Below are 142570 nucleotides of genomic sequence, written 5' to 3' on the forward strand. Positions count from 1 at the left end.
AAAATAATGTCTATTGTGGAAGCAAAAATCAAGCTAATGTTATAATACTGGATGTAATAACTGGTCAGATAAGAGGATGGTGGTTAGCATTATAAATTTTGGAGGAACGTGGATATTGATTAACTTTAGGGTTTAAGTACACATGCTACAATTGAAGCGTAATCATGAAGAATGGCAATGGAGTTCGGTCCTTGGGCTCTGGGGCAACTGACGCTCCCTGCAGTGTGGCTACTGTGGGGGGTGCCCCTGCCGGGTCGGACCCAATGCGGGGGACTCACGCCAAAGACACTGCCACAAGGCAGTGAACGAGTCCTCGGCCTCCCCCAGGACCCAAGAGAGCTCTTCCCTCAGGGTAAGTCCGCCATGAGGGAACTTGGGAACTGGGTGGAAATTCCTAGCTCCGCCCAGCTGCTAAGACCATGCGGCTGGGGGAGTTTGGGAGGAGTTCGGTCCTTGGGCTCTGGGGCAACTGACGCTCCCTGCAGTGTGGCTACTGTGGGGGGTGCCCCTGCCGGGTCGGACCCAATGCGGGGGACTCACGCCAAAGACACTGCCACAAGGCAGTGAACGAGTCCTCGGCCTCCCCCAGGGCGGCCAGTGCACCACATGGTGCCAGGCATTGCCTGCTGGCCGCCCGGAAGGGCAAACTCTGGGGTTTTCAAGATATGTAGTTGCTGCCTGGGGTCACTCATGACTAAGACTAGGTTGAATGTAGGTGCAAAGTGAATTTTCGGGTATTCTCAGTGACAGGGTCATGAAAGATTTAAGCAGGCAAGGGGACCAAGACCTAGTGGTTTGGGGGAAGTGTCCAGAAGATAATTTTAGTAAGACAGATGCAACAGCTCAATTATGAATACAGAGATGGGATATTAGTATAGAACATCACTGATCACCACATACTAGCCCACACCGAAGCTATGGATGGGGGCCTCTTTGGCAGTGTTGGGTACCATTGCCCGACTGAGTGTTGGAGTTGTGGAGTGGTCACATTTGGCAGGATCAAGACACTCTCCAGCACACAAGAGAACTTGGGCTGGGGGTAGGCTCTGTGGGGTTGTGTGGGCCCAACCCTTTGGAATACAAGTCCCCCGGGTTAGTTCCCAAGCTGGGGTTGCAATGGTCTAAGCTAGGTGTGACCACGCCATCTGCCATCACTCATGGGTAAAGGAATCCACAACAGTCAGGGTAGGTCAAGGCAGCAGCACCCAAATGTGCATCTTTAAACAAGATGTGGGGTGGGCCGGGCTGCCACTGGAAGGGGGCAGAATGGGCAGGGCTGAACAAACCTTAACTCACAAGTAACAACAGAAATCAGGTTGGAGCACAGCTCATGCCAGGTAGGTCCTTGCACATACTGATCTGTGTGAGGCAGAGGCACTAAGCCACAGCATCCAAGGGGCCAGGACAAGTGAGGGGCTCTGCCAAGCGGAGACAGAACAACCACCGGCCTACACCTGCTCTATGGCAGGGAAGAGGCCCGGTTGGGGAAATAACGGGACACCCTAGCTGGGTTGAGTTTCCCACCAAGGAGCGCATGGGCTGGAACTGAGGCTACATTCTGATCAGGATACGATCGTAATCTCACTTGGCACAATTGTGGACTGGGATGGGAAGCACCAAGCCAGGCCAAATTCCAACACCATCTGGTGCTCTGGAGGACCGGGGAGGGTTGTGTGACAGACTAGGTTAGGTCTCAGCCCTTACTGAACCATGTGTGAGCTGGGTAGGGGTATGGAAGAGCCATGGATGGGTTGAAATATCCAACAACAAGAACCAGCTTGGGTCGGAGGCCAGGCAGGAAAAGCCACTGTTCCTCCTAGGATAGCAGGCGAACTGAGTAGTGCTGGCTCATGGACCCACTGGTATGCGCGAAAACTGGCATTGGGAGAGGTTCTGGTGGAGGAGCCTGGGCAACTTCTCTGGCAGGACACAGTCCCATGCAGGTAAGCGCAAGAAGCACAATAGGGAACAACCCAGAACAGGCAATGAAAATTATCCCACTGGCATACACATGGCATGGGTTGGGGGCAGACCAGCCTGAATCTGTTCACATTACCTTCTGGTGAATCCGAGCACCAGAACAGAGTGTGGGCCGAGCCAGGTTCGGTTGCAACACATACCAGTACACAACAAGTAATGCCAAGGTGAGATGAGCCGTACCAGATGTGGCTGCAGCACACAAACAGCACATGTGACAATCAGGGAGGAGGCAAAGCCAACAGGGGAACGTGGGCACCCCTGCTGGATAACTACTTCCATTGGAAAGTGTGAATACGGATGGGGGCAGTTCAGACTAGGCAGGGCTATAGCACCTGTGGGCCTCACGGTGAGCTGACTGTTCTGACTGGTGCAAGTTAAAATTAGAGTGGGTTGAGGGGTGTTTGGGCTTAGCCACAGCGTTAACTGGCAGAGGCTGGTACTAGGAGCCAATTCTAACAAGTCAAATGCCAAAACTACCTGGAGACGGCATACTCTGGGAGTGGGTGTGACCTAGTAGGGAAATAGTGGGCACCTCCCTCAGGGTTACCACCCTCACTGGACAGCATGAAACCCAGGCTAGGAGCAGGGGTGGCTTGACAGAAAGGCACCTGCCAGTGGGTGTATGGGCTGGATAATAGGTTGGTTAGGTTGAACCAGGCTTCAATGTCCATTGACGTGTGCGAGAGCTAATTGGGATGTGGGACAGACTGGACAAGCCTGCAGTGCATACTGGCAAGCATGGGAACCAGGGTAGGGGGCAGAACTGGTAGGGGTTTTGGGGAGTCGCCCCAACTAGGCTGTAGCTCCAACTGGTTTGCATGAAGACCGAGTATGAAGTGGGTAGAATCGAGCTGGACTACAACACCCATTGGTTCACAAGGAAGACAGGGCTGGAAGCCGAACGGACCCAGCAATCGCAACGACCAGCATATGCATAAGCTGATTGGTGTGACGAACAGTGTTGGAGTCTGTACTTTGCTAGTGAGTGAGTTTGCTACTCACTCAAGAATCAGATCTGGGATCAACTCAGATGAAGTTTCTTTGGATATTTCTCGAACTGAACTGCTGATCTTGGAACCCCAACCATCAAGAGACTGTCAGCCAGTAGACTCTGAATAAGTTTCATTACGGTTGGGACGGAGAGATTGGCAGCAATCCAGAACTGATGAACTATCAAAACTGTATGAGCAGGACCCTTGGAGCGCGCCTCATGTTGGGGATCGGGGATGAGTGGGAGGTAGGGTGGGGCTTTCCCCTTTGTTACTCTCCTAACCCTAGATACAGGGCAAAATGATTATATTAGTGTGGAAACAATGATATTACCCACTTTCACCCTGTAGCCCGTGACCCTTTGTACCCTAATAAACTAAGATTATTAAAAAAAAAAAAAAAAAAAAAAAAAAAAAAAAGAATGGCAATGAAGTCTTAAACTCCCATCATAGCAGATGGAATACAGTGCAAATAAAAGAACAGTCTGGGTGGCAGGGGTTTGGCCCAGCAGTTAAGACCTGCGTACCTTTTGAGAGTGCCTGAGTCCAAGTCCTGCATGGGCTTCCTGACTCCGGCTTCCTGCTAACGGCAGACCCTGAGAGGTAGTGCTGATGACTCAGGTGATTAGACCTCGCCACTCATGCAAGAAACCTAGAATGAATATCCAGCTTTTGGCTTCAGTCCTGACCCAGCCTCAGCCACTGCAGGAATTGGGGGAGATGGTTCTCTCTGTTTGTCTGCCTCTCAAATAATTTTCTTTAATTTTTTTTTGAAAGAAAAAAGGAAAACATAAAAAAAGGAAATGCAGAATAGTGAACACAAGCTAAAATGGTAAAAATATCCTAAATATATTAACAGTGAATTAAAATTGCAATGAAATATAAATGAACAAAAGTCACTAGTTAGAAGGAAGATGTTGGTGTGAACATTTGTTTGATCTAGCTCTTAAGACACCTTGGTGCCACACTGAAGTGCTTGAGTTTGATTCCTAGGTATGGCTGCTGAGTCCAGCTTCCTGCCAGTGTAGACCCCGAGAAGCAGTAGGTGATAGCTCCAGTACATGGGTCCTGCCACCCATATGAAGGGTCTAGATTGAGTTTCCACTTCCTGGTTGCAGCTCTGGGCCAGCCCTGGCTCTGAAATAGTTGATGGGAACTATATCTGTCTGTCTCTCTGTGTCTTTCTGCTTCTCAAATAAAAAGTAAATGAAAAAAAGGAAGATGTTCTCAGATTGGATTAAAACAAAAAGAAATTCAAATGTTTACTGTTTTCCTAGAGAAAACCTAAGATACAAGAACAAGGGGTATCAGCAATTAACAGCAGGTATTGTGACAACCTCTGAGATTTGGGGGCTTGAAACAACAAAGTCTACTTTTTCTCACATCTTAATTCATTGTGTCAGAATGCTATCCTGCTGTGTTTCCCTCAATAGTGACACAGGAATATGGGGTCTTCCAATCCTGCTTCTACCACCCTGGAGCTCTTTGTATAAAGCCACGTGAACAGAAGAGAGATGGAGAAATAGAGGGAAGGAAGGAAGGAGAGAGAGAGAGAGGTGAAGAGAGAGAATTTAAAATGTACAGCATTTTAGGGCCTAGCTTGGGAATGGTATACATCACTTTTGCTCATATTCCTTTGGGCTAGAACTCAATCCACATGATCCCCACATTAGCTTAAAACAATTGATAAATTTTGTCCTGGGTTCCCATGAAGAGAAAATGGAATCAGTGAGCATCTAGCCAGTCTCTGACATATAAAAAGCTTAAAAGTAAAATAAGATGGAAAAGGATGTGCCAGGCAGACAGCAAGCAGAAAAACCTAGAGCAGCTCTGTTCATATTGGCTAAAGTAATCTTTAAGAAAAAATGCATGATTGGGAACAAAGAGAGTAATTACATGATGGCAACAGATGTGACTACAATGAAGAGATGCTAATTCTGAAATTATTATATAAGGGGCTTCAAAACATCCATGGGATGTATTACTTTTTCTTTCATCTTTCCCAGAAACATTTTGAATCCTAGTATGTACCTAATGATGCCTTTAAATAGCACAAAGCAAAATTGATAAAATTATGAGAAACTGACAAGCCCACTAGCATAATAGGACATATATGGCAATATATGTTTTAGTAACTGATGTCACATATGGAAAACATAAATAGTATAATTAATAAGCTTGAACAGAAGTAAATGTGTAGAATTTATTCAGTTACAGGAAATGCATTTCTTTGTTTCTTCCTTCATTTTAAAAAATTTACTTATTTTTCCTTGAAAGAATTACTTGAGAGACATGAAGGGGTGTTGAGGAGAGATCAAGAGGAAGAAAGAAATCTTCCATCCATTGATTCACTCCCCAAATGACCACAAGGAGCAGCCAGGGTAGGAACTGGTAACCATAAGGGATGTCTGTGCCATGGGCAAAGGATTAGCATGCTACATCAGGCCCTGCATGGTCTTCCTGAGTGCATGAAAAATTTGTGAAAGCTGACCATGTACTTGGCTATAAAGCAAGCCTTAACAAATATCGCAGAATCAATATCATACAAATCATGTTCTCTTATTACAATATAATCAGGTTAAAATAAATAACAGAAAGATAACCAAAAGAAAAAAAAATTAGGGCCTGTGTTTTGGCACAGAGGGTTAAGCCACCACTTGTGATAATGGTATTTCACATCAGAGCTCTGGTTCAAGTCTGATATGCTCCGCTTCTAATACAGCTCCCTTCTAATGTGCCAGGCAAATCAGTGGAAGATGCTCTAAGGCTGGGGCTCTTGGCTCATGACTTCTTTGGTCTGGCCCAGGCCTAGCTGTTACTGCCATTTGGGGAGTAAATCAGTGGTTGAAATGTCTTTCTATGTCTAGCTCCTCCTCTCTGTCTCTCCCCTTCTCTATTATAAAAAAATAAATATTTTAAACCAGGTTGTATATGGAGATGTTTTATTATTAATAATTTACTGTAGTGAAATACTAGGAACAACTGAAATAGCCAGTGACATAGCCATAGTTAAGTATGCCTTGTGGTCCAGTGGGCTTTAACACAGGGAAATGTGCTAAAGATACAATATTTAGTGTAAACTTGATCTGTATTACCTGTGATCACAACCACGTGAGCACAATGTATGCCTTAGGTAGATCAGAAATATAAAGGCAAATGCAAACACTGTTACATGACAGTGATGGGATTTAAACCCACTTGTAAAAGAATATTTCATTTTGTGGTGACATGGTTTAATGTGAGTTGAGAGAATCAACAGAAGCCATGATCTCTATGTAGCAGCAGATGCTAGTTCTACCTTTATACCTATGGTGTCTTCTTTTCTAGCAATGCAGTTTCAGCTGGGTACATAGCTGTCCCGAATGAAAGCACATTTCCAGCCTCCCTTGTAGCTAGGTGTCGTGATAAGATGAAGTTATGGCTAATGAAATGTGAGAAGGGAGTACCCAGAAAGCAGTGCACCTTTCCTTTCTCCTTCTCCTCTTTCTTGCCACTGAACTCTGCCTTAGCTATATTTATTACATGAACCATGAGCAGACTGAGTCTGACATGCATTTGATCTGAGGAAGGGACTGCTTATCCAATTAGTGAATGAGAATATGTGTGACTCATGAGGACAAGCAAGCGTTTTTCCATTCAATCAGCGTCCAGTACAAGCTCTGAAAACAAGGGGATTATCCCTCCTTTTCTGGATCTAAGACAAGGATGTGTTAATATTAAATAGTGCACATTTATGTTAAATGAATTCTAGTGGAAATCATACATAGCTATTCCAGTATTCTTTGTCATTGCAGAGACTATTTTAGCAGAGGATATGATCCTTTTGTAGGTTTCTATGCTTGAGTTAGATCAGCAATGAATGTACCAATTTTAAATCAACCGGTTTTAAATGTTAAGCAGAATAAAAAACTGTACCTTTAAAGCTCAATAAATAATGGCACTTTGTTTAGTCACCACAGTCTCTGGTAAGGTTTACTATAATCCAGCCTGGATCACAAAAGAAATCAATAATTTGCACTATATCAGGAATGAGAATTTATCAATTCAAAATGAAATTGATATATATTACTCACAACAGTCTTTATACTTGAAAAATAACCGAAGTACAACATGAAAGCAGATGCAGCACTCTGCCCCAGGTGCTTACACTGCTCAATAATGATTAGGGATGCCGTGTCATGCCTACTGCAGCAACAAATCCATTATTATTTGTATTATAATTCAGAGTCAGTCATTCACAAGCTGTTCTGTAAAAACAACATGCAACTAGAAAAAAGAACATTGGAGCCTCACTCAGAGCTGCTTTATTCCACGAATTCTAATATTCATGCTAAGCATGGCCTGTTCAGATATTTTTTTAAATGAAGCAAAATCAAAATGGAATAAAGGTCCCAGCAACCAATTTTCTCACCATTTCTTGAACAGAGCAGTATACTGCTAATTCAAAGGCAACTGATCCAAATTTTTTAGATTAAAATTCTGTTGGTAAAAAATGATTGCCCCGGTGGCAGTCCAAACAGGCTAATAAATATGTCACACACTTAAAAGAGCAAACTGAGGACTTGGTTCTATTTTATTTTCCTTTCTGGATCATTACACACTAGCAGATTGTTAAGGTGCCAGTTAGCTTTGCATTAATATGATGCAGATTTATCAATGCCCAAGCATTCACACCAGGTGAATAATTCCTTTTCTTCTTTCTCCAAATCGATATCTGATAGAGATTCTTGAACCTCCACAATGTCAAAAGTTGGTGTGGAGAAGATGATCGTTTCTTGTGGTTTTTTAGTTGGTTTTTCTGTTTTCAGTTCCTAAGTGGGATTGTAAAGAAAAGCAGAGAGTTTTTAATATTTGTTTTTATTACTGTATATTTTACGAATTGATTCTTTACATATTTATCTTCATCCCCTAACTATTTACTGCAGGTCTTTTAAAGATTAGAAAGTAATATATGCATGCATGTTTACTGTAAATATCCCCATCATATAAAAGTATACTGTACAGTTTCTACTATGTTTACTGAGAAGTGACTTCTATTTTGAAGAAAGCACCATCAGAGACATGCTGAATCCGCATCCATAAGGAGATGACACGTAGTTTTTGTTTTTATTTTTTCAGCTGGACCTGGCTAGAGTGGGGTGCTAACTCTTGTTGATGTGGACGTAAAACAGCTGTTGTCTGTTAGAAAAGCTATTGGGAATTTTTACTTATTTGTATTTACTTGAATTGATTTTTTTAAAGATTTATTTTTATTATTTTTTCATTGGAAAGGCGGATATACAGAGAGGAGAGACAGAGAGGAAGATCTTCCGTCCGATGATTCACTCCCCAAGTGAGCACAACGGCAGATACTATGCCGATCCGAAGCCAGGAGCCTCTTCCGGGTCTCCCATGCAGGTGCAGGGTCCCAAAGCTTTGGGCTGTCCTTGACTGCTTTCCCAGGCCACAGGCAGGGAGCTGGAAGGGAAGCGGGGCTGCTGGGATAGAACCGGCGCCCATATGGGATCCCGGGCGTGCAAGGCGAGGACCTTAACCACTTGCACCACCGCGCAGGGCCCTCAAATTGATTTTTAAAAATATTTATTTTTATTTATTTTTAAATTTAAGAAGCAAATTAAAGAGAGTGAGAGAACAAGAGAACATGCTTCCATCTGCTGGATCACTGCTCAAATGGCAGCCAAGGGCCAGAGCTGAGCTGATCCAAAGCCAGGAGCCAGGAGGTCTTCCTCTAATCTCCCACACAGGAGCAGGTGCCCAGGGACTTGAGCCATCCCCCACTTCTTTCCTAGGCCAAAGGCAGGGAGCTGGATGGGAAGTGGGGCAGCTGGGACTCAAACCAGCACCCAGAGGGGTGCCAGTGCCACAGGGTGCAGGATTAGCTTTCCCAAATAATTTTTAAAATACATATGTTCAGTGTGGAAGTAGCCTTGTGTTACCGCAGGCATAATATGCCAAAGATGTTTCAGCCTTGAACTTGTAGATAGAAATATTTCACGCAAGTCAAATTACTTACAAGCTATTTCATTATGGTCTACAACAATGAATGGAATACAATTTGTAGTCACCTCAGGAGTAGGTTTTTCTTTAGCCGCCTTGTAAACTTTCTTCATTTTTTTAACTTTCAGTTGAGCTTGCTTGGACCGACGTCCCAGATGTTTACACTGGCCTGGATGGTAGGAGGGTCGATAAGAAGATCGGATATTCACAATGGATGTAGGATATCTAGAAAATATTTGATTTACAGACAGAAACATCACACAAAATCAAATTTAAATGTGAAACAAGTTCCAAAATTTACAATATGTGCTTTTAATATTCTATGTGTAATTAGTCATATTGCATGTAAGATTTCAGCTTAGACTTATTTCTGCCTAAATTTACAAAGCATAGTTCTTTATCTGGTATTTTATGAAGGTATATAGGTGATGCTGCTAACAAGGGTGGTGAAAATTACAAAATCTAGGACCAATTTACAATCAGTATTTCCGGAAAATACTGCATAGTAGCTACCTGAATTGTTTTTCACTCTATGCTAGCACAAAGAAGATTACAGTTCGTAATGGTTGACAGAATAAGGATTTTTTAAAATTCTTTTTTTTTATTATTGAAAAGTCAAATATACAGAGAGGAGAAGAGACAGAGAGGACGATCTTCCGTTTGCTGATTTACTCCATAAGTAGCCACAATGGCCAGAGGTGGGGTGATCTGAAGCCAGGAACCAGGAGCTTCTTCAGGATCTTCTGTGGTGGGTGCAGGGTCCTAAGGCTTTGGGCTGTCCTCCAGTGCTTTCCCAGACCACAAGCAGGGAGCTGGATGGGAAGTGGAGCAGCGGAGATGTGAACCAGCACCTATATGAGATCCCAGTGGAACCAAGGCGAAGATTTAACCACTAGGCTATCGTGCCTGGCCTGAAGAAAAATGTTTTTAAAAAATTTGTGTTGGGGTCAGACCCAGTGGGTGCCATGCCCACAGTCCCCTTGACCTTATCAGCGCAGGGCACGTGGGTTCAACCTCCAGGTGCCAGCACCTGCATCACTTTGCCAGTGAGCTTCTCCTGGGGAAGATTCCTTGTGCGGGGGAGGCTGGACAGGAGAAGTAGCTGCACTTGCTGCGGAGCAGTCCTCCTCCCAGGGCTGGTGGGTGCTGGTGTAGTGACACCCAGCTCCCACCCGAGGGCTGACTGTCAGAGCCCGGGCTCTCTGGCCTCTGGGATGACTCTGACCTTCTCAACAGGGCCGGAGCCCCAGTTAGCCACAGCGCTGGCACTGCTGGTGCTCGAACCCTGCTCTCAGGGACTGCTTGTGGCAGATCCCAAACGGAGCCTGCATCCAGCGATGCCATTAGGAGAGTGTTTTGTCCTCTTTAATTGATTTAGAATCTGGCTGCCGATCTGGCTCTTAAGTGACTCACGCTTGGATAATCAGTAGCACGAGTCCCAACAGCAGGGCTTGTTGCCTGGGGTTATCACGTCTGGTGGCTGAGAAAATCACATCATTTATTCGACCTTGGTGGTAATAGGGTTAAATTCTACATTCAGTGCTCATGTGGATGAGTTAGAGAAAATCTATCTCGTGATGACAGACTGTGCCATCTGTCTGGCAAATGTATAGCCCTGATCATATAATAAGTGGTTTAAATTTCGTTATTGGGTCAGCATCACTCATCTCCATTCCTCGGGAAAAAAAAAAAAACACAGCATGTCTGCTTGATGCTAGGCCTTCAGTGGTTTTTTTTTTTTTCCCCATGTGTTAAAGGAGACTTTTTCATTTCAAATATGACTGAAAATAGACCAGCACTAGGCTCTTTCGGTGTTACTATGTCTTTTCTTTTTTTCCTTAAGAAACCAGTTTAATTTGTAAATAAGTTGGGCTAGGTGAGACTTAGTAATGGAAAGAAAAAAGAATTATAATTGGAGTAGTCATAGTCTGTCCATGTTGTTTCAGATCATAATACATCTATTTTGCTACAATGTGTGTTTCTGTAATGTGAATTGGCTCACATGCTATTGGTAAAGGAGGAAATAATGTCACTGTAATTTCTGTGCAATTTATCTGCGGCGAGGGGAGCCAGAATAGCAAGAATAGCATTTTAAGCTGCAGTAGAAAGCGAAGAAAGCCCTCAGCTCTGTGCTGTGTGGACGGTGGGAGCCCTTTTCACTGCAGTTTTGAAAACAGAAATTTGTTCTTCTACCTAGGGCTCTCTCAGAAAGACACCCCTCCTTCACACCTCAACTGAAGCCACCGTTACCTGGACCTTCCTCCCCACCTGGGATTGCTCTTGGCCCTGTGCAGTACACCCTTCCTCTTGACTCCTCCCAAGGCAGCCAGGCAGGCCGGGGCCCCGCTTCCACCTGCACTGTGTGTCTGCTCCCTGCTCTAATTATATAGTTGCTGCTAGTTCTTCTCTGTGGCACATTCTTCATATTTGCTGTGGCAACCTCTAGCCACACTGAGCTGCTTCTGATGGCACAAGTTACCTTCCCATGTGTCAACTGTGCTTTTTTGTTAGTGTACCATTTACAAAGTTGCTTGAATTTTGACCAATGAGCCCTAACCCAATTTGTCCCCCATGTGCCCTTGTATTGTCTTCACTTAGTTATTTGTCAGAATGTGAACATTTTCAGAAAGGCACCTAGTGTTGTAACCAATGAAGAATCTCTTTTACCTAATTTCAGAAACAATCTGTAGCTGGTGCTGGCGCATTTCTTCTGTTTGTGGTCTCTGTGTCAGATACTTCATTTCTTTTTGTAGACGGTCTGAGATGACTTTAGTTTGTGCGTATTCGACTATGTCATATATCATCATTGTTCTGGGGATATTTTCAAGGTTTAATTTTCGCCAATAGTTGTTTTTGCCACCAGAAGATGCGGGGGTTTCATCCAGGAGGCTGGAATACTATATGAAAAAAAATGATTAAGAATGATGTGGGGTGGGTGGTGGGGTGGGGCGGGGCATTGCAATGACTCAACTTGCTAATTCTCTGCCTGCAAGTGCCAGGATTCCATATGGGCACTTGTTTGCGTCCTGGCTGCTCCACTTCCAACCCAGCTTCCTTCCTAAGCACTGAGAAAGCAGTGGAGAATGGCCCAAACCTTTGAGATCCTGCACCCATGTGGGAGACCCAGAGGGGGCTGCTTCGCTTCAGACTGGCTCAGGTCTGGCCATTGTGGCCATCTAGGAAGTGAAACAGTGGATGGAGGAACTTTGTCTCTCTCTTTCTCTCTCTTTCATTCTCTCTGTAAATGCATCTTTCCAATAAAACTAAAATTTTTAAAAAAAGGATGATTGCAGGGCCAGAATTTGGTTGTGGTGGGTAAAATCACTGCTTGCAACACTGGCATCCAATAAGGATGCCAGTTCTAGTCCCAACTGCTCTACTTCAGATCCAGCTCCTGGAAAGAGTGGTGGAAGATAGTTAAGGTATTTACGCCCCTGGCACTCATGTGGCAGACTTCATAAAGCTCTTGGCTCCTGGCTTCAGTCTGGCCCAACCCTGGCTATTAGGCCATTTCTGGAGTGAACCAGTGGATGGAAGATCTCTGTCATTGTTCTTTAAAAAAAAAAAAAAGCATTTTTTTTTAAAGGATTTATTTATTTTTATTGGAAAGGCAGATATAGAGAAGGAGAGACAGAAAGATCTTCCATTTTCTGTTTCACTGCCCAGTTGGCCACAGCGCCCAGAGCTGAGGTGATCTAAAGCCATGAGCCAGGAGCTTCTTCCCGGTCTCCCATATGGGTGCAGAGCCTTAAGGCCTTGGACTCTTCTCTGCTGCTTTCCCTGGCCACAAGCAGGGGGCTAGATAGGGTGAGGATTTAGTCACTAGGTTAATGGCACCAGGCCCAAAATAAATAAATTGTTAAAACAAAGGAGATTCCTTGATACCATCTCTGAACTTGACTGACATCTCTTTTTCAATGACTCTATGACTAAATGTTTTAGTTTTCTGTGTATATCTTAGATTTCTTATTGGAAAGCATGGATGATGTCACATAGTATCATACACAAAGTACCACATCATTAAATACTTACTAAATGCATCAACATTTTTAAAAGATTTTAAAAAATTTTTTATTGGAAACTTAGCTATACAGAGAGGAGGAGAAATGGAGAGGAAGATCTTCCATCCGTTGATTCACTCCCCAAGGGACCACAATGCCTGGAGCTGGGCAGAACTGAAGCCAGGAGCCAGGAGCTTCTTTGGGATCTCCCATGTGGGTGCAGGGGCCCAAGGTTTTGGGCTGCCTTCTATTGCTTTCCCAGGCCACAAGCAAAGAGCTAGAAGGGCCGTCAGGACATGAAGCAGCACCCATATGGGATCCTGGCACTTGTGCAAGGCAAGGGCTCTAGCTGCTAGGCTGCTGCACCAAGCCCAAATGCATCAACATTTTTATGGCAAACATAATAAGATACATTAAACCTAGGATAAGCCTAAAAATGAATAATAACTAAGTGTTCTGCATAGTGAGTAGGGCTCATTCATGACATGCTTGAGTTGATGGGACATTTGTACAAAACCTTTTCAGAAATGATGAGCTCATCTCTGGTGCTAAATGGAGAATTTTAGAATTTTTCTATTCTCATTTGGAATATATGTAGAAAGCCCATTTTTCTTTTTATCCAATTTAAAATGATATTGACGGGGCCAGAGCCATGGTATAGCTGGTTAAGCCACTACCTGTGGCACTAGCATTCCACATGCATACTGGTTTAAGTCCCAGTGGTTCCACTTGTAATCCCTGCTTATGGCCTGGGAAAGCAGTGAAGGATGGTTCATGTCCTTGGGTCCCTGCCCCCAGATGGGAGACCTGGAGGAAGTTCCTTGTTCCTGGATTTGGATTGGCTTATAACTCCAGCCATTGTGGCCATTTGGGGACTAAACCAGTAGATGGAAGACTTCTCTTCTGCCTTTCCTTTTCTCTGTAAACCTGCTTATCAAGCGAAATTAAATCTGTAAAAAATGATATTGATTCAGGGACCTAGAAAATACAGGCATATATAATCACTTTAACATTATTAATGTGGATTTAAGAGATTGGGATTGGGCAGGAAGTTATAGCACTGAAACACAGAATAATAATGAGGCCTTTAGGGTATGTTATACACACACAAACACTCAGAAGCTCTCCCATGCTTCAACACACACAGACAGGCATTCCGCATTTTGTACCATTTAGGCATGCATGAGTTATAATCACCACCATTTAGTTAAATAATACGAGTGTCCCAAGAATGTGGTTCAATTTCAGTAAGCAGCATTTAAGCATAGGCAAGTTGAAGCACTTTAGGCTGTGGATCACTATATAAATGACAGATGTGCCTAACAATTAGTGACAAATCATGTCATGTCTTTCAAAGTCTGACAGTGATTCATCACTGCAGATGTGTTATTTGGTTTAAAACACAGTAGGGTTTATGATTGCATTACCTCTTTGTCTTCTAGTGGAAAAGTAACGTGGCATTTTGCAAAAATGGATAATCAAAAGACAGATTTGGTCAGCAAAGAGATAAGAAGAGTTAATACTGTCAGTGAAACTGGAATCAGATGCAAATGGAGTTCCAGAAAAAATGAGGAACTGTAGGAACGCTGACCTGGCCATCACTAAAGAGACTGCAGGTGTGCAGCAAGAGGAACGTGGGCAAGGTGAGCTTATCAACCGAAGTGAGCAAAATGGCCATGATGAAAGCGATGGAGCAGTCCCTGAAGGAGGATGCCGACCAACAGCCACTTCCCAATAAAGGGATGTTGAGAAATCTGACAACATTTAAAGTGCAAGGCATCAAGTGCCAGCAGTGGATTCACATTCACAGAGGAGTGTACCAGTTTGCCCAGGCAAAGCAAAGGTGCTTGCTCCTTTGCGTAAGTTACGTGAGAGCAAGAAAGCAAGAGTCATTCAAACCCTTCTTGGTAAGTTTGTTCCACAGATTTGGGATTCACATATTATACAATTCATCCATTTAAAGTACAGAAGTAAATGATTTTGAGTATATTCACAGTGGGTAAGTTTTTTTTTCTACAAAGAAACAAAACACTTTAATTCTTAATGACTGTAATGTTCTAAATTACAGTGTGATACATGTGGTTTTATTTCCCCTTTCATTTTTTCTATATGAGGATACTTTTTAAAATTTTTGGAAAATGGAATGAAAAGATAGGTTTATTTTGTTGCAGAAAATGTTTCAATTCATGCATAGTTTTCCCATAATCTTCATTTTCCACAAACTTTCTGAATTCACTGTGTATACATGGATTTCAAAATTTGTTGCAGCAAAATACCTTATCTTTTAATTCCACTTTCCACAACCCCTGTGAAGCGCTCTCATATATCTAAAACACACACAGTAAGAGAGCTTTGCGTGTTTCAACAAAAACGTTTAAAGGTCATGGGACAGCCACAGCTCTGCCCATTAAGTGTGCTTTGCAGAATTCTGCTTCCACGGCCCTTTCTGATCCTGCACTCCTGCACACGCTGAGGTTGCCTCTATGTATTTTATTTCCTAAGAGTGGAGTAGTAAATGCATCGTGGTCTTGGGCCTGTCAATGATTGACTCTGCTACTTATTAGCTGTGTGATCTTGGGAATGGTTTTGAGAATATGCACATGCAGAGCTAAAAATGGTGACTTGACTATACAAGAACCCAATAAATGCCAGCAATCATTAATGCCCCCCTGCCACCCCTCCATTAGGTCTCTCTTGGGACTCTTCTCTGTGACATGAACCCCCAACATATCCACAGTCTGCAAGGATATGACCCCTGTCCTCAGCAAGGATCGTGAGAATCTCTGGGTCTACTTATTTCCTTGTTCCATTCTCTAATCTTGTAAGTTTAGGCTCTTAAAAAAAAAAAAAAAAACACAACCCCAAACACTGGTGGTAGTCTTATAAATGCCATGTTTCACATTGGAGCAACTGAGTGAATAGCAAACCATATGAATTTTTAATTTTAGGTAGAATGTTAGGATTTCTTGTTTCTTTAGATCTTGCAAAACAAGAGTAATGATAGTACCAGCCTCTTTGTGTTATCAAGAGAGTAAAAGGAGATGGGATTTCAGAAGCATGCTTCTTTTTCTTCAGGTATCTAGCTCAATTAAGTTCTTTGAGTCAGCACTGCTATGCATACAGTTATGCAAAGCAGAAACCTAGGAGACACAAGACATGCAGGCCACCTTCCGTTTCAGTCTGCTATCTGGAACCACTGCTTTCTTCACTATCTATTGTGTGTCCAAACTCACGGCCCTAAAGTAAGCCATTTATCCCATCACCACCCCCTGAACCTCATAGTAACAGAGGACCACTGCTGCCCTCTAACCTGTTCTTCACATGGCAGCCACAAGGAGTTCTTCACTCCCTCATTCAGATCAGGTTCTTTCTTCTTCTTCTTCTTTTTTAAAGATTTATTTATTTTGATAGGAAAGGCGAATATACAGAGAGGAGGAGAGACAGAGAGGAAGATCTTCCGTCCAATGGTTCACTCCCCAAGTTAGCGCAACGGCTGGAGCTGAGCCAATCCGAAGCCAGCAGCCAGGAGCTCTTCTGGGTCTCCCATGCGGGTGCAGGTCTCAAGGCTTTGGGCCATCCTAGACTACTTTCCCAGGCCACAAGCAGGGAGCTAGATGGGAAGTTTGGCCGCCGGGATTAGAACCAGCACCCATATGGGATCCCGGTGTGTGCAAGGTGAGGACCTTAACCATTATGCTATTGCACCGGGCCCAGCTTATTTCTTGAAGCACTGCACCATATTCTCTCTGTGCACAGAATAAGGAAAAAAAAACTATCTGCCTCTGGTCTGCAACTCTGTCTGCTGATTTCTTCCCAGGCTGATGGCACGCCACACTCTCCTACATGCTTTTCTTCAAGTCCACAGACCTCCTCACAGTTCCTGCAGCAGCTCCTGCCCCAGAACCAGGGTCTGAGTAGTGTCACCTGTCACCCTCCACACACAGCTTAGTAGCACTGCCTCTGGGAGGCTATGACACACTTCACCTATGGCCTGCCCAACAAGCATTATTCAAGGGAGACTTGTAAAAATAATGAATGGAACAGGAGTGTGCTCAGGGAAGGAGGGCCAAGCACTTGAACCATGACTGTTCTCATTCAGGTGAGGGAAGGGATCTTTTTATTAGTGACTGACTTAAGGGGAGCATGTGACCTAGTTCTGATCAAATGTGTCTGAGGGAGGGGTGGTCTTTTAATAGCTTCTGGGAATTTTTTTTCTTCCAGAAACAAAGAGAAAGATAAACTAGGCTTTGGTGCCCTAGTTCAGATGTGCTTGGGACATCCACAGAGTGCCTGGGTTTGAGTTCCAGGCCTGCTTCCCATTCCAGTTCCCTGCTAATTTGCACCCTGGGAGGCAGCACCTAATTGCTCAAGTAGTTGGGTCCCTGCCACCCACATGGGAGAACTGAATGGAGTTCCTGGTTTCTGGCTCAGCCTAGCTCAGTCCTAACTGTTGTGGGCATCTGGGAAGTGACCTGATGGCAGATTGTGTCTTTCTGTGTTGCAAATAAATTTAAAAAGAAATGAAAAGTTTTGAAGAGAGAATAGGAAAGATGCTAGGAGTTTTCTTTTTCTTGCCTTTGAATGGAGCTGAGGAGTGGAGTGGAGAGATTCTGACCTGAGCACTGAAGTTCTTGGGCTGCTGAATTAGCTAGTTGAGGCACCACCTGCCTGGTTACTTTAAACTTTTTGTGGTTTAGAGTATTATGTTACTGGTAGCAGACAATATGAAAATAAAAGAACCCTTCTTTACTAAGTCAAATGCTGTTGTGTACTTGTTTAGCACCATTGTGGTCATTTTTGACTTTTACTATTTTTTTTTTAATTGAGATGAAGTTAGCAGAATATAAATTTACCATTTCCACCCATTTAAAGTCTATAACTCAGTGGGGCTTAGTATATTCATGATGGGTTTGGATGGGTAGTTCACAGGCTGGAGTGATGGAAGAACAGGGTGAGGGGGATGATTGATCACGGGCTGTGAGGTTTCCTTTTGGGACAGTGAGAAGATCCTGGAAGCAGATGGCACTGATGACTGCACAGCACTGTGGCTGTGCCCGAGGTCTCCAAACTGCACGCTTCAAAGTGGCCAACATGTCAATTTCATGTTATGCACATTTGACCACAAGAAATAAAGCACATGATTCTTTTTGAAGAACAGAGTCAGGAAGGGCTTTTTTTGGTGTGTTTTTGAACATCTGCATATAAATCCCTTACCTGTATATAATCCCTCATGGTAATAATATCAACCTTTTCAGTTACTTTGAATTTCTGGAAGCGACGTTCATCTTCCAGAAGTTGTTCATAGAATTTTCTTATTCCCATCATTTTGCAAGCATCACTTACTCCCTATAAAGAGCATAGGAAATAGACTTTAAAATAGAAGCACAATAGCATTAATTATCAGCACACACTGATAATTAAGATATAATTTTCCTGAAAAATGTGTCAAATATCCTTTGTTCAGGAATATTGCTATTTAATATAAAGGCTACATTTACAAAGAGATTTTATAGAGACTTTTACACCACTTAAAATATGTTCCCACAGCTTTGCCTACATCGTTTTAAAATGTAGCTGGGGACTAGTTGAGCCTACAATACTTAGTGGACAATAGTTTTTAAAAAGATTTTTTTTTCTGCCCGAGAAATACTTTTCCTGTAACATCATTTGTGCTGTGGATGCACAGGAAACTTATGTGGTGATGAAAGCCAGTTGTCTCAGGAATCACATGAAAGATATTCTGGGGAGGACACTCCCTTTTTTGTGTTTCTTAATTCAGCGCCCCCAATTGGAAACATTTCACAATGCCCAAGCCTCAGTGCCCCTCTTTGGACTTCATTCACTGTAGGTAAAAAGTAGCAGATAAAGGTGTTTTGCTTTCCTCCACTTTTCTCCTCATTGTCAATATTTTGTTTTCAAGGAAAGCACCGAAAAATCAGAAAGAGAAGAATCTGAGAACATAAAGAGGCTCAAAGCCTGTCTAGTCCTCCTTGCGCCATCCCCTTTCATCTCTACCTAACCTTGTGTTGAGAGCGATACAGACTGCTGAGTGGCCACTGTGCTCCTCCGAACCCCCTGTAGGCACCAGCAGACCTTCTAGCTCGCCCTTCTATTACGGACCTGTGTTTCTGGCCACCAGGGCTATGCTGATGTGGAGGGCGGCTGGCATGGAAGAAAATTTCCACCTCTTGATTCCAGGTCAGTGTTTTCTGTCCCTTCATATGCCAGAATGTGATCATTAGTGAAAGCAGGGAAATGGAGGTTACAATGCTGATTCCAGGTCTTAGAAGAATGCTGGAGACAGGTTCACAATTTGCTTCCTCTATGCCAAAGTCTCCATCTTGTTATCAAGACTGTTTCTCTTTATTTTATTCTTTGAAATATAAAAGGTTCCATGCCACCATTGCTGTCCCTTCAAATTTAGTACATTTACCTTGTTTTCCCTTTTGCACTTTCCATATGTATCTGTGATTTTTGAAGCTTTTTGTTTTGTTAGTTTCCATACACTATCTATGTAAAGAACAATATTCGAGCTGGCATTGCAATGATAGGCTAAGCTGCTGACCAGGACCCTGGCACCGCATAGGAACACTAGTTTGAGTCTTGGCTACTGCACTTTTAATTTAACATTTGTTAATTTTTTATTGGAAAGGCAGATATACAGAGAGATAGAGAGACAGAAAGAAAGATCTTCCATCTGCTGGTTCACTCTTCAAGTGGCTGCAATAATGGGAGCTGAGCCAATCCAAAGCCAGGAGCCAGAAGCTTCTTCCAGGTCTCCCACATGGATAGGAGGGTCCCAAGGGCTGCTTTCCCAGGTCACGGACAGGGAGCTGGATGGGAAGTGGGTCAGCTAGAACATGATTTGGCACCCACGTTGGATTCTGGCACGTGCAAGGCAAGGACTTTAACCACTAGACTACCGTATTGGGCTGCTGTTCCATTTTTTTTATCCAGCTCCCTGCTAATGCATCTGGGAAAGCAGTAGAAGATGGTTTAAGTGCTTGGGCCCTGGTACCCATGTGGGAGGCCAGGATGGAGTTCTAGGATCCTGCCTTTGGCCTGTTCTAGCCCTAACCATTGCAGCCATTGGGAGAGTGAACCAGTAGATGGAAGTGCACTCTCTCTCTCTCTTTCTCTCTCTTTCTCCCTCCCTCCCTCTCGTAAGAGTTACAGAAGGGTGCACACACACACACACACACACACACACAGACTGCATTTCCTTCTGAAGGTTCACTCTCCAAATAAGGCCAGGTTGAAGTGAGAGTAACACAGAAAAAGAGGGAGAGACAGAGAGCCAGTGTTGCAGTTGGTGATTTAATTCAGTATACTACAACTCCAGCCCTATAAATAAATCTCTAAAAAAAATGAAAAAAAAAAAAAACCAATATTGGACCATCTCTCCATTATGCTTTCTCCTGTTCATTTTCTGTGGGTACTAATTAACCAGACCCACAGTGACACCAAAGGTAAAAGCAAATAATTGTACATTGCTGCTGTAGGAATTTCTTTAGGTATAATTATGTTACTTTAACTCCAGTTACTTAGAAAAGTCTTCACTGTCAGTTCCTTCCTACACTGGCCCCCTTAGCCATCACCAACTGTCTCTCCAAGTCTCAGTTCTCGGCTGTGTTTGGCCTATTTCCGCCTATGTGCGATGGTGTCTGAGCAGTGTTTGCCATCGAGTGCTCACGATGTTGTTTCTCAGACACCCACCATGTACAGCCAGGCTCAGGCAAGTCCTGGACAGGAAGAGAAGGCAAAGAAGAGCACGGTCCCCAGAGAAAAGGGGAGGCAGACAGACAGATAAGATCCAGCATATCAGCGCATCGGAGTGGAGCCAAGAGGCAGGTTCTGTTCCTGGTTGGTGACTCCAAGGGTCCAGGAGGAGAGTTTTCTAAAGCAGACACTTCACCGGATATTCGTAACACTGATCCTGAGCCTCCCCCCACCCCCGACTGCCCTGGGGCTACCTGTTGACCTAGATTCCCACTTAAATTTGTAAAGTCACTTCCCTACCCCTGCTGGGAATTCCTGTAAAGTTACTTCACTATCTCAAGTAATTTTCTCATTCCTACTGGAAATTTCATCATGAGGGTGAGTAGCAACTGGTATCCCGGCACTGAAACAGGCTTCTTGATTTAGAACAAGAATAACAATCATCAGTTATTATTTTAACAGTTACTATTACAGTTCACTTAAGTATAGTTGCAGAATAAACAAAGCCAAAACTTTTGAGGTTGTTTTAGCTTCAAAATATGTACAGATAGCAGAGATGAGCTTTCAAGTCTCAGGGTTGAACAAGTCCCTAGGTTCTGAGTTACTCATCAGCAGAGTGACCACAGGGCCCTCAAGGAGGATGTGTGTGCTGCTGCTTCACCTGGCTTCTGACTCTTAGGATTGGTTCAACTTCTGTGGGCTTCAGAGTTGGGCTCCTTCACCTTGTAATTGTCAGACTTCAGGCAAACTCGTTTTTAAAAAATTTTTGTAAGATTTATTTATTTGAAAGACAGAGTTTCAGAGAATGAGGAAGAGGTGGAGAGAAAGAGCTAGAGTCTTCCATCTTTCCTAGTGGCTGCAATGGCCAGGGCTGGGCCAGACAGAAGCCAGGAGCCAAGAGATTCTTTTGGGTCTCCCACACAGGTGCAGGGTCTCAAAGACTTGGCTCATCTGCTGCTGCTTTCCCAGGCCACAGGCAGGGAGCTGGATGGGAAGTGGAAAAGGCAGAACTTGAATGGGCATCCAGATGGGATGCTGGCCTCACAGACACCAGCTTTACCCAGGGTGCCACAGCAAGGGCACTGGAAAATTAGTATGTCAAGCATAAAGACAGTGGTAGTTCTTGCGGTATAGTCAGTTAAGCCATTACCCACGATGCCTGCATTCCTATCAGAGTGCCGGGGACTGAGTCCTGCCTGCTCTGCTTCTGATCAGCATTCCTTGAGGGCACCTGAGAGAATGAGTGGATGGGAGATTTGTCTCTGTCTCTACTTCATAAATAAGATGAAGATAACGTGAGATCACGTGAGAGTACTTCACAGCTTGTGGAAAAATAAAATTCACATTTATTTTGGTGCAAAAACTTTCATATTTCATGTATGCATAGTTTTCTCATAATATGTATTTTTTTAAAGATTTATTTTATTTTTATTGGAAAGGCGGATATACAGAGAGGAGAGACAGAGAGGAAGATCTTCCGTCCAATGATTCACTCCCCAAGTGAGCACAAAGGCCGATGCTATGCCAATCCGAAGCCAGGAGCCTCTTCCGGGTCTCCCACACAGGTGCAGGGTCCCAAAATCAGAATCACACAACAGCAAAATTCCAATAAGACAAATTAAATTGCCTCAGATGTTCTGCATAATTTAAAAAGCCGTCCTCGACTGCTTTCCCAGGCCACAGGCAGGGAGCTGGATGGGAAGCGGGGCTGCTGGGATTAGAACCGGCACCCATATGGGATCCTGGGCGAGGACCTTAACCATTGCACCACCGTGCCGGGCCCATAATATGCATTTTAATGGAATTTCTTAAGCCCATCAAAGAGTTTTTATGAGAATTTAGTGAAATACCATACAGACTAAGATCATATTTTACAGAAGTATGTTCACTAAGGGTACCTATTGGTAGCAATAACATTCCTTTTATTTAAAAAAATCCTCAAGGCTCAAAAGGATAGGGATTTTAAGAAATATTTACTAATTTTATTTGGAAGGTAGAGAGAGATTTTCTATCCACTGGTTCACTTTCCAAATGCCTACAGCAGCCAAGGCTGGGCTGGTGGAAGCCAGGAACCAGAAATTTAATATAAGTCTCCCATGTGGGTGGCAAAGACTCAAGGACTTAAGGCATTGTGTGCTGCCTTCCAGGGTATCCAAGAGCAAGAAGCTAGAATCAGAGTAGAGCTGGAGTTTGAATCCAAACACTCTTATAGAAAATACAGATATCTCAAATGGCAGCTTGACTGCTGTAACAGATGCCCACCCCAGGGCAGGGATTTTCAGTAAGTTACTGGGTGTTATGCACTATGAACTGCCAATTGGGACCAACATTGTGGCTTAGTGAGTGAAGCCACCATCTGCAGTGTTAGCATCCCATATGGGTGCTGGTTCATATGCCGGCTATTCCACTTCCAATTCAGCTCCCTCCTAATAGTTTAGGAAAAGACGTGGATGATATCCCAGGTATTTGAGCCTCTGCTACCCACGTTGGAGACCCAGAAAAGTCTCTGGGCTCCTGTCTTTGGCCTGGTCCAGCCCTGGCCATTGCAACCACTTGCAGAGTGGTGCAGTGGATGGAGGACCTCTTTTCTCCCTTTCTCTCTTTCTAACTCTGCCTTTCAAATAAATAAATCTTTAAAAACAAAACAAAACCCTGTCAATCAACTAGAGGCGTTCCAGGGTATGGGGAGGGCACCTTTTAAACAGTGATTTCAAATGGTATGGGCCTTAATGCAGATGTTGATTTGGTGGGAGGAGACAGCGGTGGTGGGGCCGGAGACTCTGTATTCTTATGAGGCACCCAGTGCTGTAGGGCTGTGGGATGCCATGTGATGCTTCAATACATTTATACATTTTATGTAATGTTCAATGGAGATAAATATATTTCCTCAAATATTTAACATTTCTTCAACGTGGAAACTTTCCCAATTTTTGCTTCAAACTCTTCATAAAATACATACTACATTACAGTCACTCTGCTGTGTGAGAGAACACCAGAGCTGTTTATTTCTGGCCAGCTATCAGGTAGTACCTGTTTAAATAACCTTTTTCCATCCTCACTCAGCCCTGCTATTCTCAGTCTCTATAACCACCATTTTATTTTCAACTTCTGTAAGAGTGACTTTTTTAGATTCCACATATAAGTGAGATGATGCAGTCAGTCCTGTCTGTGCTTGGCTTAAAAAGATCTCTTTTAGCACCAATTGTTCTAGCACCACTTGAACTGCCTTGGCACCTCGATGAAGATTAACTGATAATCTATGCATGGTTCGAAATTCTCTGTTGTCTGCTGCTGAGCTATATGCGCTCACTGTTGTGATTACTGTAGCTCTGGCACCGTGGCCAATCAGTATCAATCCTATTCTCCCCCAAAGGGGTTGAGGCTATTCTGCATCCTTCCACTTGTTTTTGTAAATGAGCACATAAAGAGTGCAGTTCAGAAGTGCTATGGAAATGGAATTGTGGTACCTAGAAGGAAGGAAAAGATGGAACGCTAACAAAACGATCTGTGAAGTTTTCCCTCACTTATAAGTGAACTTAGACTAAACATCTGAATGGACTAAAACTGGCTCATTCACTTAAGAAGTAAGTAAACTTGGGAAAAATTAGATGTGCTTGCTGATGATACAATCCCTTGTTCAAAGGGCAGTGTGTAAGCTTAATGTGGAAGAAATTCCACTTTTACAAATTTTCTGTCAGCCATAAATTCAAACGTTATCAGAGTTTGTTTTGAAGCTGAACAAAAGGGAGAATAAATCCCTAACTGTTCTTTTCAAGTTCGGAATGCTCGCATCATTAAAAATCCATAAAAACTTTAGAGAAACATTCAAGCTGGACAGTATACTTGTATTTTTATAGTAAGAACAAACAAAATTTTCATTGTGTACATATCTTCATGGGGAAAAAAACCTAAGGATGCATGGCGACTATTACAGTGATACCCCAGGAGAGTGAAAGTTGCAGCACAGAAAAGAAATGCACAAAGCATATTTTCATGTTATATCTAGGCTATTTTTCTATATTCTACAGTTACTTAATAAGTTCAGTAAACTTTAAGTTATAATATAGTATAATATAATATAATATAGTATTATTTAAGTATAATATAGTATTTGGATGTTTTCATACATGAAGAGGTCTTTGCAAATTCCATAAAAGATACATATTACCTTCTCCAGATTTATTTGGAGTTAGCATTGTAGTAGCGTGGGTTAGGGTGCCACTTGGAATATTGGCATCCAACATCTGAATGCTGGCTCAAGTCCTGGCTGCTTCACTTAGTTGTTTTGTTTTGTTTTGTTTTTGTTGTGGCTATTCCACTTATGATTCAACCTTTTGCTCGTGCATCTGCCAACAGAAGATGGCCCAAGTGCTCAGGCTGTTGCTACTCATGTGAGAGACCCAGATGGAGTTCCTTTGTGGCTCCTGGCTTTGGTGCGGCCCAGCCATGGCTGTAGTGGGCATGTGGGAAGTAGACCAGCAGATGGATAATCTTTCATGCATTGAGTCAGTCCCCAGATGCCTACAGCAGCCATGGTTGGAGCTGGCAAAACCAGGAGCCTGGAATTCCAACCTGGTTTTCCTGGGTAGGAGCAAGTCCTTGGACTATCAACTGCAGCAGGAAACTAAATTAGAAATAGAAGTGGGACTCCCTGCCAGCCACTCTGATGGGGGGGGGTACCCTAAGTGACAACTTAACCTAATGTGCCACAACATCTCTCCGTATATTATCTTTTTAATTCTATTTTTTTCCATGAGCCTTTTAAGTATACTCAAGTACAATGATTTCTGACCAGTTCCTCCAAGGTCGTCATCCCTTCAATCCTGGGCATTTCAATTCCTGGAACAGCTCTATTATACAACCTCAAAACAGGGACAACAATGAGCTTATTCAGAGCAGACTTTCATACACTTTCATACACTTTCACATTGGAAACCAATATACATAAATGAACAAGCAATAGTGTTTTTGAAACACCATGGTCCATAATGCAAACATATTGTCTGTGTGACGCATTTCTGAAGCAGAGCTCAGAATTCTCCCTTGGCTGAGCACGCAGAGGAGCAGCCCATGCTGTTTCTTGAATGCTCTTGGGAGTTGGTGCACCGACTGCATGGACCTGCTCAGAAGCCACCGGGCTGGGTGGTCCACTCTCCTGAGAAAATGCTACATCTCATGGCTTCCGATGAGCTGCACTTTTGTGTAAATATTTGCAGCAGGAGACCTTCCTGTGGTTACAAGAAAATAACTTTTGAAGTATGACTTATAAAATACTAAATATGAGCATGTTCACCTTTAAAACTCCATTATAGTCAGGAATAAGGCTCAAAGGAGTAAAATCTCTGCTGGAGATCCCTGCTATTCAAAGTGTGGCTCATGGACCTGTGGCAGCAGGGGCAGTGACAGCATTTAACAAGATCCCCAAGCGAGTCCTGTGCTGAACACACAATTATGGTGAATATTCATGGAACTGAAAAGTATGACAAGATCACACGTATGCAGAGATAAAGATTTTGCAGGTTCTTTTCAATAGCATAGTCCAGGACATATTTTTCCCCTAAATATTCTGCCAGAATCACACAACAGCAAAATTCTAATAAGACAAATTAAATTGCCTCAGATGTTCTGCATAATTTAAAAAGCCCTGATCAACCACTCTGCTGCTTTAGTTTATTATTAACAAACCAAAAATTTAATACAAAGAAAACGGATGGATTTTTTTCCCTAGGATCTTATTAAGTAATTCAGTCCAAATGCTTTTTAGCTAATAAATGGAGATACTTGGCAACACAGTGCTTAAAAAAGCACAACCTGCCTAGTGAGCTGTTTAATGATGAAACAACCTGCTCTGTAGACTGTGAAGGTAATTCAGATCGTACCTAGATGCGAAGGAGCTAAATTAACATAAAATGTACATTATGAAACGTTACCTCACTGCATGGCTTTAGCATATTTTTCCCACTAAGATATTGGTATCCATGGCCTTCAGTATGAAGAAAAATTTTAAACACGATGAAAGGTGGAAATTTTTCGCCACTAAATCTGGAATAAAGACCAAAAAAAGGAAACATTAGGCTTGAAGTTTTGAGCCCAGTTTCTTCTCCCCCTTTGTACTTAAAATAATTCAGGTCTTTCTTGTGCACAAGGTTAAGGCTATGCCCAGAACATATAAAGAACTGGTGGCAAGCAGCCAGCAATGAAACTTAGTGGGTAAGCTAGCACCTGCAGCAGCAGCATTCCATATCAGAATGCCAGTTACGGTTCCAGTCCTGGCTGCTCTGCTTCCAATCTGGCTTCCTGCTAATGTGCCTGGAAAAATGACACATGATGGCCCCTGCCACCCACATGGGAGGCCAGGATGGAGCCTCTGGTTCCTGAAACTGGCCTGGCCTCGGTCTGGCTTTTTTAGGCATTTGGGGAATGAAACAGCAGATGGAAGATTTCTGTTATTGTGCTTTTTTTTTAAACCCCTAAGATTTACTTATTTATTTGAAAAACAGAGTCTCTCTCTCTCTCTCTCTCTCTCTCTCTCTCTCTCTCTCTCTCTCACACACACACACACACACACATACACACACACCTAACTTTCATCTGGTAGTTCAGTTCTCAAATTGCTGCAATGGCTGGGGCTGGGCAGGCAACACCAGGAACCTGGAACTTCTTCCAGGACTCTCACATGGATATGGGCCCAAGCACTTGGGCCTTCCTCCAATGCTTTACCAGTTGTGTTAGCAGGGAGCTGGATCAGAAGTGGAGCAGCTGGCTCTCAAATCAGCACCCATATGGGATGCTGGCACAGCAGGTGACAGTTTTACTGCTACAATGCAATGCTAGCTCCATCATTGCCTTTCAAAGAAAGAAAGAAAAGAAGGGTCCAGTGTGATAGCCTAGTGGCTAAATTCTCACCGTTGCTATGCCATGGTTCCCCATATGGCACTGGTTTGTATCCTGGCTGCTCCACTTCCCATCCAGCTCCCTGCTTGTGGCCTGGGAAAGCAGTTGAGGATGGCCCAGAGCCTTGGGATCCTGCACCCATGTAGGAGACCCAGAAGAAACTTTTGGCTCCTGGCTTTGGATTGTCTCAGCTATTGCCATTGTGGCCACTTGGGGAGTGAATCAGAAGGTGGAAGATCTTCCTCTCTGTCTCTCCTCCTTTGTATATCTGACTTTCCAATGAAAATAAGTAAATCTTGAAAGAAAAAGAAAGAAAAGAAAAATGAAGGAAGGAAGGAAGAAAGGAAGGAAGGAAGAAACCTTTTAAAAATTTTGATCAAATGAAATAGGGTATAGAAAATGGAAGGCCCACAGTTAGTGGTGTTCACAACTATAGGGACAGCAATGAGATGAGAGCTACTCTCTGGCCATCTGGAGCCAGAGCCATGCTTTAGCATCCCCCGCAAACACATGGAACTAAAGAGCACACATGCACTTTGTAATCCTATCCTAAGAAGCCTCTTAGACTAGCATCTAAGCATCTAAGACTTCTTCGTATTACCTAGGTACTTCTTGAAATAAATCAGCACAGACACATTACCTGAATCTGACTTTGCACTTCATGCTTGGATCTTTAACAAGTTTAGCCTCCAAGGGGCTCACTTGCTTCAGTATTTCATGTGTCACATGATATTCCTAAAATAGAGGAGAGTCCCGTAAATGCAAAATAGAACGTGCCCAGATGCAATTTCCTGACCTGAACAGGAGCGGTGATGGTAGAGTATGCTCGACCAGGCTCAGTTCTCCTCTAGGCTCCTGCACTTGCCAGCTTCGCAGCCTTCAGTTAGTTACTTCACCTTCTTGGTCTCTAGGTTTAAATATCTGTCCCTTCCATACATTGCAGGCTCTGCTTCTTGCCTGTGGTGATGTGTTCTACAGTGGGTGATAATTACTGAGAAAATGTGTCTGACCACGTTTCTGGGCCACTAGACGGTAAGTTTCATGAAACTAGGAACAGTGTCTTTCTTCTTTCCCACTACACTCCTAGCCTCTAGCATAGTGCCTGAGAAACAGCACACGTTAAACAAGTATCTGATGCTGAAGGAATTACTGTAACATGGGTATGATAATAAGAATAGTCAGTTACCTGCTTTTAAGAACCTTGATGTGCTGCATACCGTGTTAGGTGCCTTACACAATAATCTCATTTGATTCATACAACTGCAATAGTTTTAGAATATTATCATTCCCATTTTACAGATGAAAAGGTTGAAACTCAGGGAGTTTTTCTAACTTAAACAAAAGCATACTGGTAAAGGAAAACAGGATTCAAACTTGGATCTGTTTGACCCTAAAGTTCCTATGTTTTCCCCAAATGCCCTCAACCTATCTTTATACTACTGTTAATCATATAAAAATCTGGTTAAAGGTTTTTTGTTTTTTCTTCTATTTTATTTTCAATTTTATAATACAATTCCATAGGCCCTTAATCCCTTCCTAAATTCCCTCCCTTGAACTGTTTTCCCTCATATTATTACAGTAGCATAGTTCTTCATAGACAGTCATTAAGTCCTTCATTCTGCTATTTAAGTATATCCTGACATTATAGGTATGGACAATGGCGGAGAGTCCAGTATCCTATTGTCAAGTTTCATTGGGAATCCATCTTTGATTTAGAAGCAGAGATGCATACTGCATTACATCTTCACATCTGGATATGATAGTCTCTATTACACAGTTACTATACATTCCTTAAAATGAGAAGCTATAAAACAAAATCAACAAAGGGAATAAAGTTTAAAAAATTACACCACCATGGAGTTAAATAACATGCTACTGAAGAACCAATGTTTCAATGAAGAAAATGGGCAAAGGTTTTTTAATGTAAAATATTTACTTGAAACAACAGGATAATAGAAAAAAAATAATTTCTTCCCATTACTAAAAGTCTAAAAGTACAAGACCAGTATTTTATAATAATTAAATGCAAGTACCCTATGTGAAGGTAATGGCCAATGGGCCTAAAGTGTCGTGGGTTCCCTGGGGCGTGGGTTACTTGGAGGCATTCTGTTCTGACATCAGAAATGGCTCTGCGGGGCAGGAGGTGAAGAAGGATACACATTGCTCAGACTTGGTGATTTTGCAGAGCTGCTAAAATTCCCGGAATGTGCTGCTCTGTAGAACAGACTCTGACACGACAGGTTCTTTTATTAGGCGACTACTTGGTACTATATCAAGGGAGGCTGACCACTCTGCTGGGATTGCCAGGATCAGTTTCATTGGAAGAGAGAAGCCGTGCTTCTGTTATGGGTCTTATTTTTCACTCAGACAGGATCTTTATCTTCACATTGTTCTGTATGAGCTTTCTGGGACAATGTGGCAAAGTTGAATGCTGTGAAAGCATCGACACTTATTTAGCCAGCATCTCATTAGCAGATGCTGTGTCATTTACTCTGCTGTCACAAACAATGCTGCAAGGAAATTGGACATATATTATACAATGGAGCACTAGATTGCAATTGCTTGGGTGGGAAGAGGTAAAGTTACTTTTAAAAAAGTATTTATTTATTTTTATTGGAAAGGTAGATATACAGAGAGAAAGATCTTCCATCCACTGGTTCACTCCCCAAGCAGCTGCAACGGCTGAACTGATCCGGAGCCAGGAGCCAGGAGCTTCTTCTGGGTCTCCCACGCAGGTGCAGGGGCCCAAGGCTTTGGGATATCCTTGACTGCTTTTGCAGGTCACAAGCAGGGAGCTGGATGGGAAGTGGAGCTGCTGGGATTAGAACCAGTGCTCATATGGGATCATAGCATGTATAAAGAGAGGACTTTAGCCACTAGACTACTGCCCCGGGTCTGTAAAGTTACTTTTTAAAAAGATTTGTTTCATCTGTTTAAAAGAGATGGAGATATGGAGAAATTTTCCAATTGTTGCTTTGCTCTCCAAGTGGCCTCACCAGCTGGGGCTGGGCCAGGCCAAAGCTAGGAGCCTGGAATTTGATCCAGGTCTCCCACATGTGTGGCAGTAGCCCAAGCACTTGGGCTGTCTTTCACTGCTTTTCCCAGGTGTATCAGCAGAAAACAGGACTGGAGGTAGAGCAGCTGGGACTTGAGCTTACACCCATATGGGATACTGGCATCACAGATACAAGCTTAACCCACTGTGCCACGATGCTGGCAGTAATGGCATTTGTAATCCAGAGATTTTACGTTGGGAGATCAGTATCTCACGTTTTCACATAAGGAATAAAATAAAATTTACAAACCTCAGCAATATATTAATTTCCACCAAAGAAACGAGAGTCATTTACATTACAAGCAGGGTTAAGATGCCACTGACATCCAATCCCATCAGAGTGCCTGGGTTTGATTTCCAGCTCTAGTTTCAGTTCTAGGCAGCAGGTGATGGCTCAAGTACTTGGCTCTCTGCCACTCATGTGGAAGACTTGGACTGAGTTTGCAGCTCTTGGCTTCAGCCTGGCTCAGCCCTGCTCAGCTCGTGTGGGCTTTTGGAAAGTAAGTCTGCAGATGGGAAATCTCTGTCTCTTTTCTTTTTGCATTCCAAATAAATAACATAAATAAATAAAAATGAAAAAGTCATCCACATTAAAAATGAATCCAGAAATATTCCTTCAATCTAATAACAGTGCAATATTATTAGACTCAAATAGAAATGATAAAGAAAGCTATCTAGCTTATCTTGAATTCAAAGATCTCTTCGCTTGATAAGTAATTAAATTGCTGGGAGAAAACAAAAAGGACAGTTCCTACCGCTGCGCAAATGGTGTGCTTTAGCAGTCGGAACAGCATCCTGTCCATGTAGGTTAACCAGGCTCTCTGGATGATTCCAATGGAAGTCTCTTTATTAAAGCTGGGGGAAGAAAAGAGGTTCATTTGTATGGAGTGTTTTCATTTCCCCCACATCCTGGAGAACTCTCAGTTTCTGCATCCTCTTTCTGTGCCTCCCCATCTCCTGTGCTAAGGCTGACCTAATGAGGGACACTTGGATGTGGGAATTGGAACTGGTCACTTACAGAATGAAGTCAGAATGAGGATAAAGAATATTCCCTTGGAGGTTAAAAAAATGTACTGGCTAGGGCTTTATCATGAAGAGGATTATATATTAGAAATTAATCATTAAGAGGCACACATGTTGTAAATAAAAGTATGAGGAGATAAGTTGCTTTTTGAAACATCCAAGACCTAAAAGGGTTCTGTTACAGTTGTTTCTTAAAAACACGGTCCAACTAGCTCAAGTGCAATGAAAATGGAATGTGGAATAGTCAGTTACTGGAGGCCCAGTTCTGTTCTGGGGGCTGAGGACTATGCCCTAGAAAAAGAATCTTCCTTCTCTAGATTTTGCCTTGAACCAGGCTCATTCCTGACAGGTCAGAGAATTCTTCTGCTTCTGATTATGGCCCAGCACTGAAAGATTGCTGCGGTCCCCCCCTCTGCAACATCCTCTTCTTGCCCATCAGTCTTCTCAGAGCTACGTGCAAGAGAAGTACTAGCTCGATGCTGCGGAATACCGCTTTTGGAATTCCTCTCTCCGCTCATCTCTACGAGGCACAGGGAAGGAAAGGCCTGAAGTGCAGAAAGCCAAGCTTTGGATCTCACCTGATAGCATTTTACAAGCTTCCTACCCCATGAGTCACTTACCCTCTCCCAGTCCTGGCTTCATTTAGAAAAAATAGTAATACTCAGGAGAACCTTGTCCCATGGTAATATCAGATCAAACAGATGTGTATTAACAAGCTTTTGCACATTATAAAATGCTACACTTACAATATTGTTATTCCATTGGAAAGTAATTTTTTAAACCCAAAATGCCTCTCGTTTATGCAAGAGGTGTTGGGTGTCACCTGTGTCAGCAGCATTTACGAACTGTACAATTATGAAGAGTGCTACACGGCATATAGGTGAAGAGGCACTTACGGTAGAAAGATCCTGGTCTCGACAGTAGCAGCAAAACGGACTTTTTTTTTGGGAGCTCTCTTGTCTGCTTTGCGAATAGCCGTCCCTTTAACAATTGGGGAACCATATGTTTTCCTCATGATGAAGCTGTCTGCAAGCACATAAATTCAGCTTTTGAAGACATAATCTAATAACACTGTTGGGATTATACTGGAACACCATATATGATTGTTGTGCCAATCCCAGAAGCCTCTTTAAAAGGGAAGGCCCTGTGCCTTTCCTAATGTTGGTTAGTTAAGATTCTTTGTGTCCTAAACATAATATGTGGTATGTAGGAAAGACAAGTGACCTCTCCATTGCATTCTAGCTGCTCTGTTTCTAGTCTCTGCCTATTTCCATTCATCTTTCCATTACTGCTGGAATGAACGCTTTAGCACACTCAGTCTTACCATTTCCCCACAATCACCCCAACAAGCTTGCTGAGGGCAGGTGTCTGGCTAACTATGGAGTCAGCCACCAGTGTCCAGTAGAGTACAGGGTTTGCTTTTGCTTGCTGGCCTTCCATTTTTTTTTTCATCAAATTTCTGTAAGACTTTGGGCAAGTCACTTACCCTCTCCACAGTTCAGTTGCTGCCTCGGCAAACCTAGTGAAAGAGTGTGTTAAACGAACTACTGGCTCCTCTGCGTTTCTTACTAGTCTTTGAAGCATGACTCTGAAGTAGATGCGGCTCCCAATTCTTTAGTCTTTTCTACTAAACTAGGGGTCTTTATCTTCTCTTTTGGGACCAGAGACTCCTACGGACAGATCCATTCGGTAACTATGTTCTTAAGAGGCTTAACCTAAGATACATTGGACGATAAAGGTCTCCAATTATATTGAAATTGTCAAAATGTTTTTCAAAAGCAAATTGCAGTAGTGTCTTCTTTATGTATTAAAAACGAGAGCTGATAACTAGAGTAGTTTTGAAGTAATTAACACAAATGTTGTTTCGAGATACCTTTCCTGGAAGTCATATGAAAATACTCATGTTTTCTATCCGTGACAGTGATATTGCTCACACTGTTGTGATCTGTCATCTGCAAGCATGGTAACTGAAAGAAATGCTAAAGTTCAATTAGAGGTGAGTAAAAATGAAGTGATTTTCCCCCAATCAAGTTCACCTACTCCCTGAATCATGAACTCCTGCCCTCACTTATCACCGGGCTTTGCACTTTTGTCTAAGTGTGAAGTCACATTACCGTCAGCGTGCAGTCAGTACTTCTCCCCAGGGCTGGGCATGGCTTGGAATATGCAGTTCTCTGGAGCAAAAGCAAAGCAGCCAGGAGGTCCTTCAGGCCAACACCTGATTGCTAACACGCAATCTAAAACAAAGCTCTGCTTCCCTGAACCGTCCCCAAGCATGCAAAGCCCAGATCCTCGGATGGGTCTTCCTTACATGCTCTTCTGGCCATGCCCTGCTCTATTTCCAGGGGTACATTTTCCTGACAGCAATGAGAAAGCCACTTCTTCAACCACAGCTGTGTTCCCAGTGATGGCCCACAGAAGGGCAGGGACAGACCACCACACAGATCCCGAAGTTCTCCCTGTGCCTACCTGGCTGGGATTTGTTCAGAAACACAGACTGAAATGTGTAAGACCTGGTGCAACACTTGAGGTTGCCCACAGCTCCACGGGTGACTTCCAGGATTGGATTCTTGCTTCCCACTTTCTGTGTGACCTTGTATGAGTGACTTTCTCTGCCTTCCTTTCATCTGATGATTGGGGGCAATAATTGTGCCCACCTCCTTGGATTGTGTCAAAGATTAGGTGAATGTATGCAAATGCATTGAGATTAGATGTGTGCATACAACAAATGCAATATTCAGTGCTTGTAAATAATTATTGTCATTACTGATTACTTCTAAGGGACAAACATTTGATTTCTACTGAGGTGGTTATGTGTCAGTATTTTAAAGGGGAAAAAAAGCCTTGGGCAACTCAAGAATATGAGAAATTAGTTTAAATTTACAGCCTGAGGAACCTTTAGTGAATGGTAAAAAGCTAAAACCGCAGTGGCATTGTGACATAATGGGTATGGCCAACGCATGCCATGTGGGGCGCCAGTTTGAGTTCAGGAAGGGGCTGCAGTTTCGATCCAGCTCCCTGCTCGTGGTTTGGGAAATTCAGCATCAGATGGCCTAAGTGTGTGAACCCCTGCGCCTGTGTGGGAGACCTGGATGAAGCTCCTAGCTTCTGGGTTCTCCCAGGTGCAATGAAGGCCTTTGTGGCTATCTGGGGGAATGGACCAGCGGATGGAAGATATCTGTATCTCTGTAAATCTCACTTTCAAAATAAACAGATAAATCTTATTTTTTAAGAAAGCCCTAATAACCTTTTGAGAGATAAACGCAGGCCTCCGATAGGCGACTTCCGGCTGCGAGGCTTTCCAAGAAACCCGAAGTCCGCTGAGCGCCCCCACCTGGAGGCCTCTGAGGAAAGGTTTCCCAGCCCGCACCACCGGGCGTCCAATCCTGAAGGCCAAAGGCGATTCTCAGCGCCAAAAGGCGCCTGGCGCCTCCCTTTACGCGCCTCCCTCTGGGTGCTTCCTTCTGCTGCTCTGCCAACTCAGGCTGGGGGGGGGGGGGTGGTGTTCTCGTTACCTAGCAACCAGCGGCGCAGGGGCGGAGTGTCATGGAGGGCGGGGCTTTATGCGCCGCAGCTAAGTGACGTTGCGGCAGTCCAGGATGGTTGAGCCTGATCTAGTTGCCTGTACAGTCATCACCCGCACCGCGGCGCGCCTGCGGTTGGGCCAGTCAAGGCCCTATCAGGCCCCCGTAGTCTCCTTTCTGTAGTAGGCGGGGCCAAGGCCGGGGTGACCCTGCCGGAATCACCGCTGCTAGCAACATGTTCAAGGTGAGAGTATGGAGTCGGTTCACGGTTACCGTCGCCCCCTCCCGGCTACCCGGAGCCCTCCCCGCGCTGTCGTGGGACTTTCCGGGGACTAGGCACTGTTCGCCCCCGAGGCTTTTCCCGCCTCTGACCGGTTCATTCACCGAGTCGGTTTTGGGCGAGCGGCTACCGGGAGGAGGCGTGACACTCGGGGCCCTGCGGGTCGTGTTCTTGTGAATAAAACGGTTGGAAAAGTTAAAATAAGTTTCCCAAAGTACTCCCCCGCCCCGGCGTGCCTTCTTGGAATCGTGGGTAGGGTGAGCCCAGTTCCGGGCAGTGCGTGCTTGGCGACTTGGGTTGATGGGCATCAGATTTCAAGAACCTGGTTTGTGGGTGAGGGAGGCTCGCGGTGAGGCTAGCGTGGGCCGGGAAGCTGGGCTTGCTGCACGCTCCTGTGCCTGCTATCCCTGCTTGGTGCAGTCGTGTTGGCTTCCTTACTGTACGTGAGCATGTGTCCTTTAAAAAGAAACGGATTTTACAGGCAGTGAAGACTTTATGTGAAAAATTCCTAATTTTAAGCAGAAAGGCATCTTGGAATTGTGCTGCCCACTTTGAGCTTTATGGAGCTCCCGTCATGTGCTCTGAGCACAGTGATAATGGCTTCCACCTGCCAGTCCTGCCTTTGCCTTCTGCGTGACCTTGGACAAGTCATTTAACCCAGACAGCAGCATCTGCCTCGTAGTTGTGCTAGGAGGTTGGTATCTGCAGACTGCTTGGGAAACGTCTTGACACACAAAAGCGACCTAAATTCATTTGATAAGTTGGAAGTTCTGTGCTAGCGCCTCAGCTGGCTTCTGGGGTTAATAATGAAGAGGATGCTGTGATCCTGTTGAACCATAGCAGCCCTAATATATAGTCCAGTCGTGAAAAATAGAGCAGGTCCTTTTTGTGCAACCCGGAGTTGTTAACCTGGGCTTCTCCATCCTACAAAGGGCCTCTGTGCCCGAAGTCTGTCGGGGAAAACTCTTGCTCATCTTCGGGGAGCTCAAACACCTCCTTCTGTTGGGAATTACAGGTAACTCAGTTACCCGTTACTGAGAAGCAAAGCACTGCACGCCGGTAGGTTAAAGCTGCATCTCTAGTATCCCTCAGTCTGCGTTGTTTGAGCCCTTTTACTGGCGCTTCTGTTCAGCAGCTGGATTGACTGGCAGGTACTTCCAGCTTTGGGGGCTTAGTTTCCCTCTGTGTATCGTGGCTAGTGGAGTCCAAGAGGACATGTCCCAACGTGCAAACACTGTCACACTTGGTGCTATTTAAACAAGCTGCATAGCCAACTTTGTGTGGAGAAGGGAGGGAACTAGACAAGCGCACAGGTAAAAGGAGGCGTGGTTCATTGGAGGCGATTCAGTGAGTTGGTCCAGCTTAACAGTGCTCGTCACCAATAGAAGTCATGGTGCCCGCCCGGGCTGGTGTTGTCGTACAAAGGGTTAAGCTGCGATCTGTGATGCCGGTACCCCACGAAGTCCTTCTGCTCCACTTGTGATCCAGTTCCCTGCACCAGCTATAGTAGCCAGATGGGGAGTGATCCAGCAGCTGGAATCCCTGTCTCCTGTTTTCTCTGTAACTCTGCCTTTGAACTTAAAAAAAAAAAAAGCTTTTTTTAAAAGTCAGAGTAACAGTGCAAGTCACAGACGTTTTCGTATCACATGACTGTTGAGGCAGATATCAAAATATTATGAAATTAAGAGTACTTACAACTCACCATCAGGTCTTTTAAATTAATGGGATTGGTGAAGCACATAATACTATCAGAAACATTTTTTGGAGATTGGGTTGGAAGTGGAGCAACCAGGACATGAAACTACCTAACTCGGATGCTGCTGCCGCAGGTCATAGTCTCACCCACTTTGCCACGGTGCTGACCCTGCATATCAGAAATTTGAGGGAACACGGGCCCCTGATTTGGTCACGGCCTGGATCTGGGCATTTTAAAAAAGATATATTTGTTAAGGGAGAGAGAAAAAGAATATCTTTCATCTGCTCGCTCACTCCCTGAATATCTGCAACAGCGGAAATCGGTTCAGGCTGAAGCCACAACTCTCTGGCCTTCCACATGGGTGGCAGGGGACCGGGTGTGTGGGCCACCTCATCTGCTTTCCCAGGAGCATTAGCAGGGAGCTGGATCAGAAGCAGAACCTATTCTCCAATGTGGGGTATTGGTGTTGCACGCAGCAGCTTACCCTGAGGCACAGCAGTGCCATAAAATATTGTTAGAGTTACTTCAATGCAGTTGGCATTTGATTTTATGCAGTTAGAGTCATTTTGGCAGGGGGTCCACAGTGCTCACAGACTGCCAGAGTGGTTCTTACCTTAACAATGGACCCCTGGGGGCCGGTGCGGTAGCCTAGTAGCTGAAGTCCTCACACCTTGCGTGTGTCAGGATCCCATCTGGACATCAGTTTGTGTCTCAGCTGCTCCACTTCCCATCCAGCTCCCTGCTTGTGGCCTGCGAAAGCAATGGAGGACAGCCCAAAGCCTTGGGACCCTGCACCTGCGTGAGACATCCAGCAGAGGCTCCTGGCTCCTGGCTTTGGATTGGCACAGCTGTGGCCATTGCAGCCACTTGGGGGAGTGAATCAGTGGACAGAAGATCTTTCTATATATGCTTTCCTCTGTAAATCTGCCTTTCCAGTAAAAATAAATAAATCTTAAAAAAAAAAAAGAATGGGGACTTTGAACCATGGGGGACACAAAATGAAAGGTAGAAAGAGGAAGGGGGGAGGCCCTAGACGGAGAAGCAGTGTTGGACAGTGCACACTGGAAGGAGCACAGCGCGGTGTCCAGGAGGTCAGGGTGCCAGGTTGGAAGCCGCTGCGGCTTTGTGAGGATGCTTTCCGCTCGCGAGACAGTTACTGAGATTGGAACAGCAGCTCCCAGAGTTCAGGGGAAACATGGGCCCCTGGTTTGGTGACTGTCACTCAGGATCTCAGCGTCCACTGTGGGTCGGCTTCCTGCAGGGCTGCAGCGTGACTCCGAAACAGGCGCGCGTTCGCATTCACTAACACAGGAACGCTCGAGTTACACCCTTCCCGTAGTCTTATTGGGCAAAACTTCCGTGACCCGGTAGCAGTTGCCAGGGGAATGCTCTGCTGAGACAGACGGACTGGGGACGGGCTTGCTTCCAGGGAGAGGAATGGAGTGCTGGAGCAGTGTGGCTTTTGTTAAGGACGAGAGGGAACGGAGGCATCATCTTGTCTGTGTGCTTGGGGGATGTGAGTGGATGCGGGTCTGTTGTGTTTGGAGCCTGAGAGCTGCGTACAAAGCTGGCTCTTAAGCAAAGGAGAATGTGGAAATGAAGGAAACGGAGCGTGTGCTGGTTACACGGTTCCACTGCTGACTGTGCGTGTGACCCCGGGAGCTTTTACAAGAGAATCCTTCAGCTCTCAAAGGGGGAGAATGCTCCTTGCTGTGAGATGAAGGAATGGAGGGCGTGTTAGTGACTGTAGCCCAGTGGCTCTCACCAGCCCCTGAAGCTTAGATTTGTACATTCTTGGACTGTCCTTTATGTCTTCAATTTAGTTACATTGGACGTTTGTATACTAGAATAGAATTCATGGAAGTCTTTCTTTTCGTTCGCCTTTATTTTACTATAGAATCAGTATGCTGATCCCTGTCTCTGGGGGAGCTGTAAGGTGTGTGTGTTGGTCATAAACTTCATATCTGGGTAACAAAGGAATGCTGCAAAATATTTTTCATAAACTACTGGGAGCTGCCACGGTGCGGTGGGCTGTGGCTCCTGTGTCTAGCAAGTGCTGATCGGAGTTGCAGCTGCTCTGCTTCCGACCCAGCTGCCTGCCGGTGAGCTCGCACTCGTTTCTTTGCTTTCCCCCACCCCTCATGTCTCTCTGCTTTTCAAATAAATATATCTCTTGCCTTAAATGGCAGTGTTTGGTCTAATATATGAGGATCAGAGCTTGTGAAACTTTTAACGTACATGCAGTTCTTCCTAACCTGTGGATTCCAGCTTCAGATTTTCCATTTGGAACTGAACTCCTCGGTTCTGTAAATTCCAGGGGTCCTCCATCACACAGTAAATAACAAGAATCGAGGCTTTTCATTTTCAAAATGGATTATTGGATGTAAGAGGCACTGACCAAGGAACAAAATGTAGCTAGGAGGCAGAGGTCTTTAACCAGGAAAGATTACTGCAACCACAGGTCCGCTGAGTGGGAGCAGAACAAGGGTACGATTGACCTGGGCTTGGATACTAACAATTTGGGTCAAGTAAGACTGGAAAACAAAGGAACTGTACTCTATATGTTGATAGAAAAAGTATGTGTGACTAGTTCAGAGTGTGAATGGTGACCATTGAGTTAGCTATTCCTCTTGTGGCCAGTAGGGGTCACCATTGGATAACAAATCGTTTGAGGCGCTGCTCACTTCTGTATTTGCATTGCGTTGTAGCAGGCAGCTTTTCCTGTGCTGTTGCAGGAAGTCTGAATGTTGGTACACCTAGTTCTCGCATTCACGTTGCTAGATTTCATCCTCGACACAAATTTTATGGCAGTTCAACTATGGACTGGGCATCATGCTAGACCTTGTGGGTTAGAAATGAGAAGGACTAGAGTGGCTAGAATCCTCATCTTGCATGCGCCAGGATTCCATATGGATGCTGGTTCTAATCCCGGCTGTCCTGCTTCCCATCCAGCTCCCTGTTTGTGGCCTGGGAGAGCAGTCAAGGATGGCCCAGAGCCTTGGGACCCTGCGCCCAAGTGGGAGACCCGGAAGAGGATTCTGGCTTCAGATCAGCACAGCTTTGGCTGTTGTGGCTGCTTGGGGAGTGAATCATCGGATGGAAGATTTTCCTCCCTGCCTCTCATCCTCTCTGTATATCTGACTTTCCAATAAATAAATAAATCTTAAAAAAGAAAAAATAGAAATGAGAAGGGCCAGCGCTTCTGTGGGAAAGAATCCCCAGATCTGGCCACTCACATTGCTCAAGGAGAGCAGTCGTTTCCAGGGCCCTGCCCATGGTTCCTATTTGAATTTTATTTGTGAGAAAGGAATCTTTAATTTCTTTTGGAGGGGGGAACCTCCGGTGATTGTGAAACTGCTTTTAGAAGCTCATGATGTGATTATGACCACGGACCTAGAAAGTCCACCCCGCTGCATCGAGTCTCAACCTTGACTGTGTGTTAGAGTGACACGGGGAGCCTTGGGAGTCCTGGTGGCCAGCACGGAGCCTGGCCTCTGCCATCAGAGTCTAGCCGGTGCGTCAAGGCGTTGGGTTTTTCTATAGCTGGCAGCCAGCCTTAAGAATGACTGACTTTGGGCCCAGCGTGGTGGCGCAGTGGTTAAGTTTCTCGCCTTGCATGCCCGGGACCCCATATGGGCGCCGGTTCTAATCCCGGCAGCCCCACTTCCCTTCCAGCTCCCTGCCTGTGGCCCGGGAAAACAATTGAGGACGGCCCAGTGGGAGACCCAGAAGAGGCTCCTGGCTTCAGATCGGCATAGCATCGGCCGTTGCGCTCACTTGGGGAGTGAATCATCGGACGGAAGATCTTCCTCTCTGTCTCTCCTCTCTGTGTATCCACCTTTCCAATAAAAATAAAATAGATCTTTAAAAAAAAAGAATGACGGACTTTGAGGCAAGAGCACCAGCAGGGGGCATCAGAGGACTTTGTAGAAGAAAAACCTGCTTGACCTTTCAAAACTAGGCAGACAAGGTTAAAAAGAATCTTTCAAACTGAGGTGGAAAACTGGGTGCAAGGACAGAGATGAGCAAGTTGGCAGTGTTGTGACCTTGAGCTTCAGTGTGTCCCCTTGGGGCAGATGCCCCAGGGCTCTGTGTGGCCTCTGGTGCTAGGTAAAGTTCACTGTTGAGTGCACTCATGCCCAAAGCTTAGACCTCTGTTTGGCACAAAGTAAGTACACAGGAAATGTGAGCTCTCATTACATTTTCATCATCTTCTTGTAAAAGGCTGCCAAAGTAGTGTTGTGGTACCCGGGGATCTGCAAAAGTGTGTTTTGATTTCCAAACTTGGTAGGTGATTGCATATGGCAGAACAGGGAGAAGAGCTCAGGGATGTGTCCCAGGCTCTTCCTGTTAACTATTCAAAGGGTAAAGAGACACAGATCTTCCTTCTGCTGGTTCACTCCCCAAATGTCTGCAAGAGCTCAGACTGGGTCAAGCTGAAGGCAGGGCTGGGACCTCAGCTTGAGCCTCCCATGTGAGTGGCAGGGACCCAAGTCCTGAACCACCACCACAAGCCCCCACGGTGTGCAGAAGCAGGAAGCTGAGCAGAGCCGGGACCTTAGGACCCAGGCACTCCCAGCTAAGGCGCCTATTCAAGCGATGTCTCCTCCACTGTGCCAAAGGTCAGGCCCTGCCCAGGCCAAGATGCAGTGGCTGCTCTAAACCATTCATTGAAATGAGGAAGAGGAAGAAGGCAGAATTTGGGTTGGAGGCAGGTGGTAGATTGTTTTTTTAACAGGTTAGGCTCGGTGAAGTGGCTATGAGCTTGAAGGGATGGCCGCCAGTTGACCTGGAAACCAAGGGTGTGGGGTCTTCTGGGGAGCTGGGGGGTCTGTGGCGGGGTCGAGGGGGACTCAGCTGGTTCTGTGCTAACAGAGGCCTGTGGCTGAGAAGGGGGCCCAGTGAAAGCTGCTGTGAGTCAGTTCCTTCTGCAGGGCTGAGCTGTGGCTTGTTCACTGGGCGCCCCAGGGGGCGTGGCCCAAGGGGGCCTCCCACGGCCTTTGTGGCTTTGGTGTGATGCCTGAGTGGCCTGTCTGCCCTCCTGCCAGGCCCAGCTTTTCCGTGTTCTAGTGTCTTAGTCATGCCAGCTGAGTTAAGAGTGCAGCGCCGTGACGTTCTCTTTCACATCTGAGCATGATCTCACATCGTGCATTCTGAAAGTTCCTAACTATCTGAGCACCTGCCAGGCAGCGCTCGGGGGATTACGAGGAACAGACTTTGACTTGCGCAAACACAGCTTTTGTGGGCAGAATTTTTTTTTTCCCCCTCTCTTACCCTCTCAAGAAGTTAGACAGTAGAACAAAGCAACCACCGGCTGCAGGTTCAGGCTCGGGTTCTGGTTGTTGTGTTCCTGCCTCAGTGGTCTCCCTGAGGTGGTGTCTCAGGGTCCCTTGACCACAGTACTGCAGAGCTGTAGCATCCTGGCTGCCTTGCCCAGGGGGAGCCCAGGGGCAGGTGTGGTGGCGTGGCCGGGCACGCTGTGACCCTGAGCGCTCTCAGGCCTTCCTGCACCTTCGCCGGTTGCATCTGTCACTTGTGCAGAAGAAAATTCCACCTGGGATACTGTGGCCTTCTTCCCTGTACTTCTAAAACACAGGCAGCTTCCTGCTGGCAGCTAGCACTGCCGGAGGAGAAGCCAGTGGATGACACCTGGGAAGAATGGCGCGGTTCGAAAATGGGGAAGAAAAGTACAAGGAACTTGGACATTCGTGAAAAATGATTTTATGGCCCTCTGAGGCCGCCTCGTGTTTGGAGACCTGCACGATATAAAGGTTTAATTTTTAATCTGTGTACATGTGTTCCACACCCATATCCTTTCTAGGCTAGACTGGAATGCGCTAGAGTCTAGGAAATGAAACTCACTATTTATTGGAATGGTGCGTTTAAAATCACTTCATGTAAGTAATTACGTATGTAAGAAAACTATAGTAAAGACAATTCAAAAAGTTCAGAACCCATTTATTTATAGTATTAATAGATTTATTTTTGTTTGAAATGTGGAGTTACACAGAGAAAAGGAGAGAGAGAGAGAGAGAGAGAGAGAGAAAGCTCTTCCATCTGCTGGCCAAGCCAGTCTGGAGCCAGGAGCTTCTTCCAGATCTCCCGCGTGGGTGCAGGGGCCCAAGGACTGAAACCATCCTTTGTTGTTTTCCTAGTAGGGTGCTGGATTGGAAGTGGAACACTTGGGACTAGAACTGGCAGCTATATGCAGTGCTGGTGCAGCAAGTGGTTGCTTAGCCTACTATGCCAAGGTGCCATCCCCTTTCATGTTCTTTTTAAAAATTGATTCATTTTTATTTTAAAGCTAGGTTTGAAAACAGGGGGGAAAGAGAGAAAGAGTGAAAGATCTTTCTTCCACTGGTTCATTCCCCACAGAGGCCAGGAGCCAGGAGTTTCGAGTTTCTTCTGGATCTCCTATTTGCATGCAGGGGTCCAAGCGCTTCAGCCAGCCTCTGCTCCTTTCCCAGGCACATTAGTGGAGCTCTGGGACTCGGACCAGCACCGACATGGGATGCCGGCCGTCATAGGTCCAGGCTTTACCTCTGGGGTTCAGGATTTCTGACTTGATCGTGGCTCCAGTTCTGGTTGTTGCAGGCATTTGGGAAGTGAGGTAGCCATGGAAGATCTTTGTCTCCCTCTCTCGCTGCCTTTCAAATAAGGAAAACTTGCAAAAGAAGACCTCGGCTGTGCCCATTTGTTAATGCGGTATGTTTGTAATTTGTGTTCTCTGTTCACAACACTTGGATTTAGAACCAGGGCCACACAGCTCTCAGTGTGCTGGGAGCCTTATACCTCTGAGCGTTCAGCTTTATTTTCCTGACACGGGTTTATGATTATGGATATTACAGTTTGAGTGTTGTCCAAGGGCATTTAAAGTACCTTCCCCTTCGTCTCGTTTCTGACCCTTCGAATCAGGGCGGGATGTTTTCTTCCAAGCGCGTGATGCTGCTGGGACCTCCAGTCCCAAGTCCCGCTCGCCTTAGCTGGCAGGCAGGCGCGGCGAGCAGCTGCTTTGTTTCAGACAAGCCCATGCATTCTGGGTTCTTCTTTGTTCCTTCCCCAGCTGCACGAACTTTAGTCCCTGGGAAATAGTAGCCGGTTCTGCTGTGTGCTGGCCGAGAGAGCTCTTCTGGGGGAGGGATGGTGTGGGTCGGACTGGTGAGTGCTACGCAAGCAACAGGCGCGCCAAGGACTCCGACAGGTGTCTTCAGTGGTGTCTTTTTTTTTTTTAAAGATTTATTTTTATTAATTTTTTTATTGGAAAGGCGGATATACAGAGAGGAGAGACAGAGAAGAAGATCTTCTGTCCGATGATTCACTCCCCAAGTGAGCGCAACGGCCGATGCTATGCCGATCTGAAGCCAGGAGCCTCTTCCGGGTCTCCCACTGGGCCGTCCTCCACTGCTTTCCCGGGCCACAGGCAGGGAGCTGGAAGGGAAGTGGGGCTGCCGGGATTAGAACCGGTGCCCATATGGGATCCCGGGTGTGCAAGGCGAGGACTTTAACCACTGCACCACCACGCCGGGTCCCAGTTGTGTCTTGATGGCTCGGCTCAACTGGCACGTGTGGGCTGCAAGGCCGTTGCTGTCACAGCATTTGGGATCTCCGTGAATGATACTGTTTAGAGTCCAAATATTCACTTTGTTGCTTTTATTCTTTAATTTTTCACAGATATTTTTCTGTATGAATTCAGATTATTATAAGCTGAACTGAGACTTACCCATGTTTTGTTTTTTCAAGGAAAATTTTCTTTTCCTTAAAGAAGAAAAAATACGTGACTAACTGAGGTGTGGGTGAAGGTAGCTGTCACCAGTGAGTTCAGAGCTCTGTCTGTGTGTGCTGAGCTGTTAGAAACAAAAACCTCACCCTAGCCAGTCTTTGCTTTCAGGGAGTAGCTCTTCCCTTAAAGGATGACCATGTTGTAGCTGCTTGAAAACAGAGACATTTGAAAAGCAAGACTTGAAACCTGAGTTGTGGCATAGAGGGTTAAGCTGCCACTTGCAGCACTGGCATCCTGCAGAGGTACCTGTTTGAGACCTGGCTGTTCCACTTCTGACCCAGCTGCCTGCTAATGCACCTGGGAAGGCAGCAGAGGATGGTTCAGCTGCCTGGATCCCTGACACTCTGGCTTCAGCCTGCCCAGCCTTGGCCATTGTGACCATTTTGGGAGTGAAACAATGCATGGAATCTCTCTCTCTCTCTTTCTCTCTTTCTGTCTTTTCCCTACCCCTTCTGTCTCTTCTTCTAACTCTGCCTTTCAAATACATAAATACTAAAAAGTAAAGAGGGTCCAGCACAGGAGCCTAGTGGCTAAAGTCCTTGCTTTGCGTGCTCCAGGATCCCATATAGGCGCTAGCTCATATCCTGGCTGCTCTACTTCCCATCCAGCTCCCTGTTTGTGGTCTGGGAAAACAGTTGAGCATGGCCTAAAGCCTTGGGATCCTGCACCCGTGTGGGAGACTCGGAAGAAGCTGGTTCCTGGTTCTGGATCAGCTCAGCTCCAGCCTTTGTGACCTCTTGGGGAGTGAACCAGTGAATGGAAGATCTTTCTGTCTCTCTTTCTCTCTGTAAATCTATCTTTCTGATTAAAAAAAATTAAAAAGAAGAAAAGCCTGTAGTCCGTTAGCTCAAAAGATGAATAGACCTCGGGATGCCATCCTGAGAGGAAGAACAAGATGCTTTTTGTTGTTGTGCTTGTTTAGGCAAGCGGCAGCACATTGCTCTCTGGGTGAGGAAGTGCAGGATGAATTTGCAACCTGATAAATCACAGGTCATCTGTGCTCCAAGGCTGAGAAGTGAGCATAGCCCAACTGGGTCACTCAAGAATTGCCTAAATGAAGTTATTTCATTCACTGTTCTTGAGAATACCTTCCTATCGCTTCTCAGCCTTTTGGCTAAGATCAAGTGAGAGAACCTTCCTGTTTATTTACTCTTTAAAAAAGATATATCATTTTTTATTGGAAAATCAGATTTACGGAGAGGACAGACAGAGAGAAAGATCTTCTACCTGCTGCTTCACTCCCCAAGTCACCACAATGGCTGAAGCCGAGCTGATCCAAAGCCGGGAGCCTCTTCTGGGTCTCCCACGTGGGTGCAGGGTCCCAAAGCTTTGGGCCATCCTCTACTGCTTTCCCGGGCCACAGGCAGGGTGCCAGGACATAAACTGGCACCCATATGGGATCCTGGCACATGTAAAGCAAGGACTTGAACTACTAAGCTACCATGTCAGGTCCCCTTCCTGATTGTTAAAGTTAGTATTTTTCTGTATGAGTTTTATAAAATTTGATAGCTTTTTAAACATTTGTTTCACAGACAGGAAGTGGTCAGTGGGGATGCACTTGCAACTCACTGGGTGGGGCACAAAGATTAGTTACTCCTCACTGGGATATTGAGGATTTCTCTGCACACCCCTCCTAAAACTGTTCACCTAAACTGTTGACGTATGTCTCGTTAGAGTTATAGAGTTAGACTACCCAAAAACAGCCAGGTTCTGCAAAGTCATGCTTCAACGCTGTAAATTACTAAATAGTAAAATGAAAATCGACATGAGACAGCTGAATAGTAATCTATAGCCATTTTGAGGTGTAGGATGTGGTTCAGAACTTGCATTCTTTTTTTTTTTTTTTCTCTCTTTTAACATGTTGGTTACTCAATACCATGTCAACTAGTTCCATTCCGTTATAAATTGTTACTGATGTAAAAAAAATAAATAAATAAAATAAAAATTTGTTTCAGAGGCAGAGAGACCCAGAGAGCTCCCCTGTGGGGGCTTCACTCCCTGGATGCCCACATGGCTGGGGCTGGGCCGGGCTGAAGGCAGGATGTGGGTCTCCTCTGGTTGCCAGCAGCCCATTGCTTTCCAGGTTGGAAGTGAGTGCAGGCGCACTGAGGGAAGACATGGCTGTCTTCAGTGGCATTGTAACCCACAGGCTCAATGCTCACCCTGATCACTGTTTTTAAAGGGGGAAAAAAAAAACAAAACGAAATAATGCTGGTGACATGTTGGCTTTGCCTTGCTGATAGACTTGTGTGGTACGTTCTGCCCTTCCGATAGAAAGCGAAGCTGGGGTCCCGTGAGCAAAAGATAATATTAATCCTGAGAGCTCAGTTGTTTCTCTGCTTATCTGTTTATAGTCTGTTTCCATTGGGTGAGAAAGAACTAGAAACTATCAGTTACTCTACTGTGGATCAGCTTTGGAATTTTCTCATGAAATTGTTCTTTGTTTGTCTTGGTGGGAAGACAGTCTTGTTTCAAATCTGAATCTGAAAATGCTGGGTCTACCCTCCCCTTTCCGGTGACTCAGGTGCAAATGATGTGGTTTGCATTCTTGTTACAGTCTGAGTGCTCCCGAATCTACACATGGCAGCAAGGGCCTGACAAAGCCATCATCTTGACATGGTAGATTGAATTATCTCCTCAATATATTTATTCCCCAAATTCCACTGCTGATCATTGTATTTGTCGAGAATTACCATCATCAATCAAAAACATTTTTACTCCTCTCCGGTTCAGAACTATTTTCATGCTTTGTAAGAAAATCTTTAGAATAACCTCAGGAGCCAGCCATTTGTTTTTGTTCTTTGCATGTCCCAAAACAAATCAGTATTTGTTTGTAAGAAGTTTGGGAACCAGAGAAATACTAAAGAATTTTCTCTTGGAGGAAAGATTTAGCCAGTTTTTTTTTTTAAGTTTTATTGATTTATTTTGGAATACATTTAAAAATGACCATGCTTCTAAGATGTGCCTAAGAATAAATGCTAAGAAGATCTAGAAGCCATTCTGAGAGGGGTTAAGTGATAACTCTTCGTGGTTTTGATTTTCACGTCCGTGGTGGCTAGTCATGAACATTTTTTTGTATGCTTGTTGGTCGTTTGTATTTCTCCTGAGAACTATCAGTTGAAGCGCTTTGCTGCTCACCAGCATAGTTCTGTATCTGGCACTTTATAAAGATACAGGTGACAACAGGAGTGATGGACACTCCAAAACCTGGTTAGAATCAGCATTCCTGGAAAATGCTGCGTAAGAGCTTCTGCATTGTTTTTCACTCTATGCTAACACAAAAAAAGTTACATGTCATAATGGCCTGAAGAAAAATGTTTTTAAAAAATTTGTGTTGGGGTCAGACCCAGTGGGTGCCATGCCCACAGTCCCCTTGACCTTATCAGCGCAGGGCACGTGGGTTCAACCTCCAGGTGCCAGCACCTGCATCACTTTGCCTGTGAGCTTCTCCTGGGGAAGATTCCTTGTGCGGGGGAGGCTGGACAGGAGAAGTAGCTGCACTTGCTGCGGAGCAGTCCTCCTCCCAGGGCTGGTGGGTGCTGGTGTAGTGACACCCAGCTCCCACCCGAGGGCTGACTGTCAGAGCCCGGGCTCTCTGGCCTCTGGGATGACTCTGACCTTCTCAACAGGGCCGGAGCCCCAGTTAGCCACAGCGCTGGCACTGCTGGTGCTCGAACCCTGCTCTCAGGGACTGCTTGTGGCAGATCCCAAACGGAGCCTGCATCCAGCGATGCCATTAGGAGAGTGTTTTGTCCTCTTTAATTGATTTAGAATCTGGCTGCCGATCTGGCTGTTAAGTGACTCACGCTTGGATAATCAGTAGCACGAGTCCCAACAGCAGGGCTTGTTGCCTGGGGTTATCACATCTGGTGGCTGAGAAAATCACATCATTTATTCGACCTTGGTGGTAATAGGGTTAAGCTCTATTTTCTTTCACATTAAAGAAGTAGAAGAAGGAAACAATTGGAAACGTTGGCCTTGGGAGAGAATGCTGTAGAGTGAGTGGCAGTGGAAAAGCCTTGTGCAGCTGTCCCCCAGGAAGTTCCACCTACAGCCCAAGGCTTGGCTCGAGGCTGCAGCTGGCCATCCTGACCTGGACTTCGCAGCTTGTTTGTGCATCTTCAAGAGTGAAATTCATATATTTGGCTGTAAATCTTAGCTGTATATTCTGTTCTGTATAGCTTGATACTTCAAAACATGTATAACATGGTTTAATCAGGTTAGCAGTTTCACATCCTTAAACATTTAAGTCGTGTTTGGATTAACATGTAATAATTGAACATTTTTCTGAAGTGAGGTGTATCAGTACATATTGTGCACTGATCAAATTGGGCTGATTTCAAATTATTCACAAACCAGATAATAGGTCCTTGTGAACTTTTGTCGCCCTGCAGTGCTGTCCAGTACCAGAACCCAAACCTTCTGTGTCATGGAAATTTGTACTCATGGTCCATCCCGCCCTTTCCTGTATTCTCAGCCTCTAGCAGTCACTGTAAGGACTTATATTTGCACGCAGGCCCTTGGTGCAGCACTTAAACCTCCTCTCTTGCTGTGCCCATCCCGCTGCTGGGTGCTAGAGTTCAAGTCCTCGCTCCATTTCTGAGTGTACCCCAGAAAACAGCAGCTGAGGGCTCAAGTATTGGGTTCCTGTCATGAATACGGGAGGCTGGGATTGAATTTCTAGCTTCCGGTTTGAGCCTGGCCCAGTTTAGACCATTGGTGGCGTTTGGGCAAGTGAACTGCTGGATAAGATATCACTGTCTCTGTCTCTCCGCCTTCCGAATGGATGAAAGTAAGGACTTTGTACAAGTAAGACAAGTCTTGGGTCTAAATGAGCCATCCTTCCAGGGAGAAGGCAGGGAGCCATCAACCTTGATGAGCTGGGCAGAGGGTGAGATGGCTCAGCAAGAGAGCAGGGCAGTGCCCGGGAAGCTTGCAGAATGGGGCAGAGTAGATTCTTGGCAGCCAAGGAATGAGTTTTGAAGATAGTGGGGTGCCCATTAGTCTCAGGGTACATGGGGCTTAGCAGCTGGGCTGCCCTGGTGGCCTGGAGAACAGTTGGAGGTCCTTGAATTGTGAACAGAGGAGGATATCAAGTTTAGGGAAACAGTATCTTTCTGTGTTGAACTATATATACAGGCCAAGTATTTTGTGCAGTCACACCCACTCCCTGAGCTGCTAAGGCATCCTCCGTCCTGCCTGCTAACCACAGTCTATTTGTAGAATCAGTTTGTCCATGGAAGCAGGTAGAAGGATAAAGTAGTAATTTCAGAATTGGAGTGGAGCTGGGGCTTCCTTAGAGTTGGGAGAGGTTTTCTTTTTAAAAAGAAAAAATTGGAGAGAGCAGTGAGGGCATGCGCACACACAAGCACACACTGTCATCCACATGGTTGCAGCTGCCACACGGCAGGGGCTTGGTGTTTAGTCCAGGTCTCCCACGTGGATGGTGGGGACCCTGCTACTGGGGTTGTCACTTGCTGCCTCCCGGGATCTGCAGCTCTGGCTCTGGGTCCCCACCCTCTCTCACGATGACCATTAGGATTGCTCCAGAAACCCCTCAAAACAAACGAACGAACAAACAGACAAACAAAAAACCTAGAATGGACAGACAACAACAAGGAAAGCTTAGAATCAGACAGGAAATGGTTAGCATGGATTCACTCATACCTCACTAGGTGGGACACAAGGATTAGTTACGCCTCACTGGGGTATTGAGGATTTCTCTGCACACCCCTCCTGAAAATATATTCTGTACCTAAACTGATGACACATGCTGTGCTAGAGTTATAAGCCAGTTCAGACCATCCAAAAAACAACCAAGTTCAGCAAAATCATGCTTCAACACTATAAACAGCTAAATACTAAAATGAAAATAGACACGAGACAGCTGAAATAGTAATCTATAGCCATTTTGAGGTGTATAGAACCCGGTTGAATATAAACCAAAATTGAAATGTCTATGAAGAAGTCACAGGATGTAGTTAAGAACCTGCATTTTCCTATTAACATATTGGTTAATCAATACCATGTCAATTAATGTCATAATGTTGTAAATGTTGTTGATGTTATGTTGGGGCTTTTAATTGATTGGGATGATACTTTGCCGGCTTTACCTTCAGACCAGAGATGGTCTCACCAAAAAGCATTGAACTCACTAGGATAATAAGATGCTGGACTTTATGCTCGGTAAATACTTCCAATGAAAGAACCTCAACTGAATTTGAACTGTGGTAATGCAACAAGGTGGAGAAATCCACCATGGGGAGAGGGTTTGGGGAGGGGTGGGGGGGAATCCCAGTGCCTATAACACTGTGTCACATAATGCAATACAATTAATAAAAAAAAAAAAAAGAATTAGAGTGAGGAGCTGAACTCTGGCTCTCTGTTGAGATCTCTGAGAGTTGTCACCAAGACCAAAGCCCATAGCAGAGAGATTTTCTTGAATTCATTAAATCCCATTGTTGCTCTAGCAGGTGGTCAGTCTTTTTGTTTTTTATGTTTTAAGGCAATTTCCGTTTTGGTCTTCAACATCGGAAGTAAATTTGTGTTTATATTATATAAACGTCAATGGGCTATTTCCTAAGCATCCGCTTGTGGAATAGTGACTTTCTAAACTTGGCCCATCGTGGGAAAAATCCTTAGGCCCCTCTTAGAGATACCACACACTGGATTCTCCATAGAATTAAAAAAGAAATTTTTCAGGGTTTTGAGGTTTACTATTCATCTCTTAAAAAAAAAAAACACCTTAGGGTATTGAATTTTTACTTATTATTCCATTTTTATTTGAAAGGCAGAAGTGGGACAGAGAGAGGAGAAACGGAGAGAGGAGAATCTTCCTTCAGCTGACTTCCTCCCCAGATGCTGGGGTTAGGCCAGGCTGAAGGCGGGAGTCTAGAATCCCACCTGGGTCTGCCAGCCAGGGGTCATGGGCCCAAGCACTTGGGCCATCACCTGCCTCCTCTCAGGGAGCTGCCAGAACTCCAACCAGGCACTCTGAGATAATATGTGACTGTCCTGAGGGGTGACTTCACTGTTGTGCCAAAATGACTACACTGGGTATTTGTTTAGATTGTATTTTTCATATGCCTTTAAAGCAGATTTAATGGGACATAATCAGAATGTTGTCCCAGAGTTGCAGAATTTTTTTTTTTTTGCATTGTGCTTTTATGCACAAAAGGTAGAACAGATCAGCTTTCCAAGTAGCTTAGTGCCGATGGCAAGGTTCATGTCTTCTTTAAGCATGGCTGACAGTCTGCCTTCGTGCTGCACCTGAAAGATGAACACAGTCTCACCGAAGTCTTCTTTAGAATATTAGCTTACTTTTTTAAAAGATTTATTTATTTTTATTGCAAAGTCAGATATATATAGAGAGGAAGAGAGACAGAGAGGAAGAGCTTCCGTCCGATGATTCACTCCCCAAGTGACCACAACGGCCGGTGCTGAGCCAATCCGAAGCCAGGAGCTCTTCCGGGTCTCCCACACGAATGCAGGGTCCCAAAGCTTTGGGCTGTCCTCGACTGCTTTCCTGGGCCACAGGCAGGGAGCTGGAAGGGAAGCGGGGCTGCCGGGATTAGAACCGGCGCCCATATTGGATCCCGGGCGTGCAAGGCGAGGACCTTAACCACTGCGCCACCGCGCTGGGCCAAGTATAACATATCTTGCTGGAGAATAGAATCAGACTAGAAAGAAGGTCTAGCCACGAGAGTCAACATGCTTAACTCTGAGGTCTGGAAATGTTTTCAGTCACCAAGTCTCCTTTATCTAAGCCGAATTTTAATCACCACAAAGACTGTGGGTATTGTAGCTGTATTCAAGATCTGAGCCAAGGCAACACATTGGATTCCTTACTTTGGGAGAGGCATCTAGGAACTGAAAGGTATACTCCAGAGGCCCTAGATCTAAAGCAGGGCTAGGGGGCTGGTGTTGTGGCACAGTGGGTTAGGCCACTGCCTGTGATTCCAGTATCCTATATGAGTGCTGGTTCAAGTCCTAGACTGTTCCACTTCCAGTACCACTCCCTGCTAATGTGCTTGGGAAAGTGATGGAAGTTGGTCCAAGTCCTTGGGCCTCTGCACTCATGGGGGAGGCCTGAATGCAGCTCCTGGAGCCTGGCTTTGGCCTAGCCAGCTCTAGCCATTGGCAGCCATGTGGGGAGTAAGGCAGCAAATGCAAGATCTCTGTCTTTCCTTCTCTTACTTTATCTCCATCTTCTGGGTAAACAAATCTTTCAATATATATATAAAGTAGGAATGGGGTATTTATATTATAAACATGAATCATGGGCCATACAAAATGAATAACTTGCAAATTAGCTTGCTATAGATTTCTTGAATTTCAAGTCCTACTTTCAGTTGTCTAGTAGGGCCAGACTAAATGATTTCACAGGCCTTAGGTGGCCCAGGGGCTGCACGCTCTTCCCTGCCCCCGCGGGCCCTCTCCCCACCCCCGGAAAGAAACACAGCCCTTTTGTCTAGGCTTGTTGCAGATGTGGCTCTTAACAGATTGGACTTGACTTTGTAGCAAGCCAAACTCATCTAATACAATGTGGAGCATATCTGTTCGTTCTTGGGAGGTGCATATGCACCCATTTGTTGAGGCAAGTCGTCTGCCCTGGGCATGGAGTGAGCCTGCAAAATAGACTCTCAAGGTCTAGTGCTTGGGACAGGGAATGGCCAGGCCATGGGTACACATCAGTTCCAAGTTCTAGTGCCCATCAGGAAAGGAGCAGGTGAGAGCTCACTTCTCAGGAGACTCTTTGGCTCCGTGTCTTTCAAAGGAAATGAAAACAATTAAAAAAATCAATAAGCTCGAACAATGACTGAAGAGAGGACGATAGAGGAGAATTAATAACAGTCCAATAAAATGTTATATTTTAAATCAAGTTGACGTTTAAAATCAAAGGTGAAACTGGGTGAGACTGATACCATAAAAATGGAAATAGGAATTAAAGGAGAAAGCTATGAGAAATGTAGAGGGTGGCCTTGTGGCACAGTGGGTTAAGATACTACCTGTGATGCCAACATCCCATTTGAAAACTGATTCAAGTCCTCAGGTCCCTGCTAATGTGCCTGGGAAAGCAGCAGAACCTGACCCAAATTGTTGGGCCCCTGCCACTCCTGGCTTTTGTCTGTTCTAACCCTGGCTTTGGTGCTCATTTGGGGAGTGAGCCAACTGAGGGAAGACCCCTCACGTTCTTTTGATTTCCATCAGATAAATAAACCTGAAAAAAAATGCATAAAAAGTAGATCAGGTCAGGATTGAAAGCTGGAAATGAGAACTAGAAAGATCCACTGGAGGCAACACATCAAACAAGGAGGAAGGTCAGGGACACTGAACCCAGACGGTCAGGGCAGGAGTGGCTGCAGAGCGCATGGTTTGCAGGTTTGCTTCGCGGTGTGGAGAGATGGGTGATGGTGGCTTTTGTGTTTCAGGTACTTCAGAGGTCCGTGGGGCCCGCCAGCCTGGGTCTGCTCCCTTTCCGAGTTTACGCAGCCCCGAAAAAAGACTCACCTCACAAAAGCTCCGTGAAGGTCGATGAGGTAACGTGCTGCTGTGAACAAGGAGTTTCTATCAGTTGCCTATCAGAAAGAAGTGACTGGAAGATGTCTAAAAGAAAGAAAGAAAGAATTATGTGTTCTAAGACTCCATTGTCTTTGTGGGAAATTGCTCAGCTGTAGTTTTTTTCAGTAGATAAGCTTTCATGATACTCAGCTCCAGTATATTGAAGGGATATTTTGTAGACTTTTTCATGGAGACTCTGCAGTGTCCTAGGAGATTATAAACCCAACTTGCTTTTTCTAAGCTCTCTGCCCGATTCTGGGCTGTTTATCATGCCAAGATACTTCTTCTCCCTTTCTAAGCGTGACAGCCTTGAGTTGTTTCTGCTTGGTGGCTGGATTAGAAACCCCTAAGTAGATATTTAATAGACTGAATAAATAAAAGAAGAAATCTTTGCCCCATTGTTTACATTCCATTTGTTGTACTTCCCCTGAATTATTGGGAGATTGGGTTTCTGTTGTCTCTGAGTACAGTGATATAAAGTCCTCCCTTCAGTCTGGGGCAAGGTTAGCCCTTGCATAAAGCTAATTAGGTTATCTTTTCTCATTTACTAGTCTTCTCAGGCCTTGGGACAGTGATGTTTTTCAGTGAAGAGGGCCGAGGGCAGCCCATAGTGGGCACGGAAAGCTGCCTCTCTGGGTAGGGGCAAACCCACCAACTGCTGCTTTTGGATCAGCACCAGACTGATCATTTGCACTAACATGCCCTTCAGTTACTGTAAGCTGCATTTTTACCTCTCCAGCACCATTCGGAGTAATGGAGTTCTTTTTCCAAATTAAATGTAAAGTGGAATATCAAATACCAGTATATAACACCACGCCCCAGTATGTAACACAGATAAAGTGTAAGTTGCTTTAAGATCAGTGGGTAGGGAGGGGGATCGGATACTCCGTAGCCCTGTGCTGTTGGCCTTGGCCTTGTTGATTAGGAAATTAAGGTGCAAAAGATCATCTGAAGTAAGGTTCAGTTTGCCTATAACCTCTAGGGTCAGTGTAATTCATTAATTACTACAAATATTTTACTTGCAGATTTGATTATACGTGGTGTGGTTTCCTTTCTCTAGTACCTCTTACATGTTTCTTGGTTTGGTTTTAATGTGTGCAGCTTTCACTCTACTCTGTTCCTGAGGGTCAGTCTAAGTATGTGGAGGAGCCCAGGACCCAACTTGAAGAAAGCATCTCACAGCTTCGACATCATTGTGAACCATATACAAGGTGGTGTCAGGTAACAGCTATTCTGAAAATGCATTTTTTGTCTGGAGGCAGTGCTGAAAAGGGAGTGTTGCCCGTGTGTTTCTGGGAAAGGGGCTGACGAACGGCCCCAGGTAAGAAGATTCCAGCATTCATCAGTGTCATTTGAAGCCAAGGTACAGAGATGCTCTTTCATCCTGGTGGGAGCTGTCACAATGGTCTCAGAAGGTGCTTTCGCTTGCTGGGCAGTGAATAGCACCTGACTCATGAGTGGATGGCTGGTAGCAGGGGGAAGTGTAACATGTTCAGCTGGTGCCTGGGATATTGACATCCTATGTGAGCACAGGTTCGAGTCCCAGTTGCTGCACTTTTGATCCAAAGGAATGCTAACTATCTTATTGGTTTTGGTATGAAGACATTGTCTACCAAGGGAGGATACAGTGCTGGAACTCTCATCAAGGAAAAGGATATGTTGTAAGCAGTTATATCAAAATTGTTTTTCCGCCTTCCTAAACATTTTATAAATTAGTATGGGTTGAGCATTCCTAATTCAAAACTCCAAGGTCCAGAATGCTTGAAAATATGCAACATAGCACTCACTTGATGCTCATAACGGTTTGGATTTTAGAACACTTCAGATTTTGGATTTTTAGTTTAGTAAATCAACTATTCCAAAATCTGAAAAATTCCTAAATCAGAAACTTTTCTGGTTCCTGGTTCTTCACGAAAGGGTTACTTAGCCTGTACCACACTAAACAGTAATGGCTTTTTCCTGATTTGCCATTATTTTTGAAGTTATATTTGAAAATGGCAATAGGCTAAGCTGCCACTTGGGAACCTGCACCCCATATTTGAGTGCCTGAAATTAAATCCTAGCACTGCTTCCAATCCATCTTCCATCTAATATGCCTGGGAGGTGGCTGGTGACAGCCTGGGTGCTTGGGTTCCTTCCTGCATTATGGGTGGATTTCGTGGCTTCTGGCTTTGACCTGGCTCGGCACTGGCTGTTTGTGGGCATTTTGGAGTGAACCAGTGGATGGAAGCTTGATCTCTTTCTGTCATTCTGCCTTCCAAATAAATAAATCAAAAAGTGCTTTCATAATTATGTTTTTGATAAGTTTTAAAATTCCCCATTTTAATTTTATGGGGAAATGTGATAGGTGGAGAGTGGGGAGAGAGAGATTTTCCAAACACTGACTCACTCTGCAAATGACTGCAACAGTCAGGGCCGTGCCAAACTGAAATTAGGAACCTGAAACTCTATCTGGATTGCCCACATAGGTGGCAGGGATCCAAGGACTTATCACAGAATTCTAAAAGAGGTATTACCTGCTGCCTCCTGGCATGCACATTAGCAGGAAGTTAGAATCTGAGACAGAGCCAGAACTTGAATGCAGGGACTCTGATGTGGGATGCAGGTCTACTAAGCAACAACTCAGTTGCTACACCAAGCATCCTTGTTTGGATGAACTGAAAGCGACAAAAGAAATCCTTCTTTAAGGAGCAACTAGTTTGGGCACCTTCTGCAATGTAGACTTCTTGAAGGCAGGTACCTTCTAGCTGTTCCTTTGTCTCATCACCTGATGTTCCTGTGGGAAGCTGCCTTTTTATTGCTAGGAGAATGCTGGCATTTTGCTTATTTCAAGTGTGTGTCTGTACCAAGCTGCAGACTCCCTGGTCTTATTGAAACTTCTCATTTTGGCATCAAAGGAGTAGTTTCTAGATATAACCTCAAAAATAACACCAAATCGGGAAACAGCCTTAATGTGAAAGGCAGATATAGTCTCACGGAGGAAAGAACTGCTGTAATTAGCAAGGAGATTAATTTGTTGTCTCTTTTCTCTCATTTTAATGGAAGAATAAGATGGCTGCATTGTCGGATGCTGGAACAGCCTAAATGAGGCCATTATGCTTTAGTTTTCACAAGCAACATTGCAGCCTTCCACTTGGAATCTCTGCTTTGTGGCACTAATAGAGCCACTGTGCCTAGCAACATGTAGAAAGGGAAAAGTACAAAAAGAAAAAGACAAAACCCAGGGAAACAGTGTATTATTCCTGTGGTCAACAAGTGTTACTAAGGGGCTGGTGGCATGGGACATCGGATTAAGCTGATGCTTGTGACGCGGGCATCCTGTGTCCAAGTGCTGGTTTCAGTCCCAGGTACTCTGCTTCCTATCGAGCTCCCTGCTAATGTATCTGGCAGCAAGGGAGTATTCCAGGCCGACTGGCAGAGTCTCAATATGCCAAAGTCTAGCAATCACTTAACATGTGGCGTTACTCTACGAGCCTCCATGGGCATGGGATATTGGCGGACCCGCACTGGGTTGGCCCTAGGTTTTAACACCACGAAAACTGGTGTTTGAAATTTTGCCAGTTCCATGCCCCCAATTTCAGCCCACACATGGGGGTGAGGGGGAAGTCAGCAGTCATTCATCTATTTCAGGGGCCTGGAGAGGAAGGCCGCTGATGTAGCTGCTATTCATCTTGGAGCTGCATGGTTAAGACATGGATTGGCTGTCCCTCATGATTGAGGAACTGAGGCCCTAACAGCGGATAAAGGCATTCAGGAATAACCATGAATGAATGGGATACCCGGCCCATGCCTATGTTCTTCGGGTAATCCATTAGTATTGGCTCATTCCTGTGGCCCCCTGGACCCAAGAAGTTTTACTAGATAATTTACCTTGTGGCTCTAGTAATACCGAATGTTGTACTCCAGTGACCACTAAGAAATTTATTGAGTCCCCTCCACCTTAAGGGTTACCTTGGCCTCGGGGACAGTGTCCAAACCCTGACGCCCCTAGTCACTCAATTCTTCTGTTCCCAGGACTGGCACTTCACTGCAACATGGCTTTAAATGTGGGCATTCCTTTTTCCAATGTCCCTCTTCTTTACAATAAGCACACTGATTTTGATTTGCCTAGCCTTAGACTTATATTCCGCCTTGTCTTGTCCTTTGTTCCCTTTCCTTAGCATCCCCCGTTGCAGTAGCCAACAATATCTTTGCTAAATTGCTGGTCTGCTGATCACTAGCCTTAACCTGTTTTTCTTCTGGGCTCTCTATTATTAAAAACCTTTTCAGCAACTGCCATTAGATCTTGAATACTTTTTTCTCCCAACCTTTCTACTCTGTAACTTTTGTTTAATGTCTGGAGCTGCCTGGTTAATAAATGCCATGACCACAGCTGCTTTGGTTTCTGGAACCTCTGGATCCTTGGGTGTATATTGTCTGAAGGCCACTGTGATTCCCTCTAAAAATACAGCTGCACTCTCTTCCCGACCCTGCTGTACATCACCTACCTTGACCTTGGCCAAATTAGCGGGCTTGTGAGCAGCAGCTTTGAGACTCCCCAACAGAGTCTGGCGGTAAACTCAGAGCCTCTGCTTACCTTCTGCCATGTTAAAGTCCCATGCTGGACGAGAGAGATGGAAAGATTCACTAACAACATCCAGATTAGTAGTGGGCTCCCCCATTAGCGCCTGGCACCAGTTTTTGAGCCTCCACTTGTATTCTCTTACGTTCCTCGGTAGTCAAGAGAAGCTGAAGGAGCTGCTGCCATTCGTCCTAGATTGGCAAATGGGTAAACAGACTAGAATCTAAAAGGTCCCTAGGATTATCCGAAAGCTTAGCCTTTTGCATTTTCCAATCATACAGGTCACTGGTAGCAAAGGGCCAGTCGTGATGCGGATGGTTCTCCACCCCATCAGCGGGTCCCAATGCACAGAGCTGCAGCACCCTTCAATCAGTTGGTCCTGGAGAGGTTGGTGCAGCTCGCTGCATCCTGCTCCGTGTGCTCTCTGCTGGCCCTGCCGTGCTGCCGGCCGGATCTGGCCCAGCACGCACAGGGGCAGATGCTGGGTTGGCTGGAGTGGGGAACTCGTAGGGAAGAGGGAAAATTAATTCTTCATCCATCCCCTCCCCCAGAGGATCGGGTAAAGCGGCACCGAAGGTTTGGTTTCACTTTGTTGTTTCCAGTCCGGGTATTCCCGGACCGCCAACACCGTCCTTGGGAGCTGTCTCTGTGGGGACAAGAAAGGCTTTACCCATCCAGGTGGGTTCCTGACTAAATCTTCCCAGACAGCTGTGTAGGGTGCCTGGTCAGGGCCTCCTGTTCAGGGTCGAAGGGCAGCGTCTTTAACAGCCAGTATGGTAGATAGATGGAATGTGCCTTCGACTGACTGGCCTACATCAAATGTTTGCCACTCTGTGGAACAAAAGATAATTAGCTTTCCTTTTTTGGTATCTAAACTCAAGTTACATGCTCTTGTCTTTACTTCCTTAAAATTACTGATCAGAAGGGAAAGGGGATTAGTCAAAGTCTGTCCCATTTTGTCTGTCTAATGATCACACACACTACAAGCACTCACCAGAAGAAAAACCAAAACGGAGAACGGACCCTATTTCAGATCTTTAACTCTCTCCAATGCTTGGGGAGGACTCTTTCAGGCGTTTAACTCCCCTTCTGATGGGAACCCAGGATGTCTCATAGGACCCCTGACTGACGGACCCCCAGTGCATCCCCTTGACCCTTAGTCAGTTTTCCAAAACCCCAAGAACACATCTAGCCAGAAACAAACAAACAAAAAAACCTCACCACTGCTGCCCTTGGGGTCGGAGGTCCTGGAGACCTTGGGGATCCCAGATGAATCCCCTGCTGTTATGACCAGATCTCGAAGTCTCCAAAGACCACCAGGAGACCCTAGTCCAATGCAAGCGTATGGTGGCAGTTTATTCAAACTCAAGCCTGGGCCCCAACCGTCACCAATGCAGCAGATAAGAATTGAGTGCACCAAGCAGAACAGGCAAGGTTTTTATTACAGTTTAGGGGATTTCTAGTTTAAAATGCTTGTGTTGGTTGACATTTCAAAAAGTACAACTTGGCATTTTCTTATTAATGGGCGATAAAGCAAGTGGATCTTATCTAAGATAACGGAACTTGGGAAATGTCCTGCTGCTGTCTTATAGGCTGTTAGTCTGTTGGCTGTCTTGTCTGCAATGCTTTCCAGAAACAAAGTGTTTCCCATAACTGACAAGATGATGCCTTTATCTTAAGATGGCAGAACTCATGCTAAGGCTCATCACTGCCATGTATGTGGGAGACCTCACTGGAGTTCCTGGCTCCTGGTTTCACCTTTGCCCCGACCAGGCCATTGCAGTGACTTGGGAAGTAAACCAATGGGTGGAAGCTCAAGTTCTCCCTCTCTTTTCCTCTCCCTGCCCCCTGTGTCTACCATGGTCATTCTTCTACCTTTTAAATAAATTTTTTTTCTAAATATTTATTTAAAGTGTTAATAACACGATTTATCCAGCAAAGACAAATATATTTATTATTGCTTTCTAATCAGTGAATCTTACTCAGTTTGTTTTTGCCTTTGTAGGAAATGTACTCTCAGACTAAGCCCAAGATGCAAAGTGTGGTTCAGTGGGGGTTAGGTAAGTTGCTATCTACAAATAGATACAATCATTTATTTCAGTGATATTGGACTGTACTGGGGGTTCCATGAATGAACTCTAAGAGGTCTGTGGCTTACTCTTAAGTTATATGCGGAATTTTAGCACTGTGTGGGTTTTTCTAGAAAAAGGATCTGTTTCCATCGGATTTCAGAGGACTGATTTACCCACAGAGTCATGTGACTTCCGGGTTACTAGGATTGTTAGGCTTGCAAGTGCAGATATACTGGAATAAAAAAAAAAAGAATAGGTTTTCAGATGCAATTTAGAACAGCATATCATCTCATTAATAGATTTTCAGAATCAGAATGGCTCATTTGTTATTAATTACTACATGCCTTAGAAGCCTGGAAGTGGAAAGGAGCTGAGCTGATGTGCCCAGGAACAAGCTTACTGCGTGACTAGTAGTATCACATATTTTCATTTGCCTTTTGTGTCCTTAATAGTTTCTTCTATGTGAGCCATTTGAATACCCCCACGAATTGTTCACTGTCTGTGTTCTGACTTAATCTCAGTCAAGAACTAATTAAAGTAATAGAGACACTGATCATGTTTCATTCCACTTAGTGGGCATCTTTGCAAACCAAAATCTTGTTTTTGCAAGATTTCATTTCAATGGTGTAACAAAATAAATAAATGTTACCTATTATTTCCCAGTCACTCATAGCTGTAGGCATTATTTGTGATATCAGTCTTGTCCTCTGGCTTGTACTGCAGAGGCTTTCAGAACAAATGTTCCCTTATGAGCCGGGCCGGCTGTGAAGATGATGAATCCATTGTCCAGCAGTCATGACCAAGGCATGCTGCCAGAAACTGGGCTTTGGCTTCAGTGCAGTCTTAGAACATATCTCCTTTCCAATTCCTTTGTGGTTTACACACTTGGGCTCAGCTCACCAGAGCCATCTGGGTGTCCTGCTGTCAACTGCTGTGTACATGTCTAGAATTGAGCAACACTGCGCTGGTAGGCAAAAATAAAGGGAAGTAGAAAATTGCCTCAAATGACCCAGACAGCAGAATGGAAAGGAAAAATTAGGTTAAAGGCAAAATAGCTAAAAGCCCAGATGGAAATGAATGCAGATGGGTCACAAGCCCTATAAGAATACTTGCAGTGGTCAACATTTCCCCATGAACCCAGGAAGGGAAAATTGGCATGTATGTGATAGCACCTAGGGGAGGGAATTATTGACTAGTCTAGTTTATTAGTCCTATTCAAGCATGTTTATTAAGTGACAGTCATGCTAAGCATTGAAGATTAAGGTTGATAAGACCAGAGTTGCAACAACAAGAATGTAATTACATATTTACTGCTAATATAAACATGGAGGTAATCATAGATTACTACAGAAGGTCCAGAGGAAGGAGATTGTTTAGTAGAAATTTGGGAGATGGGCACAGTTAAGAAGGATCTCTGAGTTGAGTCTTGAGGGAGCAGTGCTAAGCATATCAGGTTGTGGTGCTGGACTGCAGCTGGCTTTCTACACAGTGGATATGGAGAGCATAATCAAGGCTTAGAGTTGTGACTGGTTGTTCGGGGTTTGGGAAACCATAAGCACATGGGAAGTGCTGAAGATGAGGTTGAGAGAAAGAGTGCTTTGCTGAGTCATCTTCTAGCTGAAAGTTGTTTGCGAATTCCTCCAGTGGTTATCAACTTCCAGCTGAGTTCTTGATAAATGTCTGTTGAATTATTCTCTGCTGTTACTGCTAAGGGAAGAGAACCCAGCAATCTAAGCAGTCAGTCCATCATTAAGGAGACACAAGGTACACACCTGAGTGATTGAACACAAGGTGCTGTAAGCTTACATACCAAGTGATGCTATAGAGAATGACTGTGATGGGACCTTAGAAGGAGAGGAGCAGTCTGGGCTGATGAGTTTAGGAACGGCGTCACAGAGGAGGTAGCACTCCAGCTGACTTACTTGGTGGGAGCGTTTGGGTGGAGCAGAAGGCATCTGCAAACTAAGTCGTAAGGCCTGTTGTGACATGGAAGTAAACTTGTTGGTTATATTTGTACTTATTGAAGTCACTGTCTACAGCAACTATTTTCCACATGATTTTTGTGAGTACTGCAAGTTTCCATCATTATCCAAATTTATTCTGCTCTTAAGTTCAGATAATGAATTGATGGCAAGCGTACTTGTTTTCTTTAATGCTACTGGGTTTGGTTTCTAGGTTTCAGGGAGCAAACAGCATTTGAAGACAGTGGCAAATCTATGCAAAGATTTGTCCACGTCTCTTCCGCTTTGCTGTTTGGATAACAATTTACATAGCCAGGGATCTCTGTATTTGTGTTTCTTCCTAGGCAAATGGTTGAGTCAAATATGTTTCCTTCAAGCATTTGAACATAATCTAATTACTTCACATAATCTAATAGTGTCAGTAGCCTGTCAAAGCAAAAGTGCTTGAAAATTGGATACTTGCTTTGTATGTGGTAAATCATATCTGAATATCATGTAAAATGGAAGCGTTAAAAATATATTGGCAGAAGTAATGAATACATGGGTTGGTATTGTGTATACTCTATATGACTTTTTTGAGTGTTTTAATGAGCCATTTATGAATTTTTTTTTCATCTGATTCTATTGTAGACAGCTATGAATATCTCCAAAATGCACCTCCTGGATTTTTTCCAAGACTTGGTGTTATTGGTTTTGCCGGCCTTGTTGGACTTCTTTTAGCCAGAGGTAGGTAAAATTTTGTGCCCTTTTTAATAGAAGAGCTTGGGTCATTATTTTCATTTACTGGTTTTCAGAATGAGGGAATTCTAAATATGGCATGCTTAATATGCTTAATAATTCCATTATTTTTGGTTTTAAGCATATATTGAAATTGTTTACTTTTGGTTTAAAAAGTTAGAGAAGTGTTATAGTCTTATTTAAATAGTATTTGCTATAAGTGAACATCCCAAGGCCAGGAGCTGGGATCTGGCTGTTGTTAGGGAGACAGGAATGGGTAGCCCAGTGAGATTACCCTTGGGGAAGACACTTGGAAGAGTTGCACAGGCGCAAAGCCAGCTCTCTGTGCTGTGGGTGTAATGTCGAGTGTTGGTCCCCTGCACGTCCAGCAGGGTGACCATCCTGAAGAGCGCTGGGGACCATGCTCTCCTTGGCAGAATAGCAGCATGGGGATGCCACTACTGTGCATCCTATTCCCATTGCTTGTTTGTTTCTTTTTCCTTTTCATGAAGGTACTTGGTAGCATTAAAATGACTTGACATCCTAATTCACAATGTTCATGCACACGAAAGATCTTTTCCCATGGCTGCTAGAGAGATATTTGTAGTTGATAAAGTTTGGGAACTGCATATAATGAAAAAACTAGGCCTAGATTTCACTGAAATCAGCTTACCATTTAATTTCATTTTCCACAAACATTTTTTAAAGATTTATTTATTTTTATTGCAAAGTCAGATATACAGAGAGGAGGAGAGACAGAGAGGAAGATCTTCCATCCGATTATTCACTCCCCAAGTGAACACAATTGGCTGGTACTGTGCCAATCCGGAGTCAGGAGCTCTTCCAAGTTTCCCATGTGGGTGCAGGTTCTCAAGGCTTTGGGCCGTCGTTGACTGCTTTCCCAGGCCCCAAGCAAGGAGCTGGATGGGAAGCGGGGCTGTCAGGATTAGAGCTGGTGCCCATATGGGATCCTGGCACGTTCAAGGCGAGGACTTTAGCCACTAGGCCACCAAGTCAGGCCCTTCCATAAACATTTTGAAGTACCTTCACAAGGGGGTTTGAGTGAGCAGTTTCAGAGGGGTCCATTGGGCAAGATGAGTAGGTGTGAGGTGAGTTTATGGATGGCCAGAGTGGGTTGCTGATGATGCAAGGTGGATGGAGCAGGTGCTGGCAAGTAGCACAGTGAGCTCAGGTCCCTCCTGGGAGGGTTTCTTGAGCACATCTGATAATGTAGTCTTAGTCAATGAGGGTGGCTATGAGCATGGTGGTGACAAGAGACTCCCAGGGCAGGTAGGTTCAGCTGGACCACTGAACGTTGCCACTGTTGCCTTGCAGTGACTGCCCCCTGCACTGATGGTCAAGTTAATTTCCTGTGGCAATGCTGATAGCTACAGCCCCATACCACTGGCTTCTTAGGAGGTGTGGGGCAGATGATCTCACCTCCTTCCTGACATTCTGGGGTCCCCAAACTCACCGTGTGAATGAGAAGCGCTAAAGGCCCAAGGGCTGCCCCTCAGTAGCCTTGCCTAAAGAGGAACAAAAAATAACTGGATGGCAGGTTTGCTTCTCTTCACCTGCTCCCCACCCGTGTGCTGAAAGGGACATTCCAGGGGTGGGAAAGGCTTTTCTCTTCTAGGTGTCACTTCAGGCAGTAGCACCAGGACAGGGCCATTGTCAGTCTAGGTTGATAGTATTTGTAGTCTCTTCTGTAAACCCAGTTTTATGCTTGGATATTTGCTTAAAGTTTGAAGCCAATAAACAGTGCTTCTCTGATTAGAACTGTGAAAATATTATGAACATATGCTGTGCTAGCATATGAGTGTGCAGTGTGCCTTTTGCTAACTGATTTTCAATGTCAAATCTGTGTGTCTTCCTGTTCCCTCCGCTACCAGTTTCTGAACCTCATTGTCAGGTTTCCGCAAGCTCCACAGCCTGCTGTTGTTTCGATTCCCTTCTTCCATAGCTCTGCAGCATCCTACCATCTGGCCTGAGACTGCAGCAGAGCCACTGCTGTGTTCAAAGAACTTGTCTTCTTTCCGCTTCTTAGATTTGAGCCCCTTTTCTTGATTTCCATGTCCTTTCCCCCATGATTTATTCTGCCGTGCTGTTGAACTACATGCTTAAGTTACTTTCATGGAAACACATGTGGAGGAAAGCGTGTTAAGACCTTGCATGTTTGGAAGAAAAAAAAAAAACAAACAACTTTCTCCCCTCCTATCAAGTGTTAGTTTGGCTGGGAATCGAATTTGTTTTTATTGAACTTTGAACTAGCATCCAGCATGGCAGGGAGAGTCCATCTGGATGTTTGTTTGCTGCTGAAATGATTCATTTCTTTTCTTCCTGGAAACCTTGAGAATCTTTTATCTGTAGTTATTCTGAATTTCCATGATGATGTGGGGAGATACAAATGTTTTCATTGCTTGGTTGGACATTTTGATGGATCGCAGCCCTCTGCTGAAAAGGAAGAGAATCTATCTTATGTCTCTGGAAGTTCACTGTCATTCTTTTTGTTTTCTGAATTTAGATGAATTTGTAGTTCACTCATTTTAAATGACCCTATTTGTCTTTTTTTTCTTGATTATTATTTTGCTCCTCTCAACCTTTTTTTTTTCACTTTACTGATTAACAAGCTCATTCTTGTTCTCTGAATGTTCCTTTGCTATAGACGCCTTTATTTTTCTTCAAATATAACAATTTCTTGAATTTATTTAATGATACTTAATAATAGGTTTAGCTTTCTTTTCAAGTTCTCTTTCCTGTGGGGGTCATTTTAAAATTCTAGCTCATCTTGGTCTTCTCTTTTATCTAGCATATTTTCCTCAAATGTGACTGCTGATCCTTGTTCGTCTGGTCATGTTTCAGAATGGAGCAACTGAAATACTGAGAGGAATTCCGTACACATGGGGGGTAGGAGGAGGTGGAAGTGGTAGGTACTTTGCTGATAGGCAAGTTCCCTGCCTCAAGTCACCTTGTTTTAAAAAAAGATTTATTTTTTTATTTATTTTTTTATTGGAAAAGCAAAAATGTAGAGCTTCTACAGGAGAGTGGATGGCCAGTGCTAGCCTGAGGAGGGCCTTACGCTGTGGTACTGCCACAAGCGCTGCTTCCGCCCAGCTCACTGTCTTTGTTCTCAGCAGAAATTCTGTGGTGTTGCTCTAGTGGTACCCTACCATCTTCGGAGAATTGGGCCGTGCTACAGGCATTTGGCACAGTGGTTAAGGTGCTGCTTGAGATGTCGACGCTCCAAGTCAGAATGCTTGAGTTTGCCTCCTAGCTCTGGTTCTCATTCCAGCTTCCTGCTGGTGCATCCACAGTGAGGCAGCAGGTGGTAGCTTAAGCCCTTGGGTTCTGGTGAGAGACCCATGTGAGAGACTTAGATTGAGTCCTGGGCTCCTGGCTTTGCGTGTTCCTGCTACAGCTGTTTTAGGCATTTGGAAGACGGGCGCTCAGTCTTTGTCTCTTTTGGTGTATGTGTCTACCTTTGAAATAAATAAAAACTAAAAGTAAATAAATGAATTTTGGTTTCCTGTGACTGCCTGGTTGTGGACAGTTGTGTACTGGCATGGTGTGGTCTGTGCCTGGGCCTTGCACTTGTCCCTCTCTCGATCCCTGGTTGCCAACTCTGCTTCCTGAAGTCCCTACCACCCCTGCTGCTGGGATGGGCCTCTTTGTCTGTTGCAGCCTCTCCCCAAAACTTTCCTGTACATGGGTGTGTGTGTGTGTGTGTGTGTGTGTGTGTGTGTGTGTGTGTGTGTGTGTGTTTGTGTGTGTGAAATTGTTGAACATTTCTTACCTGCTACTGGCCTCTCCACACCTTTTCTCAGCGTTGTGGGTTTCAGCATCTGGATTCCATTTTTTACTGTTGTTTTAATAGAGACTCAGGAAGGAAAGAGAGACAGGAACTTGTGTTTAGTATTTAAATAGGAAGCTGTAGAAACAAAAATACTGGTTTGCTGTTTATTTTCAAAGCAATATTTTGTATGTGTGTTTCTGTACAAGAATTGTTTCTGTTGAAAACATTTGCGGACTAAAGGAAGCTAATCGCAAAAAAAAAAAAAAAAAACCATATTATATGATTGCATTTACAAGAAAGATCCAAAATAGGCAAGTTCATCATTAACAGAAAAACATTAGTGGTGGCCTAGGATGCCAGTGGAGTAGGGACACTGGGTAGTGACTTTCAGTGGATCCCAGTGTCTTTTATTGACTCATGATGATTTCATCACTTGAAACAAACTGAAAAAGCCGTTGTATACTTTAAATGGGTTAGATGTGTGAGTTCTCTCTCCATAAGGTTGTGAAACCGTAGTGGTTCTTTTAGGTATAATAGTGTCATTCTCAAGTTAGGACCAAAGCAGTGTTACTCAATATTAAATGTATAAAGTAAAATTGTGGTAGTAAGGCCAACAAGTCGTGTGATGATATTTCTGACCTTTTGTTTATTAGGTTCAAAAATAAAGAAACTCGTGTATCCTGCTGGCTTCATGGGACTAGCTGCCTCTGTCTATTACCCACAACAAGCCATTGCATTTGCCCAGGTGAGTTAAAGGCAGCCAGCTAGGGTGTCCCTCATTCTTCCTGTGATTGCCATGCATTTGCTGCCTAATTTTATTTTATTTTGCAGTTTGTGTAAAAATATATTGAATGATTTATCTATTTATTAAGTTAGTTTTTATTGGAAAGGCAGATTTACAGAGAAGAGAGATAGAGAGAGAAGGTCTTCCATCTGCTGCTTCACTCCCCAAACAGCCGCAATGGCCGGAGCTGAGCTGTTCTGAAGCCGGGAATCAGGGGCCTCTTCTGGGTCTCCCACATGTATACAGGTTCCCAAGCTGTGGAACAATCTCCACTGCTTTTTTAGGTCATAAGCAGAGAGCTGGATTAGAAATGGAGTAGTTGGTGTACAAACTAGTACCTATGTACTATGTGCCAGTAACACAGAGTGGAAGGTTAACCTGCTGAGCCATGATGCAGCCCCAATACTTATTTATTTAAATGGCAGAAACAAAAGACAGCTTCCATTTGCTGGTTCACACCTCAAGTGTCTGCAATGGGCAGGACTGGGCCAGGGCAAAGCCAAGAGCCGGGAACTCAATTCAGATCTCCCGTGTGGGTAGCAGGGACCAAGTACTTAACCTGTCATCTGCTGTTGTGATCTGAGTTGGAGCTGGACTTGAATCCAGGGAGTATAATATGGGATGTTGACCATGGCACCAAATGGCTGCTCCTCTTTTGCAGTTTTTGTAATACTAGACTAAAATCTGTTTAGCAAGTATAAGTGTTCTGAGTGAGTAAAAGATATTGTGCTCGGTTTTGGTTTTTCTTCCAATCATGCCAGTATTCAGAGAATGCTGATTTGAAAATCAAAGAAAGTTGCTGATACCTTTTTTGCCTACTTACAAGTCTGAAGACTCAGATTCTCAAGTTGACCTTTGTGGCTCACTTAGCTCCAACAGATCTGCTCACAGCTTCTTCTTTCTGGGGTTGCAGGTGCACTATGCTCTGGTCTCTAGGGCTTCTCCCTGGTACTGGTGCTGGCCTCGCTTTTCTTGCTGTGAATTTTGGGACATGTACCCCCATGTGCTGGGAATGCCCTGTGCTGGGAATGCCCTGTTTGGGGATCTCAATCTCCTGTGTCTTCCTTACTCTTTAGACATCTGCTTGGTGGTGTCCTGACAAGGAATTAGGCAGCTTGAGTAACTCTGTAGCAGCAGTTCTTAAAAGCTGTGGGCTTCTGGACAGCAGAAATGGCACTACTTGGGAGCTTGTTAGGGATGTAAATTCTTAGGCCCCAACCCAGACTGACTGACTTGGACACAGTGTGTAGAAGGGTGGCAGCCAAGCCCTTCAGGGGATCTTATTATCAGCAGCTGTTTGAAAACCTCCTGCTGAAGGTAGGCCTGCCTTAGCAGTGGTCTGGACTCCCTGACTTTGGAGCATAGAGTCTCTCGGAAAACCGATGAGAGCAGAGCAGGTCCTGGATGGCTTTGGGGCTGGGGACCTGGTTGCCAGAATTACCCTGTCGCAAGGAGACCGAGTCCCAAGGGGGGACAGCAGTGTACCCTCCAGGATTGTGCTCTGAGGACTTGAGCTCCGTAGCTTTTTCGGGGCAGGATTGAGTCCAGACTCTGGGAAAAGGCTCTGGTTTTATATGACAGTCTAAGGGACTCAGTTGTAAAATTGCTCGCTTTGCTGGCAGTTGCCACTAAGATCTTTCCGGCATTAGCAAAATGGTTGGAACTTGAGATTATTATGCTAAGTGGGATCAGTGAGACCCAGGATGAGGAGTATCACACATTTCCTCTTATTTGTAGAAGTTAATATAGCATGGGAAAATTGGGTGCCATATCATTTGGTATAAAGTTATAAATATTACTCCCCTGAATTATCATGTACATAAAAGTATGCTCTTCTTTACCCATGATATTATCATTGTCACAAATCCCTGACTTTGTGATAATTTGTTTTCAAGAAAAAAATAATATATGTATATCTGTGGATACCTACATATGAAGTAAATGTGACAAAATGTTGAAAATTGGTAAATTTTTTAAAGATTTATTTATTTCTATTGGAAAGGGAAATTTGTTTCTAGCTTCTGATTCACTGCCCAAGTGACCACAGCAGCTAGAACTGAACTGATCTGAAGCCAGGAGCCAAGAACCAGATCGCCTAAGCAGGTGCAGGGTCCTAAGGCTTTGAGCCATCCTCTGTTGCTTTGCCAGGCCACAAATAGGGAGCTGGATGGCAAATGGAGCAGCTGGGACATGAACCAGTGTCCTGACGGTGGAGGAACAGCCATTTGAGCCATTGCGCCAGGGCCAAAATTATTAAATTTTAAAGCTAAGAGAATAATAAACAATTGGAAAGATCTTCTCAGCATGGCCATGGCATTGCTTGTAACAAACCTGGAGGCAGATAGCTAATGTTCTTGTCCCTGTTCCAACCCCAACTCTGGAACAATGAGTAACTGTTCATATCAGTCTATTGTGATTTATTAAATTGCTGGTGTGGGAAGTGTGGGGCTAGGCTGCCAATTGAAATACTGTTTGGGGGGGTTGGGGTTGGTGTTGGCGTAGTGGGTAAAGCTGCTGCTATAATGCCAGCTTCTCATACGGGCAGTGATTTATGTCCTAGCTGCTCCACTTCTGATCCTTCTCTCAGCTGATAGCCTGGGGAAAGCAATGAAAGATGGCCCAAGCCACCTGTGTGGGTGACCCAAATGAAGCTACTGGCTCCTGGCTCAGCCTTAGCTGTTGAGGCCATCTGGGGAATGAACCAACAAATGAAAGACTTTCTCTGTTTCTTCCCTCTCTCTCTCTCTCTCTCTCTCTCTCTCAATCTCTGTAACTATGCCTATCAAATAAGTAAAATAATAATAATAATCTTAAAAAAAATTATTTGGAGAGCAGAATTTAAGAGAGAGAGAGAGAGAGAGATCTTGCATCTTCTGCTTCACTTCCTGAATTGCCACAATGGCCAGGGATGTGCCAAACTCAAGCCAGGAGTCTAGAACTTTTTCTGGTTCTCTCAAATGAATACAGGATCCCAAGCACTTTGGCCATTCTCTGCTGCCTTCGCAGGCATACCAGCAAGGAGCTGGATCAGAAATGAAATAGCCAGGACTTATGCTGGCATTGCATGCCATGGCTTAACTTGCTATGCCATAATGGTGGAAACAAATAAATAAATGTTTTTAAAGGGAGATGTTGCCTATGGAACTGTATCATGGAGTAATAAATTAAAAAAAGAAAGGCGATATTGTAGCCAGCAGAGTGGCCTAATGTGCTAATCCTCTGCTAGCTGGCACCAGCATCCCCTGTGGATACTGATTCATGTCGTGGCTGCTTCACTTCCCAGTCCAGCTCTCTGCAATGGCCTAGGAAAGCAGCAGAAGATGGCTTAAGTCCTTGGGCCTCTGTACCCACATGGGAGATCTGGAAGGATCTCCTGACTCCCAGTTTTAGAATGGCCCTGCTCTGGCCATTGCGGCCATTTAGGGAGTTGACCTAGCAGGTGGAAGATTTCTTTTTCTGTCTTTCCCCTCTCTATGTAATTCTTTCCAAGACTTTCCAAGTAAAATAAATAGATGTTAAAAAAAAGAAGAAGAAGAAGATATGGCTGCCCTGTGTGTGCCGGGGAGGGAGGGTCTTTTTTGTGTTAAATACCACAGCATTTGTTGCAGAACATATCTTTTTTAAAAACGTATTTATTTGAAAAGGAAAGTGAAATAGGAAGGAAGAGAGAAAGAGATCTGTTTGCTGGTTTACTCTCCAGATAATTGCAGCAGCTGCAAGACTGAAGCCAGGAACTCCATGTGGTCTTCCATGTGTGACGAGGGATCAAGCACCTGGTTCCCTCCTCTGTTGCTTTCCCAGGCAAAGTAATAGAAACTAGATCAGAATTGGAGCAGCCAGGACTTGTGCCAGTATTCCCGTGTGGGATGCTGACCTTGAAGGCAGTTACTTAACTCACTGCACCCTGATGTTGGCTCCACAAAGCATCTCTGTGTTCACAACCAAGATAGTGAGATGCAAATTCAAGTTGTAAGGTTACTGCAAAAGAATTAGTTTGCACATAGGATAAGCCAGAGCTAAGCAGTTTACTAGTTCCATTAGATATAGGAGGGTACTTTAAAGAGTTCATGGAAAATGGTGGAATTGACAGAATAAGTTTATTTTCGTATAGCAAAAAAATTTTGAGATCCAGGCGTGATTTTTTCTTGAGATGTATATTTCATGAACTTTTATATTATAAACATTTGTGTATTTAAAAAGCAGAATGAAAGAGGATGAGAGCAAGCCTCTGTCAATTTACTCCCCAAATCCTTGGGGGGCTATTCAGGCTGTTGGCAAGGGCCCAAAACTCCATCCAGGCCTTCCACATGGCTGGCAGGTCCCCAAGCAGGTGGGTCATCATCCTACTGCTTTCCCAGGCACATTAACAGGGAACTGGATTGGAAATGGAGCAGCTAGGATAGCCCTTCCGTGAATTTTCTGAAGTAACCTTGTGAAACATTAGCGATACATTTGAGGTGACAGAAATATTCTGCATGTAGATAGTGCTCATGATTTTATAATACTTTGAATATATGTACTGCCACTTAACTGTGTAACTGGATAAAAATGGTAAAATTTGTTTTATATATGTATGTTAACTCAATAAAATCAACAACAGTTTGACCACGTAAAACCAAGCAATATGGCCCGACATGGTAGCCTAGTGGCTAAAGTCCTCACCTTACATTCACTGGGATCCCATATAAGCTCCAGTTCCTATTCCAATGTTCCACTTCCGTGCTGGCTCCCTGCTTGTGGCCTGGGAAAGCCATCACGGATGGCCCAAGTCTTGGAACCCTGCCACCCACGTGGGAAACCCAGAAGAAGATCCTGGTTTTGGATCAGCTCAGCTCTGGGCCATTGCAGCCACTTGGGGAGTGAACCAGCAGATGGAAGATCTTTCTGCATCTCCTTCTCTCTGTAAATCTGACTTTCCAATAAAAAAATAAATAATAAATATTTAACAAAAACAATTTTTAAAAGAAGCAATAAAAAAAAATCAGCAATTGAAAGATGTTTGCTGATACTGGGGCCAGCAAAGTGAATTAGTAAGCTAGTGCGCAGCCTGCTGTGCTGGCGTCCCATATGGTCCCATTGAGGTAGTTTTTGCTGCTTTCCCAGGCTAACAAGTAGCTAGATCAGAAGTAGAGAATCAGGATATGAACTGACACCTATACGGTGCGGTGGTTCACCTGTAGCCTATAGTGCTGGCATCCCCTGTGGGCACTGCTTTGAGTCCTGGCTGCTCCAACTCCCTGCAATGTGCCTGGGAAAGCAGCGGAAGTTGGCCTCAATGCTTGTGCCCACATGGGACAGCAGGATGAAGCCCCTGGCTTCAGTATGGCCCAGCTCCGTCTGTTGGAGCCAGTTGGGAAGTGAACCAGTGAGTAGAAGACCTCTCTGTAACTCTACTTCTGAAATAAATAAACCTTTTTAAAAAATTTAACTGCATCCAACCAGAATCATTTTTCTTCTCAGCCTTAGTATCTGTTTTGTTGGTTATATTTTACAGTTTTATTGTGTGTGTCCCGAGACTAATTCTCTTCCTTATCACGTATGGGATAACAACATATTTTCAATTCTGTTTCAAGGTCAGTGGTGAGAAATTGTATGACTGGGGCTTAAGAGGATACATTGTTGTAGAAGATTTGTGGAAGGAGAACTTTCAAAAGGTAAGAAACATTTTCATTATCATCCTTTTCATTTAAATACAGGGTTTCTGTAGGGTTTTGTAAAATATTACATAAAATATTACATAGACCTGTTTCCTTTACTTTACTTTCTCTGTTTTTTTTTTTTTTTTTTTTTTGGCTTTTTTTAAAAATTTGTTTGTTTGACAGGTTGCAAGGGCTGGGGCTATTTCCCACCTGCTCTTTCTTGCCCCAAATGCCCACAATTGCCAGGAGCTGAGACCTTAGTCACTAGTGGCAGGGACCCGGTTACTTGACCTGTTGCTGCTGACTTCGGACTTCTGAAATCAGGAGTGGCTCCTGGGCTTGAATGCAGGCGTTTTGGTAGTGGAAGTGCAAGTCCTGACCAGACTCTTAACCACAGCCAAATGCCTACCCTTGAAAATACAGAGTCCTGGCATTGGTGGCTCAATTGGTTAATCCTCACTTTGCAAGTGGTGGGATACCATATGGGTGCCAGTTTGTACACAGACTGCTCCACTTCCCATTCAGCTCCCTGTTTGTGGCCTGGGAAAGCAGATGAGGATGGCCCAAGCCTGGGGACCCTACACCCATGTGGGAGACCAGGAAGAAGCTCTTGGCTCCTGGCTTTGATTAGCTGAGCTCCAGCTGTTACGGACATTTGGGGAGTGAATCAAAAGATGGAATATCTTTCTCTCTCTGTCCTCTGTAAATCTCCCTCTCCAATAAAAATGTTGTCAAAATTGCAATCCAGAATTTGGAAGTAATATTAAGGCTTAAATGATAAACCCTCCTCATTGTTTACAAAAATCCTCCTCCAGTGATTAACAGTGATTTTTGGATGTGTGCTTTCTAAAGGAGTGAGTCCCTGAGGAGCCTGTTAAAGCCAGCTCTTGACTTGAAGTTCAGTATCAGTATCAAGCATCCCTTGGCAACCCCCTTTAAAGAATAAACACAGCTTTATTTTCATTTCTCTGACCTTTTCTTTGGAAGCTTTCTTTCCTGTTTGAAAACTTGTTTAAGTCCCCACTGAGTTTTATATGGGAAAGGAAATAAAATGTCAGGAAAACTGCATGACCTGAGAAGGAAGCATGGAAGGTGAGGCCAAGTCGTCCTTGGCTCCCAGCTGCTCCCTGCTGTGTCTGACCGGCCTGAGGTGCACCAGGGCCAGAGGTGAGGCCCCAGGCACCCTTGCAGGTCTTTGTGGGGTCTGTGAAGACACCTGCAGGCAGGGAGGCTGCTGCTGCTCAATTTGCCTCACAGTTTAGAGAGTTCAACCAAGAGTGGGACCAGTGGGACTGTGATTGGACTAGGGAGGCGCTTTGTGAAGACTTGGCAACATTGGGGATTAAACCTGACTGAATTTACATGCAGGCCTTTTGGGAGTTGAATGGTAAAGATTTCTAATGAGCTGGTGCTTAGTTTGCATTTCTTTCTCTGCTCTTCCATACGTTGGCCCTGTTTAGAATCTTTAATAACTTTGTGTACCCTTCCATTTGCTTGATCAGCAAGTGTGATTTTCCTGATTTCTCTGTCCTCAGAGGAAGGTGATAAATTTGATATTGAGTACATTAAACGTTTACTGCAAGTTTGAAAAATTTTTCATTTTTTTATTTGAAAGGCAGAGTGACAGGGATAGACAGTTCCCATCTGCTAGTTCAACCCCATGTGCCTGCAACAGCCAGGACCAGGCCAAGGCAAAGCCCGGAGCCCAGAACTCAGACTCAGCTGCTTGAGTCACCATCACCTGCTCCTTGGTGAAATCGCCAGTGGAGCTGGACTTGAAACCAGGCACTCCGATATAGAATGCAGAGTCCCAGGCACTACGACATACAATACAGAGTCTCAAGCAGCAGCTTAGTTGCCAACCACGCACGTGTTTGCTACAAGTATCTTCAAATGAAAAATAGCAGAAGACTGTTAATTCAAGATCCCATACACTTTTATTTCAACAGTTATTTGTTCCTGAAGTGTCTTTTGCTTCATCACTTGTACTTCCTACTTTGTTGGATTTTGTAGATTTTATGGTTTGGTTTTGCATGGATACCAGTTTGTGTCCCAGCTGCTCCATTTCCTGATCCAGCTCTCTGCTTACAGCCTGAGAAAGCAGTAGAGGATGGCCTAAAGCCTTGGAAGCCTGCACCCGCATGGGAGACCCAGAAGAAGCTCCTGGCTTCTGGCTTTGGATTGGCTCAGCTCTGGCCTTTGTGGTCATTTGGGAAGTGAACCAGTAGATGAAGACCTCTATCTCTCCTTCTCGCTGTTAATCTGCCTTTCAAATATAAATAAATAAATATTTTTTAAAAGTCAGGACTGAAAGGTAATAACAGGAGAAAAATGTAAGAGTTTTGGATGAGGAGAGCCTGTCTCATGAAGGGCATTGAAGGATGCCGGAGTCCAGCTCCAGCCGAGTTCGGAGCTTGGGAAGGGTGCGTGGAGTCAGTGATAAAGAAAGACACAGACACAGACACTTGGTACGTTCTCACAACAGCCCAAGAAAAAACTGTTCTTTTTATTTACTCAAAAACCTTCTCAAGCTTCTACACAAGCAACTAATTGTTCTATTTTTTACTTCAAGACTAAGGGGGCATGTACAGACATTTGGTCACTCCGTCTGCACTTCAAGGCTAAGCAGGTGCCCCTAAAGATAATTCTGCAAAATACTGTATTCATATTCTTCAAAGCAAGCCATTATTCATTGTTCAACAGTAGCCATGGAGCAACAGCCAGGACTCCAAGGCCAAGGCACATGCGATTACCTGCTAATCAGTAGTACATTCCTACCACATTTCTATTTCTACAATTTACCCATTACTTAATGGGAAAATAGGTTACAAGGGAAAAACCTAAAATCTAAAACAAAAACTTCAAATATTAAATCTCCCTACAACTATAGACTCCTACAACCCCATAAACAATAGAGCAATATTCAAAAGCATTTTTCTTTATTAAAAGCATCCTTAATTCCTCTAGCTAAAAATTATAAAAGTGGCTAAAACAATTACATTTCCTATACTCCTAAAAATTGCAAAGGCAAGCTAGCCTTTGAGATAACAATAGCTATATTTATTGCTATAGCAGTTTCAACTCTCACTCCCATCACTTCCATTACTTTGTAAAATTCTTATTAAGCCATTTCCCAGAAGGCATGCTATATGCCTGTGCCCGATTTCAGGGCAATAGGTAGGTACAGAATAAGATGTCCAGAAATGGCATGGGTTTAATTGTACTCCTGTGCGCAGTTAAAGGCCCACTCACCAAGACATTATCAATAACATTAACTCTCAGGCTCACGTTGGTGGTAAAAGCCATCCCACAGGGGCAAACAATGCCTCAATAGATTACAGAATTCTTAGTGGGGTGCTTGAGTGTCCATGCAAAAAGGTGGTGAAACTGTGTCAAGGTGGTCAGAGAGAAATCCGCTGGGCCTTGCCTAACAGCTGGAAGCTCCCCCGGGCCCTGCCAAGCAGGGGAGCTGTTCTCTTCACACCTTCGTGCCATCCACACCTACTGCACGGACCCCAGCAGAGAGGCATGAGGAAGATTAGTTGTTATTTAGCCTATTTGGAAGATGGTTTTCAAGGCTGGCTTTGGTTACCAGTGTCAGATGCCATCTGATTCCTAGGTGTTTGTACTCTAAGCATGTAACAATTCTCTGACCTTTTTGTCATATATTGGCAAAAAAGAAAATAAGTGTGGATATGATGCTTAAAGCAGGGCTCTGTGGGTGGGCGTTTGGCGTAGTGATTAAACTGCTGCTTGAGATGCCTGAAGAATCCCTCATCAGGGTACCTGGGTTTGAGTCCCAGTTCCAGTTCCTCTTGCTGCTGCTTGCAGATGCAATAAGTGGTGCCTTAAGCAATTGGGCCTCTGCCACCCACGTGAGAAATTTGGATGCATTTCAGACTGTTGGCTTCAGTCTGGCCCCGCCCTGGCTGTTTGGAGCCTTTGGGGAGTGAATCAGTGGATGGGAACCCTGTCTATCTCTCTCTGCCTCTCACTCTTTGAAGTAAGATGAAGATATATTTTAAAGAATACTTGAACTTACTCTTTGAAAAAAAAAACAGAGCTTTGAAAATTTAAAAGGTGTGTGATGGCTCAATTATTTTTTTGTTTTTTTTTTCTTTTTTTAAATTTTATTTTTGATGATGTTTACACAGTTGATTAGGCTGAGAAGGGTCAAGGACTAAATCTTCTATATCTTGTGGGAGTGAGGAAACAAGGGGATATCCACACCCAGTCTCCCAACCGCCCCAGTACCCAGGGAAGGGGAACAGCTACCTGATGTCATCCCAGGGTCCCCAATGTGGAGCATGTTCTCAGGGTTCTGTTCAAGTGGTTTCAATAGTCCTGACATGCTGTCGATCTCACAGATCCAAGGATGAGGAAATCTTTCCGAGGTCCATGGCTGACACAGTCCATCCCAGTCTCCATTCACCCCACAAATTTGCTGTCATGCTTCTTTGGGGTAGCTGTCCAATTTGTTCTGCACTCCTTCCTCTGCTATGGTACCAGATGTCCTCTGAAGGCCCCAATGGACCGCCTGATCCTCCATGTGCATCTGGACATGGTGTCCACTGCACCATCTCCAGTAACTGAGGAGGCCTGGTTGAGACACATACACTCCGCTGTCGGATCACAGGTCCTGTCACTCTCCCCATGGTTGGAGTGCTGAGCCCAGCAGTTTAGTTGTGGAGACCCTCAAAGAAATCTCTTCTGAGGTGATTCCAGACCTGACTCTCATGTATTCCCGCCAGTATGGGGTCCAGCTCATTCTGTCATCCACATCAGCCTACACATGCAATGATAGTTGCAATTGCTGGATCAAATCTATCTCCAGCCCCATCTCTTATGCAAACCAATGGGTGCTACAGCCCAGCCCAACCCTGCCCTCTACACACTCAGCCCCCATGTACACCATTGGGAGCTGTAGCCCAGTCAGAGCAACCACCAATAATGTGTTGGCCACCAGTCCTGGTTTCTGTGCCTGCCAACATGTGAAGTGGACTGGTCCAGTCCGTCCCACCTCCAATTTGGCTCTCATACACATCATTGAACATTGAAGCCTAACAACACAACCAACTCCACCCTCAGCCCTCACTCAATGCCAGTGGGAGCCACCGCCTTTCTAGCCAGGCCTGCCTCCAGTCCTGGGTTATCTTGCTCACCGGTGGGAGCTACAGCCCATCAGAGAAGTGCCCACAATTTCTCTACTGGACACACTCCCTACCCACTCTCTAGGTAGTTTTGCAGTCTAGTTCTTCAGGACTTGCCCGAGTCCCAGATGGCTCAGCTCTTAATTGTATTGTTTTCCTGTGAGACTATAGTACTCTCAATTACCCACTCAGGCCTGTGACATTTTCCTGTCCTGCTAATGCCTTCTCATTTTTAGGACTTGATTATAAATCTTTGTGCTGAGTCTTCTACCAGTAATGTTTGAAATTTATCTGCTGAGCTAAAATGAACTCTGACAGAACCGTGAGGCAAAGATACGTGTGTCCAGAAGCAGTGTCATTGTTGTGTGGTCTAGAATCTATACAGGAGAAGGTATTTGGTATAGCATTTAAAAAACTACATGGGATGCCCATATTCCATATTGAATCCCTGGAGTCAAGTTCAAGTTCCACTTCCTTCTGGCAGCAAATGGTGGCTCAAGTACTTGGATCCTTGCCATCCATCCATGTGAGAGACATAGATTGAGATTGGAATTACTGCTGTTGACCTGGTCCTGCCCTGATTGTCATGGTATTTGGGGAATGAAGAGCAGATGAAAGTTCTCTATATATGCTTATGTTTATCTGTTTTCAAGTAAAATGTGAATTTTTTTTTAGTTTTGTTTGTTTTCATTGGGAAGGCAGAGATACAGAGAAAAGGAAAGAGAGAGAGAAATATCTTCCATCCTCTACTTCATTCCCCAGATAGTTGCAGCAGCCAGAGTTGGGTTGGTCTGAAGGCAGGAGCCAGGAGCCACTCCCAAGGGCTTGGGCCATCCTCTGCTACTTTCCCAGGGCATAAGTAGGGCAGTGGATTGCAAGTGGAGCATCCCATATGGAACTGGTGCCATATGGAATGCTGATGCTACAGGCAAAGGCTTAGCATACTACATGACTGTGTTGGCCTGAATGAAATATATTTTTATAAGATTTATCTATTTATTTTTATTGGAAAGTCAGAGAGGACAAAGATCTTCTATTCACTGATTCACTTCCCAAGTGGCTACAATGGCCAGAGCTGAGCTGATTTGAAGCCAGAAGCCTCTTCCTGGTCTCCCACACGGGTGCAGGGTCCCAAGGCTTTGGGCCATCCTTTACTGCTTTCCCATGCCACAAACAGAGAGCTGGATGGGAAGCGGGGTGGCTGGGATTAGAAGCAGCGCCCATATGGGATCCCAGTGCATCCAAGGTGAGGACTTTAGCTGCTAGGCTACTGCTCTGGGCCCTGAAAATATTTTTTAAGGAAGAATATATAGCATACATACACAGTTTAAAATCCTACAATGTTCTAACTTAACATATAACATCCAACCACCTACCTTTAAAAATAGGAAATTGCCAGTGACTTCTCCATCCTCCATCAGCTTGTGCATTTTCCCAGAAGGAACCACTCTTTGGAATTCTGTGTTTTTCACTTCCTTGTTTTTAATCATCTCTTTTAGTTTAAAATAGATATTCATTAAAAGTACTGTAGTTGGACTTGTCTGGTTTTTGCCTTTGTAACGTAAATAAGTGTGCCAGATTTGAATATAAGTAGAGTTGAGGTGGGATCTTGCATATATATGTATTATTTTACAGCAAGCTTCATTTCCTTGCCATTGCATTTATGGTCCCTGGATGACAATAGTCTATTGGTTTTCGTTGCTGTGGTGGAGTGGCTAGTTGGCTAGTTTTCAGGACGTTGCTGTTACCCACATCGCTGTGAGCATTTGGGTGTTGCTTCCCAGTTGTGAGTTCTCTAGGTAGGGATTTATGGTTCATAGGGGTCTGTATTTCTTCAGCTCTACCAGATGATGTGAAGTGACTGTTTTTTATTTTGGCCAGCGTACTCTCTTTAAATTATCTTTCCTTGTTAAGGGTGTGTGTATATATAGCTTTATGCCATAATTTTTATTTTAAAACTATAGGTCGGTGTTCCAGTTGTTATATGTGTCCTTATTTTTCTGAACCATTTGAGGATTAAATGGGTTTTAAACTGCTAATTAGTGAGTCTATAGGAATGGTACATTCATTGTACCGTGTGAAATATGGAAAAAAGAACAATAGGCATTTCAAAATAGTTTGCACCAAAATAAACTTGTCTTATATTTGTTTGAAAGGTAGAGAACAACAAGGAGAAGGGCAGAGAGCCAGACACGCACACACATGTGCGCGCACACACACTCTCTCCCTCTCTCTTTCTCTCTCTCTCTCTCTCTCTCTCTCTCTCTCTCTCACACACACACACACACACACACACACACACACACACACACACCCTTCAGCTGCTGGACTATTCCTCAGATCTTTCAACAACTAGACTTGGACCAGGACAAACCCAAAATAACTGATGTCCTTTTACTGTAATAACCTTGTCTTTCTTTATGGCTTTATCACCTTAGTATTTACCCATAATTTGACTTCTATACCTTTAAATTCTTTGTTGTTTCTTTTTTAAGTGTTTTTTTAAAGATTGATTTATTTTTATTGGAAAGGCAATTTCAGAGAGAGAAGAGGAGACACAGAGATAGAGAGATCTGCCACAGTCTTGTTCTATCCCCAAATGGCCATAACAGCCAGAGGTGGGTTGGTCCAAAGGTGGGAGCCAGGAGCTTCTTTCTCGGTCTCCCACATGGGTGTAGGAACCCAAGGACTTGAAGCAGTCAGGACCTGAACTGGTAGTCATATGGTGGCTTAACCTGCTGTGTCACACCACTGACCTCCTCTTATCCCTCCTGAAGTACCATTGTCTCCTTTTGCTGGTTGTTGTCTCTGCATCCTTTTGACGTGCCTCCAGCAGTCTGGGATGGCTTTTTCAGTAACTGGCGTGGCTGTTCCCGGAATGTCTCATCTTCTCAGGTTGAGTTTACATTTCCTTCCTTTTTGATTCAGCTGAACTTCTTTTCACATGCTTGTTGATTTCTTCTTGAAATACTTGTTCCTGTTTTTTTTGGCCAGTTTCTGTATGGCTCTTTTATCCCTTACTGATTTAGAAGGGGGTCTTTGTTGTTTCTCTAGATAATAACATTTTGGAGTGCAGGTTTGTGGATATTGTCTCTCAAGCAGGGGCTTATTTTTGCAGTTTCTAAGTCTGCTGATGACCAGAAGTTCTTCTTGTAACTGATTGATTGATCGTTTAGGGCTTTGATTCTAGCTCCTAATCTGAAATTGTCAGAATAATCCCAGTCGTAGCTGGGAGAATTGCAGTTGGAGGTCAGTTGCAGGTGTCAGTCCTCAGAGCCAGGGATGGCTCTTGGGGTTACCTTATGATGAAAAACAGCAGTGTGTATCAATGAAAAGCACATTTTTATTTGTCAGTAATTTTAAAAAAATTCAAGTTATCATTAAAGATTACAGAATGACTATTAAAGGCCAAAACTAATGAATTACTTAAAGAACAGGAAAATACATAAGGAAACACAAACCAGTTCCCCACATGAAAACTGAGCAGAACTTTTGAAACTGAGCCTTTCATAGCTTTGTCAGGCCCTTGCTGACTCCGCAGGGAAATGGAAGGGAAGCAGCAGCACCACCCTGAGTAAACATGCCCTGCTTTCTCTCTCTGTCCTCAGAATTCCTCAGCTCTCCACTTGCGGGAGTGTTTGGCTAACAGGAAGTTAGGTAATCTCCTAAATGTCTGTCCTTGAAAAAACCCAATGATAGGACAAATGTTACATAATTCTACTTAAATGAGGTACATAAAATAGATGGATAGAAGCAGAGAATAGAATGATGGTTGCCAGGGTCCCAGGGTGGCCAAAGTATGGAGTTGCTAATCAACAGTTATAAAGTTTCAGTTAGACAAGATGGTGGCTAAGTTCTAGAAATCTGTTGTACATTTAAACTTACGAATAACAGTACCATATTATACACAGACAAGTCTGCAGAGAAGGGGCAGGCACTTAACCTAGCAGTTAAATACCTGCATCCTGTACAAGAGAGCCTGGATTCCATTCCCAGCTCTGACTTCTGCCTCCAGCTTCCTGCTGCTGCAGATCTTGGGTTGTGGCAGGTTGGGGCTTCACTTCACCTGGGAAGCTTGCATTAAAAGTCCCAGCTCCAGCCTTCACCTCAACCATCCCTAACTGTTGGAAGCATTTTGGGGTGAATCAGCAGGCAGCAACTCCGTAGCTGTTTCTCTCCCTCCGTTCCTTCTCTCCTCTTTCTCCTAGCTGTTTCCCCTCTCAAATAAATACATTCTAAAAATATGTTGAGATAAATTTGATTAATTTAATGTGAAGTACCCTTAACATTATAGAAAGTTGTAAAGGACAATTTAGTAGGTTTTTGATAAAATCAAAGTTGTTCTGAACTTGTGCCCTTTCTAGTATTTTGCTGTCTAGAATTCTAGGAAATTCACATAAATAAGCAATGATTTTCTTTTTTAAAAGATTTGTTTGTTTTTATTGGAAAGTCAGATACAGAGAGAAGGAGAGACAAAGAGAAAGATCTTCCATCCTCTGGTTAATTCCCCAAGTGGCCACACAGCCGGAACTGAGCTGACCCAAAATCAGTGGGTGGAAGATAGCTTTTGCTCTGTGTCCCTCTTTTTATGTTCCTCTCAAATAAATATTTAAAGGAAAAAGAGGGGCCAGCACTGTGGTGTACTAAACTAAGCCTCTGCCTGAGTACTAGCATCCCATGTGGGCACTTGGTTGTGTCCTGGCTGCTCCAGTCCTGCTCCCCTGCTTATGGCCTGGGAAAGTAGAGGAAGATGGCTCAAGTCCTTGGGCCTTGCACCAACCTTTAACTCTCAGGCTCCTCCCCTATCCCCACAGTATGTCCATGTGAGGCATACATACAGTGCGTGGACCCTAATATAGAAAAGCTATCAACCACTGTTCTTGGGAAAATGCTCATTCTCATTTCTGCCTGAACAGGCAATGTTTACTAATAGAAAATGCTCTTGCCAGGCTTGTGTCCCATAGTTAGGAGTCCTTCTGTGGTCGTTTTAGTTTCCTGTAGCTACTGAAATAAGTGGCTGCACATTTAGAGGCCGAAAGCGGTGCACATTATCTTTGCTCTCTAGGTCACAAGTGCAGCCCCGGTGCCGGCAAGGTTGCATTCCTTTATGGAGGCTTGCAGGGAGAATTGCCTGCTCTTGGAGCTTGCTGACAGAAGCGCAGTTCCTTAGTTGAAAACACCAAGATCTGTTTTGTTGGTTGGCGCTGAGATCTAGTCCCAGCTTCTGTAAGCCACAGCCTGCCTTCACACTGGTCACCTCCCACTTCCTTCAAAGCCAGTGGCAGGAGGTGGAGTCTTTTTCAAGACCCTTTTCTCTGGTACCTCCTTCTAGCACTCAGACTGCACAAGCCTGCAATGCTTTCAACTGAGCCCACCCAGATACCCAACGATCATTCTTGGGGTAGCTTTAATTTCCATTTGTCATATAAAGGCACATAGACACAGGTTCTGGGTGTAGATTTTTTTTTTAAGATTTATTGATTTTTATTGCAAAGTCAGATATACAGAGAGGAAGATTTCTGTCTGATGATTCATTCCCCAAGTGACCACAACGGCTGGTGCTGTGCTGATCCAAAGCCAGGAGCCAGGACCTTCCTCCGGGTCTCCCACGTGGGTGCAGGGTCCCAAGGCTTTGGGCCGTCCTCGACTACTTTCCCAGGGCAAAAGCAGGGAGCTGGATGGGAAGCGGGGCTGCCAGGATTAGAAACGGCGCCCATATGGGATCCTGGTGCATTCAAGGCGAGGACTTTAGCTGCCAGGCTACAGCACCAGGCCCATGTTCTGGGGTTTAAATGCAGGCACCCTGGCTGGGAGGGACAGTATTGTCTACCACATCTAATGACCTGGAATTTTGCTGGGGTCTTTAGCAGGTCATTTATACTTAACTTTTTTTTTTCCCACTGTAATGAAGGGTCACATTTACTGAGCACTCTCTGTGGGCTTGGCCCTTTGCACAAAGCCTGAGGCAGGTTCTATTGTTAAGCTTTTTGAAAGCTTTTTGAATAAGTTCAGCAGTGCATAAAAGCATTTCAGTGGGAGAGGGACTCAAGCATGCCAGTCATCTGCTATACCTCAAAAGTCTGGCTGCTATCCCCCTTCTTGTGGCAGCATGGACTGATTAGAAAGCATCATTTTGATTGAAGATGAAGGTTTCAGTTTTGCTGATAGGAATTACCATTTTTAGTGGTAGATGAGGTAAGAAAACAATTGCAGGGGGGCCAGCCTGGTGGCAGCACTGCCTGATCCACCTCCAAGTGCTGGAATCCTATATGGGCGCCAGTTCCTGTCCCGGCTGCTCCACTTCCCATCTAGCTGTGTGCTTGTGGCCTGGGAGAGCAGTACAGGACGGCCCATGGCCTTGGGACCCTGCACCCACATAGGAGACCTGGAAGAGGCTCCTGGCTTCAGATTGGCTCAGTTCCAGCCAATGAGGCCACTTGGGGAGAGAACCAGCAAACAGGAAATCTTTCTGTTTCTCCTTTTCTCCATCCATCTGTCTTTTCAATAACAATATATAACTATTTTTTTTAAAGATTTATTTTATATTTTTGAAAAGGCAGATATACAGAGAAGGAGAAACAGAGAGAAAGATCTTCCATCCCATATGGGATCCTGGAGGTTGTAAGGTGAGGATTTAGCCATTGCACTATCCAACCAGGCCCAATAAATCTTTTTAAGAGAATAAATTTAGAAGCAAAAACAGAAATGTAATAAAGTTAGATTACAAGGATAATGATTGATTCATTACACATTTAAATAAGGCCATTTTTGCTCCAAAAATGTGAAAAACAAATTGATTTCTGGCTTGTGTGAAGCCCCAAGCTGCACTTTGAAATCAGAGTGTTCCCTCTGAGGTCATGGCACTGTCTTCCCAGAGAGGTCTGGTGTATGATGCAGTGGGTGGACAGGCTTGGTATTTTTGTAGTGAGATAGCTGACTGTCATGTTTTTAGACAACCAGTGATATGTAACTAAACAAGAAAATGTCCTAGCAATAGAATTGTTTTCCTTGATCAGAAGAATGTTTTTCTGGGCTCATTTTCTTATTGTCTGAAAGATTTTTAAAAAAAGCTAATGAGTTTAACATCTTATTTTTCTGAGATTAAAGTACAGGCTAGTACAGCTAGTGTAGGTCCTTAGAAGTACTTGGGGCCCACAATATTAAATCACACCCCAAGTGGACGTCGCTAGCAGGAGAATGCTCTTGTTTTGGAGATGGTTCTGTGACTTTCCCTACAGCTCATTCTCGCTTATCCTTCATGAGTCACACATGTGGTTTTTGTCACATTCAACTCTCTAGGTTCTATCCCTTTGCTTATTCAATAAATATTTATTTTTTAAAAAGAGATTGATGTATTTATTTGAATTACAGAGTTACAGAGAAAGAGATCTTCTGTCTGCTTGTTCACTCCCCAAATGACAACAATGGCTACTCGGGCTGGGCCAGGCCAAAGCTGGGCGCTGGGAGCTTCTTCTAGATCTCCCATATGTGTGCAGGGACTCAGGGAATTGGACCATCCCGCACTGTTTTCCCAGGTTGTTAGCAGGAACTGAATTGGATGTGGAGCAGCTGAGACTTACATGTATGGGATGCTGATGTTGTAGGCAGAGGTTTTACTTGCTGTGGTACAATGCCAGCACATTTGTGGTACAAATTTTTTGATACTTTGTAAGTTAGTGCCAAGATTAAGGAAGGATTCAAACATAAGATATTTATACGATTTAGGAAGTTTATGGGTATTGGAAGAGTGGAAGGTTTTAACTTTTGGGGCTGGCATTGTGGCATAGCACGTAATGCTATGCCATGCTAGGATCCCAGATAGAATCCAGTTTAAGTTTCAGCTACTCCACTTCCCATCCAGCTCTCTGCTAATGTGCCTGTAAAATCTGTGGAAGATGGCTCAAGTCCTCAGGTACCTATGTGGTACAGCTAGAAAAAGCTTCTGGCTCCTTGATTTGGACCAGCCCAGTTCCAGTTGTTGTAGTCATTGGAGGAGCAAGCCAGTTGATGGACAATGTCTCGCTCCTGCTCTTATTCTTGCTCGGCCTCTTCCTCTCTCTTTGTAACTTTCAAATAAATTTATGAAAAAAGTAAAAACAATAAAAATAAAATATTTTAACCCTGAAAGGCAGGGTGCCAAGAAAGCTGTGACCTAAAAGAATGGTTAGCATTTGGCATAGCAAAAATTAGGGTTACCAATCTTGATCAAGAGGTATATTTTGTAAAAGTCTCTGTTCTAGGAAGGAGCTTGACAAGTTTGAGCAGCAGCAAAGAGGTCTGTGTGTGTGCGTGCGTGCGTGTGTATGTCTGTCAGTGCCCTTGTAGGCACATGTGGGAGTAAGGTTAATGCATGGCGCTGGAGGAGGGGTGCAGGTGCCAAATCCTGCAGTCTTCACTCTGTGTCAGGTAGACCTAAATATTTTGTGGTAATCCATCAAGCAAGTCACATGGCCTTTCCCCGCACGACTCTACCATCGAGTGGTGTGGTCTGCAGGTAGAGCCACCTGTGTAATTTATCATTTGAGCCTTTGCACTGCAGAGTGAGAGGAGCCGGTCTTGTGCTGGGCCAGAGGTACAAAGCAGTACCTACAGAGGAGTTGTCCACCAATCCAAGCAGTCCCAGGGCCACCTAGAAGCCTGCTGCTGTGAAATGTCAGGGTCAGTCGTGTGTTCCTGCTCTCAACTCCACTGCCTCCCTATCAGCCCTGAATCCCCACGAGGGTCCCCAGGGGAGCCATGCCAAGTCCCAAGCATAGAATCCCTACCTACTCTCCGCCCCCAACCCCGAACCCATTCAGATCTGTGACATTCCACAGGCCTTAGTCATGTGTTTTTTCAAGTCAAAGACCTCCAGACACAGGGAAGAATGGAAGGCCTTAACTTTACCCAGGGATGACATGGCGTCATTGCGTGTTCCCGGAGGGCAGCCAGGCAGGATGTGTGTTTCCCTTTCTCATCTTTCTCTGCACATACTTGTCCGGTGAGCTGGCCTCTGTGGTAGGTCAGGATGTCCAACCTGTGGCCGGCTACCTGTGGATATTAAGTCTTCTGCAGTGAGGGCAGTGTTAAGGAGTAAAGCATCTTTCTTTGGGAAACTAGCAATTTTGTCATTGTTGCTTTGAGGGTTGCTTTTTAATGGGACCAACTGCTCAACTCAATCTGTGTAATGAGAGCTAATAGAGTTCTATTTCCTGTTTCCTGTCCTGCAGACCCTCCGGGAGCCCAAGGGATTCTTTAAGTTTACTGAAAACTGGGGTGTTTTGTGTTGTAATAATGTCTAGTGGTTATGACTGCAAGATTGTGAACATGAGCTCTCATTGCCCTTCTCAGCTGTTCTTAGCCCCTCCCCCAATAAGATGGTTTGACACCCCATTCTAAAAAATAATCATAACATTGAGCGTTAGCCAAATTGCGTTTAGCCAAATACTGGAGGCACTTTGAAGAGTTTCACTGTTCCTTTTCAAGTGGACTTAAAAGCTTGTATTTTTGTTTTACAAGCCAGGAAATATGAAGAATTCACCTGGAGACAAGTAGAAAACTCCATGCTCTGTTCATTTTATTGAGGTAAGGAACGAGAAAAATGGTTATCATCACTATTGTCAATGCTGGCTGAAATGATTTTTTTTAAATTAATATAGCAATTTTACCTTGATACAGAAGTGCAAAGGCAGTATGTTAATTTCTTCCTTAAATGGTTGAAGTGCCACAGCAGCAGCTTAACCCACTGAGCCACACCTCTAGCCCCAGTCATTGAGATTTCTTCTGATCTGGTTCTCTATTCATCATTTGTTTTTGTTTGTTGAATACTCACTCATTAAGCACCTGCAAAATGCAAATGCACTAGTTACATTAATATTACTTTGTGTTTATATAGAAGACTGTATAGTGCATTTGATTTTCTGACATTTAAAGGATTATTTGGAATATTGCTGGCATTAAACTATAGGAAAATGATTTAATGTTAGTATATCCATGATGAGGAATAGTACTCAATCTCATTCATACTTAATCGAATGTCAGCATTTGTAAAATTTTTGTTAAATAGAAAAAGGTAGAATGACATATTTTTAGAGAAAAAAGATCGGGGTATATGACAGAAAATTTCACTGTACATGTTGGTAATAGGAAACTTTTTTTTTTACATTTTTTATTACTTTCTGCATATTTAAAATTTTCTGTGATTATAAATTTTATCGCCTGAAAAAAATAAGTCCATATTTATTATAAATCCTGAGCAGTGTTAAAAATTGATGAAAACCTGGGCTTCAAGTGATGTTTCCTTCTGCAGTTGTCTCCATATGTTTGGAGAGTCAGATCAACTTAGAATCTGAGAGAGATCATCTGGCCCAACTCCCAACCTCATATGGAATCCCTGGAGCCCTGTCTGCCCCCCAACCCCTGTTACTCCCTCCACCAATAGGGAATTCACTGCACAGGCCCAGCCATCTTTGGGTAGTTAAGAAGCATTAGCAGGAAGCTGGACTGGAAGTAGAACAGTTAGGACTCAAACTTGCCATTTGATGTAGGAAGCAAAACTCCCAAGTGGTAGCTTAACCCACTGCACCACAAAACTTGCCCCTGATTTTTACTTTTTTCATAATCGATACCATACTCTTTAAATTGTCCTACAGGTGTGTGGACATCTCCCTAAAATCACATGATTATCATCATGATTTTATTCTCATACTAAAAGCAGCTAATTTCCTCATGTTATCTAATATTGAGTCAGTGTGCTCATTTGCCTGAATCTTTCATTTTTTTTTTTTTTAGATTTATATATTTATGTGGGAAAGGCAGATTTACAGAGAGGAGAGAGAGAAGGATCCTTTATCTGCTGTTCTACTGAAATGGCCACAGTGGTCAGTGTTAGACCAGTCTGAAGCTGGGAGCTTCCTCCAAGTCTCCTACATGGGCACAGGGGCCAAGGACCTGAGCCATCCTCTGCTGCCTTCCCAATCCACAAGTTGAAACTGCATTGGCAGTGGAACAGCCAGTACTCAAACCAGCACTCATATAGGTTGTTGGTGCCACAGGTAGAGAATTAGCCCATTGAGCCACTGTGCCAGCCCCAATAATGTTTTCAAATTAGAATTAAAAAAAATTATTTTGGTGGGCCCGGCATGATAGTCTAGTAGCTAAAGTCCTCGCCTTGCATGCATCAGGATCTCATATGGGTGCTGGTTCATGTCCCAGCAGCTCCACTTCCCATCTAGCTCCCTGTTTGTGGCTTGAGAAAGCAGTCAAGGATGGCCCAAAGCCTTGGGACCCTGCACCTGCGTGGGAGTCTCAAAGGGAGCTCCTGGCTCCTGGCTTCGGATCAGCTTGGTTCCAGTTGTCACAGTCACTTGGGTAGTGATTCAGCAGATGGAATATCTTTCTGTTTCTCCTTATCTCTGTAAATCTGCCTTTCCAATGAAAATAAATAAATCTTAAAAAAATTATTTTGGCACCATGGCATATTAGGATAAACCTCTGCCTGTCATACTGGGATCTCATATGGACTCCAATTTGGGTCCCTGCTACTCCACTATTGATCTAGCTCCCTGCTTATGGCCTAAAATCACTGGAGGATGACTGGAGTCCCTGAGCCTCTACACCTGCAGGGGAGGTTGCAGAAGAAGCTCCTGGCTCCTGGCTTCGAATCAGGAGCCAGTGGCAGAGCTCCAGCCACTGCGGCCGCTTGGGGAGTGAATCAACAGATAGTTCATCTTCTGTCTGTCTTAATCTCTGCATATCTGATTTTCCAATAAAAATAAAATCTTAAAAAACTGTATGTATTTTTATTGGAAAATCAGAAAGAGAAAAAACAAATCTTCCATAAGCTGTTTTAGTCTTCAAATGCAAATAATAGCCAAACTTGGATCAAACCAAAGCCAAGAGCTGGGACCTCTGTGTGCATCTCCCACATGTGTGGCGGAGACCTAAGTACTTGAGCCATCGTCTGCTGCCACCCGGGGTGTGTGCATTTGTAGGGGGATGTGTAGCAGAACCAGGACTCCAGTCTAGGCACTCCAATATGGGGTGCAAGCTTCCCGGGCAGTGTGGTGACCACTGCACCCAACGGCCACTCTCATTACTAACAATTTCCAATTTGTTTATTGGAAGCAGGATCAAAACCAGGTCTGCCCGATTACATTTGGCTGATACTTTTTTTTTTTTTAAGATTTATTTGTTCCTATTGGAAAGGCAGATTTACAGAGAGGAGAGACAGAAAGAGTGAAAGATCTATCCACTGGTTCACTGATCTCAAGCCAAGAGTCAGGAGCTTCTTCTTGGTCTGGCATGTGGGTGCAGGATCCTAAGGCCTTGGGCTGTCCTCTACTGCTTTCCCAGGCCACAAGCAAGGAGCTAGATGGGAAGTGGAACAGCTGGGACTTGAACCTGTGCCCATATCAAATGCCAACACTTAGAGTTGGAGAATTGGTTAATTAATCCATTCCTTTGGCCCCTAGATTCACTGTTTTTAATAAAACTGTGTCGTAGTCGATGCTATATGTACCTATGTTGAATGAGTTAATTCTGTCACTCTGTTTTTCAAATAAAGATTTTTTTATGGTTTCTCTTTCTAAAGAATTTTCATAATGCATAATTTAGCATTATTTTAATCTTTTCTGGTACAGTTTACTTACATTTCTCTTTCCTTTTAGTTTTAGGTAAACAGGAAACAGTACACCGTAAATCAGTATTTCTACAGACAAATACAGAGGAGTCAACATTGAATGTAGTAATTCGACTTTCTTCTTCAGGAAAAACTATACTAGACTCTGTTATCTTGGGAATGGCACACTGCAAGCAGACTAATCAAATTCCCTTTACCTAAACAGACTGTATAAGCCTTAGGAACATCTCGTTCTCATGTTGCTCTTTATATACATAATTAAAATCTCAATTGAAAAGATGTCCTGCTTTTTTTTTAACCTGATATTATCAAGTGGTGGTAGAAGTGAATCTGGTACCATGTGCATGGTGTGTGTGTGTGCATGCTGTGAGTGCATACAGGAGTGCAGTGCACGTGGTATATGTGTATGAGTGTTGGGGACTTGTCAGCCTCTCCTGGGACACTTGCTAGAGAGTATAGAATCTAAGCCTCATAAGCTGGAGTCAAGAAGACTCATTGGCTTTGTGTCTCAGAATGCAAGGACCAAAGCTGGAAAGCAACAGTTGGCCTGACACTGGGTAGTGGACATACAAAAGAAAACAGTAACAGTGAACCCTGTTTGGCTGTGGCCTCCTAGTTTGCACATGTATCCGAGTTCTTGAATTCCTGTAGGAGACTCAGGATGCAGCTGTATGTGTCCTCTGCCAGTGAGTGGCTGGGATGTGGCACGTATGTATTGGTCTTGATGTACTTGGCTTGCTTCCTCCTGCTTTGCAGCTGCTGAATACACAGTTCATTGAGCTCTGCACTCCAGGTACTAGTGGGAGCTGCAGGAGCCTCTTGACTGGGCAGCCAGCTGGGAAGGCTAGCAGGGGCATAGTATGTGGATAAGAGCATAGAGTGTCCCGATTTATGTGTAATTTGGAAGCTTCAGGTCTGTGTACTCCTTGGATCATCAGGTTTTTTTTTTTAAAGATTTTATTTATTTTTATTGCAAAGTCAGATATACACAGAGGAGGAGAGACAGAGAGGAAGGTGTTCCATCCACTGATTCACTCTCCAAGCGGCTGCAAGGACCAGAGCTGATCTGATCTGAAGCCAGGAGCCAATAGCTGCTTCCGGGTTTCCATGTGGGTTCAGGGTCTCAAGGCTCTGGGCTGTCCCCAGTTGCTTTCCCAGACCACAAGCAGGGAGCTGGGTGGGAATTGGGGCACTGGGACACGAACCGGCACCCTTATGGGATCTCAGCATGTACAAGGCAAAAACTTTAGATGCTAGGCTACCATGCCAAGCCCAGGATCAGCAGTTATTGCTAATTGTTGACCTTCCAGACTTGAGAGCTGTGGGTGAAATAGGAACACATACATACTGATATGCAGATGTGTAACAGGGCCCAAATGGTGTGAATGGTTCTAGAATGATCAATGAACTGAAGCACATGTGTCCCTCAAAGAATTCCAAGGTTTATCCAGATACCTTTTTTGCTTTAACATTGAAGTGTTATTGTGTTAGTGTCCCGGTGAAGACAAATTGTAGCTGTGTCATGATGATGTGCTATGATTGTTTTAGGCTTTCTCCATTTGGCTTGGTTTCCTGCACCACCTCCAGAAAGTGGAAATTCCAAGGTGCTCCATTACTATGTCCTGAGAAGACCAGCAGAATAGCTCACACCTCAGCTTGTTCTAGTGCAGGTATCTGAGTGTCTCCTAACATATCCCTTCCCATTTTTAACCCACTTGTCAGTATTAAAATGTTGCTTTAAAATTGCCTAACAGCTTCGTATAGGTGGTGGGCTTAGGTGTCATGAAGCTAGTATCTAAGAGTCTCTTTCTGTATGTAACACTTTTATTTTGGCACACCTTGTGTACACCCTGAACTGTAAAGATTTTAAAATAAGCATTTTGGAAAAAAAAAGATTCATTTCTTTTTATTGGAAAGGCAGATCAGATTTACAGAGTTAAAGAGAGACATAGAAACATCTTGCATCCTCTGGTTCACTCCCCAGATGGCCACAACGGCTGGATCTGAGCCTATCCGAAGCAGGAGCCAGGAGATTCTTCTGGGTCTCCCACATGGGTGCAGAGTCCCAAGGCTTTGGGCCACCCTTGACTGCTTTCCCAGGCCACAAGCAGGAAGCTGGATGGGAAGTGGAGCAGCTGGAATACAAACTGGTATTCCTATGGGATCCTGGTGCTTGCAAGGTGGGGGTTTAGCTACTGGGCTGCCAGGTCCAACATATGCATTTTTTACTGTCCTGTGTTTCTCTGGTTCTTTAAGGTGCCGTTTTCTCTTCTCCCTGGTGTTTTGTAACAATTTCCATTCAGTCTGTTTGCCACTTAATCACCATTTCTGTTTCAGTGGTCTTAGGGACTTTGGTGAGAAAATTCTGTGCCTTCTGGAGTGACTTCTTCTCCTTGCAAGAGGTAAATGTGATATGGTTTATTCTTTGATAATGGATTTCTAAGAGAGATGGCTTGTTAGCACGTCAGGATTTGAAAGTAATTGCTTCAGTAGAAAAAAAATGGGGACTGTACAGTCACTAAAGAATGCCTTCATTACCTCTAGCACCCTTTGGAACAAAATTGAAATAGTCATCTATAGAGGAACCCTGGGCAGCACTGTTTGGGCAATGGCATACCGAGGCCTGGGCTGCTGGGTCTGTGCCATTGGCCAAAGGGCTGTGCTGCATCCTCCAAACAGTAAAGCACTTGCCCGCCTGGAGTCGCAGCTCTTACAGGCAAATAGACTAAAGGAAATTCAAAGTATAAGCAAAATGCTTGTAATCACATGAACAACTACAACAGTGAGACTTGTTTGAGGTTAAACGTGAAATTGGTAACAGTTAAAGTTAGCACTTGTGGTGAGCATTGCTGATTTGTGTTAGTGTAAAACACATCTCAAAATTTTTGAAATCAGGAAAAAAAATTTAGACTGGGGTGGTATTGGCATTATCTCGTCTTCAGGATCGTGCCTTGCAGTCAACTTCCGGACAAGACTTGGAGAGTCGTTAGAGAGCACCTTCCTCTGGGACCAGCAGTACCCACACTTATTGTGGGACCACAATGATATTTGGTAGCAATGCCTTTGCTTTTGAAGTTCAATGGTCTAATGCAATGCTTCTGTTGGGGGACCCACAACATGTTTTGGAACTAAATTTCAAGGCTTAATTTTCATGAAAGGCAAACATTTGAAATAATGGCTTCCTCACTGGCTAAAAAGAGCTGCTTTGCTGTGTTAGGTTTCACCTTAGAAAACTGCCTGACTGGTGTTTTGTTGTTCTGTTCAAGTTTCAAGTCAGTAATCAGCCAATACAGAGTACTAAAGGAACAAGTAGGTCAAATTCCAGAAGTGACCAAAGTACAGGTTTATTTATGTTATGAGATGATAGCCAAAGACATTTCTAGATGGAAGAAAAGCGTTTTATGACTTTACTTTTCGCTCACTTACTGGTGCTGAGTAAGTTACCTGTAATTCACATTTAGAGGCCTTTATCTTCTTTACCAAGTAATAGAGCTTTGTTGCTGGACTTTAGCTGTGACTCTGGAAGGCAGAAGAATAGCCAAGGAGTGGCTTTTCCCCCCTGTCCACCTCCATCACGTAAAGTGTTACCTAAGTATCTGTCTGCTCAGATCATTCACCCTCCTTGCCTTGTGAGACTCCACCTTTCATACTGCCTTGCTCATTGGCATGTAGAGTACAGGTAGGAAAAGAGTAAAAAGCAAAGATACACAAAAATACAGCTTTCAAAGACTGACCTCCATGTTCAAAAGGCAAGTCCTACTGTAATGAGCCTTCAGATATCTAGATGGGGGTGGATGTTTGGCCTAGCAGTTTTAAGACATGGGTTGGGATGCCTAGGTCCTACATTTAAAGACCAAAGCTTTTTTTTTTTTTTTTTTTTTGGCTGTGCCAGCCCAAACCTGGGATCCAGGAATTTGGACCAGATTTTCCATGTGGAGGCAGGGGCTGAACTGCTTGAACCATCAGGATCTACATGAGCAAGGAGCTGAGATTCAGGCGCCCAGAGATAGCCAGGTAGGCGTCCCACATGTTGTCTTCACCTCCCAGACCCGACGCCCGTCGTGCGCTCAGCTGTGTTGTTGCTCGAGCTCTTCACAGCCACCAGTGGCTGTGCTGCTCCTGCCTCTTCTGCCCTCACTTGGCTCTGTTGGCAAGGGCGAGGAGGGAAACGTCTTCTCCCTGCGCCTCCCCTCCATATTAGCGAATGCACAGTTGTTGTCTCTGCTTCTGTTTGGCTATGTCTTTGTGGTCCTGCTCATCTGAAAACACTTTGATGATTAGCATAATTACTGACATGATTATTCTTTACTCCCTTGGGACACCATAGCCTTTGACACTCACTTAAAAAAAAAAGATTTATTTGTTTTGAAAATGAGAAAGAAAAAGGAAAAAGCAGTCTTCCATCTGCTGGTTCACACTCCAGATGGCCACAATGGCCAGGAGCCGGAAACTTAATCTGGGTCTAATGCATGGGTCGGAGGGGCCCATTCACTTGGCCATCTTCACTGTTTTCCCCAGGCCTTTAGCAGGGAGCTGGAGAAGTGGAGCATCCGGGACAGGAACCAGTGCCCGTATGGAATTCCAGTTTCGCTGGTGGTGGCTTTACCTGGTAGACCACACTGCCAATCCCCCCTGTTAGTCAGGTATAGGTAGCATGAGAAATTTAGGAAAAACTTTCGTCATTTACACTTAGCTATAATTCTATCCATTTTACTATTGCCCACACCTTCTGAACAACTGCCTTTCCAGCCTTGAAAGCCTTTTTTTGCTAAACTCCCATGCATGGGAGTCAGAGCTGATCTCTAGTATACTGTAATCTTTCTGCGTTCAGGGCAAGTTTCCATCCTATTCACAGTGCCTATGTTGCAAACCTGTGCAGAGTAACTTCTTGACAGTGCAGAAATGCATGCCGATGCTGCTGCCATTGAAGCCTTTGGAAGGTCTCCTTAGGTGTTTGGTTTGTCTGCTTGTCACCAGTCTCCGAGTGTGTGTTCCTGACCTTGGAATTGTGGAGGAGGTCTGCTTAGGTGCTGTGTAAAGGCTTCCAGCTTGTGACTTCCCTTCGATTTATGAAGCACTCACTGTATGCATGATCTAGATACTCTGTCATGGTGGGCAGAGAGGAGAAATGTCCTGAGTGATTCCAATCATTTTTTCCCTGTATTTTTTGATAATCGTTACATAGTTTATTAGAACACAAAGGTTCAAGGGCTACAGGAAAGTAGGTAGGACTGTTATTTCCATATTTTTTTTCTGTATCTGGGGTAAAGGGTAGGTAAAGGGAGAAGCCCCACTCAACCTCCCACCCACCCCAGGTCCCTGCTGTGGGGCATGCTCCGAGGGTCTTGCTCGAGTGGTTTTGATAGTTCCCCAGTTATGAATTGCTGCCAGTCTTGCCACTCCAAGCATGATGAGGTCGAAGAAGAATCAATGATTGACATAGTTCATCTTAGAGTCTCCGATTGCCCAGTATTTCACTGTCAGTATATGGCTGTGGCAGTTGATTGATTTGTTCTGTCCTCTGTCTTTTCATGATTAGGGTTCTGAGTCCGGCAGTTCGATTGGGGAGCTCCCCAAAGAAACTTTGACTGAGGTGATCCCAGACCAGATTCTTGTGTGTACTTGGCAAGTACAGGGCCCAGTATAGCCCATCACCCCAATCAGCTGGTGGTTGCAATTGCTGGGTTCGTTCTGTTTCCAGCCCCGACTTCCACTGGAACCAATGGGTGTTGCAGTCCAGCACTGGTTCCCACATAAGCCAGTGGGAGCTGCAGCCTAGTTGGAGTGACTCACAATAACCCCCACCAGGCCAGCCCTCTGCCCTGGTTCCTGTGCTTCCCAGTATGTGCAGCAAATGTCCCACATCCCATTCAGCTCTCGTACATGTCAATGGGCATTGAAGGCTAGTTCAACCTAACCAGCTCCACTATGCAGCCCACACAGATGCTGTTGGGTGTCTGTCTAGTCACCTCAGCCCCTGTCCTAGTTTTTGTGCCCTCCCGTGGAAGTGGTAACCCAAGAGGGAGGAGCCCACTATTTCCCTCCCAGGCCTCTCCCACTCCCAGATTGTGCACTCTCCAGGTGGTTCTGGGATTCAACTTGACAGATTTACCCTCCAGTGCCAGACTCTGCCAGCTGACACCACAGCAAAGCCCAACTATCCCTCACTTACTCCAATTCCTGCTTGCACCAGTTGAAACAGTCAATCCAACCCGGCTTTTCCCTGATCTAGTTCACATGAAGCCCACGGGTATTGTAGCCCTGTTTGGCCTGGTCTGCCCCCATCTTAACCCACACTCTCCAGTGGGAGTGCTTGTCCAGTAGGGGAACCCATATTCTCCCTGCCAGCTCTGCCTCCTCCCTTCTTGGTTCTCACATGTGCCGTTGGGCACTGCAGCCACATGTGGCACCAGTCACCTCACCTTGGCGTTCTGTAATGTGCACTGGTTTTTGTTGTGACTGAACCTGGCTCGACCCACACTCTGTTCTGGTGCTTGGATTTGCCAGTGAGTGATGTGAATTGGTTCAGCCTGATCTGCCCTTGACCTGTGCCAAAAAATATGCCCGTGGGTACCTTTCCATGGCCTGTTCTGGGCTGTTTCCTATCATGCTTCTTGCGCTTACCTGCAGGGACTGTGTCCTGCCAGAGGAGTTGCCCAGGCTCCTCCTTTAGAACCTCTCCCAATGCCAAATTTCGTGCATACCAGTGGGTCCATGAGCCAGCCCTACTCAGTTCACCCCCTGTACTAGTAGGAACAGTGGCCTTTCCTGACTGGCCTTCAACCCGATCTGGTTCTTACTGTTGGATGTTTCAGCCCAGCCAAGGCTCGTCCATACCCACATACAGCTCACACATAGCTCAGTAGGGACTGAGACCTGGCCTAATCCATCCCACATCTACCCTGGTTCTCCAGCACACCAGATGGTGTTGGAGTATAGCCTAGCTTGGTGCGTCCAGTCCCAGTCCACACTTGTGCCAAGGAAGACTACCACCATATCCAGATCAAAATGCAACCCCCATTCCTGCCCCCACACTCCTCGGTGGGAACCTCAACCCAGCTAGTGTGTCCCCTTAGCTCCCCAGCTGGGCCTGTTCTCAGCCATAGATCCCATGTATGCCAGTGGTTGCTCTGACGCAGCTTGGCGCAGCCCCTCACCTGTCCCAGACCCTGCCTTAGATGCTGTGGCTTAGCGTCCCTGACTCATGCAGACCAGTAGATGCAAGAGCCTAGCTTGGCATGATCTGCACTCCATTCTGATTTCTAATTTTGCTTGTGAACTAAGGTTTGCTCAGTCCTGCCCGGTCCACCCCGTTACATTACCAACCCACACATTAGCCAGCCATTGGAGCTACTTTTCCCAGCTTGTCTGCTTGTCTGACCCCCAAGTCTGGACCATGTGTTCACCAGCGAGAGCTATGACCCACTAGGGGAGTTTCCCAAGTTCCACCACTTGACCCACTCCCAGACCTAGTTCTCATACATGCCAGTGGGTGTTCGGCCAGTGTCCGGCATAGTCAGGCCTTCCATTTGGCCTTGTATGAGCTGATGAACATTGCAGCCTGGCCCACCCCACACCGTATTCAGGATGCACACTTGGGTGCTGCTGCCTTGACCAGTCCAGACTGTTGTTGGTTCCTTTACCCATGAGTGATGGCAGGCTCCTTGGTCACACCTAGCTTAGTCCATCACCACTCCAACTGTTGAGCTAACCAGTGGGACTAGTATTCTACAGGGTTTGGCCCATATATCCCCCACAGAATCTACTCCTGGAAATGGTTCTCTCGTGTGCTGTTAATGTCTTGTCCCTGCCTGATGTGACCTGTCTCTTGATCCATCATTATGTCAGGTAATAGGATATGGTCCTGCTAGGCAAGCCCCGAGCCTTAGCTTTTGCATGGACTGGTGTTTGGTGGTCAGCATTGTTCGGTGATAACAAGTTCTACACAAGACTCAAAGGAGGTTGGTAAATCAGTCTTATCCATGACGATCATCTGGTCCCTCTCTTCCAACCTACCAGGTCTCAGTATCCTTGCTTACCTTCAAAGGAAAAGTTACTGTATCTTTGGGAGTCTTCAGGATTGATTCGAAACACAGAAGCACAGTGGGCTCAACGTGGAGCTACCTAAGCAGCAATTCAAAGCCCCCAAACCCCAGAGCTTGCTGCCAGGGTACAGCTCACCACATGTACGTGGTGGCTGGAATCGGGGCTCTGAGCAATGTAGAAGGACCTGGCCTGGCACCCACCAGCAGCCAATAGGCTGCTGGAAGTTTTAACCCCGACACCCCAAGGTTGCCCCCTCCCCAATCCCATCCACTGCGCAATGTTGGCGGTGGGTGGGGCGCGGGCCTGCCCTGTTCTCCATACTTCCCCCCTCAGTGTACTCATCATAAAGGGAGCAGCCTCTGGAGCTCTGGCAGGCCCAGGGACAACTCACCGCATGTACATGGTGGCTGGAAATGATTCCAATCTTAAGACAGAGTAAGTGCCTCAAGCAGTCAGAATAATTGGAATAGCTTTGTCATTATGTACAAAATAATTACCTATGATGGTAGTCTTTGTATAATGGTCTTGTGCAAAAAAGCACCGAAGGATAATGTGATCAGGTGAGAGCAGCCTGGTAAAACAGGGACTGCTGCTTTCCAATGAAAGCTTAGCTGTACTGTCTTTGCGCCTTTGGGCTACCTCTGTCCACAGCTGGCCCACCCATGGTAAGTCTAGGGTTGAGCTTTGGGGGCAACCCCTGATGGATCCTTCCAGCTCAGGGGTTGGAAATGTCAAGCCCACAGTCTAAATAAGGTCGGTGAGATCATTTGGTCTGGCCCTGCCAGGACACCAGCAGGTGCAACTCAAAATTTAGTAAATCTATAGCAGGCTAATTTTTCTGCTGATAATTTTGTATGGCCTGTAAATGTTATAAATATGCAAATGGTGCTTAGAAAAAAGGTGGCCTACTTCTAGTTTAGTTCATCCATTTATCCTACTATATATAGAAAATATTACTAATTTTATTATTACTTTCTCATAAAATATTACTTATTTTATTCTTATTTCTCATATAAATATTACTCATTTTACCCTTATTACTTCCTCATATAAATAATAATTTGAACATTTGGCCAATAGTGAAACCAGTTAGGAGCCTGCATGTCCTACTTTAACAGATAAATGTTTAATTTGGAGAATATTGATTTACAAAATTACATAAATCACTTTCCTTGAAATATATCATTTAGTAACATATACTACCATACAATATTTATGATAGTAATATGCTTAAATTTGTAGATTCATAAATGGGATAAACTTGAACTCACTGAAAATGATTACAAGTTCAAAATATTAAGAAACACCAAATGTCAGTGTTTCCTGAAGTCAGTGTGGAATTCCAGCTAGCCTGAGAGACCTGGGCTCTGTGCAGAAGGGTGTTAGCATGCTAGGCCTACGCCTGCAGTCTTCCAAAAGGCCTGCCTCCAGGCTTGGCTCCAGGAAACACCGCTTCCTGGAGGTGCCTGTGCTCAGCAGGCCTGGAACACCCAAACCTGCTGTGGCAGGTCACAAAGCTTGCAGGTACAAGTGACGTGAGTTGTGGCAAGTGCCTGGCTTCCTGCCAAGGGTTGTACATTTGGGTAGCTGTGAGGGGAGACAGTGCCTTATGTGACTAGCGCCCGAGCAAGATCTCCAGTGTGAGCCTCTAGCTGGCTTCCCTGAGTGGAGGCCTGGCACCCATGTGGCAGTGCTGCTGCTGTGGTGACAAGAAACGTACCAATGGCATCCCCTCCGAGGCTGGGAGCTACACAGCGCCCATAGCCTGTGGTCTGCCCGTTACTGCCCTGTTGTGTACCCTCTGCCATAGTGAACCTGAGCCATGAGCCCAACCATGTGCTCTCCCATGAAGTCATGGTGAACACATTGTGATGAACCACCCCCTGCCCCTGTAAAACAGCCTATTAAGATGGCATCTGTTTTATGTACTCTATGCCATTTCCCCCCTCAAGTTTTGGAGCAGAAACAAATAGAAGGACTGTTATATTTACATTAAGTATTTCCAGGTCACAACACATTACAAAACAGTCTTTATTCATCTTCTACAGAAAAAGGAAAAGTGTTTGAAAGCCACAGAAAGCTCTGAACCTCCCTTGTTTAGATCAAATTAGTGATTGGGTTTTGTTTTTTCTCATTCTGACAGTGGCGTCTTTCTTCCTTCCCTCACTCTATGGAGGCAAGCTGTTTGGGCTGGGTCATCAGCAAATAGGTCATAAACTGCACTCCATTCAAAAGTGACATCTTTATGAAAGCATTTATTTGTCCTACAGAGAGCCCTGGCTCATTTCAAATATGGTTCTCAGCCTAGATCAGAATGCTAAGGAGCACACATAGCACGTTTTGTCTAAAATACAATAGTCGAATTGTTTTTGGTGATGCCATAAATAATTCCCTGGGAAACCACCACCAAATAGTAAGACTTGTAGAAGCCTGTGGGATCAGACACCTAAATGTCAGAACCAAATCTCTGAAACTCTCAGAAAGCATCGTAGAAATAAATCATGATCTTGGCTTAGGTGGTTTCTTAGCTACAGCACCAAAAGCACAAATGACCAAATAAAAGACTACTGAGATTTTTTTCTTTTGTACTATGAATGATTCTAGCAAACTGAGACAGCCCATGAAATACAGGAAAAATATTTGCAAGTCATCTGTCTGATAAGAGACACATCCAGTATATATCTTTTAGAGTTTAAAAGTAAATCACCTTAGTAACCTAAAAGTGAGCAAAGAGTTTGAACTGACATTTTTTTTTGGAAAGAATACACAGGTGTCCAGTAGACACATGAAATGATGTTCCATGTCATTTGTCATCACCAGAGAAATGTGCATGAAGGCCACAGTGATATGGAGATGGATGGCTGAAGGTAGAAAAACCTCCACAACTGTTGAAGATGTTGAGGGAATGGTCCAGCAGTTCTTCGAAATGCTGTGCCTAGGCACTTCTACTCCACTGTGTGCCAGCACAAATGCAGACAGGGCCCCACAGAAGCTTGGAGCCAGGTGCCCACAGCAGCACCATTTACTGTAGCCAAGGGCTAGAGCAGATTTCCTTACAACGGAATGTTACTCAGCCAGAAAAAAGAACACTGATGATACATGCCACGTGGATAGCACTTGAAAACATGCCAATCGCAAAACACAAATTGTGCAATTCCAGTTATTTGAAATGTCCAGAATCGGCAAATTCGTAGAAACAGCAAACAGATTTGTGGTTGTTTCAGACTCTGCGGTAAGTGAGGACAGAGTGTATCAGTTGAGATTTAACTAGAGAAAGAGAACAAATAGGAGATGTGTATTGAGAGGTATATTGTAAGGAATGGAGAGCGGTGATTGTGGGGGCAACTAGACACTTCTGACATCCACCGGGCGGGCAGAGAGGGCAGCGTGGGGCTCAGGCGGGAGCTGGAGTTATAGTGCACAGGAGGAATTTCCTCTTGAGGGCAGCCTCAGTTCTGGGGCCCACAGAGATAAAGTCAGCCAATTGTAGGCTGCAATCAGATCTCGAAGGGATCCCTCGCTGCACTGCCTAAATCATCTGTGAGTGCCCAACGCTTGTCACATGGACAGAGAAACTGGTCGTGGGCAGGACTGGATGCCAAGTGACTTCCGGTGATGAACTTTCTTTTTGGAAATGATTGCACCACTTTATGCTGAATGCTATTGTGTGCTTTAAATAGGGAAAGCATATGGTCTATGAATTGTATACCAGTAAAGTTGTGTAAAAAAGACTTCACAGTTGCACATGCCCATTCATAATGGCACTAATCAGTGACCAAGACATGGAAACACCCTGAATGTTCACCTGAGTACTGATTGCAGAATATGACATGTGGACCTGCAGAGGATTATCATCTGGCTTTTTAAAAAAATGCCATCGTGGGCCCAGTGGCTAAAGTTCTCACGTTGCATACACCAGGATCCCATATAGGTGCTGTTCTAATCCTGGCGGCCCTACTTCCCATCCAGCTCCCTGCTTGTGGCCTGGGAAAGCAGTGGAGGATTGCCCAAAGCCTTGGGATCCTGTACCCACATGGGAGACCCAGAAGAAGCCCCAGGTTCCTGGCTTTGGATCGGCATAGCTCTAGCCATTGTGACCACTTAGGTAGTGAGTCAGTGGATGGAAGATCTTCCTCTCTGTCTCTCCTTCTCCCTGTGTATCTGACTTTCCAATAAAAATAAAATAAATTTTTAAAAAATGGCATCCTCTCCAGGACTCCAATGCAGCTGAGCTGTGCATTCGTTGTCCTAAGTAGAATCGAGGCGGGAGCTACAGCAGTCATGGTCCGAGGTGGTTTCCCCAGGGCGGGAAGGGTCCAGGGGAGCTGCTGTTCAGTGGGAAGATGAGCAGCTTTGGGAGGTTCTTCTCCAGCTGTGTGAATGTGCTAGTCACCACCGAACCTAAGGGGAGGAAGATTGCAGTGTGTGTGTGTGTGTGTGTGTGTGTGTGTGTGTGTGTGTGTGTGTGTGTGTGTGTGTGTGTGTGTGTGTTTACCATAATACAGATATGAAAAAAAGAAGGTGGTGTGTCTGCATTACCTTATCTGAACTCTCCCTGACACGCTTTCTGACCCACACAGTGTGGTGTGTAGTCTCTGATAAGAGATTCTCTTGAAGTGATCAAACTAGGAGTAGGAGTGGGGATCAGCTGTTCACCACTTTGTGGCTGATTGAATTCTGCAGAGACGGCTGGAATCAAAGTTCTTGTTCTCCTGTGATAGAGCATTTATATGCCTGAGACTACCAGTAGTAAGCAAGACAACAAGGTTTATTTAGCTAATGTCCCTTTCTTTTTTTAAGGATTTTTTAAAATTGGAAAGTCAGATATACGGAGAGGAGGAGAGGCAGGGGGAAGATCTTCTGGCCAATATTTCACTCCTCAAGCAGCCACAATAGCCAAAGCTGTGCTGACCTGAACCCAGGAGCAAGGAGCCTCTTCCTAGTCTCCCATGCAGGTGCAGGGTCCCAAGGCTTTGGGCCAAGCTTGACTGCATTCCCATGCCACAAACAGGGAGCTGGGTGGGAAATGGGGCTGCTGGGATTAGAACCAGAGCTCATATGGGATTCTGGAACATGTGCAAGGCATGAAGTTTAGCCACTAGGCTACTGCGCTGGGCCCATCCCTTGATTTTAGTTTTCTCTTTGCTCCATAGGCAGCAAGGTTGGATGAGGTAGTTCAGCCATCAGGAACAATGGACAGCTTGTGGAGGCAGCAGGCAATGACTGAAGCGGTTGGGTACATGCCACCCACCCAGCCCACCTGAGCAGAACTCCTGATTTAGCTCTGGCCTGGTCCAGCTTCTGCTGCAGATACATGGGAAGTGAACCAAGCTATGTGAACCTTCTCTTTGTCTCCCAGTCTTTCTGCCTCTCAAATAAATTCAATATGTATTTTATAGGGCCTCTCTTAATAGCCTAGTGGCTAAATCCTTACCTTGCATGTGCCGGGATCCCACATAGGTACCGGTTCATGTCCTGGCTGTTCCACTTCCCACCCAGCTCCCTGCTTGTGCCCTGGGAAAGCAGTGGAAGATGGCTCAAAGCCTTGGGACCCTGCACCCGTGTAAGAGACCCCAGGGAAGCTCCAGGCTCCTGGTTCCAGCCATTTTGGCCACTTGGGGAGTGAACCAGCAGATGGAAGATCTTTCTTTCTCTCGCTCCTTCTGTAAATCTCCTTTCCAATAAAAATAAATAAATCTTTTTAAAAAGAAATCAAGAAATATGTATTTTATGGAAAAATATCACTCCAGGTTTTACTAAGTCTGAATGGGTTCAGACGTAACATTACTTACCTGGTTGCTTCTGAAAATGAATTGCTGCACGGGCTGAGTGGTGGTACTCTGTATGCTCCTATGGATGCTATCTATTCATGGTCCCGTCCACTATCCCCGAGTACCCCTGTGCTTGCCCAGGCAGTTCCAGCCTCACATGTACACAGCCGAACCTGCTGTGACCCCGAATGGCTGCAGCAGTATTTCTGGCTCCACATGTTCTGGCAGAACCTTGCTGCCACTCCTGCCAGGTTATTTCATTCAAAGCAGGCTGAGCTCAGTGAGTTCTACCCAACTAGTTGGCTGGAGCAGGAGCCACACTTGGTGACTTCAGGGGTCATCACGACCTTCTGCTGCCGTGTCTCTGGTACACCTGCCACCACGTTGTGAGGAGGCCACTGTCAAGGCAGGTGTTCTCCTGGCAGCCAATAATGCTGCCATTCCCCCACGAGGCGTGTGACCCTCCAGAGTGATTGTGGCCCCCAGCATTTGAGTGTTCCAGCTGAGATTTTGTCCTGCTATTTTTGACTGTGATCTGCCTCCAAGATCAGGGGTTGTTTGCTGGCCAGCTGGAATGCCTGGAACACCCACCTTCCTCTGGGGAAAATTCTGGCCTGGGCATCGAAGTCAGTTGTCTGGGTACCCCCATGTGCACTGGTTTTAGACGTCTGGTCAAAGGCCTTGTAGGAAGACTCTGTCTGGCTCTCTGGGTGCTGACGTGGCATCGGGCAGCTTCTATTCAGGTGACCTTCCTCTGCTCTCCTGGGCAACTCTTTGGGGCAATGCCCACACTGTAGTGTTCTTTTCACCACTGACGCCTGATCAGTGACAGGGCCAACAGCTTCTCCCACAGGAATCATAGATTTAAGATCCACCGCCCCCACTGCCTTGTACAGTCTGTCTGCAGTGGCTTTGGGTATGTGTATGCATACATGGGCACATATGCAGCTTTTCCTGTCCAGGCACACATACAGTGGCTGTTAGGCAGCCTTAAAAAAGAGTGAAATTTTGACACATGGTACAACAGAGAGTAATCCTGAAGACATGCCAGTTGCAGCAAGGTAAATACTGCGCTTCTGTTTAGGTGCAGCAGTCAAGTTCAGAGAGAGAGGTAAAAGAGAGGCTTCCAGGAAGGGCAGAGGCAACACGCGGCTCATTTAAGGGGTGCCAGGTTTCCGTTTAGGTTGGACGAATAGTTCCTGAGGTGAGGGTGTCCCACCCTGTTTATGCAGTGTATGCTTAGAGGTGTAGGGGATGGGAAAGGCACAGAAAGAAGTCCCAGGTCCTGGATAATCTATTACTTCTAGAGATGCTCTCTAGAATGCTTTGCATCTCTTCCTGGGGAGACTTCTGTGAAAAGCATGGAACCACTTCCCTTTCTCAGCATGTGCTGCCTGGAGCTTTTGGGTCAGAAGTTCAGCTCTCGGAGCCTCCTCTCCTGCCCCTCGCCTCCCAAGCCTGCCATGGCTTCCTACAGCTTTGGCTCTGCTAACACGTTCCAGCTCTGCAGAGTTCAGAAGGAGCCAGCCATGCTCTCCGTGGCCACCCAGTACTTGATAACACCTGTTCGGAAGTGCAGCGAAGTCCAAGGTCCTTACTGTCTGCCTTGAAGCACTGCTGACTCAGGCGCGTGGAGGCCTGGGTTCAGGTCCTGGCCTGCAGCTCACTGCCCCTGTCGCCTTGATGACTCATTTGACTCCCATGTTCCACTGTCACACTACCAACATATCCGCATTCTTCCTGTTACAGGGGCATCTTGAACAATTCCGTTGGAGAACATCTGCTTTCCCACCTCCTCCCCAGATTAAGACTATTAGTTATTTCTTCTCTTACTATGAGTTTGTCTAGTTGGATTACAAGGGACTATTGGACAATTTGGGCTTATGGAGAAGACACATGTTGGATAGATGAGAACTGAAGCGAGGATAAGGGGCAAAGGGAATCTTTGCTCAGCACCATGACACCGTGCAGGCTTCTAGAAGCAGAGGAGAGGAGTCAGGCGGCTTGGACACTGGCAGACAGATCACTGGGTCAATGGGAACATGATCATGAAAGCAATCTGTGGCTGGCTGGACTTTGGGAAGTAGAGATCTGCTATTCTTCTGAGACCGAGAGTTTAAATGACTTGAGGTTTATGGCAGGAAAGAGAGGCCATGGAGTCAGACCTCCCCCCACTTTCATACTTTCTGAGGTCACAGCTCTATCAGCTCTATCAGGATTGGATTGACATATTGAGTGGCTAATAGAGATGTTAACACTAATGGCTGGTGAGACAGAAATTTGTTTCTGAAATAGAAGTGCTTGGAATACTAAGCAGTTGACAGTTGGTATGGCAGCTTCATGGGTAGTGGGCCCAGGATCCTTGTGGTTTGGCATAGTGTTGGCCTTAGGGTATGGGCCTTTAAGTTCTGAAATAGGTGCTGAGCTCCAGCCGTCATTTCATAGTTCCAAGCAACATAATGAAATGAGAGAAAGGAGTACATGCCACCCGCCTTCCAAGATTTCCCCAAAGTTCTACCCAATAGTTATTCGTTCACTATGCCTTAACCTCCCTAGGGTGGGGTCTTTTTACCTGAGAAGCAATATGCCAAGTGGAGAAACTGAGGCACCGGTGTTGTGGTGTAATGGGTAAAGCTTCTGCCTACAATGCCAGCATTCATTAATTGGAATTGGTGAAGTCCCAGATGCTTCTCTTCTGGTCCAGCTCCCTGCTAATGGCATGGGAAAACAGCAGAAGCTGGCCCAAATGCTTAGGTCTCTTGCCAGCCATATGGGAGACCTGTACAAAGCTCCTGACTCCTGGCTTTGGATTGGCTCAGCTTTGGCCATTGCTGTCATTTGAGAAGTGAACCAGTGGATGGAAGATCTTTGTCCTTTCTGTAAATCTATTTTTCCAATAAAAAAATAAATAAATCTCAATAAAAGAAATGTAAGCTCATTCTATGCTGTCTGTGAAAATACCAAATGTACTCTGTGTGTTTAGCAAACATTTACTAAATGCAAACAAGCAGCAGGTGTAGTGTTAAAGATGATGAGTAAGTAGCAGGGTTTTGTGTGTATGGCTTTTAAGGTTTGATTGATTCATTTGAAAGAGTTACAGGGAGATTCTACCTGCAGGTTCATTCCCCAAAATGCCACCAACAGCTAAGTTTGGGCCAGGTCAGAGCCAGGATCTGGTAGCTTCTTCTGGGTCTCCCACACTTAGGTCATCATCCACTACTTTCCCAGATGCATTAGCAGGGAACTGGATCAAAAGTGGAACAGCAGCAGGGACTCGAAGTGGCATTCATATAGAATGCTGGTGCCACAAGCGGTGGCTTGATTTGCTGAGGCATAGCACTGGCCTCAAGGCATAGTATTTTGTTTTTTTTTTTTTAAAGATTTATTTTTATTATTTTTTTTATTGGAAAGGTGGATATACAGAGAGGAGAGACAGAGAGGAAGATCTTCCCTCTGATGATTCACTCCCCAGGCAGCCGCAACGGCTGGAGCTGAGCCAATCTGAAGCCAGGAGCCTCTTCCGGGTCTCCCGCGCGGGTGCAGGGTCCCAAAGCTTTGGGCCGTCCTTGACTGCTTTCCCAAGCCACAGGCAGGGAGCTGGATGGGAAGTGGAGCTGCCGGGATAGAACTGTCGCCCATATGGGATCCCGGGCGTGCAAGGCGAGGACCTTAACCACTGTGCCACCACGCCGGGCCCAAGGCATAGTTTTTGAGCTTCAACATTTCACTACTGAATGGATTTCCGTTGATTTGGTCTTCTGAAGACTCCCTGCTTCATGTGATAAAAGAAAGCGAGAAGTGCATTCTGCATGCTTGGAGTGAGTTTCACCCTACTGCTCCTCCAGAGTCTAGGGACAGGACATCAGGGTGACTGGTTCCCCTTATGTCTAGCAAGTCATGAGCAAAGGCAGCTCCAGCTTCATTTCCCAGTCACTTAGGCTGCGTGGAATTGGTTCCTGTCATTTTCAATCACGGGTTCTATTTAAGTTATTTTCCGCAAGATGGAAGTTGCCCTACAAAGAACTTAAGGTGTCACGTCTTTGCCTCCCCATGTCATCAATTCCCATCTTGTTTATTTTTTAAGATCTACTTATTTATTTATTGGAAAGTCAGATATAGAGAAAGGAGGAGAGGCAAAGAGAAAGATCTCCCAGTCACTGGTTCACTCCCCAAGTAGCCACAACAGCCAGAGCTGAGCTAATCTGAAGTCGCAGGAGCTTTTTCCGGGTCTCCCACATGGGTGCAGGGACCCAAGGCTTGGGGTATCCTCTACTGCTTTCCCAGAGCACAAGCAGGGAGCTGGAAGGGAAGTAGAGCAGCTGGGGTATGAACTGGTGCCCATATGAAATCCTGGTGCATGGAAGGCAAGGACTTCAACTACTAGGCAACCACAGCAGGCCCATCAATTTCCATGTTAACTTTTGAGACTTTCTGGCAGGTCTTAGATATTCCTCCAATATGGGCCTTGCCTTACTTTGTCAATGCTCTCCTTGCTCCATGGGACATTCTTTTTGCCTGCTCTGGCCCTACACTCCTGTGTCTAAAACACGGTGCACTCCTTGCCCATGGGACGTCTCCCTCATGTCTTGTGGGGAATGGGTGGAGATCACGGCATTGTCAGCAGTGCAAGAAGCCAGAAAAAATGGCGGGCGTGTGAAAATCTATTGTTTCCCTCTGAAAGGGAAAAAGGCTGATGTGGTGCTAAGAATAGAGTAAGAACCACACCAGTGCAGTGCCTTCATCTGAGAAGTGAATTTTTGCTCGAGTCACAGTTATTGTGTATTGTTACGATTGGTGGCTCTGGTTGGGCTGAGATCTGATTTTCGGTTCACTTCTCACAGTCTGCATCATCACTTTCCTTTGTATAACTTTTGGGAAAAAAAAATAATATGAATCAGATTTTGTTTTTGGCTCTCATCAGAGACGTTGTAAAAATACAATGAGGAAAGACTCAAATTTCCATCAAAATACCTGCGTCACCACCGTGCAGCTTTTAACAGCGCTGTTGACTCCTCTGCCTTTATTGTTTCACAGTCTGAAATTGCACGACTTCCTGTCCTTCATTTAGAGTGAACTGCACCTGCTGCCCTAAACCCTTTGACTTCCTTTGCCTTTTAGTTCTGGCTTCCTTGTTTCTATTTTTCTTTTTTGTGCATGATATTTGCAAAGCTGTGATTTATTACTGGATGCTTCCTGATCAAGGGTATATACAAACATCCCAAACGCCCAGGGAATACTCCATTTCATGATTCCCAGTCTTCTTTGTCATAGCTTGGGCCTCATCATTTGAGTCTTTAGCCTTCCCAGAGATCCTGTGAGCCATCAGATTGTTTTTCAGAATTTTCTTCTCTTAAGTTACCCAGATTCTGATTCTGACATTTGAGATCAAACAAAACACACAGAACCTCAAAGTTAACATCCTTAATACTTCGTACGTTTCATTGGACAGATGTGTACGAACATTGTACACATTATTGTGAAACAAATCTCTGAAACTTTCCTATCTTGCAAAACTGAGACTCTGTACCCATTAACCAACTTCCCCATTATCTCTCCTTCCCCCAGATTCCGGCATCTGCCTTTCTATTTTCTGTTGTGATGAGTTTGACTACCCTACATACTTCATATATGCAGAATCAGACAGCATTTGTCTTTCTGTGACTCTTTTATTTCACTAGCACAAGGTCCTCAAGTGTCTTCCATGCTGGGGCATGTGTCAGGAGTTTCTTCCCTTTCAAGGTGGAAAAATGTTCCATTAGAAGAGTCTGTCATGGCTATTTATTCATTCATCCATCCACAGATATTTGGGATGCTTCTGCTTCTTTTTTTTAAAAAAATAACTTTTTAATTTAATTGGAAAGACAGATTTACAGAGAGACGGAGAGACAGACAGGAAAATCTTCCATCTGCTAATGCACTGCCTAAATGGCCACAATGGTAGGAACTGAACCAATCCAAAGCAAGGAGCTAGGAGCTTCTTCTGTGTATCCTGTACAAATGCAGGATTCCAAGGGCTTGGGCCATTCTCTGCTGCTTTCCCAGGCCACAGGCTGTGAGCTGGAGCAGCAAGGATATGAACCAGCACCCACACAGGATGCTGGTGCTAAGGCAGAGGCCTAGACTACTACACCATGGTGCCGGCCCCACTCCATCTCTTTGCTGTTGTGAGTTGATTATGGGTATGCCAACTCCTCTTTGAGATCCAGTTCCTGTATACCTGTAGGAGTGGAATTGTTAGATCATCTGCTATTTCTAGTGTTAACGTTTTTGGCTTTTACTTATTTTCATTTTATTTGAAAAACAGGGGCACATACCTACAGCTAACATGTGCTGCTTCACTTCACTTCTCAAATAGCCACAGCAGCTGGGTTGGAGCAGGTCAAAGCCACATGCCATCCACGTGTCTTTGTGGGCACGAGGAACCTGAATATTTGGGTCATGAACCCCTGCCTCCCAGGGAGTGTGGTCCCCAGAAGTTGGATCCGAAGCAAAGGGGCTGGGACTTGAGCCAGGCATCCCAACCCCTGCGCCAAATGCCTGCCTCTATTTTGAGGAACTAATATGCTGTTTTCATCTTTGATTTTAATCAAGAAATAGATAAATTCTAATGTGTTTGCATATCAGAAACTGTTAAGTAAACACTGTGTTTGGCAATGGGGAAAAAAAGGGTGATGCTGGATTTCTATCATGCTGTCATTACAAAATAAAATTGTAGCAAAGTCCTGGCAGTGGGTGTTTCATTTTGAGATCAGATTTCTTAAAATTTGTCTCCATTTAAGAGAGGAATATTTATTTATTTATTTATTTATTTAAAAAGCAGTGTGACACGGGGAAGCAGCAGACAGAAGCAGAGAGCAACCTGAAAAGAGGCAGACCAAGAGAGAAATGGAGACAGAGAGAGGTATCTTCCATCCTCTGGTTCATTCCCAAATGGCTGCCACAGCCAGGAGTAGACCAGGCTGAAGCCAGGACCAGGGAACTCCATCTGGCTTTCAGATGTGGGTGGCAGGAAGAGAAGCACTTGGGCTGTTGTCTGCTGCCTACTGGGTGCATTAGCAGGGAGCTGGATGAGAACTACAGGTACCCAGGAGTCAAGCAAGGCACTTTGATATGAGATTCGGGGATGCAGGGAGCAACTTTAGGCACTGCATGACAACTCCTACTCCTATTTTCCTTTCCCTTTTTAATCTGTGATTTTCACTTCTGTCTGCTCTTTGGCCTCTTCTAATTCAACCTTATTTTCTCTCCTTGATGCATGAGTTCTCAGAGAAGTTACAGGTCTACATTTTCTCTCTCTGAGCTCACTTAGGTAAAATAAAGCTATATAATAAGCAAAGCCCTGGCATACTCTACAAGTGCACCAATATTTTTATGAGTAAAATTCTGTTGCTTTTGTTCAGATGTTGTCATCCAGAAGTTTCACATTAGGGCTGGCAGGATGGCTCAGTTGACGGCAGAATGGCTCAGTTGGCTAATCACCTGCTCGCACTGGCATCCTGTGTGGGCGCTGGTTTGTGTCCCAGCTGCTCCATTTTCCATCCAGTCAGGAAAAGCAGCGGAAGATGGTTTAAAGTCTTGGGACCCTGCATTTGCATGAGAGGCCCAGAGGGGCTCTGGGCTCCTAGCTTTTGATTGGCTCAGCTCCAGCCATTGTGGCCATTTGGGCAGTAAACCAGTTGTTGCAAGATCTTTATGTCTCATTTTCTCTGTGAATCTGACTTTCCAATAAAAAAAAAATCTTTAAAATTTTTTTTACATAACAGTGTGGGTCGAGCTGGGTTCGGTCACAACAAAAACCAGTACACAATACAGAATGCCAAGGTGAGGTTGCCTGTACCGGATGTGACTGCAGCACCCAACCAGCACGCATGAGAACCAAGAAAGGAGGGGGCAGAGCCAGCAGGGGGAATATAGGGGGGTTCCCTTGCTGGATAGCTACTCCCACTGGAGAGCGTGAGCTGAGATGGGGGCAGACCAGACTAAGCAGCTACAACACCTGTACACCTCATGTGGGCTAGATCAGGAAAAAGCCAGGCTGGGCTGATTATTCCTACTGGTGCAAACAAAATTAGAGTGGGTGAGGGTTGTTTGGGCTTAGCCACAGCATCAGCTGGCAGAGTCTGGCACTGGAGGGTAAATCTGTCAAGTTGAATCCCAGAACCACCTGGAGAGTGCACAATCTGGGAGTGGGAGAGGCCTGGGAGGGAAATAGTGGGCTCCTCCCTCTTGGGTTATCACTTCCACGGGAGGGCACGAAAACTAGGACAGGGGCTGAGGTGACTAGACAGACACCCAACAGCATCTGTGTGGGCTGCATAGTGGAGCTGGTTAGGTTGAACTAGCCTTCAATGCCCATTGACATGTACGAGAGCTGAATGGGATGTGCTATACATACCTGACAAGCCAGGGTAGGGGGCTGGCCTGGTGGGGGTTATTGTGAGTCACTCTAACTAGGCTGCAGCTCCCACTTGTTTATGTGAGCGCCGAGTATGTCCTGGGCAGAACCAGGCTGGACTGCAACACCCATTGGTTCCAGTGGAAATCGGGGCTGGAAACAGAACGAACCCAGCAATTGCAACCACCAGCTGATTGGGGCGATGGAGTGTGCCGGACCCTATACTTGCTAGTACATACAAGAATCTGGTCTGGGAACACCTCAGACAAAGTTTCTTTGGAGATCTTCCCAATCGAAATACTGGACTCAGAAGTCTAACCAAGAAAAGACAGAGGACAGAACAGGTCAATCAACTGCCACAGCTATATGTTGGCAGCGAAATACTGGGCAATCGGAGACTCTATCATGGACTATGTTACTCAGTGTATTCTTGAGCGACCTCATCGTGCTTGTAATGGAAAGATTGGCAACGATTCATAACTGGGGAACTATCAAAACCACTTGAGCAAGACCCTCGGAGCACGCCCTACATCCGGGACCTGGGGAGGGTGGGAAATTGGGTGGGCCTTCTTCCTTAATACCCTACTTTAAACATGAAGGAAACAATATGGAAATAATAGTCTTACCCACTTTCCTATAGCCCTTGAACCTTTTTACCCTAATTAACTATGTAAAGATTGTCAAAAATATAATTTTAAAAATTAATTAAAAATTTTTTTGCATCAAATACTGCTGGGCCACACCTTCACACGATTGTAACTCCATCTATATGCACACATACATACACACACACTCACACACACACACAGAAACACACACACGCACATGCAGAGGAGGACTGGATCTCTGGAAAAAATGTAATTTACCCATTTTCTTTGAATTTCTTAACCTAAGTAGTAGAAGTTTCAAAACCAGCATAGCAGGTGTCAACTGTGAAAGTTGCCTCTAAATCTTGCCCTGAAATAGCCAGGAAGATTGAACAGTGTTGTGTGATGTGCAGATTTCTTTCAGTGGAAACCCTCGGAGGACACATCCTTGGGTGGAGGGTAGAATCAGGCCTGGGGAGGCTGCCTGACTCATGAAAGTCCGTTCCATTGGCCAGCTGTCACCTTGCACTCAGAGCAGTCCACAGGATGGTGGTTCTTGCTTCTAGCTGCCCAATTGAATCACCTGGGGCAATAATAGAACTCACCTTGGCCAGGTAGCACCACCAACCAGTGGCATCAGCCTCAGGGAAGGGGCAGGGCCGGGCAGCAGTGTGTGTGTGTGTCTGAGACAAAAAGCAGGTGGTAACTGCCCCCCACTCCCCAGATTCAGGATTTTGTAATTTACATTTTTATTAAAGAATAATACAAACTTCCATTTCAAGGTTGAAGTGTGATGGGATATGTGACATTTTTGCCCTAACAAGTGTAACAGCAAGGATTCCTCAAAGATCATTGATGCTATAACAAAAGTGGATAAAAGACATGCACTGTATTGACAATAATTAATTCTTTTTTCCAAAATAACTAGTAGAGAGTACTTTAAATATTGCCGAGGAAACAAATGATAAATGTCTGTGGTGATGAATATAGCAATTATCCTGATCTGATCATTACACATTCTTATACAATCACTGTGGGTTTTAAAAACTTCATGGAAAATGAAATTTAAAAATGTTTCTTCTGATGCCAAGAATTTTGAAATCCTTGCACAGTTTTCTCATCTCCCACAGTTTTAGCAGATCACTCATTTCATGGAGTTCAGAATTTTTTTTACATCCAAATAAACCTGTCTATTTATTTGAGAGAGAGAGAGAGAGAGAGCAGCTGAGACCAAGAGAGAGTGGAGAGAGAAGCTTAGCGGAGCTGGGGACAACGCAGGCCTGTCACTTGGGGGACAGGAGCCTAAGTGCTTGGAACTGCTTGCAGCACCACTGGTAGCTCCCAAAGCTGGAGCTGTTGAGGCAGCCTAGCTAGGCCCAATGCTCGTTGCTGAATTTACCTTTAATTCTGCTCCCTGTGGACTTTTTGAAGTACCCACTTATTTAAATATTACTGTATATCTGGTGAATTTGTAAAATTACATGTCAATGAAAACTTTGCATGTGAAATCTATATACAAATTCATTTTCATGAGCAAAATCATTTCTCATGTTTTTGTCCTCTGCATGGCTTTTTGTATTATTTCTCACATATATATAGAATTCCGTTCTCTTATTTTAAAAAAAAGATTATTTTTTAAAAAAGATTATTTATACGAAGGTCTGAGTTGCAGTGAAGAAGAAATAGAAAAGCTTGTCCATGCATTGGTTCACTTCCCAGATGGCTACAACAGCTGGGGCTGGGCCAGGCTGAAGTCAGAATCCTGGAATTCTATCTTGGATTCCTGTGTGGGTGGCAGGGGTACAAGAACTTGGGCCATACTCCACTGCTTTCCCAGGCCATTGACTGGATCAGAAGTGAGGCAGCCAGGACTAGAACCCATGTCCATATGGGATGCCAGCATTTCCGGAGGTGGCTTTACCCACTCTGCTACAGTGCTGGCCCCTCCCATGTAATTTTGCTCTAGTGGTTCTAGTGAGCATTGAATGCCTGTGACTCATTAGAATGTGTGCCCTTGTAATTCTTTTAATAGTCTGTATTTAAAGAACCTCCCAGTCTGTTACTACTTTTGATGTTAACTAACATTGTGGTTCATTTCCTGTTATTTCCAACTTTGGAATTAAACACGAAATGAAATCAAAGCAAATCAAAGGCCTGGGTCAGCTTGTCCTGTTATGAGCTGCAGCTGTGGTTCTAGAAGGTTCTAATTCAACATCTGGCTTTGTTCCTTTCTTCTGCCCCCATAATGGAGGCCTCTCCTTCATAGACAGGATTATTAAGCATGGCCAGGCACTCTCTATGCCAGCTTTTAGCTTTTCCTAGGCTGAATCACATATTTGGCTGCTTTGGAAATGTACTTGACAGAAGTTTATTTTGCATGTAAGATCTTGTCCTTGAATGTCCTCCACCCTTGTGATTCTGAATACAGTAATAGAGTAAAAGGGTGTTGGTTGGTGGGAAGGGTGAAGAAGAGGTTTGTGCGGTGCTTTGCTTTTTTTTTTTAAGATTTATTTTTTTATTTGAAAGTTATTGTTTTTTATTGGAAAGGCAGATTAACAGGGAAAAAAAGAAAGAGCTATCTGCTGGTTCATTCCCCAAATGATCACAGTGGTAGGAACCGAGCTGATCCAAAACCAGGAGCCAGGAGCTTCTTCGGGATCTCCTACACAGGTGCAGGGTCCCAAGGCTTTGAACCGTCCTCTACTGCTTTCCCAGGTCACAAGCAGGGAGATGGAAGGGAAGTAGAGCAGCTGGGACACAAACTGGTCCCCACATGGGATCCCAGCACATACAAGCTGAGGATTTAACCACAGAGCCATCACACCAGGCCCAGACAGTGATTTTATTATGTGTAGTTGTGAGTTAGAGGTACTTGATTTCAGTTTGCAATCTAGCTCAAAATTTCATGATCATAAACTTAAACATCTGTCTTCCTCATGTGTTGTGCAGATTAAATGCTATAATGTCGACTACAGTATATGTTGTTCCTTAAGTAGTCACCTGTGTGATCATGTATTAGAAAATCAATCTGGGGCCCGGCGCGGTGGCGCAAGTGGTTAGGTCCTCGCCTTGCACGCCCGGGATCCCATATGGGCGCCGGTTCTAATCCCGGCAGCCCCACTTCCCTTCCAGCTCCCTGCCTGTGGCCTGGGAAAGCAGTCGAGGACGGCCCAAAGCTTTGGGACCCTGCACCCGCGTGGGAGACCCGGAAGAGGCTCCTGGCTTCGGATCGGCATAGTATCGGCCCGTTGCGGCTCACTTGGGGAGTGAATCATCGGACGGAAGATCTTCCTCTCTGTCTCTCCTCTCTGTATATCCGCCTTTCCAATAAAAAATAATAAAAATAAATCTTTAAAAAAAAAAAAAAAAAAAGAAAATCAATCTGATTTTCTTATAGTTCAATCATAACAAGAGAATCAGATTTTGTGTAAGTCTTAACCTGGTATCCTGCCTGCCAGTCCTGTACTGTACAAATGGGAGGCAGAAATCGCCACCATGTGATCTGCTAGCACGCAGTTTAGAATTCTAAGGAGAGAGGGGCTGGTGCAATGGTTCAACTAGCTAATTCTTTGCCTACAAGTGTCAGAATCACATATGATGTTTCATGTCCTGGCAGCCCCGCTTCCCATCCAGCTCCCTGCTTGTGGCATGGGAAAGCAGTTGAGCACAGCCCAAAGCCTTGGGACCCTGCACCCGTGTGGGAGACCTGGAAGAAGTTCCTGGCTCCTGACTTTGGATTGGTGCAGCTCCAGCTGTTGCTCCCATTTGAAAAGTAAGATAACTCAATATCTCTCTCTCTCTCTGTGTCTCTCTGTAAGTCTGCCTTTCAAAGAAAAATAAAGAAATCTAAAAAAAAAGAAAGAAAGAAAAGAAAAGAAACCTTTGAGAGAGAGAGAGAGAGAGAGAGAGAGAGTGTGTGTGTGTGGAAAAGTGTGCCTTCAGTGATTTATTCAGTCACGTAGGGTGATCTTTAAGTAAGGGGACTTTGTTCTGAGCAGGACTGCTCCCTATGGCCTAAAAGTTCAAGGACCTGGAACAGAGTGGGAGTTCCCAGAGAAAGGAACATTGCGAACCACTGTGCCAGTATCACTGTGTGTGGCCCTGATTCCCGCTGGTCTTGCTGCATAGGGAGTCAGAACTCGCCCCTCTCACAGTCCCAGCTGAGCCTGAGACTTCAATCACTATAAAATAAGTGAGCAAGAGATAAGCATGCAAATTTAACAATTAATTTCATGTGTGACATGTCGCATGCTTAAGGAAACGGAGACTCAAATGAGTGGCAAAACCCACATGCTTTTGTATTAGGTTGAGCAATTATGGAAAAGTCAATTATATGGGGAGGCTGTATCTGATTTTAATGAGGCCTGTTTGGACAGACTTCTTTCTGGTCTGTCTGCTTTCCTCCTGGTCCAAGGAAGTGTTCACAGGTCAGTGTTTTTCTCTTGTTTTCAGGAAGAAAATGGAGAGTAGAATGCTCTTCTTGCATCTCCTGTTTTTCTCACATGTCTTTCTTGAGTTCCACGTAATCTTTAGATCAAAGTGGTATAGGATGTGGTGGCTTGGTCAGCCACCCTTCAGCTGCCTTGTGCAGCAGGTGCACCTCTGAAGGCAAAGGGATGGCAACCAACAGGCCTTGACTCCAGCCTCCAGCTTATGGGCTGTTGGTAAATAGCGGGGGCTATAAGTGCTGAGTTTCCCAGATCATAGAGTCCTGAGCCAGCTCCAGTAAGCAAAAGGGGCATTAGGGGTGGAACATCAGGATGGGTCATCTTAGCAGCAGAGCCTGTGCAGACAGGAATTCCGTAAAGGAGTCGAAGAGGGGAATTGAGAGTGTGAAAGCGGCAAAGGCCTTAGCCTCTGCAGGCCTGGATGTATGGAACTGTGTTTATTGCGTTTTTGGACAAGGGTCGCCCTTGTGGCACACAGCACTGTCCCAGTCCTGGGTGCTCTGCTTCTGATCCAGGTCCCCACTAATGGTTTGGAAAAGCAGCAACAATGGCCCAGATGTTTGGGACCCTTGACCCACTTGGGAGACCTGGAAGAAGTTCTGGGCCTCCGGGCTTCATCCTGGTCCAGCCCTGGTGAATGTGGTCATGTAGAGAAGTGAATCAGCTGATGAAAGTTCTCTGTTACTCCCTCTCTCTGTAACTCCGCTTTTCAAATAAACAAACGCATCTTCAGAAGAGGAAAGGGAAGGAGTTAGGCAGAAATCCAACAGCACCAGCCAGAAGAGCTTCAAAAAGTCTTTGTATATAAATCAATATTCATATGAAAATGTATGAAAATGTATTGTTTCCAGTCCAAACAAATAATTCCCTGCTAAATCTTTAAATAATCCTGAAAGTATACAAAATGCCTTCAAAAGGTTCATGGAAAAAAACTTTAAAAAAAAAACTGCATGGGACCCGGCGCCATGGCCTACGGCTAAAGTTCTCACTTTGAATGCACTGGGATCCCATATGGGTACCGGTTCTAATCCCGGCGGCCCCGCTTCCCATCCAACTCCTTGCGTGTGGCCTGGGAAAGTAGTCGAGGACGGCCCAAAGCCTTGGGACCCTGTACCCACATGGGAGACCTGAAGAAGCTCCTGGCTCCTGGCTTTGCAGCTCTGGCCATTGGGGCTGCTTGGGGAGTGAATCATGGGACAGAAGATCTTCCTCTCTATCTCTCCTCCTCTCTGTGTATCTAATTTTTCAATAAAAATAAATAAACCTTTAAAAACCTGCATGGATTTCAAAATAATTTACACCAAGATAAGTAGCTTTTAATTCCAGATTCCATACACTTTTTGAAATATCCCCCCCCATGTTTCCCAAATGTACGTATTTTTATGGCCTTGGTTAATGTCCAGTACTCATATAGTACAGGCAAAGATTTATCTCATTTCTGAACATTCTGTTTCTTTAACAGGAAATAAAACTGTCAGGGTTATCCAAAGCACAAAAATAAATTTGATTTGATGAAGAAATTGTGCTGATTTACTACAAGAAATCAATCTAGGTATAATCAATTGAACATTTGTACATAAATAATTTAAAAAGTTAATTATTGGGTCTATCATAGTAGCTCAGTAAGCTAATCCTCCACCTTCAATCACAGATATCCTAAATGGGCGCTGGCTGTTGTCCTGGCTGCTCCACTTCCCATGCGGCTTCCTGTTTATGGCCTGGGAAAGCAGTGGAGGATGGCCTTGGGATGCTCTACCCATGTAGGAGCTCCTGGCTTCAGATAGGCTCAGCTCTGGCCATTGCAGTCATATGGGAAGTGACCCACTTCCTGTGTCATTGAATCTGCCTGTCAAACAAAAGTAAATCTTTCAAAAAATTAAATTGTTTTTCAAAAGTCAAGTTATTTGTAGACAAGGTGATATGATGGAATTATCCAGAATTTTCTTATCTAAAATTTTTTAAATTGAGTGGTTTTTATTAACAATTATACACATTTATAGATTTCAGTGTAATATTTTAATATGTGCATACAATTTTTTATTGATCAAATCAAAGTGATTAGCATTTCTCCCTCTTTTTCCTTCCTTTATGATTGAAGCCTTGGAGTTCCTTTGTACTATCTGCTCAGAGACCATGTACTATGTTACAAGGAACTAGAATCAGCCTTGTACGCTATGTATACTGGGAACTTGTTACTTTGGTGTTGCTGGGGTTTGGTACCCATTCTCCAACCTCCCTCATTGTCCATTCTCTCCATCGTCTACTGATCATCACTGTTCAATTAAGCCTTTGAAGTCTACAGATGAGGGAGAGTAGGTGCTATTTGCCTTTCTGTGTCTGTCTTATTTCACTCAGTAAAATGACCTCCATTTTCATCCGCTTTGCAGCAAATGTCAGGATTTCATTCTTTTTTAATGGTTCAATAATAGTCTGTAGTGTGTCTGTATTGCAGCTGTATTATTCTGGTAATCCACGGATGGAATCTTTCTTGATTCCTTATCTTGGCGATTGCAAGTAAGGTGGCACTACAAATGGTGGTGAAGATATCTCTTAAGTGCTTTAGTGACTTCATGTCTTCTGAATGTATGTCTGCTAGTGGGATTGCTGGATCATATGGCAGTTCTATTTCTAGTTTTTTTTTTTTTAAAGAAATCTTCATTTAAAATTATTTTAAGAGCCAGTCATGGGGCCAGCACCACTGGCTAAGCCTTCACCTGCAAACACTGGCATCCATATAGGCTGTGGTTCATGTCCTGGCTGCTCTACTTCTGATCCAGCACTCCCTGCTAATGACCTGGGAAAAAAGCAGAGGATGGCTTAAGTCTTTGGGACCCTGCACCCACCTGGGTGACCCAAAAGAGGCTCCTAGCTCACCCCTGGCCTGTAGCCATTTCAAGAATAAACCAGCAGATGGAAGTTCTTTCCCTTCCCACTCCTGTAACTCTGCCTTTCAAATAAATAATAATAATAATAATAATAATAATAAAATAGGCATGTGTTAGCAGTTAGGATGCCTGTGTCCTGTGTCCGACTGGCTGTGTTTGGTTCCTGGCTCCAGTTTCCTGTCAGTGTAGTCCATCGGAAGCAGCAATGATGGCTCAAGTAACTGAATTCTTACATACACTGGGGAATCTGGATTGAGTTCCTGGCTCCTGGTTCCAGCCCTGGAGTAACCTTGACCATTGTGGGCATTTAAGGATTAGGAAATGAAACTGTGGTTAAGAGATGTTTCTTTGCTAACCTCCTTTTTTATACCGTATTTATTTATTTATTTTAAAGATTTATTTATTTGAAAGGCAAAGTTATAACAGGGGAAGAGGGAAGATGCCTTTTATCCACTGGTTCCTTCTCCAAGTGACCTCAAAGGCTAGGCCAAAGCCAAAAGAGAGGAGCTTCATTAACTTCTCCCATGAGGTGCAGGGGCCTAAGCACTTGGACCATCCTCCACTAGTTTCCCAGGCCACAGGCAAGGAGTCGGATCAGAAGTAGAGCAGCCAGGACACGAACCAGTGCCCATATGGGATGCCAGTATTATGTCAGTAGCTTTACCCACTGCATCATAGCACCGGCCCCAACAAAAATTTAAAAAATAAAATGCATTTGAAGCATTTCTGACTTACATGTTGGTTAGCAAACATGTAATCACTATCATCTGACACTTTGCAATAACGCACTAAAATGGGAAATGGGGAGAGAAATCACTAGAAAACTTTAGGAACGAAATGTCAGATCATGTATGCTACTTTTTAGTTTTTGAGTGTTTGCATTTTGGTGAACTGTTTTTTGGTAGTCCAAGTAGAAAGTTGCCTAGGTTTACACGGTGTGAAAGGTTTTATAGGGGTTTGCTTTCTATTTTTTAGGATTTATTTGAAAGTTGGAGAGAGGGAAGGAGGAGGAGAATGAGAGAAAAGGAGAGAAAGACCATGACTCTGTCTACTAGAGAAAACTAGAAAGCAAATTGCTCGCCTTCCCAGACTTATTTACATTTAGGGCTTGCCTTGTGCTACATTCCAGCCGATGAAGTGTAGGTACAAGTGCTTGAAGATGGCTTTCTTTAGAATTACAGAAAAGGGCTAGGCTTTTTAAGAAAAGAGGCCTTCCTCTTTCCCTTTGTAGAAAATGAGCACTTTGCTTAGAAGTCCCAGAAAGTGACATTAAGCTAAGAGTTAATTAGGTGCAGGGGGATGGAGATCTTCAAAGAAGAATGGTGCTGTGCCAAGAAATTATATTTAATGAAAAACAATTGAAGGACAAGCTATCTGATGGGTCTAGTTTTATTATTATTATTATTATTCAAGAAGAAGAGATAGAGAGAGATAGAGTTGCCAGCCCCTGCTTACCACCCAAATGCCCACAATAGCCAGGACTGGCCTTTGCCCAGCCTGGGCTGGGTATGCATTAAAGGTCTCCCACGTGGGTGCAGGGACCCAGCCCTTGAACCATTGCCTGCTGTGCCTCTCAGGGCACAGGTCAGCAGGAAGCTGGAATGGAGAGTGCTGTCACGGGAGATGCAGGAACCCTGACTGGGGACTGCATTGCTAGATCAAATGGCTGCCCCCCTCCTGTATTTCGAGTAGACAACTTCTATTTGTAAAATCATAATATGTTAAAAAAAATCATGTGTTAAATAGGTACAAGGAGTGCAATTGCTGGTATACTGTGGGAGTATTTAAAAAACATTATGGAAAAATGAAATTAAAGTATAAGTTGATTTGGGTGTAAAAGTTGAGCTCCATGCATAGGTTTTTCATAATATGCATTTCTGTGAGCCTCTGTGTTGTGTTCTGGGTTGTGCCAACCATCAACCTGCTTTTTTTTAAGATTTACTTATTTTTATTGGAAAGTCAGATGTACAGGGAGAAGGAAAGACAGAAAGAAAGCTCTTCTGTCCAATGATTCACTCCCCAAGCGGCCCCAACGGCCAAAGCTGCACAGTTCCAAAGCCAGGAGTCCTGAGCATCTTCTGGGTTTCCCACGTGGGTGCGGGGTCCCAAGGCTTTGGGCTGTCCTAGACCGCTTTCCCAGGCCACAAGCAGGAAGCTGGATGGGAAGCAGGAGCACTGTAATTAGAACCGGTGCCCATGTGGTATCCCAGAATGTATGAGGTGAGGACCATAGCCACTAGCCTATAGCACTGGGCCCCCTGCCATTTGTTTTTTGTTAACCAAAATTCTGCTTTTTTAGGTGTTGTAAAACATGATTGTCCCAAAGCTAGTGTGTGATGGAGCTTTTATGTCATGTAATTTTCATCCTATTTGGGGAGGTAATTGACAGTCCCAATAAAGTTCCTGCATAATCCTTTTTAGAACATTGTGATTACCCCCCCCCCCGCAATGGGCTGACTGCTGACACCCTTTAAGTCTTATATCTCTAGCATGAGAACAGTCTTTGGCTTGGCTTGCTCAAGTGTTTGAAACAAGAGTGAGGGTTCTTTAGAAAGTTCATGGAATTAAAAAATAACTTTACTGTGATGCAAAAAAGTGGAAATCCATGCATAGTTGTTTTATGGTATACATTTTCCATGAGCCCTTTGAAAAACTGGCATCCTCCTAAATTCTCTGACAAGCTGAGATTCAGGCTGGGTGAGAATTGTATGAGAGAATTGGCCAGGTCAAAACTAGAAGCCTAGAACACCATTTGAGTATCCCACGGGGGTGCAGGGGCTCAAGTGCTTGGGCAATCCTGCACTGTTTTCCCACGTGCATTAGCAGGGAGCTGGGTCGGAAGTGGAGCAGTTGAGACTCAGCCATTGCTCCTGTGGGATGCTAGTGTTGCAGGCTACTGGGTACTCGCCCCCACTGCTGATCTCCCACATAGGGAAGTGGGAGAGGAGAGTTGGGAAAGAGGAGATGGCCAAAAGGAACGAAGGTGTGACCTCTTAACCTCAGGAGCCCTTGAGAAAGACTAAATATGGAAGTTGAGGTTTGGAACGCAAGTCCTTTGAGACTCTGTTCCCAGCAAAGTTCTTGTAGACCCCAGAAGACAGCTGTTGGATGGCGCAGAGCCATAGACTCCTGTGTGCTTTAGAGAGAGCCTAGACTCGTGGTAATCAATGTGGCGATTGACATATCAGAGAGCGTGTCCAATGGTTATTCTGAGGGCTGGGACGTCTGACGTCTGAGTTCCTGCTGTGGGGGCTCAGCAAGGGATTCCGCCAAGTGTGGCTGGACTTGCTGAGAATACTTTGAACAGAAGGATACTGAAAGGGCCTCAGAGGCAGGATAGCCTTCTCCTTCCTTTAAGGTGGGCCCTAGAAAGTAGCATTCCTCTTCCCCAAGCCAAGCGTATAACCTAGAAATCCTACTTAGCTTCACCTACCTCTGTGTAAGAGACCGCTGCAGAGAAACCCGCTGGCCTCTGTGTTTTGTGTGAGGTCACAGGACCCTCTCGCCAGGAGTGTGGCCCTGTCCTCTGGCAGGAGGATGGCGACGCAGGGAGGCGGGGCACACTGTGAGCACGTGGCTCTTGTGGAGTTCACGAGCTGTTCCATTCGCTCTTAGCCTTTGTACGGTTGTGGTTCTGTATGACTGACCACACCTCGTCCAACCTAACCATAAAAATGATTTCCCTTGGGTCTTTGGCTTCACTTCTAAAGGCTTTTCTAGGACATGAAACTTTGATTAAGTGAGTTTGCCATGCTATTCTGTTTTTAACCTGTCTTTTGTTATACAAATATGACCCTCATGATGGGTGAGGAAAGGCATCCCAACTTTCAGCCCCCTTCGCCAACAGACCCACTCATCTAAATGACTCCTCTGACAGAAACAGCATTGTTTTGTTTTTAAAGATTTATTTATTTTTATTGGAAATACAAATTTACAGAGAGAAGGAGAGACAGAGAAAAAGATCTTCCATTCTTTGGTTCACTCCTCAAATGGCTGCAATGGCCGAAGCTGAGCCAATCTGAAGCCAGGAGCCAGGGACCTCTTCAGGTCTCCCACATGGTTGCAGGATACCAAGGTTTTGGGCCTTCCTCGACTGCTTTCCCAGGCTACAGTCAGGGAGCTGGTTGGGAAGTGGAGTAGATGGGACATGAACTGGAGCCTCAAAGGGACATAATCCAAGGAATAGCTTCCTAAAACACTGTGTGGGGCCTGGCACTGTAGCCTAGGAGCTAAAGTCCTTGCCTTGTACACGTCAGGATCCCATATGGGCGACAGTTCTAATCCTGGCAGCTCTACTTCCCATCCAGCTCCCTGCTTGTGGCCTGAGAAAACAGTCAAGGACGACCTAAAGCCTTGGAACCCTGTACCCGTGTGGGAGACCCAGAAGAGGCTCCTGGCTCCGGATGGTTTAGTTCAGGCAGTTGCGGCCACTTAGGGAGTGAATCATCAGATGGAAGATCTTCCTCTCTGTCTGTCCTCCTCTCTGTTAGTCTGACTTTGCAATAAAAAACAAACAAAACACTGTATATTGCCTCAGAGTGACTTAAAAAAGATTTATTCGCAGGCCGGTGTAGTCCAGTAAGGGATGCTGGCATCCCAAGCAGCAAGGTGACATACTGTGCCACAGTGATGGCTCCAGAGTGATTTTATTCAGTGGTCATTGTTCCAGATAGGTCCTGTGGTGCTCCCTCCAGATTCTCTCTAAAAGGCATGACTTGATGGAATAGACTAGGAAGAAACTGTTCTTACTTGTCTTGTATGGGCTAGCAGCACCAGAAAGCTAAGGAATTGTTCTAAAAGATAAATACCAAATAATTACCACAAAAAAGTTTGTGTGTCTTTTGTTTGAAGAAAGGCTTATTCTTTTGAGGAATATGTTTTTTTTTTTGTAATCCATTTGTGAACATCACCTCTAAATTCTCATTTATTTGCTTGGTCTAAATTTTCTGGTGCTATCATTCTTTCCTACAAGTCACTAGCAGGAAATACCTGCAATTTTAAAAGGCACACTTGGCTCTTTCCCATTGAGTTGTCATTACAAAGAATAATAAATTTCATGAAATTCAAACCTAGGACAATAAACCCGGAAAAATACCAACACAATAACTTGGATTGCAAAACTTGTTTAGCGAGTTTCTGCTGGCAGTTCCTTAGAACCTGCTTTGGAAACCTCTTCAAACACTGACTGGAATGTAAACCACACTGACCACCACCTAGATTGTTTCTTTAGAAACTCAACTTTCTTGTCACTACTTCCCTGCAGTTCAGTAGGAACATTTTCCCAGAATCCAGTAGGGTTTGGCGACAGCCACAGCGGCTAGGCCCGCAGCACGGCCCTTCTCCCCTGTCAAAGGACCTGTCCTTGGCGCCTCTGGGACTCTCTGAGTGCTGCAGCCCCTTGGGACGGGGGATGGAATTGGGAGCAGGCTGCGGGGCTAAGGAATTCTAACAACTTCTTCTGTGCCTCGTGTTTTGAATCGACATGTTTTAGGATGATGTGACATTCAGCGAGATGGGACAGGAGAGGTCAAAGAGCAGGAAAAGGTCGAGCTGTTGCCTGGCGTTTGACTTGAACTGACTGAGCATTCTCGAACCTTAGCTGCGTATTCCTTCAGAAGTTCCTCAGGTTACCGCTATTATTTCTGTTGTCCAGGCTTGTTGTGCTTGTCAGCTAACACCCTGCTGGTGGATAAGCATCTGCGAGATGTGCAGGAAACAAGGCCTGGTGTAATTACAACATAATGCCATAATAACATTGCCCAAGACCGCCTCAGTACTCCACGCCAGGGTCCATAATGACCATCTCGCCGGCAGGCATTTGGATGGCAGTTAGTGTTGGATCGTGTCTGGGAATCAGGCTTGCAGCCAGAGAAAGTGGAAAATGATTTTTGTTGCTTAACTCCTTGGAGGCGCATATGGAAAATTTAGGAGGACATAGCTTGGTTTCTAGTAACAGAACTCAGATATAATTCGAGGAAGAGAAAACAAAGCGGGATGGTTCAGAAACCACTTGTTTTGCTGGGCTTTTCATGGCGAGAGCGAATGTTCCTACAGAGCTGGCCCGAAGTGTTGAGGCAGCAGACAGTGCCTAGGAGGCCCATACTTCCTGTGGCCACTCCACGCCTAAGCCAAGCACAAGCAGGACCTTTACTAGGTTTCAAAGAAACAGTCTTAGCCCTGAAGCACTAGCAGTGTTAATAACTAAGGCCGCCACTCATGGTTAACCTAGACAGGGAGATGTGCTTTGGGAGGTATGTGGGGAACCTGCCTCCCCAATTCAAATCTGTGCCTCATTGCTTTCTGGTGGAATGGCATGAAATAATTGTTCCTCTCTCTACACCCTACTTTACTTGAACACAAAAGGATGGCTTTGTTTTAAGCATGAAGTAACATAAGCCATGTGTAATACTTCGCATGCAGAAAGTGCCCTGTAATCTTTAGCTTTTTTTTTTTTAATTAAACGGTGACTCTCAAAACAGATGTCATAGGCCCTAACACTGAAGCTGCTTTATCCCTTGTATGTGATGGATATTGCTTAAAGGCCGTGCATAGAATGAAGCCGGAGGACACAAAGAAAATGGGACATGGCCCCCGCTCCCAGGGCCGGTACAGTTAAGGGAGGTAAACCTTTTTGTTCATGTTGTTATGCCCAAAGCATAGGAAATAACTCAGTCTGAGATCATACAGTGTAGATGAGCCTCTTGGAGAAGTGGCATAAATGAAGATGAACCAAGATCTAGTTTGGTTTCCTTCAAGTCCAAGTCAGGTGTATGCCAGACCCAGCCTGTTGCTGGAGAATGTCTCTTGGCCAGCAACGGACCTTTTTGTTGTGCATTCTGCCGTTTTTGAGCCATTTTGTTGTTGCTGATATTGGTTCATGAGAAGAAAGTCATGTAAGCAAGCAAGTGGAAAACCGAGCTGGCCCACAGCTGCTGGGCCGTCCCTGCAAGGAACCGGAAGGGCAGAATGCTGCCTTCCACCTGTCTAAACGAAAGCAACTCTTGTGCCTGGGTCTCTGTCAAAGCCGAGAGCTGTGAGCCATGCCTGCTTCCAGTAGGGGTGGTCTCCCCTCGGAACCTCTGAGGCCACTGATGTCAGTTTGGGGGAGGAAATGTGCAACATGAACCTGGACAACTCTAAAAGAAAGGAAACTAATGAAGAATTCTGGAGTTATATTCAAAGGATTCTGGAACCAACAGGAACAAGCTCTTACTGGACAGAGAAGTCTGATCTTCAGTCAGAGGACTAGGGGCAGGTGTTTAATGCAGTAGTTAATTTGCCTCTTAGCTCACCTGCCTCTTGTGTCAGAGTGCCTGGTGTGAGTCCCAGTACCTCTGACTCTGCTCCAGCTTCCTGCTAATGCACATTTCCAGAGAGGCACAGGTGATGGCTCAACCACTTGGATGCCTGCCTTCCATAGAGAGATGTGGAGAGAGTTCCTTGCTGCTGGCTTTGCCCTCACCAGCCTTCAATATTGTGAACATTTTTGGAGTGAATCAAGTGTTGCTCTGCCTTTCAAATCAAATCTTTATTTATTTTTTAATTTGAAAGGCAGAGTTATGGAGCAAAGGAGAGAAAGGGAGATCTTGTGCCCATTGGTTCATTGCCCAAATGGCCACAATGTCCAGAGCTCATCTAAAGCTAGGAGTCAGAAGCTTCTTCCAATTCTCCCATATGGGCCCAAGTACGTGGGTCATCCTCCTCTGCCTTCCCAGGCCGCAAGCAGGGAGTACGGTGGGAAGTGCAGTAGCTGGGACATGAACCAGAACCCATATGGAATCCTGGCACCACAAACAGACAATTAGCTTGCTGTATCATAGTGCCAGCCCCCAAATAAATGCTCTTTGAAAAATGAAGTTACTGCTTGCAGAGGAAAATGGTAGTGACGCTGGGGTGGATGTGCTTTCGTTTCAGCATTGTATGGAATAGAATGATACAATTCCCTGAGCATTTTGCTATAAAACCTCTCTAGAAGTTCTCCTTCATGCAGTGTGCCATGCCTTCAGTGGTTTGGCAAGATCTGACAGTTAACTGTGGAGTGTTAGGGTGACTATATAAACACAAACTGAAATGGCTGTATTTCAGTTGAGACTAGGATTCAGTTACAACCTGAATCGCACATCCGTGGGCCTGGACTCTGGCTTCACTTTGGAAAGCCCTTTAAAATGTAAGCAAACTAAGAGTCTGTCCATGTAGAATGTTAGTATTTTGTTTTGGTTTGTTTTGTTTTCTCAGTTGGAGTATTAGTATTTTTAAAAAGCTTCCTAGAAAATTCTAACATATAACCCATACTGACAAACACTGAGTTTAATGAAGCAAAAAATACTGTGATCATTTTTTTTACAAATATTTATTTTCATTTTATTTGAAAGGCAGAGAGGGAGAGGGAGGGAAGGAGAGAGAGAGAGACAGAATGTGTTTCACTCCTTAAATGGCTACAACAGCCAGGACAGCCAGGCTAACGGCGGGGGCTAGGAGGTCCATCCATTCTCCCATCTAGGTGGCAGGGACCAAGGAGCTTGAGGCATCATCTCGTGTGTTAGCGGGGAGCTGGATTGGAGGTGGAGGAGCCAGGACTCCTCCTAGGCACTCCAATATTTAATATGGGTGTCCCAAGCAGTAACTTAACCTCTTCATTAAGAGCCTACCTATTGATTATTCTTTTGTATATAATCCAAAAGAAACACGAAAATTCAGTCATTTTTAGGGTTCATGAAGTCTTCAGAAAATATGGCAGGAGTCCCTCAGGGGTTTGGGAAATTGGTAGAGAACTTTATTCCCAGGCCTAGTTGTGTGGCCTTGGATAACTTAACTTCTCTGAGATTTAGTTTCTCATAAAAATAAGCTAATAATAGTACCTACCTCACAGAGCAGTTGTGAAAATTAGATGAGATAATAATGTATACAAAGCACTGAACTTAATTCTTGGCTCCTCTTATCATCAGCTATTATGTTGATAATCATCTGGAAGCTAAGAAAACATTTGCTGGGCAGGTATGAGCCACAAGAAAGAGCTGATGGGGGGAAATCGGATCCTGAGAGAACATTTATGAGAATGGGCATGATAACCTCGGACAGGTGGGCAAGCAAAGGTAATGATGACGGGGTGGGTTCAGTGAGGGTTTGGGCTGCATGTCAGGCTGAGCTGTGGGTGACAAGTGACCACCTTCAAGCCCACATTGGAAGACAGGGTCACCCTGAGGTGATAACCCACAGGAAGAAATTATGAAGAAGCAAGAAAATAAAGATGGTGTCAAGTGGAGCAAACTGAATTCTGGGAGCAGACCTGGCTGTCAGTGGACTCAGAGAGAGAGCATGCCTCCCACAGGCAACAGGAGCAGGTGGCTGCTCCCTCAGGTTGTAGCCAGCTTTACCAGTTACTGCTGAGTAGTCATTTGGCTCGGAGGGCCGTAGCAAGTGTCATCTGTCCGGGGCCTAGCCAGGTACCCGAAGGAAAGGAGACTGATGGGAAGGAGTAGAGTCCACCTTAAATCTGCCTTCACAAAGGATCTCGTGTGGGATGAGGTTTGGAAGCATATTTTGCCTCCTTTTCAGGTTTCATAATGATTACGTTTCTTGTGAAAGATATACTTTCTCTAGAAAGAGAATCACACAGTCTAAGCAGTTGATCATCTTGACCTCTGCCTTGAATAAGAACAGATCATGAGCTTGTCAGCAGCCTTGTAATCAAAGCAGGGAGCAGGATGTCTTAGCAAGCCTAACTACTTCCAGCTTTAATTGCACCATTCCTATTTTGTAACTCTCTTCGTGATATAGTAAACTTAGCAAAAAAAAAAAAAAATCCTGAAGGACAACATAAACTCCCCAGTATCCTGATGTAATGGTGGCCTACTCCTTTGGGCTGATACATCATTCCTCTGATTGATTATGCCAGGCATCATATTTTAGTGAAAGAGTTATCATTACAGGGTGTTGTATACCTGGTCTTTGTATTCTCTTCCTTGTTTATCAGTTTGTTTTTCTTTCTTGTAATTCCCCTGGAATTGTATTTTCCTAGCTTCCCAGTAATGTCAATTTTTTAAAATTTATTTATTTTTATTGGAAAGGCAGATTTACAAAAAAGGAGAGATAGAAAAAGATCTTCCATCTGCTGGTTCACTTCCCAAATGGCCTCAGAGGCCAGAGGTGAAGGATTAGCCAGTTGAGGCATTGCGCCACGCCACAGCCGTATACATTTGTGTTATAGCTCAGTTTTTAAGGAGGCGTCTACACTTGAACATCGAGTGGACTGATAGGTGTGGGGTTACAGCTTTCAAATTTTACACTTATGGGACTTCTCCCAGGTAGACGCCACAATTTCCTTAAAGCTTTCCTCATGACAACACTGATCCTTTAAACTTCGGAAGGATGAGAAAAGAGTTATATTGTGACTTGTCTGGTTAATTCATGTAGTTGTTTTTCTCTAAGAGGCCCACTTTCCAAAAAACACAGTTTTTACACTACCTTACATGTCTGTCAGGCTTGGTATTGAGTTACCCTTTTACTTTCTGTCAGCATTTCGCTCATGTAGTTAGTTCAGATCCTGCTGTCTGAGCTCCCAATAAGTCCCAAAGCTCTCCTGTGTTCGGCGCAATCCAGGGCTGACTTGTACATGTCACTGCCTTCTCACCTAGGAAGCCCCAACAGCTGCTGACACAAATCTCCTTTCACTGGGGAGCCCACTGTGTGTTTCTGGCAGCACACAGGAAGACTACAATGTGTTTCAGGTACCTGGTGATTTCTTCTGGAAGACATTAATCTTGGGCACAGAACTCAAAGGTTTTAAAGATGTAGATTTTGTAAGAGGGAAGCTGTGCTTTCCCCTTGTCTCTGCTGTTTTCACTTTCAGTTCTTGTGGAAGCTTTTGGTCATGCTTACATCCCCCCAAGTTTGAAGTGCTCTGCTTGTCCATATTAGCATAATACAACAAATGGACTCCGCAAATGGGATGCTAATTGATTTGATTCCTCCCAGTTTCAGACTATTTGCAACTTTTAAATTTATAAATCTCCTATAAAAATACACAATTGTTTTTCTCTTGCCTTATTGGGAAGGTGAACTTTATCTTCCAAAATCAGCTTGTGTGGGATGAAGTTGTTGGGAACCTCTTTTGTGATTGTGTTTCATAATCCCACCTCCACTACCCCACCCCATTTAAATTTTACTATAATAGGGTTATTCATTGTGGATCGCAGTGGTTTTTTTTTTTTTTTAATCATTTATTTGAAAGAGAGACAGTGATCTCCCATTTGCTAGTTTTCTTCCCGAATGCCTGAAAGAGCCAGTGCAGGTCTCCCACATGGGTCAGGGATCCGAGCATCTGAGCTGTCACCTGCTGCTTTCCAGGCTGTGCATTAGCAGGAGATTGGAACAGGATCAGGCATCCCAAACAGCAACCTAAACACTGCAGCAACAGCCGCTCCAAAGCCTGAGTTCCTAATCTGGTTTTTGAGCTTTTGAATGTTTTCCATGTAAAGTCATGTTTCACACATTGCCATGTTTAAAACCTCGGGAGCCAAGTGGCTTCATTCTGGACTTTGCTACCACATGATATCCCAAGGTGTCAAATGGGTGAAAAACTGTGTAAGCAGTTGCAGTTATTACGCTGAGCATTTTTGTTTTATATGTAATAGCAAATAAATAAATAAGTAAACAAATAAAAAAGGATCACAACTCTTCAACCAATTAAATGAGAGTAGTTTATTAAAAAAGAACTAAAACAGAAACTCTAAGTACCAGTGTGTACATTGTACACATTTAAATGACTCACAAGAATGAAGTTTTCCATATATATTATGATCATACCACCTTGCTGTTTATCAAAAGATGTTCAAGGAGAAATTTGACTCCAAATTGTATATGAGATTGCCATTTTCAACAGATTGCATTTCAAACATGCAACAACGCCACTGGTAATAAAGCTTTGGAATGGGTGCTCATTCTATTATTTTACTACAAACAGGATAGAAAGCAAGAGAAGTTGAGAATTTATTCTAAAATAGAATGGAAGTTGTCATCGTTCACACCAGCATTCCTCACTCCTCTGCTGCCATTTTGATCAAGTATTCCTTGTCAATCTTGAAGAGCCTCCACCCCTCTTCAGTGGACAGATCAGAAGCACCTCTTCTCTTGTAGAAGCTGATAGATGGTTCATTCCATTCTGCCACCAAGAAGTGCATGCTGCTACAGCGGCACTTGATCGCGACCTGTTAGGAGGGCAGTGAGACACAAATCCTGTGACATTTGATCTGTTTTCCAAGGCTTGATTTTGCTTCCAAACTAAAATCATCTAGTAACTGCCACAAATTCAGAAACCCAAAACTAGGACATACCTGGCTTAGATTCTTCAGAATTTCTGATCCTATACCAAAACCTAGAACAAGACAATTCCAAAGGTCATTGTAAGGACTGATGGTGTGGTTTCCCTTTAGACCCTCCCCAGCCAACTCAAGCTTACCTCTATAATCACTCATCACGAAGAAGTCTTCAAGATACAGTAACTTGCCAATCCAGGGGTCATAGGTAAAATAGTACATGGCAAAACCAACAATGGTGTGTCCTGTAATAAGAGGATCACATGAGCTACAGAGAAGAAAAGCAACCCATTAAAGTTGTAGATGCAGAATCTGAAGCCTTTTATAGGTTTTTAAAGAAATAAACATGCATGTATTATGGAAATAAGCAGCCACTCAACAGGACTGCCTCCTGACTTAGGCTAGGATGATCTCACTGCCCTCAGAACATGTATGTGTAAAATAGCACACATTAGAGCAAGCTGAAGGCAAGCTACAAATGTGGACTGGCCACGTAGCCGGCCGCTGGATCTCATAGGAAGCGAGAAAGCTTTCATTACTTGCCAGAGCAAAACTGCTATGGGCTTCAGCTACACACACACACACACATTATGTACATCCTACTGATACAGTGGTATGCTGACTTGGGCAGAAGATGGGATGACACGGCAGTTCAGAAGAGGAGATATTATACTTAACAACTCTTGCTTCCTTGAAGTCTGAACACCAGGCCAAAGTACGATGTTTAATTTCAGAACTTGTCTTCCAATTTACACATTTTCAATTTGCTCTCCCCAGTTTTTAAGCCAGAAGCAACAGCAATACCCAGAAACTGGTAGTAGGTAAAATCTATATGCCCCTAAAATGCAGTCCCTCTCCCCTTGTGCTTTCTGCTCATTTCTTCCAGCCTGGGATCAGATGTGAGGACAAACATCAGAAAGCGCCCACCCACACAACTTCCCCTTTCAGCTGTCTTCTGACCAGTCAACAGGGGCCAGCAAAAAAACGAGGGGAGGGGCCGTGTGACTCCCTCATAAAGGGAGTCTACAGTTCCAAATGGAGACAAAGGTTTCAAATGCAACTTTGTAGCCATTCTCTATTTCTTTGCAAACAAGCAGGAAGCGAGTACAATGGTATTTCTGATCTACCGTGTTTTAAGTGTGTGATATTAGGACCTTACCTCATTTATCATGATCATCTAGTTTATTGTGTAAAGGATCTTTTAGTTACCTCCCCGCCCATCCATGTACACGGAAGGGCCATGTACATGGCGAAGCTAGAGACTGTAACCTGAAGATTGGGACAAATTAAAGAAAAAAATGTGATTTAACACAATTACGAAAAAAGGTTACGTTAGGGTCAAACAAGAACCACTTTATGAAACTGAATGACAACAAATGACATCACTTATTCCTAATTCTTCTGGGTCTCCACGGAATTCTAATACTTACGTCAACAAGGTCAACCTTTGCGGGGTCTCCACAATCGTCTGACTCATACCTCAGTAACCCGCCCTATTTATTTCTATGGGCGGCACACCTGTCAGTTTCCCACCTACAGATGGAACTTGAACGGTGGTTGGCTGTTAGTTCCAGCCAACTTTTCATCAAGAAACTTCAGCCTGTGTGGGGAGCGGTTCTACACAGCAGACCTACTTTCACCCAACAGTTGGCCTGGCTGGCTTCAGGCAGGGGGCAGGGCTTACCTTCCGCTGTCCGCTGCTCCTTGGGCACTTCAGCAACCAGGCAGTGGTAGAATGGGTGCTCTCCGAAACCATCCTCTAGCAGATCTGTGGGGGGCAGGGCGGGGGAAGGGGTGGCAAGCCCGCACAGGGTTGGCTTCGGTGAAGGGGCCAGGCGCCCACCCCTTGCACCCCACCCTGCCACGGCTCTGTTACCTTTTTCAGTTAATATCACTTGGTCTTCCATATATTCATATTTAGCCAGCTCCTGGAGCCATACACATGCGAGAAAGACAGAAGCAGAAGAAAGTTGAGGCCTTGTCGGGCCAGCTCAGAGGGAGGGGAATGGGGCCGGAGGGGAGGGGTGGCGCCGCGGCTCCGGGCTAGGGGTGAGGGAGGCGGGTGGGGGATACGCCATCAGCCCGGGGTCTGTGAGGTCCGTCCTGCCCTGCCAACCCCCCACCCCCTCCGCCTTCGTCCCGGGAGATGCTCCAGCCTTCCACTACCTTGATTAACCGCAGGATGTCACTGCAGTCGCCGGCAGTGGCCGGACGGATCACGAATTTAGCCATTTTCGTCTTTTGCTCTTCTTCCCTTTGCGGACCAGGCCCCTGTACTTGAACAGTAGGAGGAGGTGGTTCCTCATTCGTTTCGCGGGAGCGTCCTCTTCTCAGTCAGGCTGGCACCATGACCCGGCGAAGCTCTGCGTCTCACGGAAAACTGCTTAGAATGCAACTAACAGCTGCGCAGCAAGCAGCGGCCAGGCGCGTCTTTTTAGCTCGAAGAAGCCCCACCCCAGGCGTGAGACGGAGGCCCCTGATCCAATGGGGCCGCTGCCTGGCGGCGCACCGCCTCCTTTTCCGGACACTGCCCCTTCTTTCCGGAGGCCCGTGAGAACCCGGAGGGTGCGAGAAGCGTGGCGAGGCGCGCCGGGAGGCTCTGCAGCGGCTCCCTCTAGTGTCGTCTCGTGGAATTTTCCCGCAAACTGCGTGGGGAAGGACGCACGTCCTTCTGTAACCTTTGCTAACGAAAAAGGGAATTCCCTCTGCGTCCCCCTCTTGGGCTCCCTTTCCCTTGGTCTGTTAGGGAGACCTGAGCTCGGGCGATGGAAAAAGGATTTAGAATATCAATTCTCGACGTGATCCAGGTGACCTTCTGGATCCTGCCGTCATTTGCCTTTTCACTCTTGCTGGAATTTTCCAGAGGCAGCCTGCTGCGTGATGATGTCATTGTCCTTGTGACTAAAGGAATGTGTGCTTGTGTGTATTGTTTCCCACAATTTCCTAAGGTCAACTATTTGGGTTTCTCCATTTTTTCCTTATACGTTCTACAGTTACCGAGGTTTTCTCGCCTTTCTGGCCATCTTCTCACTTCACTGTTGAAGAACGTTGCTGTAATCCCTGCTGCCTGTCATCTTTCCCTTCATTTCCTTTAACTCACCTTCATTTCCTCTTAAATCATCACGTATTTAAATTATGATGATGTCGTTGCTCTGGTGACTAAAAGATTGCAGGCTCAAGTTTCACAAGTGAAAGCTTTACATTTTTCAATACAATGTCCCCAGATTAAAATGTCCACCCCCAGTTGTGCTACAGCGTCCTGACGCAGGGATTCCGCCGGCTCCCCCCCTCCCCCACGGCCGCTGCCAAGGGCGGCTGTGAAGTGGCTGCCGGCTTCCACGCTGAAACACTGAAGTGTTTCCTTAGAGTGTAAACAGGCTCGGCCGTGTTTTCAGTTTAGTGAGGGGTTGGACTGTCCGTCACTAACCACCTGTGACACTGAGCAAGCTTCTGCCTTAGTAACGTCCTGTACCGAGAGCGCAAAGCACAAGTAGGTTCCCTGCCCCCCTCCCCCTCCACGCCCCACCGCGGAGTCCGTGCCCAGTGAGTCATCGTGAGAACTGATAAAATGTCTGTCTCAAGACTGTTTAAAAAAAAAAAAAAGAGCGTTGTTTCTCAGCAGCTAGACCCCGCGCGCAGTCAGAAAGCCCTTCCCTCCGCTGCTTCTCCCACCAACGCTGCAGGATTGAGATCTTGTTACACATGGGCTGATAACGGTAGACTTCATGACTAAGCTCTCAGGATGGCTGCCTAGTTGAAGCAAAAACAAGATGTTTTTCCGTTTGGACCCGTGTCCAATTGACATGTACTTACCCTGAGGGCAAGCACAATGCAGTCTTTATGAAAAGAGATTTCCTTAACCGGGGAGGGCTGACGGGTACTGAGGACAGACAAGGGCCAGGACACCGAGCTGGGGGCTTTGCGGCATTCTCTGGTCCTTAGATCTAGCCTCTGGAGTAGGTTAAACCACACAGTTGAGGAAACCAGAAGCTGGCAGTGCTGACAAAATGGTCACCGCTTGGTAGGGGCAGAGCTGTGAATATTTATGTTTTGAGACTAGATTTACTGGCCCAGGGGCCATTGCTCAGCAGTGAATATATGGGCTTATTTATTTACTATTCTTTTTCATTTTTAAAAATTTACTTAAAGTTTTTTTTTTTTAATTGGAAAGGCACATATACAAAGAGAAGGAGAAACAGAGAGAAAGATCTTCTCTTCATTTCCAAAGTGAACACAACAGCTGGAGCTGAGCCAATCTGAAGCTGGGAGGGAGGCAGGAACTTCTTCCAGGTCTCCCACACGGGTGCAGGGTCCCAAGGCTTTGGGCCATCCTGTTGTAGTTTCCCAGGCCACAAGCAGGGAGATGGAAGGGAAGTGGAGCAGCCGGGACTTGAACCAGTGCCCGAATGGAATCTCAGTGGATGAGATTTAACCACTAGGCTATTGTGCCGGGCCCAAGATTGGTTTTTATTTTTTATTATTTTTTTAGCTTCCAAAACCCCTATTTAGGCTCCAAAAGTTTGGTTATTGAATTCAGTCACTGACATAGTAGAAACTATCAAATATGCTTAAAGTAAATATAAATAAAGCCTACTTGCCATTTAATAAGATTTTTTTTAATGGAAAGGCAGATTAGATTCACAGAGAGGAGGAGAGACAGAAATATCTTCCATCCACTGGTTCATTCCCTAAGTGGCTACAATGGCTGAGCTGAGCCGATCCGAAGCCAGGAGCCAGGAACTTCTTCCAGGTCTCCCACATGGGTGCAGGGTCCCACGGCCTTGGACCATCCTTGACGGCTTTCCCAGACAACAAGCAGGAAGCTGGGTGGGAAGTGGAGCAGCCGGGACATGAACCAGCACCTGTAAGGGATCCTGGCACATGCAAGGTGAGAATTTAGCCATTGAGCCATTGTGCTGGGCCCTGTTAATTATTTCTTTGAATTAACTTATTAGAGACATAGAGACACACCGGAAGTGAAATTTTCCATCTGCTGTCTCACTCTACAAATGCCTGCTGTGGCTGTGACGGGGTTGGGCCGCGCCTGTGAGCACTTCTATTTCAGGATTCTGCAAAGACTAAGTTCCAAAACATTCCTTCTGGTACTTTGCATTGGCCCTGCTACCAGAAGAGTCAATGATTTGAAAAAGGAAATTGTTGTAATACCATCCATCCCTTTTGTTAGTCACCTATTGCCACATAACGAGTTACCACAACCTTGGTGACTTGGGATGACAGAGACAGTTGCAGTTTTGGTGTGTCAGGAGTCTAGGTGTGTCTGAGCGGTGCCCTCTGTTCGCGGTGTCAACCAAGAGGTGTTTTCATGTGGAACAAGCCACTGCCATGCTCATTCAAGTTACTGGTATTGGCAGAACTCGTTTCTTGGGTTGTAGGGCCTTGGCTTCTTGCTGGCTGCAGGCTGGAGGATGCGCTCAGCTTCCAGAGGCCTCTTCTGATTCCTTGTGATTCCTTGCCAAGTGATCCTGTTCCGTAAGGCTCTTGGCTTCCTCAAGCCAGCAAGGTGAGTTTCTGGAAAAGTCTGCTCGCAGGACAGAATTTTTCTTTTAGATTGTGGAAAAAAAGCACATAATGTGAAGTTTGAGGTCTTCACCGTTTATACAGGATAGTCAAGCTGACTGCATTTGGCGTGTTGTACAACAGACCCTGCAGAGCATCTGGGAAACAGACCCTCTCGAGCCCTCAGACCCTTTCCCCTTCTGGTCCCTGGTGTTTTACTTTTTGTTTTTATGAGCTTGAATGCTTTTGACATCTCATATAAGTAGAATCAGGCAAAATTTGTCTTTTTTTGTAGCTGGTTTCGTTTCATTTTGCATGATGTTGACCAGATCTATTCATCTGCCAGGCATTCCAGGAGCCCCTGGAAAGTAAAGAAAAGCATAAGAAAGGAAAAAAAAGATATGGTGTAACTCTGTGGGAGCCTGGAGGGTGGGGAGAGTAGATCTGGGGACAACATGTACAGTGTCATCTACAGATGTTGTTGAGTCAGTCCAGCAGACCCGAATGAGAATTCTGCCCATTTTTGTGCAAAACAGCTTACTCCTATGTCAATTTTCTAATTGATTCATGTAGTGCCTCATTAGCATGCACTGTCAGTTCCCTGATTAGTTAACATAGCATGCCGCATTAGCATATGCTTTCAACAGATTGTTGTTCTTCTGTCTTCTGATTGGTGGTTATCTCTGCTTTCTGATTGTTATTTTGGCTTCCTGATTTGCTGCTCTTCCCTGCCTCCTGAATGATTGTTATTCTACCCTTTCCTAATTGGTTAATCTAGATTGGTTTTCAGAAAGGGACCAATCAGAGAGAGCAACTTTATGTATAAAAGAGCCAGAATTGGCAGGCTTGTTGGAAACTCCTCTGTTGGAGTCCCCCTGCCGACTGCTGCAGGAGGTGGTTTCTCACTCCCAACAAACCTCACTTTGCTGACTATCCCTTGTCCACATGGAAATTCTTCAATATGAGACAAGAACTGAGATTGTTTTAGTCCAGCAGCAATAGCATGGAGAAGATTCTCTGCTCTCTCTCTCTTTTTTCTTTTTAAGATTTTTTTAAATTATTATTACAAAGTCAGATATACAGAGAGGAGGAGAGACAGAGAGGAAGATCTTCCGTCCGATGAGTCACTCCCCAAGTGAGTGCAACGGCCGATGCTATGTTGATCCGAAGCCAGGAGCCTCTTCCGGGTCTCCCACGCGGGTGCAGGGTCCCAAAGCCTTGGGCCATCCTCAACTGTTTTCCCAGGCCACAAGCAAGGAGCTGGATGGGAAGTGGAGCTGTCAGGATTAGAACTGGTGCCCAAATGGGATCCTGGTGCGTTCAGGGTGAGGACTTTAGCCACTGGGCCACGCCACCGGGCCCCTCTGCTCTCTTTTTTAAAGTTGAATAATATTCAGTTATATGGATATACCACATTTCCTTTATCCTTTCATTCATTGTTGGGCATTTAGGCTGTTTCCATTTCTTGGCTGTTATGAATAATGCTTCTGTGAATATGGATGAGCAAACACCTCTTTGAGAACTTGTTTTCACTCCATTTGAACATTCAGGATTGGGATCTCTGCATTTTATGCTACTTTAATATTTAATACTTTGTGGATGCTCCATGCTGTGTTCTGTAGCAGCTGCAGAATTTCCCCTTCATTTCAACACTGAACAATGATACCTATTTCTCAACATTCTTAGCAGCACTTGTCATTTCTGGGTTTTTTTTTTCTCTCTCGCTAGTGATCATCCTAATGGGTGTGCGATAATGTCTCATTGCAATTTTAACTTGGATTTTTCTGATGATTAGTAATGTTGAGTGCCTTTATATACTGGTTGGTCATTTGTATGTTTCTTTTAGATAAATGTTCAACTCCTTTATCTAACTTAAAATCAGGTTATTCTGGTTTTGATGTTGATTTGCAAGAATTCTTTATCTATTCTGAATATTAATCCTTTGTTCCATTTCGCACCTTGCCTTTTCACTCTGGGTTGATGTAGTACCCTCTGTCTGGTTTCATGCTTTGGTTGCCTGTCAGGGTAGTGCCTGGTTTGTGTACTAGTTCATTTTATTTTTAAAGCTTATTTGTTTACTGGAAAGTCAGAGTTAATAGAGAAAGGAGAGAGAGAGAGAGAGAGAGAGAGAGAGAGAGAGAGAGAAGAGAGAAGAGAGAGTCTCTGCTGATTTACTCTCCAGGTGACCACAACAGTTGAGACTAGGTAAGCCTGAAACCAGGAGCTTCTTTCAAATCTCCCGCCTGGGTAGTAGGAGTCAAATCACTTGAGCCATCCTCTGCTGCTTTCCCAGGCCATGAGCAAGGAGCCAGAGCAAAAATGGAGCTGCTGGGACCTGGACCTTCACCCAAATGGGTCACCACCTTGCTGGATGGCAGCTTTACCTGCTATACCACAACGCTGGCCCCCGATGAGCCTGGCTCTGTTTCTGATCCAGGTTCCTGCTAATGTGCACCCTGGGAGGCAATGGTGATGGCTGCAGCAGCTAGGCTCCTGACCCCTGCATAGGATATCTAGATTGGTTTATGGGCTTAGGGCTTTAGCCTGGCCCAGTTCCAGCTCTGGGCATTTGGGAAGTGAAGCAGTATATGGGAGATCAGTCACTGCTGTGTCTGTCTGCCTCTGCTTCTCCTTTCAAATAAAATTTAAAAATTTTTTATATTTATTGTATATTTATATACAGAAAGGAGGAGAGACAGAGAAGATCTTCTGTCCGTTGACTCAGTCCCCATGTGGCTGCAATGGTTGGAGCTGAGCCGATCCGAAGCCAATAGCCAGAAACTTCTTCTGGCCACTAGGCTGCAGCATGGGG

At 44.8% G+C, this 142570-nt stretch overlaps 3 protein-coding genes across 4 annotated transcripts; 1 reads left to right on the forward strand and 2 right to left on the reverse strand.

The window, feature by feature from the left end:
* Positions 1-7603: 7603 nt before the first annotated feature.
* On the reverse strand, positions 7604-32673 carry CUNHXorf58 (chromosome unknown CXorf58 homolog). The gene is made up of 8 exons (XM_041003312.1): positions 32555-32673; positions 31391-31490; positions 28221-28315; positions 26617-26728; positions 18182-18313; positions 11634-11863; positions 9035-9191; positions 7604-7780 (listed from the first exon to the last, which is right to left on the reverse strand). The coding sequence occupies exons 1-8, from the start codon at positions 32671-32673 to the stop codon at positions 7604-7606; spliced, it is 1122 nt and encodes a 373-aa protein (XP_040859246.1).
* Positions 32674-35259: 2586 nt separating this feature from the next.
* Positions 35260-92072, forward strand: APOO (apolipoprotein O). Its single transcript, XM_041000226.1, has 9 exons — positions 35260-35426; positions 54370-54477; positions 55601-55720; positions 61066-61120; positions 63724-63819; positions 68257-68348; positions 73961-74041; positions 88675-88740; positions 91824-92072. The coding sequence occupies exons 1-8, from the start codon at positions 35418-35420 to the stop codon at positions 88708-88710; spliced, it is 597 nt and encodes a 198-aa protein (XP_040856160.1). The 5' UTR covers positions 35260-35417; the 3' UTR covers positions 88711-88740; positions 91824-92072.
* Positions 92073-133607: 41535 nt separating this feature from the next.
* SAT1 (spermidine/spermine N1-acetyltransferase 1) lies at positions 133608-136713 on the reverse strand. 2 transcript variants are annotated; one of them, XM_041000239.1, is made up of 6 exons: positions 136408-136713; positions 136118-136169; positions 135926-136009; positions 134385-134486; positions 134260-134300; positions 133608-134133 (listed from the first exon to the last, which is right to left on the reverse strand). In XM_041000239.1, exons 1-6 carry the CDS (start codon positions 136471-136473, stop codon positions 133963-133965), a joined length of 516 nt encoding a protein of 171 aa, XP_040856173.1. In that variant the 5' UTR covers positions 136474-136713; the 3' UTR covers positions 133608-133962. The 2 variants fall into 2 exon arrangements, with proteins under 2 accessions (XP_040856173.1, XP_040856183.1); XM_041000249.1 differs by lacking the exons at positions 135926-136009; positions 136118-136169; positions 136408-136713 and adding an exon at positions 135401-135908.
* Between the last annotated feature and the right edge of the window lie 5857 nt (positions 136714-142570).

The sequence above is a fragment of the Ochotona curzoniae genome, unplaced genomic scaffold, assembly GCF_017591425.1.
Source record: "Ochotona curzoniae isolate NIBS_2020 unplaced genomic scaffold, NIBS_Ocur_1.0 contig_1274, whole genome shotgun sequence".
Lineage (NCBI taxonomy): Eukaryota > Metazoa > Chordata > Mammalia > Lagomorpha > Ochotonidae > Ochotona > Ochotona curzoniae.

Bases quoted from the DNA above. Each gene is read 5' to 3' on its own strand.
- CUNHXorf58 (XM_041003312.1), bottom strand. From the start codon at position 32,673: ATGAGGAAAACATATGGTTCCCCAATTGTTAAAGGGACGGCTATTCGC. The intron at 18,314-26,616 runs GTAACGTTTCAT...TGCTCTTTATAG, and splicing joins TGCTAAAGCCATGCAGTGAG to GGAGTAAGTGATGCTTGCAA. The intron at 9,192-11,633 runs GTAAAAGAGATT...AATATTTTCTAG, and splicing joins CAGATTGTTTCTGAAATTAG to ATATCCTACATCCATTGTGA.
- APOO (XM_041000226.1), top strand. The intron at 61,121-63,723 runs GTAAGTTGCTAT...ATTCTATTGTAG, and splicing joins TGTGGTTCAGTGGGGGTTAG to ACAGCTATGAATATCTCCAA. The intron at 63,820-68,256 runs GTAGGTAAAATT...TTTGTTTATTAG, and splicing joins TGGACTTCTTTTAGCCAGAG to GTTCAAAAATAAAGAAACTC.
- SAT1 (XM_041000239.1), bottom strand. From the start codon at position 136,473: ATGGCTAAATTCGTGATCCGTCCGGCCACTGCCGGCGACTGCAGTGAC. The intron at 136,170-136,407 runs GTAGTGGAAGGC...GTATGGCTCCAG, and splicing joins ACATCCTGCGGTTAATCAAG to GAGCTGGCTAAATATGAATA. The intron at 134,487-135,925 runs GTAAGCCCTGCC...CTCTTATTACAG, and splicing joins GGAGCAGCGGACAGCGGAAG to GACACACCATTGTTGGTTTT.